The sequence below is a fragment of the Suncus etruscus genome, chromosome 11 (genome assembly GCF_024139225.1).
Source record: "Suncus etruscus isolate mSunEtr1 chromosome 11, mSunEtr1.pri.cur, whole genome shotgun sequence".
NCBI lineage: Eukaryota > Metazoa > Chordata > Mammalia > Eulipotyphla > Soricidae > Suncus > Suncus etruscus.
The window spans coordinates 20,579,231-20,686,333 of record NC_064858.1 but is presented as its reverse complement, the minus strand read 5'-3'; the positions used below and the strand labels follow the sequence as shown (position 1 = coordinate 20,686,333).

The window sequence follows — 107,103 nt, the reverse complement described above, 5'->3', positions numbered from 1 at the left end:
AAACGGGCGCATATTTGGTGTTCAGAGCAGTATTAAGAATGTCTCAGGGGAGTTTGGTTCCTGGAGTTGTTGTGGAGAACTTTGTAGGTTCTATATCTAATATCTAGGGTTCGAGTTGGATGGTCACTGTCTAATCCCATGGAGTCTAAGTTGGGACCACATGATATATGTTCAAGATAGAAGGTGACCCTGTATTGCAAAAAAATATGAGGTCTTATCCCTAGTAGATAAGAGCTTGTTTTTATATGTAAAATTTCCCATTTTTTTAGTATGCTTTTGCAAAAAGAAAAGGTGCTATCTTATATAGCTGGTGCATTTGGGGGTGAGAGTGTCGGGCTTCATCTCTGTGCCCTGGTTTTAACCTACGCCAGGGGTGTCAAACAAGCGGCTCATGGCCAAAATGAATGTGGTTCTTTGCCTCTTATCATTCTTTTCGTATACTGTGGCTCTTTGCCAAGTTTAGATTTTGTTCTGCTGCTTCTGAGGAGGGACCCTCTGAGGAGAGATCTCCGAGGGCATAGTCCCGCCCCCCAGGCTGCGTCATCCCGTAGTCTCCCAGCCCTCGGAAACAACTGCAAGGGCCAGCGAGTGGGGGGAGCCATGGGTCACATGTTGTGTCACATCTTGCCGTTAGTTCTTAGTGTGGAGGTTGCAGCACACCCTCATCATCACTGCAGAATTTTTACCCTCACTCAAAATGGCAAAATGCAATATGTGTTTAATATATTTTTGTTAAAATGATATGCTTTTGTGTGAGTGTTTGTCTGCTTTGGCAGGTCACTGCATGGTGTGGCTCTCTGACTCTCACAGTTTAAAATTTTGGCTCTTTATGTCGAACTTGTTTGCCACCCCTGACCTAAGCTTTAATCCCAGGCAAGATTTTTTTTTTGTAGGTTTTTGTACCCAGCAGAACCAAAACCCCAAAACAGGTGAAGTTAAGGAAGTGAAGAAAGCAAAAACAGGACCAAATACAAACACACACACCACACACTTACATATAGATATAAAGGAAAAATAATAAAAATGAGTTTAAAGAAGTAATTAAGGGAACTAAGTGTTGGAAAAGACTCCCTTGGATTTGAAGATAAACAGGTTAAGAGGTAGTATTATATAGGTCTTAAATTTATAAAGGAAATATAGGCGTCCCCATTGTCTTTTGGGATATTCTTGTGGGGGTAGAATCCAGGGCATATTTCATAACACTCCCTTGTCCTGTTGAGTTTGGGGAGTGATTTGCAGCTGAAAGGGCTTGGGTACAGTTCTGCATTGGAGATCCTTCTGGAGCTGGTTCCAGTATCAAGTAACAGTCCACCATTGGGGGGGTAAGAGGGAGGGCCACAGAGCATGAGTCAGCAGGACGGTTGGTTGTAGTTTCTTGCTGGGGGGTGAGATGTGGGGCTGAGTGGGTGACCCTCCACTTGGGAGCTGAGTGGTGGCTTGTTGGGGCAGGAGGTCAGTCTTGATACCTAATGGCTTAAGAACTGAGGGTAAAGAGTGTTAATAAGGTGAGATATCAGGTTGGGACTGTGGGGTGAAGAGATAGTAGGATTTCTGAAGGGGAGAAGGAGGAATAGTACATAGGAGGGGCTTTATACACTATAGATATGTATTGTTTACAAATTGTGTTTGAGTCTCTTGAAGGAGAAGACCTAGCTCTATGTACTCCAGCCCACATATAGATATTCATTAGTATTATATTCTTAAAGTATTGTTAGAGGTCTGACCCTATTAGGATGGGTCTGAGCTTTAGGAACTGGTTGAGTTAAGATGAATAATTAGCTTAGGAAAGAGTGGAAGGGGGAGCCACAGATATGAGAGAGGAGAACAGAAAAAATGTAGTACAAATAAATTAGTCATAAATTTAATAAATCAAATAAAAGGCATTGTGTCAGTGCGTCGAAGTTGGGAGGTTTTCCTAGTGTCCAGACATTCTGTCTGTGATGAGTTTGGGCCTTGCTAAATAAAAATTTCAGGATTAGAAAATACCTGGAGCAGTATAGGATACCCATAGACTTTGCATCTTGAGTACTTTACAATGTGTTAATGATGTTAATGTTAATGTTATGTAGGTGGCTACCCAATGTAGTAGTATTCGCTGCATCTTATGTATCAAGGTTCCTTTCCTAAAGAGAAACTATCAGTGAGGGTTTTATTTGACATAGATTGCATTGATGATGAGGAAGAAGAGGAAGAAGAAAAAAGGGGTGAAGAAAGGAAGTATGGAGAAGACAGAGAGAAAGAGAGAGAAAGGAAACGTTAATTTGCCCGAACGTGTTAGATGAGTAGGTCCTGTAATATAATTCTGTGGTTAGCAATTGGGCTGTTTTAGTGGTCTGAATGGTCATATGCTTCAGGTCCTACTAGAGGACGTATACCAGAGAAAGAAGGTATATTGTCAAATTTCATTTAAAATATGAAAAATGGGGGGTCAGAATGGTAATCCAGCAGGTAGGCACCTTCCTTGCTTATAGCTGACCTAGGTTCTCCAGAATCCCCTATGGTCCCTGAGGATCTCCAGGAATGATTCCTGGAATGTAGAGCCAGGAGTAACCTCAGGTATGGCCCCCCAAACATTTAAAATATTAAAAATTTTTAAAAATATTTAAATTTAAAACATTTAAAATGGAACATTTAAATGTTCAAATTATTTTAAATTTAAAACAATTAAAATGGAAGTTCCACAGCTAATTTCCAAGAAGACATGATGCCAAATCTTCCCAGGCACAGAAGTCCACAGCTATACCTGATACTGACATACAAACAGGTTAGTAAACCTTTAATAATTTAATGATCCCTGTGGGATATATGATTTTTACAAGTTTTCTTTTACTGTTCTATAATTTCATTGGACATTTAGTTGTAATAAGCAACATAAAAGTAAATTATTTCATGCCTGCCAAGGGGGCAAACGTGGGGCTAGCTGGGAAACTGGAACAATGGTGGAGAGAATGCTACACTGGTGGTAGAACTTGTGCTGGAAAATGGAATGCTGAAAAAAAACTGTATTATGAACATTGTAAATTATGATGTTTAAGTCAAGTAACTTAAAACATAAACAAAATAGCTAGATCAAAGGAGGCCTCCTTAAATAAATTCCTTCTATAACCAGTTTTTATTGGTTTATATGTTTTATGTCAATTCCAGTGTAATTTGGTATTTAGAAAGCATGAAAACTTTGTTACAATTATTTTATAACTATGTAGATGTGTACCAAGGTTATTTTCAGAGATTTTTTTGAAAAGAAATAAACTGTTACAATCTTCATCCAAGAAATTCCAAACCACTCATTTTCTTCTCTAAAATACCTGCACTTTACCTTCCAGAGAAGAAAGACACACAGAATCAACATTCTAATACTGGGGCTGGGGCAATAGCACATGTGGTAGGTATTTGCCTTGCATGTCACCAACCTGGGGTGGACCTGGGTTCAATTCATGACAAGAACTTTTATATGAAAAGAAGAATTTGGGGATGGAGTGGTGACGTAAGTGGTAAGGCGTCTGCCTTGCCCATGCTAGCCTAGGACAGACTGCAGTTTGATCCCCTGTCGTCCCATATGGTCCCCCAGGCCAGGAGCGATTTCTGAGCGCATAGCCAGGAGTAACCCCCGAGCGTCACCAGTGCTGCCTAAAAATAAAAAAAAGAAAAGAAAAGTGGAGTTCATGGTCCAGAGTGGTTCAGGGTACAGTAGTAGGGAGCTTGCCTTGCAGACAGACAAACCCAGATTCAATACCCAGCATCCCATATGGTACTGTGCCTACCAGGAGTGACACTTGAGTGCAGAGTTGGCCAAAAAACAAAGGAAAATGAAGGAAGGAAGGAAGGAAGGAAGGAAGGAAGGAAGGAAGGAAGGAAGGAAGGAAGGGAGGGACGGAGGAAGGGAGGGAGGGAGGAAGGAAGGAAGAAGAAAAGCGATGGGAGGAGAGGAAAAAAGAGGAGAGGGGAGGAGAGGAGAACAAAGGAGAGGACAGGGGGAAAGAGAGGAGAGTAGTATCTTGAAGATGTGGTAATATACACAATGGAAGACTACATAGCAATAAGAAATGATGCAGTCATGCAATTTGCAGCAACATAGATGGAATTAGAAATATTATGTTAAATGAAGTAAGCCAGAAGAAGAAAGAAATATACAGAATTATATCACTTTTGTGTGGTATTTAAAATAACTCTATGAAGAAACACAAAGGTCTAAATGATAAATACTTCAAACTTTAAACACCATAGGTGCCAGAGCATAGCTAGGAGATGAGATCAAATCAAGAGGAAGAGGAGATGCACAAAGCCTATCTCTCTCTCTCTTTTTTTTTTTTGGTTTGTTTTTGTTTTTGTTTTGGGGTCACACCCGGCAGCACTCAGGGATTACTCCTGGCTCTACGTTCAGAAATTGCCCACCTGCAGGTTCGGGGGACCATATGGGATGCTGGGATTCGAACCAATGTCCTTCTGCATGCAAGGCAAATGAATTACCGCTGTACTATCTCTCCGCCCCCCCCATATCTTTTATACTACAAAGAAACCAGCAACAACATAAATAGCCATTTAGATTGAACAGGTGTTCAATCAACCTCTCACTATAAAGGCAATATAATAATGTTACTAATGATTCTATCCACAGAATTAGGTGCAGCATATGATTGGATGCCTGGGACTCCCACTGCAGTATATCTTAGTGCCTTAATTTTCTTATGTATAAAATAACTCTTCAACTTCTTTGTTCACAGAGGTTCTTGGAGATATAGGTTGAACACTCTAACTTTGCAATTTAGTGCTCTAACAGATTAGACTCCAAATACAGTGTTCATTATGACAATGTCTTGATAGAATACTCCAATTTTCTCATTCCCTTTTGATTATGTTTTCTACTATGACCTAGAGCTTATGACCATGAAGACCACTGAACTAGGTAACAACAAACTACACTCAAAAAGGACCTGTTACACCAGCAGTCCAGGGGGCTAACAGTGGAGGTATGGGATGCATGTTGGGAACAGTTGTGAAGGGAGGTCAACGCTGGTGGTGGAAATGGCCCTAAATAACTGTCACTATGTACCTTAAATATAACTGTAAAAGACTTGTAATTCACACTGGTCTCAATAAAAATTTATGAAAAGAAAGAAAATGAAAGAAAGAGGAAAAGTAAGAAGAAAGAGGACAAGAAAGAACAGAAGAGAGGGATAGGAAAGGAGGGGAGGGGAGGAGAGGGCTGGGGAGTGGAAGAGAGGGGAGGAGAGGAGAGAAAGAAAGAAAGAAAGAAAGAAAGAAAGAAAGAAAGAAAGAAAGAAAGAAAGAAAGAGAGAAAGAGAGAGAGAGAGAAAGAGAGAGAGAAAGAAAGAGAGAAAGAAGGAGAGAAAGAAAGAAAGAAAGAAAGAAAGAAAGAAAGAAAGAAAGAGAGAGAGAGAAAGAAAGAGAGAAAGAAGGAGAGAAAGAAGGAGAGAAAGAAAGAAAGAAAGAAAGAAAGAAAGAAAGAAAGAAAGAAAGAAAGAAAGAAAGAAAGAAAGAAAGAGAGAAAGAAGGAGAGAAAGAAGGAAAGACAGAGAGAAGGAAGGAAGGAAGGAAAGAAAGTGAAAGAAGTGACAAACATGTTTTCCCCTAAGATTGTTCCTTTTTTTCCCCCTTCACACATTCCTGATGGGAGTTGTCTATCTCTTTCTCATGCAATGCAATGTTCCCCCCTCCCCTCCCCTCAATTTATCCTAACAGACCAATGAGTTATGTTGACTACCTGCTTGTCTCTTATCTACTGAGCTACAGGTGCTGATCCATTTGCTGGCTCCCCATGGTTTTACAGACCCCACATTAATCGTCTTGAAGACATCTTGGAGACTTGAAGTCTGGGTCCCGCTCACTTGGAGACTTGAAGTCTGGGTCCCTGCTCACACCTACCCTAAAAATCTCCGATTCTCCTACATCAAAGCCCATTCCTGTTTCCGCTGTAAAAATAACACAGCCCACCTGAAAACTGTATAAAACCCCCCTGATTTCAGACCTCGGGGTTTGCAACCTCTGCTCTGCTCTGAGCACGTTTCGAACCTCTGATCGATCAGATTAAATTGGAACTTGCTTGCAATTGCTGAGCACGTGCCTTTTTCACTATTCTGCGCTGGGCAACTTGGGGGGACGGGTCACCCGAACTTTTCATTTTGGCGAGCCAGCCAGGAGGCCCTTACACACCCCGCCCAAGCCGGACGAGTGAACAACGTCTGCTTGGTAAATTCCCTGGGATCCCTTCTCCCTCCTCCTCCCCTTAGCTCACTCTCTAGCTCCCCGCGTGCTTTGCTCTGGGTTTATCTGTGGGAAGTGCCGTTTTGCATTGCTATTGTAAACAGACCTGGTAATTCGACTAGGAGGCTTAGTTGTGAAAGTGTGGCTTTGGAATCCCATCTGATGCGTATACCAGACTGAGATTCCCACTTGACGCGTATACCGAGTGGTGAAGAGGGTCGACGGACTCCAACGCAAAGTCACATCCCAGGGGGCCTAGGAGGTGATTTAAGGCAACAGGGAAGACGTTACCTGGTTGCAGGAGGAGGTCTGTCTGTGTAAGGCATGCTGCATTGTAGGTTCGCTTTCCACCGCTATTATTAGATTTGAAACTGTTTTTGGAATATTGGCTTGCAATTTGAGTTGAATATCTGGCAATTGCTGATATTGTCATTGTGTTTCTCTATTGTGAGTCCCTTGGGGGCTCGTCCATTGATTGTTACGCCGAAAAACTTTCTGTTTGAAATCTCTCTCTAACTGTATCTAAGCTAACACTACTGAGTCCGACCACAAAAGTCCCCCGGAGCGAGGTACCCCGTCTTCTCCATAAAAGATGTGGTCCGATAGATAAATCCTGGTGAAGAATAAGGAGGTCTCAGACAAATCTCTCGAGATAGATTTGTCCTCCAGCAAGATAAAACTGAGCACCGGCTAGGAACACATTGGTTTAAGCAATACACTACTCCCTCTAGTGGTCGGACATTCTTTTTCTATGTCTTCTGCGACTGTCTCTTTCTGTTCCCCTACTTGTTACTGGGCTGACCCAGCCGCGTATTCTGGCACACTCATCCCAGTGTGTTGTTTTCTCTCTACAGAACACCCTACCCTTGTTTTCGTGTTTCAAATAGGACTCTGTATTGTGTTTTTTTTTTTTTATTCCTTGTTGGTTGTTATACTGTTCGGTGTGGAAAGAGGGCTTGATACATTGCTGTTTGTACAGAGGCTGTCAAGTATTCTGTGTGAAAGAGAGGCTTGGTAACAGCTGTTTGTGCATAAGGCTGGTGAGATCAGGCAGCAATGGGACAAGTACAATCCACACCACTTACTCTTACACTAGAGCATTGGAAAGAAGTTAACAAAAGGGCAAAGAAACAGTCTTGGGTTATAAAGAAGAGAAAATGGCAGGCATTTTGCTCTTCCGAATGGTCCTCCTTTGATGTAGGGTGGCCTCAGGGAGGCTCTTTTCATTTGCCATCGGTAAGGAAAGTAAAAAGTGTTATCTACCATGCCAAACCCGAGGGACGCCCAGAACAGAAGCTCTATATTCTTGTTTGGGAAGATTTGTGTGAAAACCCCCTGGAATGGATGTGCCCCTTTCTGTTTCCAACAGCTCCCGACAGCCTGGTCACCTTGCTGCCTGACCCTGAGCGCTCTTCCTTACCCCCTCCTATAAACCATAGCATTCTTCCTGTAAGAACCCAAGAAGGAGGCGTCCTGGAGGAGATAAAGAAGCCAGCCCCTCCCGGCTCACCTCTATGCCCACCACAGTTCCCCCAACATTTATCCAGATACTACTGATCTTCTTCTTTTCGAGTCCCCTCCCTACAGACCCACAGAACGGAGATCTGTTCCACCAATGCCTGCCCTGACAGCATCTGCAAAACGGGAGACACCTGTCCCCCTTGCGCCTTCCTGTGAGGGCGTGGAGAAGCAGGGAGCAGGCCAGGGGGTGTGGCTGCTTGCCACGTCTGCAGAGCAAGAAGCGTCTGCCCTCCCCCCCCCCCGCCGCGTCTTCCTCAACTTGTGAGAGTTCAGAGAAGGGAAGTGCAGACCAGGGGGCCTGGAGGCTCACCCCAGCTCCTGCCCTGATCTGCAGGAATGCGGGAAGTGCAGACCAGGGGGCGTGGTGGCTCACCCCAGCACCTGCACTGGGGAGAGGGGAACCGTCCACACTGTCAGCTCCCACTGCCCCTCCCCAGCCACCACCACCACTATTAATCAAGGGTCATGACCAGGCCCCTTGCCTACCTTCTGTTTTAACAACAGACGGACAGGAATCATACTATCCACCCTCCCCCCCCCCCCGACTGAGAGGGAAGGGATGGACGCACAGGACCAGCTGCAGGGACCCGGAGCCAGCTAAGAGGACAAAGCTCTGCCCCTCATGCAGCATCTATCATGCCACTAAGACCAGTGGTCCCCAATGTTCCTTTGCCTGATGGGCATGGCGGAAATATGCCTAACTTACAGTACTGGCCTTTTCCCTCCTCTGATCTGTACAATTGGAAGCTAAATCATCCTTCTTTTTCAGAGGACCCTACTAAGTTAATTAACCTTTTTGACTCCCTAATGAATACTCATCAACCAACCTGGGATGATTGTCAACAGCTGATAAAGACCCTTTTTACTACTGAGGAACAAAACAGAATCCTGGCCGCAGCACGGAAAAATGTGATTGGGAATGGTGGTGTAATCACCGACAGGCCTGATGAAATAGATGACATCTTTCCTTTGTGCAGATCCAACTGGGACCCCAACGCTCCTGGAGGTAGGGAACATCTGTCCACTTATCGCCAGACACTCATGAGAGGTCTCCGGGAAGCAGCTAGAAAGCCCACAAATTTGGCTAAGGTGAAAGAAATAATACAAGGGCCAGAGGAGCCACCAGCTGTCTTCCTAGAAAGACTAATGGAGGCTTATAGGCGATATACCCCATTTGACCCTGCTTCTGAGGTCCATCAGGCATCAGTAATCATGGCTTTTGTAGGACAGTCAGCAACAGATATTAGAAGGAAGTTACAGCGGCTAGAAAACATACAAGGCATAAATTTGCAGGATGTGTTAAAAGAGGCAGAGAAGATATATGAGAAAAGAGAAACAAAAGAAGAGAGAGAAGAAAGGTTAGAAAAGGAACGTAGAGAGTGGGAAGAAGAGAGAGAAAAGCGTAAAAAGGAAGAGGAAGAGAAAGAAAGATTAGAGAGAGAGCAAAAGGAAGATCGGAGAGATTACAGGAGAACTAAGGAAATAGCACGAGCCCTGGCCGTAGCAGTCAGTGCAGAAAGGGCAGATAGGGAGGGACCTGGGCCCACGTAAGAACCCGGGATGGAGCTCAGGCCTGCGTCGCAATTTTAGGACCACGACGAAAGCCACGCAAGCTCGAGTAGGACCAGTGTGTTCGATGTGGACAGATAGGGCACTGGGCACGGGAGTGCTCCCAATCCCCAAAACCTCGCCCAACAAAGACCCTAGCAATAGACTCCGAATGAAGGGGTCGGGGCTCCAATCCCCTCCCGGAGCTCAGGGCTAAGTTTAAAGTGGAGGGGACTCCCGTGGATTTTGAGTTAGATTCAGGAGCAGTATACTCAGTCCTGAAGAAACCACTAGGGCCATTGGCAAACAAACTAACTTTAGTACAGGGAGCAAATGGAAGCAAGTACAGACCCTGGACCACTAGCCGTACAATGGATCTGGGGAGAGGAGAAATAAAGCACTCCTTCCTGGTCATTCCAGATTGTCCTTCACCTTTAATGGGTCGAGACCTGTTAACTAAATTAAGGGCACAAATTACTTTTGAGGAAATAGGCCCTGAGGTAATTTTTAGGAATCCAAAAGTCCAACCTATTGGAACATCCATTTTAACAATGAGAGCTGAGGACGAGTATAGAATATTTGAGGAAGAAATCCATACCTCCAAAACAGAACTGGACTGGTAGTTAGAAATAGCACCAGCAGCATGGGCCGAGACTGCTGGACTAGGGCTGGCAAAACTACAGGCACCAGTAGTGGTGGAATTAAAGGCAACCGCAATCCCTGTAAGAATCAGGCAATACCCCATGAGTCAAGAAGCAAAGCAGGGAATAACTCCCCACATCAGGAAGCTCTTTAAGCAAGGAATTCTGGTAAAATGCCAGTCCCAATGGAATACTCCACTCCTCCCCATCAAGAAACCTAGCTCTGGGGACTATAGACCAGTACAGGACTTGAGGGCAGTTAATGCCCGAGTGGAAGACATTCACCCTATGGTGCCCAACCCCTACAATCTCCTTAGTACCCTCAGTCCAGACAGAATTTGGTACACTGTGTTGGATTTGAAAGGTGCCTTCTTCTGCTTACCCTTGCACCCAGCTAGCCAGCCATTGTTTGCTTTCGAGTGGACAGACACGGAGGCCGGCATCTCAGGCCAGCTGACATGGATGCGACTCCCACAAGGATTTAAAAACTCCCCCACCATTTTTGATGAAGCTTTGCATCAGGACCTAAGTGCTTTTCGCGAACAACACCCACAGGTAACTCTGTTACAGTATGTCGATGATTTGTTGATTGCTGCCGAAACCGAGGGCAGTTGCAAGCAAGCCACTCTAGATTTGCTACAAGAGCTAGCCCAGCTGGGATACCGGGCCTCTGCCAAGAAGGCCCAATTATGCAGACAGGAGGTAACGTTCCTAGGATATACCCTACGTGATGGCAAACGATGGCTGACGGAGGCTCGAAAAAAAGTAGTTGCCCAAATCCCGCCACCAACAACACGGCGCCAGATGCGTGAGTTCCTGGGAACAGCAGGGTTTTGCCGTTTGTGGATTCCGGGTTTCGCCAACCTGGCAGCACCTCTATACCATCTCACAAAGGGAGATGCAGCATTTGAATGGACTCCTGATTGCCAACAAGCCTTCGATGCAATCAAGACGGCCCTGCTGTCTGCCCCAGCGCTGGCTCTACCTGATGTGAGTAAGCCATTCACTTTATTTCTGGAAGAAAGAGGCGGGGTGGCCAGAGGCGTCTTAACCCAAACACTCGGGCCGTGGAACAGACCAGTTGCCTACTTATCAAAGAAATTGGACACAGTAGCCAGTGGCTGGCCCAAGTGCCTTAGGGCAATTGCAGCCATGGCCCTTTTAGTAAAAAATGCTGACAAGATCTCCCTTGGGCAAAAGTTAACTATCGTAGCCCCACATGCACTGGAAAGCATCATCTGCCAGCCTCTGGACCAGTGGCTCTCAAACACTCGAATTACACACTATCAAAATATTCTGCTAGACAAAGACAGAATTCATATCGGAGTACCCGCCACCTTAAACCCGGCCACTCTTCTGCCTGAAGAAGAAGCAGAGCTGATACTGCACAAATGCCAAGACATACTGGCTGAGGAAAGCAGTACCAGAAAAGACCTCCAGGACCAGCCGTTAAAGCAGTCAGATGTGATATGGTTTACAGATGGCAGCAGTTTTGTAAAAGGAGGAGAAAGAAGAGCCGGAGCAGCAGTAGTAAGCAATCATAAAGTGGTTTGGGCCCAATGGCTGTCAGATGGAACTTCTGCTCAGCGGGCAGAACTAATTGCATTAACAAAAGCTTTAAAATTAGCAAAGGGGAAGAAAGCCACCATCTACACAGATAGTCGGTATGCTTTTAGAACTGCCCACCTCCATGGCATAATTTATCAAAGACGAGGGCTGCTGACTTCAGCGGGAAAAGACATTAAAAATAAAAAGGAAATACTGGAATTATTATCTGCCCTTCAACTCCCCAAAGAACTGGCCATCATTCACTGCCCCGGGCATCAAAAAGGAAATGGAGCAGTAGCAGCAGGGAACTGAAAAGCAGATGCAGAGGCAAAGGCTGCAGCCGAGGGACTACTGCCCTGCCCCGTCGCAGGACCAAGGCCACTTCAGGAGGAGGCGTTAGTATGGGTCAAAGAAGACATCCCTATACCTCCACTCAAACCAGAGTGGAAAACTACAAAAATTGCTGAACTAGATCCAGAAGAAATAGAAGAGCCTGACCCAGAGGCAAGAAGGTTGTTGCCACTCAAGGAAGTACCTAGACAAGAGAAAACTTCAAGAATTCAAGAGTACCTAAAAACACTCCATCGCCTCACCCACCTAAGGCCCAGGAAAATGTTAGAAATTGCAAGAGACTGGCTGGGGGGCACGCGCCCCGAGGAAATAAAAAGACTTGCAGAACAAATTGTTAAGTCGTGCTAGCTGGTAAATGCCTACCCTGGAAGAATCGAAATGGGAAAACGATTAAGAGGAACACGACCTGGACAACACTGGGAGATTGACTTCACAGAGATCAAGCCCACCAAATATGGACTGAAATACCTATTAGTTTTTGTGGACACTTTTTCCGGCTGGGTAGAAGCCTACCCCTGTAAAAATGAAACTGCACAAATGGTATCCAAGAAAATTCTGGATGATATTTTCCCCAGGTTCGGACTTCCCCAGGTAATCGGGTCCGATAACGGACCTGCTTTCGTGGCCCAGGTAAGTCAGGGATTGGCCAGGGCTCTGGGAATCAATTGGAAGCTACATTGTGCCTATCATCCCCACAGCTCAGGTTAGGTAGAGTGTATGAATAGAACTATTAAGGAGACTTTGACTAAATTATCTCTCGAGACTGGCGTAAGTGACTGGATTTCCCTCCTCCCTTCAGCCCTTTTCCGGGCTTGAAAGACCCCTCTCCCCTCCCAGCGTAGTTTAACCCCTCTTGAAATCCTATATGGGGCTCCTCCCCCAGTAAAAGTTATAACTGATACTTATGAACCTTCTCTTGCTTCCTCTTCCCCCTTGGCTGCCCGACTGGCTGCTGTCACCACGCTGCAAAAGAGCATCTGGAAAATTCTTCAGCAAGCATACGAGCCCGGGGACCTGACAGTACCACACAACTACAAGCCAGGAGACTCAGTCCTCGTGCGGCGACATCGTGCTCTAACATTAGAACCCAGGTGGAAGGGACCTTATGTTGTCCTCCTCATGACCCCTACTGCAGTTAAGGTAGACGGTATTGTGGCGTGGATACATGCCTCACATTTAAAGCCTGCACCAATAGAATTTAATCAGAATGAGTGGGCAGTGGAGCAAGCAGAAAACCCGCTCAAAATTTGGCTTAAACACCAGCAAACTGCTCCTCCTACCTCAACTCCTATGGTTACTTCTAATGCCCCCAGTCTTAGGGGGGTTTGATCGGCCAGTGGATCACCAAAAACTGTTAAGGACTCTCTACGGTAACCCCTGCGACTGCCCCGGAGGTCATCAGTTCAAACCTGAGTACCGAGCTACACAGGCAGTCGACTGTGGCACTAAAACGGCCTATCTCCAGCTCAAGCCATAAGCTTCCACAGGTAAAATCAAGGCTCAGTGGGTATGTAAGCAAAAACCCCAACCCCTTCCCCCGGACACGAAAGGAACCTGCCCCCCAGGATGTGTAGAGCTAACTCAGGTACACTCACGGTGCTATAAAACCTATCAGCAGTGCGTTACAAATGGCCAACTCCACCTGGTGGCGAAACTAACCGATACCTACAAGGGAAGCACGGGAGATGAGTGGGGTTCTGAAACTTTTAAAACTCCATACGGGGCAGCACATTGTCTAGCAAATATTGGAGATGTGGTCTGCTGGCCTCTAAAAGCCCCTTTACATATATCAGATGGGGGAGGGCCCACAGATCAAGAAAAAGAAAAGGAAGCCATAAAATGGGCCGAAAAGGAAGTTTATAACCTAATGCCAAACTGGCCCAAGCACCCCTCCCTTCAACCTAGGGTGCTAAATGAGGATCTAGATTCAAATATACACGACATTCTAAAGTACACTCACAAGCTCTTAAATCAAACCAACCCAAGCTTAGCAGCTGACTGCTGGCTCTGCATGAAAATGAGTAATGATTGGCCATTAGCAATACCTGTGCCTAAACCAAATATAAGTAGCTTTTCAAACTGCACCTATACCAAGCCCTTTAAAGTAATCCCTCAGGGATTTGACTCCTCCACTTGCTATGTTAGAAATTACTCACTAACCATAGATTTAGGGCAAGTACCAACAACAAGGTGCTCTAACATCTCCGAAGTCTCGTCGGACTTGGGATGCCTCCCCCCAGGACAGGTCTGGGTCTGTGGAGGAAATTTGGCTTATCCAGTGTTACCCAGAAATAGCACGGGCATTTGTGCACCTGCCTTCCTGCTACCCAACATTGATGTTCTCCCAGGAACTGAACCAGTCCCTCTTCCCAGCATAGACCTCCTGGGAGGACACCGAACTCGTAGGGCTGTGGTATTACTACCCCTGCTGGCTGCGTTAGGGGTGGTTGGAGGATTAGGAATGGGAGCTGCAGGGTTAGGAATTTTATTGGACCGGTATAATAAATTATCTGATCAACTGGCCCCAGACATCCAGCAGGTTTACAAGTCTATCCAGGACCTACAAGACCAACATGACTCACTAGCCCGGGTGGTCCTGCAAAACCGGAGGGGAATAGACTTAATCCTAGCCGAGAGAGGAGGATTGTGTGTAGCTTTACAAGAAGAAAAGCTTTTATGTTAATAAATCCGGAATATGTTGCTTTTATGTTAATAAATCCGGAATAGTACGAGACAGAATAAAGAAACACCAAGAAGAATTAGCAAAGCGACAGGAGGAACTTTATGATCAACTGTTATGGTCTCTGTGGGGAGGAATCCTCCCCTACCTCCTGCCTCTACTTGGTCCACTGCTAAGTGTACTCTTAATAGTTGCAGTAGGACCCTGTATTGCAAACAGAGTTGCAACTTTTATCCGCACTCAAGTGGGGGAAGTTAAGCTAATGGTGCTAAGACAGCAATATCAGGAAGTACCCACAAAACTCTGAGTAACCACTTGCTGCTCCTTGAACTTAACCCCTGAAACTCCGCCCCACCTCAGCAGGAAGTAGTTACAGAAGAGAAACCGTCTGCCCAAAATCCCTTCAATGTTCTTGGCTAGCAGTGGTTACTTCTGTGTTAATTCTAAGATTAGAATTATTAACAAGAAGGAGTGGGAAATGAAAGAAGTGAAAAACATGTTTTCCCCTAAGATTGTTCCTTTTTTCCCCCTTTACACATTCCTGATGGGAGTTGTCTGTCTCTTTCTCATGCAATGCAATGTTCCCCCCTCACCCTCCCCTCAATTTATCCTAACAGACCAATGAGTTATGTTAACTACCTGCTTGTTTCTTATCTACTGAGCTACAGGTGCTGATCCATTTGCTGGCTCCCCATGGTTTTACAGACCCCGCATTAATCGTCTTGAAGACATCTTGGAGACTTGAAGTCTGGGTCCCACTCACTTGGAGACTTGAAGTCTGGGTCCCTGCTCACACCTACCCTAAAAATCTCCGATTCTCCTACATCAAAGCCCATTCCTGTTTCCGCTGTAAAAATAACACAGCCCACCTGAAAACTGTATAAAACCCCCCTGATTTCAGACCTCGGGGTTCGCAACCTCTGCTCTGCTCTGAGCACGTTTCGACCTCTGATCGATCAGATTAAATTGGAACTTGCTTGCAATTGCTGAGCACGTGCCTTTTTCACTATTCTGCGCTGGGCAACTGGGGGTTCAGGTCGCCCAAACTTTTCGAAAGAAAGAAAGAAAGAAAGAAAGAAAGAAAGAAAGAAAGAAAGAAAGAAAGAAAGAAAGAAAGAAAGAAAGGAAGGGAAGGGAAGGGAAATGGAAGGGAAGGGAAGGGAAGGGAAGGGAAGAAAGAAAGAAAGAAAGAAAGAAAGAAAGAAAGAAAGAAAGAAAGAAAGAAAGAAAGAAAGAAAGAAAGAAAGAAAGAAAGAGAAGGAAGGAAAGAAAGAAAGAAAGAAAGGAAGGAAGGAAGGAAGGAAGGAAGGAAGGAAGAAAGAAAGAGAGAGAAAGAAAGAAAAAAGGAAGGAAGGAAAGAAAGGAACAAAAAAGAAAGAAAGAAGAGAGGAAGGAAGAAAAAAGAAAGAAGAGAGGAGAAAGAAAGGAAAAAGACAGAAAAGAAAGAAAAGAAGGGAGAGAGGAAAGAAAGAAAAAGAAAGAACAAAAGAAAGAAAAAGAAAGGAAGAAAGAAAGAAAGAAAAGAAAGAAAGGAGTAATTTAGAATATACAGACTCAGATCAGATCAGTAAGATAGCAGGGAGGGCATTTGACTTGCGCATGGTTAACCTGGTTTTTATCTCCAATATGCAATAGGATCTCTTGAGCCAGAAAACAGAGTTAAATGTGTCCCTCCCTCCAAAAGAGCAAGACTCTAAAAATTCCAAGCTGTCCTTACTGAGAGGGAAGGAAAGATCTGATCCTTTATTTCCCTTGCTTCATCTACTCTCAAACATGCATAATTACTATATTATAAATTGTCATTGTGAGAAAATTCTGTATTCTTAGGTCTAAAAAGGTGAACATTTATAAAATAAGACATTTAGACTGAAAATTGTGCTCACAGACTATATTATAATAATTCAAAGTCTAAGATAAAGGAATAGGAAAGTATATAAGCTGCTATTTTACCAATCACACAATTAAAATGTAGTTACTCTTGCCACAAGATGAGCCTGGTCTTTTCCTGTGACATTTTACAAAAATGTATAAAGAAGTTGCATAATTTTTACAGGCCTATTAGCTCAATAGGAAATGAAAAGCGTTCCCTAAAAGTCCACCTCTAGCTGCTTCACAAAATAGCCTAGTAATAAAAAGCAGTTTTTCTGTGGAAAGAGAGTAAAGCAGGACACTTTGTTGTCTTGTGCTGACATGCTCCCTCTGCTGTTCCTGAAAGCAAATGGCCTGATAAGATTCTAAACTGTGCCAGCACCTCGCTCTCCTCTAAAGGCCTGTCACCTGTCACCTGCAGAGGGGTGCTACAGTGACTCTGGTGGGCTTACCCACAGTTTTGTCTAGGGGTAAAAGCAAAGGCCCAAAATGTGCTGATTTTATGTGAATCAAAAGGGAGGTTCCCCAAGCTACAGCCTTAAACTGGATCAGAGTTGGAAAGTGTTTGGGGGATGGAGTTTCCTGCTCACTTTGGTTTTTTTTCTTGTTTGTTTGTTTTTGGGTCACACCCGGCAGTGGTCAGGGGTTACCCCTGGCTGAATACTCAGAAATCACTCCTGACAGGCTTGGCGGACCATATGGGATGCCGAGATTCAAACCACCGTCCTTCTGCATGCAAGGCAAATGCCTTACCTCCATGCTATCTCTCCAGCCCTTCCTGCTCACTTTGAAGAAGGAAAATAACTGCCTGGGGAGCCGGAGGTTAACTGAGGAGGATGATCTTCAGAGTTTCAAGGCTATGCCAGATCACAAGCAGTGGAACAAAATCCCCAGTGCCCACCAAGAAGCAACATCGATCATCAGTCCTAGAAGCCTGCATGGTATCTGCCAGGCCCTGTCTTGGATTCCATCCTTCTGCAAGTTTGTATGTAGTCACTCAGTGGGCATCATCTAAAAACCCCACATTCTATTGACTATTCATAATGATGTGAAATCTGTTGCATTTATTCCAAATATATTATCCTAAAACAATGTAACCGTCTTTGTATTCACTGGGAAAAATAGAACAAAATATGTAGAGAAATGAAGAGAATATGGAGACCAACAGGTTGGTTTTGGGGGTCACACTCAGCGGTGCTCAGGGGTTACTCTTGGTTCTGTACTCAGAAATATCTCCTGGTAGGCACGAGGAACCATATGGGATGCTGGGATTCGAACCACCCACCATCAGTTCTGGGTTGCCTGAGTGCAAGGCAAATGCCCTACCTCTATGCTATCTCTCCAGCCCAGAACACTGTATTTTTATGACTTGACTGCAACTCAACATCCAACTTCTTTCCCATTAAATGACAAATGGTAGTGGGGGTAGGGCTCCCAAGGGGGTGCTCAGAGTGCTCATGGGCCACTCCTGGCAGCATTTGGCATTACAATATAGTTCAGTACTAGGATTGAAGACACAGTGTTATTCAGACTACCAGGGCATCCCCAACTGTATTCAGGGCAAGTGTCTCTGGTTACATCCTCATGGTGCTTGAGAAAGACTCTAAGCTATTATTGGGGAGGGGGAATATGGTGTAAGAAGCAAATTAAGCTCTGGAGCAGGCATGTTCTCATCCCTGTACTCTGTCTCCAGCTCTCAGAAATGACATTTAGATGGCATTGGAGCCTGCTAAGAGAGTAGTAGGGTTTCTTTAGGATCTCCTGGAGTTTCCCACTGTTATCTAAAGAGTCTGATGTTCTTTTAGATATGGCCCAACTTTAAAGCATTTTTTATATAAGACATCCCAAAGGCTGGAGACATTGGTTTCATGGGTTGGATACTATGGTAAATTAATGTGATGCTGAGAGAGAGATAACTTTTGAGAGCAAAGCAGAGCTGGTCAAATAATCTCATGCTCAATAGTGACCCTGAGAAGAGAAATCCCGAAAGCCATTCCTTCCTCCTAGGAAGTGGAGCTGACTTCCTAGGTGGAAGTTGCAAGCACTCTTCCTCAGGGATTCCAGTACAGCAGCACCCCTCTGACCTCTCTCCCCCATAAAAATATCTGTACCTGTAACTGCATTGGGTCCTTTGGGAGGTCCATTTCTCTTCAAGTTGATGAAATCCTTAGCATGTTCTCTGTGTATTTCTTAAAAGAGATGCTCTCCAAGGCCTTAGCTAGAGTACAGCAGGTAGGGCCTTGGTCCAGCATGCTGTCAACCCAACCTGGTTTAGCCCCAGGCTTCCCATAAGGTCCCCTGAGCCTGCCAGGAGTGATTTTAAGAGCCAGGAGTAATACAGAGTGTTGCCAGGTGTGGCCCAAACAGCTCTCTCCACCAAGATGGTGTATATTCTGTGCCATAGAGTTTACAGCATTTGTCTTGCACAAGAGCTAAAGAATTCAACCCGTAGCATCATATATGGTCCCCTGAGTTCCTCCAAGGAGGAGTTCCTGAGCACAAAGCCAGAACTAAGCTCTGAGTCCTGCGGGTATCTCCTCCCATACCTGGACTCCTTCTGCCTTACTACTGTGCCCATCTAACTGCCATCTGACCTCATGCCTGGAGGGTTTTGTGAGATCAAAGGCAGGAGTGATGGTGAAGGCGTCATTTTTTTTGACTGAGAAGGGTCGCAGACCACCATCATTGGCACACCACAGAGAGACTGCATCCTGGAAAGGCCTTTTCCTCTGTCTCCCAGAAGACCTTCCTGGCCCCCAACCAGCCCTGGCTGCAAGCACAGAATGCCCCAGCAGCCGGTTTCCCAACCCTGCTGGCATTGTGCAGCCACTCTGAACCCTGCAGGCCCAGAAGCCAGTCCAGGTCCTGCCTTGCACATGCCTGGCTAGCACCCCAGAAATATGACCTCGCCAAGTCAACCCATTTCAGGGGCGCTGGGGCACCGGTGAGGAATCTGGGAACACCTGCGCTTCTTACAGAAGTATTGTTTGGAGCCACCCCTTGAGCAATACCTAGCAGGGATGCCTAGAACAAAAATGGGGGTTTGGCCATCACTTTCCTTCCCATCGGCCTGCCTGCAGGGACATTGCTCCCTCCCTTGAGTCTCCTGGGACTCTCCGACTTCCCCCTTCCTCCCCTACCCTCCTCACCGCTCCCATCTCTACCCTTTTAGCCCCTCACCCTTCTCCCCCCAGGGCTCTCTCCACCTCTCCCCTCCAACCCTTCCCGGCCCTGCCCTGCCCCGCCCCATAGGCCCTGCAGGTATTGCCCGCCTCAGCAAGCCTGGTGGGTGCTGTGAGTGTGGAAGTGGGGCATGGTGGCTGGTATTTAGGAGAGCTCCGAGCCACCGCAGCTGCCTGCGCCAAGACCTTCATACTACCAGTTGCGCCATCCAGGAGCAGGTAGGGGGAGCAGGCGCTGGGCGAGGTCGGAAAGGAGGTTCATGGGGGACCCTCAAAACCCAAGTCTCCTCCGGATTTGGTGGCAGGAAGGTTCCAGGAGGGAGGGGGGAAGAGAGAACCCTCGGGGGCCATTTCAGAGGCTCTCACATGCTTTGTGGGGACTCCTGGATCCCTCAGGGGGAGTGGATCTTTGCTAGCACTGATGCTGTGGCTTTGGGCATCATGAATGGCCCCGAAAGAGCCTCTTTGCTGCAGGCTGGTGGAAAGCCCCCCAACTGTGCAGGACTGCTGTGGAGGTTCGTGCCCCCAGCAACGCACCATGCCCACCTAGGGCTCTGAGACCCAATAATCTGGGAGGGATGTGTTAGCAGTGACAGGGCCAGTCCCGTGAGTGACAGCTTCCTGCTCCAGATACTCTGGGAAGCTGCAGAGGAAACCCCAGGAGTTGCCCTGGGTCTCCTGACACACCCCCCACACACACACATCCCCTGCTCTGTGATGTTAAGGGGTCCAGGCTGGGAATGGGTCTGGAAAGGTGGCTTGCTCAGACAGGTCCTGAGCAGAACAGGGTCAACCACTTCTGGAAATATTGGAGTAGTGCCAGAGGCTGAGCTTCATGAGTTTCATGCATTTTCAAGCTCAACTGTGCACATCCACTATTACACATTTTAAATAAGCTCTAGATTTTCATTTTGCTTTGGACCCTACCAGTTCTTCTGCCAGTCCTGATGCTGCTTTAGCAATCTGATTCTAGAGCTAGTCACCCTATTACTATTACTACCCTATTACTAAATGAGTAACCTTGTATCTCAGAAGACACTGAACACTGACCTAAAAGTTCTTTGATGTATACTAGAACCACTAAGTCCATCTGCCCAGTTCTGATGGTCTGACTAAAGACAACAGAACTCATCTTTGCTCTTTTAATCTTGTAAGGTTGTGAGATGGGCCCTGTGATATATCTGAAACAGCAGTACTGTCATATATTTTTTTATTCCTCAAGAAGCCATTTGAGGAAATTTGTTAAGTACCTTCAAAAGTTTGCATAACCCTGAATTTGTGGTGGAGAAACCTCCCTGAATGTGTCAGTATTTTAAGTATTCCTTCAAAATCACTATTTGGGCATGAGTTGGAGATGGCAAGGAAAAGTGCAAAATGTCTTGTTGGTTTCCAAAGTTCTTGAATTAGATGGAGTCAATGGACTAATTCATGCCAGACTGAAAACCTGGACAGGTAATGGAAAACATTTGAGAACCTCTTTGTGTTAGTTTTTAAAAATCATATTTTCAAACTCTTACATCATCATTAATACTAGTTGTTTAATCGAATGACGCCACCTGATTCTGGTAACTGGAGGTAGGTGGGGGAACAAAGGGCAGGGCTGGGACATTATGGTCGCTGAACTCTCACACAGAGTTCTGCTCTCTGGCCTCAAAACCTGTACCCAGCATATTAGGAAGCCGCTCAGCAGAGTGATAAAATAAAAAATGGAACAGAACCTTCTGACTCCCACATGGGATCCTTGAGTGGGGAATTTATGGGGTGGAAACCCTGCTCCTAGGTTTAGAACAGGCTGTGCTACCAGAGGTTGAACAGCAGACTTGCTATGTGCACTTAGGGAGTAAGGGGAGCTTTTGGACCCAGATTAGGTGGGAAAGGAATGGCTACTCTTCCCATATTCCCCATCCTACTTCTTCCCCTCCTGCCCCTTCCCATCCCTTTCCACTCCATCTTCCTCCACCCCTTTCTGCTCTTCCCCATCCATCTAATCTTCCCATTCCTTCTCCTCCCATACCACTCTACCCCATTCTGCTTCTCCCTATCCCTGCTCCTCCTATATTTTTCCTTTCCAGAGGCTAAAAATAAACAGTTCAGGGAGATAGGGGATGTGGAGTTTTGATCTAACCTAATAAACTGCTTTGAAGGTGAACTCCTTGAAAGCTCCTCTAAAGAGTGAAGGAATGTCAGGAAGGGCTATGCTGGCTGCAGTTCCTCTGCCCACTTCGCCTTGAGGGTGTGGCACTGGCTGGGGCCACTGCTACTCTACATTCAGCTCATCTTGCCAAGTTCTGGGGGAGGCTCTGCAGAGAGGATGGGAGTCTTTCCCTTCTGAATTTGGGGAGAGTTACAGCAGGAACAGAGTCGCCTATTAAAACCTTTTGCACTCCTAAAACTTATGATCTGGCAGGGCAAGGCCAGACAGAGTTCCAGAAGACTCTGTAATCTAAAAACAGGTGCTGGAAGTGGGCATTCATATAATTCAAGAACTTTGAATTCAGATGGACATTTATCTGACTCCAGAACTTTGAAAAAAGTCATTTTGCACTTTTTCTTGAACTGGGGTGAAACAGTGAACTGGGCACATCATGAAGACATAGAGATTGCAGAATTGTCTATTGGGACAGAGGCACTGTGGCTTCATATCCTACGTCTTTCCTGCTCAGTATTCTTGGGTCAGATAGTGCAGTGCCCAGGGGAATTGAAGAAACAGATTACTATGTTTTTGTCCTTTTTGGAAATGTCCACTCTGTTCCAACCCTGGCATAGTATACTAGGCCATCAGGTTACATCTTGCTCTACCTGTTTTTGCAAACTCCTGCTCTAAGGTAGGTTGGGTGACAAATGAATGGTGTTCTATGGTAGAGAAGTAAACAAAACCCAGATTGGGTGCCAGTGAGGTGGTCCTGGGGCTCAGTGAATGTCAGGCTTTCCTGTTGTTCATTGCACCTATGCTTATTTTTGATAAGTAGCTGACTCTGACCCACAGACATTCATACGCTGTCTCCTCGGCTGCTCTCTGAACTTGAGATTCACCCATGTGATGCCATGAAGTTCCTAGGCAAGGCTATGCATTGATTAGTTCCTTGGGTTTGGAGTGCCACTGAGGGACTGTCTGGGCTCCAGCGATATTGCAGTGTTACATGGGCAGGCTGTTTAGATTTAGCAGAAACTCACTGCACAGGGTTCAGAGAATGGAAAGGGAAAAACTAAGAGGCATCTGACTGAGGATTTGGGATTCCCTTCTGAAACTTGTTCACCTGTTTCGTGTTTACTGCTACCTTCAATGAGGGAAGGCCCCATCTGAGGTTTGGTTACAAGGGCACTAATCTTTGACAGTAGGGCTCCATCCTTAGTCTTTCTCTTCTGAGTTTGTTTAGCTGCCACCCTGGGAACTGGCTGTCTGTTAGAAATTTTATGGGGACTATAGAGTGCACTCCATGTTCAGACAGGTTAAGTGACCCCTCAATTGTCTCTGCTATCATTCTTGCTCCCATTACTTGCTGAGTCCTCCATGTGGAGAGAATCCAAATATCTGGACCTTAGAGGGGTACCTACAGACATAAAGAGAGATCCAGGAGGGACAGGGAATTCACCCCAGTATCTCAGAGCACTTGGGCCAAGAACTCCTGAGAATACCCTTCTGGTTTTCATTTTATTAATGAGGCAGATGATGAAGAATCTAGTTTTAAAGGTGGATGTCTTAATTGGGCATGGAAGAACGTATTCCAGTGTTCCCATTCCACATGTGCTGAAATGTTGGGCCTCCAGACTTGCTGTTGTGTCCACAGGGAACTCTCACTGGGTTCCCTCGTTCTTTATGTGAAGATGGGCACAGGTTGAACACACTCCTGGTGCATGTTTGGATCATTTTCATAGAGGGGAGGTACCCCCTCAGTGACTCCCCTTATCGTCCTAGGGTAGGACTTTATCAGATGAATATTGGGGAAACCCAAAATTCAACCCACAGTAGCAGGTGGCCTCATTTTCATCTTAAAGACAGGGCATCTGGGGATCATTTCTGAAGGTTATGCATTATGAGGATTCAGGAATCAGATCAAGAGAACCCTGGATCTGCACTTTCATCAGCCTCTGGTATGAAAGCTCACTTAGCACTACCACAGCTTGAGAATATAGCCTTGATGACAAAAGCTGTTTATGTTGTGGTATTTGCTGCTTGGGGAGCACATTTCATGATGCAAACAGCCTGGGTGTTGGCACAGTTGGTCTTGGAACTTGGAATAGTGGCTGGACCCTTACACCTGGTCCTTGGGCATATTATTGCTCAAATGAACTTTTTTCAGTACAGAAGGTTCTGTGGGGATCCAACAGTGTGAAATAGGGGGACCTATCTGTGTCAGCTACATTGATTAGGTTTTTCAGAACTGACTCAGAAACCACTTTAAGATGAAAATAGAATTGGGCTGGGAGGAGCTCCTGAGGCTAGAGGAGGTGATGAGCATACAGGATACCCAGGTTTGACCCCTGCAGTGAATTGGGCTGGGAGGAGCTCCTGAGGCTAGAGGAGGTGATGAGCATACAGGATGCCCAGGTTTGACCCCTGCAGTGTGGAGCTCAACCCTAGTCATCCAATCAAGCAAGCCCAAGCACAGAGCCAGGTAGAGCCTCCAAGCACCACTGGATTTGGCCCAGAAACCAAAGGAACAAACACAAGAATTGGTTTCAAGTGAAATCTTTGTTTTTATTTTGTTATTCTCCTCTTTTAAAGCCAAATGTGTCAAACATGAGAGGCCAAGAATGAACTCAAACAATGAAAGGTTATTAAGAATAGCAACACACTTTGGTTTGGATCCTTTAGGTAACTTTACTGTGTAGTTGCACAAAAGCATGCCAAGATGCATTGGGTAGTGTCTACCCCCTCTAGGTCTGGAGTAGCTTCCTTTATTTGCAGGCACCCAATCTCTCCCCTTTCCCAGTTGAGGGAAGCCTGGACTCTCACTTATGAATCTGCAGAGAAAGCAGAGCCAGACCTACCTCCACTCCTACCCCACAACAGAGCTTCACCTCTTCAGCAAAGTGGACCTGCTGGGCCACAACTTTTGACTGGAGAGTAACAGGATGGTCACAGGGGGCAAGAATAGTTTTGCTGAGCCAAGAAAGTGAAAAAAGTCATTGTATAAACACTTCCTATTAGGGATCATTTTAGAATCATAGAGCTTTATTCAGTGCATTCAGTGAGAAGATTATTGCCAAAGAAGTCAGCAGAAACCAGGGCATTCTGAGGGCAGGTAGGGAGATTCAGAGCACATGTCTGTTCATGGCATGACAAAAGTGAGCTCATCTTGTGGCTGAGCAGCATTGTCAGGAAACCAAAGGTTCTGTTCTGAGAACTTGTTAAACCAATATTCGTGTATCCATCAGACATCTTGTAGGAGCTGGCCATTGGTGGCACAACCAGGCATGTGTCTAACAAATATGTTGTTCATATGTAATAATTACATTTGTGTGACAGGTAGGTAGGTGTACACACCATCAGAGGTGTGTAACAGATTGCATATGACCATCTGGTATTTGTAATAACCAGACTGAGTGACAATAAAGTGTGTATGTGACGGCCATTCATGGTGTATAACACCTGGACTCTATCTGTAACAATTGGGGGGGTGCCACATCTGATACGAATGATAAACACATGTAGTTGCCAGTCTTATTTGCAGTAAGGAGCACTGAATGCTGAATGGTGTGTGGCTATTCGCAGCACAGTTTTATTGTGTAATAAAAATATCTAAAAAGTGTAGTAAAATATCTAAATAATAATTGTGGCATGAAACAGAAATAAGGAAATAAATGAGGAAGAAACTCAGGTCTCTTGTTCTAACATGCATTAGAACAAGAGACCTGAGTTTCTTTCTTTTACATGGAAGGTATGGGAAGATGGATTAAAGATAGCCCCAAGTTTAATCTCAGTGATTTATAGTTTCCTGGTACTCTTGGGCCTGATCATGGAACTGTCTAAAGCAGGAGCAAGAAGTGTTAGGGAAGGCATCTTCCTCTTTGTGTATTATCTTCCTGCCTCTCTGTCTAATACTTCTTGTCATTGTATCTGTGATTTCTGTCTGTGATTCTGAGCTTCCTGTCTGTTTATCTTATCTTCCTATCTGTAAGTCTGCATTTCCTGTCTGTGTGTCTGTGCTTCTGGTCAAAATCTGTGCTTGTTACCCTATCACAGAAGTAAAGGAGTTGTCCAGAAAGCCATCATCGAATTTTTTTTTGTATTCACTGGGTTCCTGAGCATGCCTACCACCCTGAGTGCTGTCTCCACTGCACTGGACTATTCTCATATCGATACCCCAAAGCCTTCATGCTCTGGAGTCCGCCATTCCCCACAGAGATTTAGGAGTTGGAATGGGAGTTGATATATGTGTAACTTCTTTCTGCCATATACAGCATTCTTCTGTCTCAGGTTCTTGTAAAAACCCCAGGCCCAGGAGTATGGTGACCTTTTTTTCTGCTTTCTGTCTCCTTGTTCCTGAAGCCACTAAAAGGGCCACTGGCGTCTTATTTACCCCAGGATCACACTTTGGGACACACGAGGCTCTGTGCTTTCCCCCCAGGTAACACTTCCCATAGGCTTTCCCTAGGATTTTACTCACATTTTCGTGGGGCTCATCTCCCACACACCAGCTGTGGGGAAATCCCCACCCTTAGAATGTCCCTTACTGCTAGTGGACGGAATAGGGCAAGAGTTAGCAGAAGGCCATGTATTTGCCATAGCCTCCCCTGAGGTGACAAGGCTAGGCCCCCCCCCGTTTTTTTTTTTTGCCATCAAGCCATCTTTTTTCTCAGGAGCAAGTATTGAAGATCAGGACAGCATTGGGCCTTAAAGCCCTTCCCAGCATGCCTTGACTGGGCTGAATTTGGCCTTGTCTTCAGGGACCTCCAGAGCAAGGCCACAGTGGTAGATGTCACCAGTGGTAGATGTCACCAGTGTGGGCCCAGAATCTTCTGGCTCTTAGAGCCCTGGGTGTGCATGCTGATTGGAACTGAGCTCTTCCAGAAGGCTCCTTGCAGCATGGGCCAGCAAGTTCTCAAGACTAGCTGTTGGCACACAGGGGAACCGGTGGGAACATCTCTGGCCAAGGTCTCCTGGTGCCCATGTGTTTGTCTTGCATTCTCCCAGCAGAGGACACACTTTTTTATTCCTTGTCCTGTTCACTCTTCTGATGTAGAACAGCTGTGGTTATTCTGGTGTTATTTGCATTTCTGTTCATAAAGAGACCGAGCCTCTTTTTCTTTTTTTTTTTGGATGGGGGGGTCACACCTGGCAGTACTTAGGAGTTACTCCTGGCTCTATGCTCAGAAATCGCCCCTGGCAGGCACAGGGGACCATATGGGAAGGTGATATTCGAACCACCGTCCTTCTGCATGAAAGGCAAACGCCTTACCTCCATACTATCTCTCCGGCCCCGCAAGCCTCTTTTTCAAACCTTTCTCTTGAGAAGTTTCCTGGTATTTGGTTTTCCTGTCCTCTGCTGTGATTTGTGGTGGGATTTCCTGTGCTCTGGTGCTCTGTGTCTTAGGGGCTAGATGGGTGGTGAAAGCCATCCCAATCTGGCATGTCTTATTCCAAATAGAATATAGATCTTTGGTGGAGAAATGCTCGTAGGACTTAGCAAGGAGGAGCCCTGGGTTCTACACAGTCATACTGGGAATAGCTTCTGAGCAGCACTGAATGTGATCAGCCCACACTGAGAGAAGCATAGCTACTTCTTTTCAAACTCTGTTTGTCCTGCCCACCAAGAGCATCCTCTGTGTGCTTGTGACCTGTGCGTGAAGAAATTGCTCAAGAGACAGATGCTCTTTTCTGTAGACTTATATGTCTGCAATGTACTGACTGTACTAGCCTGCTGCTAGCTCCAAAACACACCTAGAGGCAGCCAGCCAGCTCTGGCAAAAGACCCCCAACACCTTGCTCCAAAACTATTTATTTGGCTCTCAACAGCGCCCCCACCTGGAAGGTCAAGGTGGGACAAAAGGCAAAGAATATTCTTATGGAAATATTTTCATATACAACACTGACCCACTGAGAGTCTGATAGTTTCCCCAAATCACTTCAACTTGCAAGGTTGAATTAGAAGAATAGGGAGAAGTTAAAGATAGCAGTGATCACTTGAGAAGTCTTTCATACTTTCCTGTGTTATTCAGAAAATACTTATTGAACTAGAGAAATAGTACAGTGGGGAGGGTGCTTACCTTGCATGAATCCAACCCTGAGCATAACAGTAGTGATCCTTGAGTGCAGAGCCAGGAGTAATAAAAGTGTATCATCACTAGGTATGACTTAAAAAAGTAACTTAAAATGATACAGTGGGACTTAACAATATCTCAGTAAGGAGAGCTTTTGCCTTACATGCACCTGGTCCAGGTTTGATGCCTAGCATTTCATATGATTCCTAAGTCTGCCAGATGTATTTCTGCCTGCCAGAGGCACCTGAACACTGCCAGATGTGGCACCCCCCAAACAAAACAAAACAAAACAAAAAAGTAGCAAGGGCTTATTTCACGCTTACCGTCTAAGCATGTCAGATCTGTGAATGTTTGTGTTATGATGTGATTGACCTTTGTTTGAGGTGTGGGACATGGCTTGATGTCATGATATATTGTGAAAATAAGTCTTGCAGTCTTTCTCTAGCAAACAGCAGAACAAAGTGTGTTTCTTATGATGGGATCTCATGAGAAATGTTCTCTTTGTCTCCTGTGGATAAACAGCCGTGTTTTAGCCACTGTTTGCCTGGCTACACAACATCGCTCTGTCTCTTTGCCTCATGTGGGAAGTTCATACCTTTATACACTGAGTTCCCCGTTTCCCACCACCTGCCTCTGGCCACTCCCAATACATTTTTTCTTTTATTATTTAAGTTTTCTTCTTTTTATGTAAACACAAATTTGTTCATGATTGAGTTTCAGTCTTACAAAGTACCCTACCGTTCACCGTGAACATTTCTACTAATGACCCAGTTTTCATCCCACCCTCCTACCTATCTGCCTCTGGCCAGACATTTTACTTCTCTCTTGCTCTTTTAGATACCATAGTTGGCACTATTGTTAGTGAATTGCTACTGAGCCTAATACTTAATCTCCATTCGATACCCAATTATTGTTCAGAGTGATCAGTTCCAATTATCATTGTCATAAATACCAGTGCATTCTAACATCACTGAGTTTATCATATCTTTCATCAAGTAGGAAATAGATGGGACATACATGGAATGTATCTGTGTCTGGTTCAATTCCTTTCAGAGAGTGTCCTGAGGATAACCCTCATATTAGTATACCATTGGATTTGACAGCCAACTCTGTGCTACAGGAGAGATGGTCTGAGTTTCACCTAGCCATGGGTGAACTCAAATTGTTTCTGTATCTGCAGTTGTAAGTTCTGTTACACTAACACATTTTGCAGAATTAACACTTTTACTTCTTTCTATCAAAGCCCAGAAGCAGGATGGCTGTATTCTGTGGTTGTTCAGCTCTGAATTCTGCAGAGGAGATGACTCATTCTTTTTCTTGTCTTTCTTATAAAGACAAGAGTGAGCAGGGTTTACTACTGACTCTGTACTTAGGGGTTTTTCCTGGGAGGAGGGAGTGTGCCAGGGATTGATCCTGGGTCAGCCAGTGCAAGACAATTACCAACTTCTGCGACCTACTTTCCTGTCAGTGTGCCCAGGGCCTCATTCTCAAATCAACTTTTGCCCAGCCTAGCTCATGTTGGCTTCAGGTGAGTCTCCTTGTGGTTTGGTTGGCTTTTGCCCATGAGGAATGCCGAGAACCTTTATCTTCCTGTGGCCACTCCCATTTCTAAATTTTCTTTGGAAATTTATCTCTTCATCTCCTTTGTACATTTTTAATCTTATTTTTTTCCTGTTGAGTCTGAGTTCCTTGACACACTATTAAATCTATGATTTGCAAACATTTCTCCCTTCTAGCAATTTATCTCATTTTGTGTATGGGAAAGCTGTGAGCTTAAAAAGTAGTAAGCCCTGGGACTGTTCTTCAGGGCTTTGGAGAACACAAGAAAAGAAGCCTCAGTTTTCAGCTGTGCTGTCTTTTCTGACAAGCTGACAGTTGAACTTTTCCTGCATGTGTGAGTCTGGGTTTCTGTGCCTGACACCACAGAACATTGAGAAAATCAATAATTCAAGATATAGGTATGTGGAAATGATGATTGATCCTGTTTGGTTCAGGGTAGAGTTGTGAGGCTGAATGAAACTTGGTTTTTCTTGCAAGTTCAATTTCTTTTTTTCTGATTGTGTGTCCTTTGCCAGATGGTGGTAATGAAGCCTGTTCTGACTCTTCAAAAAAGGAGCAGGTTCTAGGCAGCTGTCTCAGAAAGTGATGTGGATTTTCAGCTCCCAGCTTCAATCCCCAGGCTCAGCTCTGTCCTTCCTCACATTGTGTGACTAGCAGGCAATCTGGACTAGGCCTGCCCTAAGTGAGAAGCAGAATGCCCATTGAGTTTGCAATGAGAAAGGCATGTGTAAGCACCCATAGGTGCTATGAGACTGATCCCAGCTCACTGCTCAGGGGATGAAATTCAAGCTCCTGCATGAAAACACTGCAGTCAGCCTACTGAGCTCTATATTGATTAAATATCTGAGCTCCAGTATTGACTGGTGTTCTGCATTGTTCTTTTTTTAGGCTTCATTTTTTTTGCTTAAAGAAAGACTTATTTCAGGAAAAAATATAATTAACCTTATTATTTAAAGAAAATGAAGTTCAGGCCACATTTGAAAGTCATCAAAGGAGGAAATTAAGTAAGCACTGTGGCAAAAATGCCATCTGTACATTAATAGTGTTGTAACATTCAAGCAGAGACTTAGACCTGCCACTTGCTTATTGAGGAAGTATTGGTGTGATAAATTACCAGACCATACAAGTCTCTGTTCTCAGTGTTAAAATACTGAAAATCCTGACCTGTAGTTGGCCTCTCCTAACAAAAGTAAGACTTTGATCTGCTACCAAAGTAGCTAGCAGTGGGGTCATTGCCCCACTGGAGAAATCCAAGGCTAGCATATAATGTGAAGCAGGACCAGGCTGTAGAAAGGCTGCAGTGACATTCCTGGGTCCCAAAACTGATCTAGAATCATATCTTGAATTCAGTCCTTGAATTTAGCTCATGGGGAGCCTTGGCAGGGGGTGGTGAGGGTGGTTGTGAGGCATTTAAAGTTCTAGATAGAAGGTCTAATTTTCCTCAGTTTAGATCTGACCTGAGACCTCACCAGGATTATTTGTCATAGTGTAATGGAACTTTGGTTATTGTAACATAAGCCTAATGAATGTTGAAACCATGTGTCTTTACAAAAGACAAATTGCCTTTATAAATAAGAGCCATGGAAATGATATAGGAGAAAATATGTGCTTGTAATAAGAGAGGCATGAGACCTCAATGCTCATAAGACCTCTTTGCCCCTGGTACCCTCCACTTTTTCCCCCTCGCTCAATTTGTAGGAAGACATAGAAATATGAGGCAGAACAAGATGATTCATGTTCTATGGTTCCATTAAAAAAATGAAAGCCCCTGTCTAGAAGCTATAAATACAAATTTAATAAAAGCAAAAAAGACAAAGAAAGAAAAGATAAAAAAAAAAGCTGGAGAGTGTATGTGGCAAGTTAGGGTTTGTTTGTTTTTTTTGCATAGGCACAGTAAGTATTGGGGAAATAAGAAAGGAACTTTCATTGGCCTAAGAGATACAGGGTGTCCTCAGCCTTGAAGCATACTGTCATGAGACCAAATACAGACTCTGGACATGTTCATTGTCAAACCCAAGGTCTCTCTTTATGGTGCCAGGAAACATTCTGCTCAGTCATGGTTGTCAAAGTCAGTCCACTGTAATTAGAGATCTTGGTTTTTGCACAGATCCTAGGACAAAATCTAGGATAGAGTCTTTCTTTATGGTCCCAGGAGAAGTTCTGCTCAGTGGTGGTGGTTGTAGTCAGTCTTCTGTAATTAGTAATCTTGGTTTTTGTATGGATCCTAGGACAAATTGTCTTCTGATTTCATCTCACCATTAGGTGATGATGAGGTAGGACAATCTTCCCTTAGATCAAGTTGTTGCTGCTTCCTCATCATCAGGTTGCCATATGAAACTCTCCTGCAAGTTGGTGTGAGAGCAGTATTAGGGACTCCCCTGGGGTGAATTTGATTGGTGCTACAGGGAGCTGTGCCAGTTCTAAGGTTGGGATCTGGGATTCAGGACTTGACTGTCAATGTCCAATCACATGAGGTATAGTCCCCATGACAAATGTTCAGAGTGGAAAGGACCCCTGCATTATAAAATTTATAGGTTCTTAACCCTAGTAGATTAGAACTTGTTCCTATAGATGAGATTTCGCATTTTAGTATGCCTATAAAAAAGGAATGATATCCGGGGTCTGAATGATAGCATAGTGGTACAGCATTTGCCTTGCATGCAGCTGATCTAAAACGGACATTGGTTGGATCCCTGGCATCCCATATGTAGGGTTCTGGCACCCGGTCCCTGGATGAGGCCAATGCAAGGGTAGGTAATGGTGTCTTCCAGCCTGTGGCCTTCAGGAAAAAGAGGAAGACTGTGAGCCACAGACCACTCACAGGGAAGCATTGTCTGAGCAATGGACTTCGTTTATTGAAGGTAGGAACAAGGCTTTTAAGGGTAAATTTTGGGGGGAAACAGAATGTGGGTAATACAATTTAGACATTACACCTATAAGATGGTATGCAGAGACAACAGTCACAAGGTATATGGCATCATTAATTTGGATGGTATGCAAAGATAGCAGTTACAATGCCTATGATACCAGTAAATTAGGAAGCATGTAAAGATAGCATAGCATTGCCCATGGCATCATTAAATCAGGAAGCAAGTAAAGATAGAGGTTGCAATGCTTGTGGCACTATCAGCCTAGACAGGTTATTTGACCTGGAGACTTGCTGCTGCACTCAAAACAGCAGGGACAAAAGTCTAAACAGAGACTTTTTTATATTCAAGGCCAGCTTGCAGAAATATCCTTATTTTCCAGCCTCTTTCCCCACACCATATGGTCTCCCAAGCCAGGAGAGATTCCTGAGTACATAGCTAGGAGTAACCCCTGAGCATCACTGGGTCTGGCCCACAAACCAAAATAAATAAACAAATGAAAGGAATGATACTATATTATATTGTTGGTGCTTAGGAGTTACTCCTTGCTCTGTGCTCAGAAATTGCTCCTGGCAGGCATGGGAAACCACATGGGATACTGGGATTTGAACCACCATCAGTCCTGCATGCAAACACACCAGTAAACACATTCTAGTGGCCTAGACAGTTCCTGTAGGGGGTTGGGGGCTTTGAAAATATTAAAAGATACACCTTATCTTCAGGTCTGAACCTTGAAAGATATGACTTTTGGAGCAATGCCATAAAAAACTCTAATTCCTGCTGGGACATTTGTGTAAAACACCTGTGCTACTTATATTCAGTGTTCTAAAGTACTTACTAAATTTGTGAGCTCTCTGTTTGGAATCTCAAGGGAAGGAGGGATCTAATTTATATCACTTAGAATTTTAAAAGTCATTAAAAGTCCTTATATTTTTCTGCTAAATAGAAATATTTTTGGGACACACTGAATAAGCTCCAATACAAAGCTCAAATATAGAAATGAAGGTAAAGTCTAGATTTTTTTCCTTTGGCTCTTGTTAAATTAGCCTTCTGCAAGCAGCTGATGACAAATTCATATAAACATGGCAATTCCTTGTGTGTCTGAGCTGACAGTAAGATGTCATCTATGTAATGCACCAAATATACCTGGGGAAACTTTTTAGGAACTGAATGTAAAACTGTATCCACAAAATATTGACACCTGGTGGATGAATTTGCCATGCCCTGAGGCGAAACTGTCCATTAAAATAGCTGTATAGAATCCTACAATTAATAGAAGGAACTTTTGGATGTGTAGAAATATTATAAAAAGAGTTTTTAAGTCAATTACTATCAAAGGGCAATCTCTTCAAATGGCTACTGGTGTAGGTAAGCTATGCTGCATCTTATCCATCAATACCATCTGAGAATTTACAGACCTTAAATCAGTTAAAAGTATTTGGCTACCTGATGGTTTCTTAATAATAAATACTGGAGAAATCCACTTAGAATAAGAGGTTTCAATGTGTCCCAGCCTCAGCTGTTCATCTAGTAAGCTCTTAAGTGCTTCTAATTTTGTGCTCTGTATGGGCCACTGAGGAATCTTGATTGGATCATTGGATTTCCATTCAGTGGGAATGGGTTCTAGGTGCTTTTATACAGTGGCCCCAATTATAAGGCGAAACCTCTGAATTAACATACTGGGAGGTGTTTTGGTGAGGGCTATAATAATCTGCTCCCCATTGCTTAAGCAAACCCATAGTTTCAAAGAAACCAGAGCTACATAAGGGATGAATATCAACTGTTGCTTTTTTCTAGCATTCTGAGGAACAGAATTTGGAAGTATGAAACCTCCTATCCCTTCCAAACTGTTTTAAACTTCTTGTAAGGCCCAGTTTTGGGGTCAATCTCCTAAAAACCTACAGACACTTCTGCCCCTGTATAAAACAAACCTTCAAATTTTCTGCCTCCAATTTCAAGATTTAATATTGAATTTTTCTCTTTAATTGTAACATTGAAGCTATAAAAGCAGATGCCTCAGGTTTAGTTCTTCTGAAACCTTCCTTCCCTCATGCGTTCTGATATTTTAGGCATAACATAAAATTTGACCTATATTTTTTACCTTTCTTTAAGGTAAAAACTACTAACTATGGTTAGTGAAACAAGAACCATTATTTCTCCTACGTGGTCAGATCTATAATCACCAGGTGAATTGCTTTTCTTTGAGCTTTAAACTGCTTCTTCCTAAAATCATTCCCGAAGTCACTTGAGGGAGTGACCCTGTTATGCCAGACCTAACATAATAAGGGCATTAATTGGAAATAGGATCAAGTCCTCTGGGCAGAAAATATCTAAACCAGAGATTCCTGAACTTGCAGGCTTTGATGAGCTTAAACTGCCGAGTTCTCTTGGTCTGGGCTGGAACCTAAACTATTGATGAAAAGGTTCCCTTATTTTGATGGGCCAGAGATTGACCCTAATTTAATATCCCAAGACAAGTTTATTAGGTCTTGTTCCCAAGTGGGCGAGTCCTTGAGTGGTTATAAACGAGGTTGTGACCTGCATTGCTTACGTAAATGTCTCATATTGCTACACTTAAATCATATTACCTTACCTAACCTCGTGATATACACTTTGTTCCCCTTCCCCAGTTTCTGAGAAGACCATTAGATACTGAATGACAATCACTTGCCCACTGAAATCCCTTGCCACACATCTGGCAAGGACCAGAAGGTTTCTTTAGGCAAAAGCCATTGATCCAATTTCCTGAAGATTGCCTCTGAACAGCATATGTTGTTAGAATACAGCAGTAAGTGGCAGAGGAGGATAATTGTAAGTCCCAGCATTTCTATTTGGGGGGGAGGCACACCCTGAAATGCTCCGGGGTTACTCCTGGCTATGTGCTGAGAAATCGCTCCTGGCTTGAGGGACCATATGGGATGCTGGAGGATCGGACTGCGGCCTGCCCTATGTTAGCGAGTACAAGGCAGATGCCCTACTGCTTGGGCCATTGCTCTGGCCCTTCAACATTTCTAAAAGAAAGTAGAAATTCCATGATATCTTTCTCCCTAATTGGGCATAATATAGCCTGACAGTATTCATTGGCATTGTCAAAGACTAAAGTGAATTTCTGTATTTCTAAACTGCCTTTTAGTTGCCTCTGTCAATTTCCCCCCAAAATCTGCATATGGATCATTACTCCCTGTATAGTCTTTGTATAGCTACCCTTGAACTCAGTATTTGAGTCAATCTTTGCCCAAGCCATCAAGGCAAGTTCCCTGCCAAGTTTTAATACAGCATGGGTAGTCTTGTCTGCCTATTTCCTTATGTGCACTCACATTCCCCTATCAGCATTTCGTAAGATAATATGACTCCTGAAGACCTCCTTCCAGAGATATCTAGATTATTAATTTTACTCTTAGAATTCTTAGAATTAATTTCACTCTTAGAATTTCCATTGTAAATATTGAGAAGCACTCAAACAGGTCATTGTGACAGTATTAAATTTCTGTTTGGTCCAACACCCAACATCACTCCAGGTACAAAGGTGTTCAATACAAAACGGAAAATAGGACCATATTCCGAGTACACTTTCTTAAAGCTACTGAGATAATTCACATACAAACCGTCATAGTTTGAAATTTGATTATTTTCCTGATGGAGAGAATTTGTTTCTGATACAAAGTCATTACTAATTTATCTAAGAACTATCCCTTCTGGGGAAGGTGAATTAGTTTCACTCTCTAAAAAGCTAAGTGATGAACGAGAATCCTACAGATCTGCCTTCTGATTTGGCCATTTCAATATTATTAGATTTGCTTTATAAGCCAATATCCCCAAGCGAACCTGCAAGATGCCTGGACCAGTAGGTGGCGGCAGAATACTAACCTCAGAATTTCTCACTTGCTTCTGTTTCACACCAGGTAATCCTTTCCTAATATTTGTGTTCACTGGCCTTTTAGAATTACAGTATTGGAAAGTGTTTCAGAAATCTTCAAAGCAAGGCTAGAAAAATCAATACTTGCCTCGGCAAATTTTAATGCGAGTCTATAGAATTCAGCCGAATCGTTTTTTCTCACAATACATACAAAATGAAAACAAACAAACAAACAAACAAACAAGAAATACTATTACTAATGCAATTAGTATGAAGAAAAGCAATGTTTCTTCAACAAAATCCAAGCAAATAATATCTCATTGAACCAGACTTGTAAGCTTAGAAAGCCAGAACTTATTTGAGGATTAAGTGAACTGTTGTTGCTGGTTTTTATGATATCTAAGCTGATTGCCATAGTTGTAATATTTAATATACATTTAATTTTATATATAAGATGCAGTTTAATATTTTCAATTTAGTAATTAATTATATATGAAAATTTAGACTGTAGTTAATGAATAAACGAACTTTATCCTTATTCCCAAAGTTGAATGTATGTTGTTGTGGATATGCGTAGAAATTTAGGATTCCAAAGAATAAGTTTTGGCAATGCTGTAATAACTAATATTTTAGTAAACACTAATTTTAGTTATAAATTAATATTACATACTGGAATTATTCTAAATATTGTCTATGCATTTATTATTTATTATCTAATGGAGTGAGCACTGTTATTTTCTGTGTTTTTTCAGGTGAAAAAACATTATGTACAATTTACCATGAACATAGACTGTCTTAGACAGAATTTAAATGTGACTCTACACAGTTTGCTTCTGGAGTATGATCTTGTCTACTAGCAAACAGCCTAAACTCATTACAGTTTTCCTTTGATGTAAAATAAATGAACTATTGTTTAAAAAAAAAAAGAAAAGAAAAAAAAAGAAAGCCAGAATTGTGAAATCCACCTGACAAGAAATGAAAAATACATCTCACCAGTTGGGGGCAGAATTCCTGTTAGAGTTTCAGGTCTGGGTCTTGGCGCCATCTGCTAGTGGTGCTTGGGGCTCTAAAATGAGGATCTAGTGAGATGCAGGTCTGGAACTAAATGTTGCAGAATATAATTCACACAGTGAAAAGGTACAAGAATGGGTTCAGGAAATCCAGCACTCAAGAAAGGAATTCAACCTCCCACGCTTTCTGCTCCTAAGAAGGAATGCATTCCTCATACCCCTGCTTTCATTGACAAGAAACAGGCCACACCCTAGGGTGGGAAAGGAATACCAAGTAGGGAATAACCCAATATGCCATCACCAGATCACATCCTAGGGTGGAGTACAAGTATTGATTATAGTAGAACCAGTAAACCACAGGAGTCTTTATCCTTTCAGCGGTGCTCAGACTTTTTAAACAGAGGGCCAGTTCACTGCCCTTCAGAACGTTGGAGGGCCAGACTATATAAAAACAAAAACTAGGAACAAATTCCTATGCACACTGCATATATCTTATTTTGAAGTGAAGAAACAAAATGGGAACAAATACAATATGTGGTCTATGGGCTATAGTTTGCGGACCACTGTGCCAGCTGGTGGTCCTTATTCCTAGATCTGCTCTGGAATCATTTCTGGTCAGGCTTGAGGGTCCATAATAGGGTCAAGGGTATCAAAGCTTGTTTGGTTCCATGCAAGGCAAGTGACCTGCCCACTATACAATGGTTCTGTACTGAACTTAGATTCTCTTTCTTCCTACTTAGATCTGCTTGACTCTAAGTTGGCTTTATACAATGCTTATATTGTTCTGACAGCTTCAGAAACCTTAGGTCTTCATTTTCTCATCTCTAGGTATTTGATTCTTATCTTTAAGTTTCAGTTTGACCCTTGACTTGTTTAGTGTTTTTCTTTACATATTTGTTTTCCTTTTCTTCTTTTGCTTGATTTCACATGTCCTATTATTGAGATTTGCAAAGAAGTGTGGTAAGATTTTGTCTCTATCAATTTCTCAAGGATTCTTTTGTATCTCAGTATATGGTTTGTTCAGAAACTTGCTTCTTTCATGTGGCATGCTCCATAGTTGTCTAATAACTGCAACTCACCTAATTTGCCATCCAATGTACTCATCTTATTTGTTTTTGTTTTTGTTTTTTTGGATTGTTTGTGTACTATACTCAGCAGTATTCAGGACTTATTCTTGGCTTTGTGCTTACAGATCACTCCTGGAAACTTCAGACAACCATCTGGGGTGCCATGGGTCTAACCCAGGTCAGATGTGTGTAAGGCAAGCAGCCTACCTTCTGTACTATCGCTCTGGCCTTTTTTGTGGTTTTCCTCTCTAGATGATCTTTTTGCTAGGGGAAAAGATTGAAGAACATACACGGGACATCTCCTGATTCTGGAGCTGCATGGGAATGATACAGGAGTTGGCTATATTCAGTTTGGTTCCTTCTGGAGTCTGTCAGGCATAAGGCAATTCTAGGTCCTTCTCCTTGACTTGCTGAATATCTTTACTTTCTTTTAGTATCCTGAGAACTGTTTGAAGAGGCTGGATGCCACTCCTGGCAATAATCAGCCCATTGGGCCAAAAAGTTCAGTATTTCAGCACAGGATGTTATTCTGCTCAGATCCTTAGAAGCCAGGGACCACCAGGAAGGACAGGTAGTGGAGGACATTGGACTATGGTCCTTCACTGTGCTCGTAAGTGTTACACATTAAAATTTTATATGTTGTATTAACAAAAATAACTCTTAGATCAGTACAATATATAAATTTCCTTAAAAAGACTCAAGATTTTACTCCAGAGGAATCACAATTTTATATAACCTTATCACACATATTATTAGTTACTCAGCTCCCTACTCAATAATTTGGCACATTCTCGAAAATACTTTTCTTTCTCTGACCTTATTTTGCAATTTTTAAATATATATATACATACTTAATATATTTTACACACATGCCTTATAATTTCTTGCTCTTCAGTGTTTTAGTTTATAAAATTACTAAATTTAGTTCATGCATATAGTTGAAGATGTCATACCAATGTGAAGCAAGGAGGTTGCTTCTTGCCTTGACAATACAAATAAATCTATAAAAACTTCTAAACAGGTAATAATACAATTATACAATTAAAATCAACATGTTTGCTAACAATAGATCTAAAAAATAGTTTACTAAAAACAACTCTGTAGACTTCTTCAAAGCAATTAAAATCAAATGTTTGCTAACAATAGATCTAAAAAATAGTTCACTAAAAACAACTCTGTAGACTTCTTTAAATTTAAACATTACAGAAACTTAAATTGTAAAGTCACAGAAAGATAGAATAAGATTAATTGTACTCTAGTTTTGAAGAGTCTAGGGGCCAGAGAGATAGCATGGAGATAAGGCATTTGCCTTGCGTGCAGAAGGTCGGTGGTTCGAATCCCAGCATCCCATATGATACCCCAAGCCTGCCAGGAACGATTTCTGAGTGTGGATCCAGGAGTGACCCCTGAGCGCTGCCAGGTGTGACCCCCCCATAAAAATAAATAAATACTCATAATTTATATCCCTACTTCCAATTTTAAAAACCAATTGCTTACATTAGACTGAGTCAAATTGTCCTTGATTATATCTTTTAAAAAATGTAAAGCGTTTTCACATTTAGATCTTTTTTGTTTGTTTGTTTTTTGTTTTTTGTTTTTGGGTCACACCCAGCAGTGTTCAGAGGTTACCTCTGGCTCTACAATCAGAAATTGCTCCTGGCAGGTTTGGGGACCATATTGGATGCCAGGACTCGAACCACTGTCCTTCTGCATGCAAGGCAAACATCCTACTTCCATGCTATCTCTCAGGCCCCCACAGTTAGATCTTAAGATTAATATTAATTTTATGAAATTTAGTTATGTTAATAATATTAAGTGCTCACAAAATTAACAATATTATTTATAAAGGCTAACCACAACATTTTCCACACAATTTTCTATTTGTAGATACCTTTAAAACCAGAAATTTTCATCAGTAAAAATATCAAAGAACCAATTTTTAATACTTTTGTAGAATTAAAATGGAATTAAAATGGCCAAAGTTTTTATTTGACTGATAGTCTTTTATAACAGATGGCGTTCAACAAGGTTATGACTTTGCTCAGAAATTTCTGAGAGGCAGTGGTTCAAAGGGAGTTCAGTGTTCTTATCTCTTTTAGTTAAATGGTTAAAATCTCCGGAGATTTTAACCATTACAAAGCTGAACTTAGAAAGTTCCTCTTTTCCCAGAGTATACTACTCAAGGCACCAGCTTTTCTGTGAAAAAACATTCCATCATAAAAACCGGCTATCCTTTGCAAAAGCTGGCTCCCTGTGTGTGACACCAGGCGGGGAAAATCCGCGAAAGTACACCGGCCCAGTGGGGCTCAGCTGTGAAAGACTGTGAGTGTGACCTGTCTATGTCTGTCTACTGTCCTCTTGCGTGAAACTCTTGCGAGTGGGGCAAAAAGAGCCTCCAGAAACCTCGCTTGCCCAGACGCCATTTTCAGGGAGGGACTTCAGAGCATAAAAGCCGGCTATCCTTTGCAAAAGCTGGCTCCCTGTGTGTGACACCAGGCGGGGAAAATCCGCGAAAGTACACCGGCCCAGTGGGGCTCAGCTGTGAAAGACTGTGAGTGTGACCTGTCTATGTCTGTCTACTGTCCTCTTGCGTGAAACTCTTGCGAGTGGGGCAAAAAGAGCCTCCAGAAACCTCGCTCGCCCAGACGCCATTTTCAGGGAGGGACTTCAGAGCATAAAAACCGGCTATCCTTTGCAAAAGCTGGCTCCCTGTGTGTGACACCAGGCGGGGAAAATCCGCGAAAGTACACCGGCCCAGTGGGGCTCAGCTGTGAAAGACTGTGAGTGTGACCTGTCTATGTCTGTCTACTGTCCTCTTGCGTGAAACTCTTGCGAGTGGGGCAAAAAGAGGCTCAGAGGAGCACGGCCGCTCTGCTTCGCTACGCGGCCGTGCACTCTTTCTAAGGAAAGAACTCCATTGCAACAAGAAGGAAAAATCACACTAAGAACGGCGCTATATCACAGAAGCAAACATTTCTCTCTGGACTGTCTTCTCTGTTACATGCTCGGGCCTAAGATTTGACCCAGTGTGAGGCTTCATCCACGGAGGACTCCCCTCCCTTAGAGGCAAGTCAGCCCATCCAGAAAGGGAGGAGCCAGAGGAGTGTGCTGCCTACACCATATAGACAATGAATACCACTACAACACGTAGAAAAACCCACAATACAAATGTGACAATGGGGAAACAGCGCAGGCCAGCATCAGACATAGAGAATGAAGATGACAATTCTGAGGACCAGATAATGACTGAACAACTAATCAACCTCTCAGATAAGGACTTTAGACTAGCAATATGGAAGGTGCTCAACAGACTCCAAGAAACCATGGATCGAGTTGAACAGAACACTAATAAGAACCAAGAAAATATGAAGGCAGAAATGACAAAACTCCAAACTGAAATAACATGTCAACTAACAGGCCTGAAAAACTCAGTAAACGAAGTGAATGACAAAATGGATAAGCTCTGGGACAGGGTATCAGAAGCTGAGAATAGACTTGGTGCTGTGGAAGATGAGATACATAACAATTCCATACAGCAGGAGAGATTGGACAAAAAACTTAAAGCAAATGAGCAGACAATGGAAAAATTAGTCAAAGAATGGGAACAGACGAAAATAGAAGTCTATGATAAGATCAACAGAAACAACTTAAGAATCATTGGAGTCCCAGAGACCCAGGAAGAAAATTTCCAGGAAGAATCAATGGTCAAGAACATCATTAAAGAGAAACTCCCAGAGCTAAAGAATATATGTGATCAAATCCTGCATGCCCGAAGAGTACCAACCAAAAGAGACCCCAGAAAAACCACCCCAAGACACATCCTAGTCACAATGACAAATCCCACAGATAGAGACAGAATTCTGAAAACAGCAAGATCAAAAGGGGAAATCATGTTCAAGCAAGCTTCCCTGAGATTTACAGCAGACCTGTCACCAGAAACGCTCAATGCCAGAAAGCAGTGGTGGGATATTGTGACAAGACTGAATGAAATGAATGCTTCACCCAGAATACTATACCCAGCAAAACTCACTTTCCGGTTTGATGGAAGAATACATGGTTTCACAGACAAAAAACAGCTCAGAAACTTCACAGACACAAAACCAGTCTTAAGAGAAAAACTGAAAGACCTAATCTAAGACAAGACTACCCAAAAGACACACCAAGTTTTGAAATAAAGATGGCGTTACATCCCAGGACAATTCTTTCTCTCAACGTCAATGGACTAAATGCACCAGTTAAGAGACACAGAGTGGCTAAATGGATCAAAAAACTCAATCCAACCTTCTGCTGCCTACAAGAAACGCACCTGAATAGTCAGAACAAACATAGACTCAAAATAAAAGGCTGGAGAAAAGTTATCCAAGCAAACAACACCCATAAAAAAGCTGGAGTGGCCATACTAATATCAGATAATGCAAACTTTATACTCAGGAAGGTTGTAAGGGACAAAGACGGACATTTTATATTAATCAAGGGGTACGTAGAGCAGGAAGAATTCACTCTCCTAAACATATATGCACCGAATGAGGGGCCAGCAAAATATTTAATACAACTCCTGACAAATCTGAAAAATAATATCAACAACAACACAATAATTGTGGGGGACCTAAACACGGCTTTGTCAACACTGGACAGGTCAACCAGACTGAAACCCAACAAGAATATACTAGACCTGAGGAGAGAAATGGAAGAAAGAGGCCTAGTGGATATATATAGGACACTCCATCCCCAGAAACCTGGATACACATTCTTCTCCAATGTACATGGGACATTCTCCAGGATAGACTACATGCTGGCACATAAAACATACCTCCATAAGATCAAGAGGATAGAAATTTTGCAGACTACCTTCGCTGACCACAAGGCTCTGAAATTATTTGTGAACTCCAAAGGGACTCAGAAGAAACACTTTAACACCTGGAAGTTAAACAGCCTCATGCTCAATAACCAGTGGGTCCGAGATGAAATCAAGGAGGAAATCAAAAGGTTCCTGGAAACAAATGACAATAAAGACACAAACTCTCAGAACTTATGGGACACAGCAAAAGCAGTACTGAGAGGAAAATTTATAGCTTTGCAAGCACACATCAGGAAGGAAGAAGGAGCTTACCTGAGTAGCTTAATGACACAGCTAATAGAACTAGAAAATGCTCAACAAAAGGACCCAAGAACAGGAAGACAGAAGGAAATAACAAAGCTGAGAGCAGAAATCAACGAAGTGGAAACTCAAAAAACAATCCGAAAGATCAACGAAAGCAGAAGTTGGTTCTTTGAAAAAATAAACAAGATTGATAGACCACTGGCAAACCTAACAAAGAAAGAGAGAGAGAGAAACTTGATAACTCGTATCAGGAATGAAAAAGGAGAGATCACTACTGATATGACAGAGATTCAAAGGGTAATCAGAAACTACTTTGAAAAACTCTACGCCACTAAAAATGAGAACCTGGAAGAAATGGATAAATTCTTGGACTCTTATAATCTTCCACGGTTGAAGGAAGAGGATGTAGCATATCTAAACACCCCCATCACCATTGATGAAATTAAAACAGTAATCAAATGTCTGCCGAAAAACAAAAGCCCAGGTCCAGATGGATTCACTAATGAATTCTACCAAACTTTCCAAGAGGAACTACTGCCAATCTTGGCAAGACTCTTTCATGAAATTGAACAAACAGAAACACTTCCAAATAGCTTTTATGAAGCCAACATCACCTTGATACCTAAACCAGACAGAGACGCTACCAAAAAAGAAAATTACAGACCAATATCACTGATGAATGCAGATGCAAAGATCCTCAACAAAATCCTGGCAAATAGGATTCAATGCCTCATTAAGAAGATCATCCACTACGATCAAGTAGGTTTCATCCCAGGAATGCAAGGCTGGTTTAACATCCGTAAATCTATCAACATAATACACAACATCAATAACAAGAAAAATAAAAACCACATGATCATATCAATAGATGCAGAGAAAGCATTTGATAAGGTCCAACACCCATTCTTGATCAAAACTCTCAGCAAGATGGGAATGGAGGGAACCTTTCTCAATATAGTGAAGGCCATCTACCACAAGCCAGTGGCAAATATTATCCTCAATGGAGAAAAACTGAAAGCCTTCCCTCTAAATTCTGGCACAAGACAAGGCTGTCCTCTCTCACCACTCCTATTCAACATAGCACTGGAAGTACTTGCTATAGCGATTAGGCAAGAAAAGGATATCAAGGGAATCCAGATAGGAAAGGAAGAAGTCAAGCTCTCACTGTTTGCAGATGACATGATACTCTACTTAGAAAACCCTAAAGACTCTATCAAAAAGCTTCTAGAAACAATAGACTCATATAGCAAGGTGGCAGGCTACAAAATTAACACACAAAAATCAATGGCCTTTCTATACACCAACAGTAATAAAGAAGAAATGGACATTAAGAAAACAACCCCATTCACAATAGTACCACACAAACTCAAATATCTTGGAATCAACTTGACTAAATATGTGAAGGACCTATACAAAGAAAACTATAAAACTCTGCTCCAAGAAATAAGAGAGGACACACGGAAATGGAAACACATACCCTGCTCATGGATTGGCAGGATTAACATCATCAAAATGTCAATACTCCCCAAGGCATTATACAGATTTAATGCCATCCCTCTAAAGATACCCATGACATTCTTCAAAGAAGTGGATCAGACACTTTTGAAATTCATTTGGAACAATAAACACCCTCGAATAGCTAAAGCAATCATTGGGAAAAAGAATATGGGAGGAATTACTTTTCCCAACTTTAAACTGTACTACAAAGCAACAGTTATCAAAACAGCATGGTATTGGAATAAGGATAGGTCCTCAGATCAGTGGAATAGGCTTGAATACTCAGAAAATGTTCCCCAGAGATACAACCATCTAATTTTTGATAAAGGAGCAGGAAATCCTAAATGGAGCAGGGAAAGCCTCTTCAACAAGTGGTGTTGGCACAATTGGATAGCCACTTGCAAAAAATTAAACTTAGACCCCCAGCTAACATCATGTACAAAGGTAAAATCCAAATGGATTAAAGACCTCGATATCAGCCCCAAAACCATAAGATATATAGAACAGCACATAGGCAAAACACTACAGGACATTACAGGCATCTTCAAGGAGGAAACTGCACTCTCCAAGCAAGTGAAAGCAGAGATTAACAGATGGGAATATATTAAGCTGAGAAGCTTCTGCACCTCAAAGGAAATAGTGCCCAGGATACAAGAGCCACCCACTGAGTGGGAGAAACTATTCACCCAATACCCATCAGATAAGGGGCTAATCTCCAAAATATACAAGGCACTGACAGAACTTTACAAGAAAAAAACATCTAACCCCATCAAAAAATGGGGAGAAGAAATGAACAGACACTTTGACAAAGAAGAAATACGCATGGCCAAAAGACACATGAAAAAATGTTCCACATCACTAATCATCAGGGAGATGCAAATCAAAACAACGATGAGATACCACCTCACACCCCAGAGAATGGCACACATCACAAAGAATGAGAATAAACAGTGTTGGCGGGGATGTGGAGAGAAAGGAACTCTTATCCACTGCTGGTGGGAATGCTGTCTAGTTCAACCTTTATGGAAAGCGATATGGAGATTCCTCCAAAAACTGGAAATCGAGCTCCCATACGATCCAGCTATACCACTCCTAGGAATATACCCTAGGAACACAAAAATACAATACAAAAACCCCTTCCTTACACCTATATTCATTGCAGCTCTATTTACCATAGCAAGACTCTGGAAACAACCAAGATGCCCTTCAACAGATGAATGGCTAAAGAAACTGTGGTACATATACACAATGGAATATTATGCAGCTGTCAGGAGAGATGAAGTCATGAAATTTTCCTATACATGGATGTACATGGAATCTATTATGCTGAGTGAAATAAGTCAGAGAGAGAGAGAAAAACGCAGAATGGTCTCACTCATCTATGGGTTTTAAGAAAAATGAAAGACACCCTTGTAATAATAATTTTCAGACACAAAAGAGAAAAGAGCTGGAAGTTCCAGCTCACCTCAGGAAGCTCACCACAAAGAGTGATGAGTTTAGTTAGAGAAATAACTACATTTTGAACTGTCCTAATATTGAGAATGTATGAGGGAAATGTAGAGCCTGTTTAGGGTACAGGCGGGGGTTGGGTGGGGAGGAGGGTGATTTGGGACTTGGGTGATGGGAATGTTGCACTGGTGATGGGTGGTGTTCCTTTTATGACTGAAACCCAAACACAATCATGTATGTAATCAAGGTGTTTAAATAAAAAAAAAATTAAAAAAAAAAAAAAAAAACAAACAAAAAAAAAAAAAAAAAAAAAAAAAAAAAAAAAAAAGAAAAAACATTCCATCATGTTGCCTCCTGCAATAATTGCTTTCATTATATTTACTATTCACGAACACCAGTGTGCAGCCTTTCTTGTCAAAATCTTCCAAAGCTTTGCTCAATGACTTTACTTATATACTAGTTTACCTTATGATTTGCTTGTGGGAATTTCCAGAATTAGTTCTGTATTTCTTCAGTTGATTAAAATGACTTCTTAATCATTTATTCTTATCAAGCAATTTTGCCATGGATGTGAGGACAATCTGGCTGCGACATCTGTCACCCCATTGATCGCCAGAGTTGAGTCAGCTGATCTAGCTGACTAGGCCGTGTCCCCTTCCTCTCTCACTGCTCCATGTGTGTTCCTCCAGAAGCTGCGTGCTCAGTTGAAGAGGACGGCCTTCCCTGAATAGAGACTGTTCTTCGGCCGAGGTTATATAAGTAGCTACACTTCCTTGCTAAGAACCTCCAAAACACAAGATCAATCAATCTTGCCACTTACTAAGTTCCTCGTAGGCTTCTTGTGTTGTATTAAACAGAATCATCTTGTCTGTATTTGGTTTCTCCTCATTTCTCTAGAGAGTCATTATTTAATGATAACCATTTCATTTAGAAATATCGTATAATTATTTACCATTCACATTTTATCTTGATTTTCTTTTTAGTAAAAATATTCATATAGTCTAGAAACACACCATAGATGTACAATGTACATTTTAATTAAAAGCACATGACATTTGATTTTTAAATGTGAACTTGAAGCCAGAACAATAGTATATTGGGAGGGTGCTTTCATTGCACACTACCAACCCTTGGTTGATCCCCAGCATCCCATTTGATCCCCTGAACCAACCAACTGTGAATTCTGAATGCAGAATCAGGAGTAAGCCCAGAGCACCTCTGAGTGTAGATAAACACACCATAGTAGTCGTAGTAGTAGTAGTAGTAGTAGTAGTAGTAGTAGTAGTAGTAGTAGTAGTAGTAATATGTAGATTTAAAATACATTGCACTGGGCATGACTGGCTTCAAGTGAGAGAAAGGTGATCCTGCAAGGAGCTAATTTAGCTGCATTTGAGCTGCAATTAGATACTCTGAATGAAGCAAAATAAAATCAAAGGCTAATTCTTGACTATGTATTTTGTTAGTTTTTGTTTCAACCCAAATTGAGTTTATGTTCAGAGTTGTCACTTCTTGTATCTGCATTTTTTTGTTTTCTTGGGGGCATACAAAGCAATGCTATTTTCCTATATATATATATATATATATATATATATATATATATATATATATATAACTATAATTATAACTGATTTGTACCTCTCCTTATTTTTCTTTTTTATCTGGGGCAGCTTTCACATAATGCCTAGGGGACTAGGGACATGCCTGGTCATTGTCAGTCAGCCAGCCATATGGCCCAATGCTAGGGTCCAAGAATCTGCTATTGCTTAGGCCCAGAGATGTTGAGCATGATTAGAACTACACTTGGCCATGTTAAGTGGTCTCCAGAATAACTTAGTAACAGGGATTGAACCATGGACCTATACATACACAGTATCTCTTTTCAACATATACTATCCTCCCTGCAAACCCAAGTATATCTCAGGTCTATTTTAGTCTCCATAAAGTCTCAATCACCCCCAAAGTCTGGGGTCAGCACTTCCTGCCTCCAGCCTTAATATAGTTCACTTTGGGCTTATTTCCTGAGTGGGAAATATGCCATTTTCTGACTTACTAAAAGGGTCTAAACAGCACAATCTGGCCCCTCTGAACTAGGAAGATTGGCCACAAAAGTGCTATGTCTCTGAGAAGATGCATGTAAGATGCCCTGGGCTCACGGGTGCAGAGGAACCAGCTTTCAATGCACCAGTTTGAAGCACTGTGTTTGGTAGAAGGGAAGTGTGAAGCTTTAGAAATGTTAAGTCAACATATCTAAATAGGCCACACTCTGGTCCCATGTCCCTTCGCTTCTGCCACGTGGCTGTCCTAGAAAGTAGAGTGGCCATGCAAGCCACAAGAATCTTACTCTGTTGTAGCTTTTATTTGCTCATTATCTACTTTGTGTCGGCTCTCAAGAAGACTAAAGATAGTGTGGGATGGAGAAGGCAGGAGCTGCATCTGTTAACCACCCTTCTTGGCATACCTGTAAGGTAATCAGTGGATGCTCCCTTATCAGAGGTTTTTGAGGCTGTTTGGCTTTATTAGTCCTGTGTCTTGTCAGGAGATATAGGCTTTATGTTCCCTCCTCTCATCAAGACCTGGGCATCCACCATCATATTTTTGTTTCTGTACCCTACAAGTGGAGACAGCATCCTTACAGAGACATGGAGCATAGAGTTCCAAGTGAAGAGCAAAGAGTGACCCCAAAGGCCTTGCTAAATTTCTAAGTCTTCAGATGCCCGGGCCTGGGAAAGGCATTTTGGGGGTTGGGAGTACCTTTAATAACTGCCACCATGTCACAGGCCTAGAGCCAGCCTTCAGGGCAGAGAAAGAATACATGTAATATGTGAATGAACATATTCTACAGTGTATTTAACAGCTGAACCGAAGGTGAAGTCATGCAACTGACTGAGTGGTTCTGGGAAAAAAAAATCACGGCCAGCTTCCAGGTCAATCCATTGTGTGAGGAGATGGGGTTGCTGGCAAGTCTACACTGTGTGAGAGAATGGGGTGCAGGCTTTTGAGCTGGCCAGAATCCAGGAGTGAATCCACTAAGTCCACATCATAGGACTCTGCACTGTTAACTGCACCCAAGGACTGTGTGGCTTTCCTGAGGCAACACCAAACGTCTTACGGGAAAGGATGAGATCAAGTGGCTGAAGCCAAGAGCAGAGGAAAAAGTTGTTAGTCTGGGAGAGTAGCTGTGAGACTCGAAGTGTCCAGAGCATGGTGATCCCTGAACTTTCACTTTCTCATAAGCCAGTGGTTGGCAACCTTTCTTTTCAACTGAGCCAAATCTTGCCAAAACCACGATTGAAATTTATTTTGAGAGCCACACAGGGCGCGTACTGACAGAGGCTAGGAGCAGAGTTCTGACTCCTGGAGCAGCTGCCTGGCACACAGAAGAGCCAAATGAAAAGTGGAAAGAGCCACATGTGGCTGGCAAGCCGCAGGTTGCCAACCACTGTTAAGCAAAGAACCCCATGGAGAGCTCATGAAATAGTTTCCAAATAGGACATCTGTACATAGGAAACCCATAGGGCAGGGAAACCTGGGACAGGTCTAGGATGCTGTCTAGAGTGTGTTGTGCTTCTCTCCAGTCACTTGCTGGCCTGGGATCCCTTCATGCCTTTGGGCCTTTCTGTCCACCTCACTCTGTTGCTAGATCTTTAAGGACTTACCAGGTGCCTCGGTCTTCTGCCAGCCAGAGCTGTAGGGCAGTTTGTGCCTCTGATGGGATGTTAGAACTCGCTGTATTTAGTTCACTCATTGATGGTATTTTTTATTTTTGGGGTGGGGTGGGGACAATATCCAGTCATTGGAACTCAGAAACTACTCCTGGTGGGTGTAGGGAACTAGATGAGATGCTGAGAAGTGAGTCTGTGTTGGCTGCTTGCAAACCATCGTACTAAATGCACTATTCTTCCAGCTCTGATTTACCCTATTTGAAGCCTTCCAGTACCCTGTCTTTTTCTAAGCATGTGTGGGGCGGGCACACATACATGTGTGTGCACATATTCACATGTATGCATATGCAAGCACTTGCATATTTAGAGCTGCTTGACTCTCGGCTCCATCTGACTAGGAAGGAGGGCCATTAATGGGTATCCATGCAGTGCACATTATGTACATCTCTCAGGCTAGCATGAAACTGAGCCCCAAATATCCCCCATTTTACTACCTGGTTTCTGTGACCCACCCCCGACAAACCATAAGGGTGAGTAAGATCTTAAATATGCCCCTGTCTTTGCTTCATTCTTTCCTGGCCACCAATGAAACAGCTGCAAAGTCACCCAACAGAATCTGGTTTCCTTGCCTCATCCATGAAGCCCTTCACTCCATCCATTTACCAGCCACAAATCGACAAAGTATGCCCATTGTTCAGAATTAAGTTCCAGTGCCAGAGACTTGGCATTAGTTCCTTTTCAAGTTCTGGGGCAAGCAGAGACCCTCACCTAGCCTAGACTGCAGACAAAGCCATGGAAATGGGCTCCAGTGAGTTCTGATGTTCTTCAGATAGCCCCCTGCCCCCAGGACCCCTTTCATCAGCAGCATACACGAGACTGTATGCACACAGTGTACCCAGTAATTGTATGCATGAGCAATACTGAGTGTACCACTGGGTATGGCCCAACCCCACCCTCCAAAATGAAAATGAAAAGAAGTCATTTAGGTTGGACTTTTGAGCTAATTTTCATTCATGTTGGGGCCAAATTGTGAGTTTTCTTCTGTTTGAATAAAAAAAGAACTTTGTTTGGAAGTTTCTATTTATGTCTGTCCTTGCTGCCCATGGTGCTACATTTTGGCCTTGGGTTGCTATCACTAGTACAAACCAGGGTATGAAATCCTGGATGCTGTCTATACACCAGTCATTGGAGATATCTGGAAGGTTTCCTCGAACTACAGTTGTGTATGTGTGTTTGTTTGTTTGTGTGTGTGTGTGCACACATATATGTGTCTATGTCCCAATTGCCCCTTCCAATAATTCATACTTCTGCCTGGATTTGGATACATGGTGCATCTATTTGACTTCCTCTCAGTTATTTACCTTTCAGTGAAAACATTTTGATGCACAATCAAATTGAGGATGGTGACATGAAGGTTTTGCCTCATCTGGCCACCTTATCCATCCTTCTTCTTCCTTCCTTTCATCCTGATGAAACACACTTCCTCTCATCCTGATAAAAACCTCTGAGAGGCTCTCTCCTCACCCCTGAAACTCCTGCTGGCACACCTGCTGGGATCTCTCACCACCTATATGAAAAATTGCCAGATGATTGCCAGCTCTGGAGCACTTCTGTAGGCTACACTTGAGAGCTTTTTCCCTCCACCCACCAGGATCTTCCCAGGTCTCTGTAGGCCCAGTTTCAGCACTCTGGGCTATGCTCCCTTATTGGTGAGCCCCTTCATGTGGCCAAGTGCTGTGGCCTCACTTACTGAGGAAGAGCTGATTCCTACAAGTCTTTCTTCCAGTCAGGACAACTCAAAGTTTGGGATGTCCCAAAGGTATTGACCAGGTAGAACCATCCTATGCCCAGTGTGGGCTTGTGGGGGAACCCACAGCTAATGTTGAAGAAAAACATTTCTCAACACATCTCTGGAGATATAAGAATCTAATCCAATCTCTGGGGAGATAAGAATCTGTGTCAGGTAAATGGAATGGCCTCTATATCAGATTTCTGTTAAGCCTGATTTAATAACTCTAATTATGAAATCTGCCTGGAGCAGCATTTAAAGATCAGTGGGTTTTTATCTTCTCAGTTCTTGGAAAACAGTCTGGGCAAGGAGGGGAAACAGGATCATCCTAGGAGGAGGGCAGGTCTTCAGGGACTATGGTCTCCAAGATTAGAGGGTTAAAGAACATCTGAGGAGAGCTCCTTTCTTGCATGACACAGTCTATTTATTTGTTCTAAAATGGGGGTGAAAGGCCCACCTTGAATCATGACCTATACAATACATATATGTGCTTTGTGCTTGTGTATGCATACATGTGTATGTGTATGTGTGCTTCTGAACAGAAGTGCAGGTGCAGTTAGAGTGTAGATCAGTTTAAAATTTTAACTAATGGAATCAGAGGGACCAGAGTGATAGCACAGTGGCTGACCTTGGTTTGATCCCCAGATTCCATATAATTCCCCAAGTACCACTGAGTGCACAGCCAGGAATAACCTCTGAGCATTGCTGGGTGTGGCCCCCAAAAAGAACTGGGGTTTTCAGAGATAGTTGAAGCAGCAGAGGGTGAGAAAATAAAACCTGTGTTGGATCCTCACTACTGCATAACCCCTAACAGTGCAGGTCAGCCCCCATGCAGGAGATTGCTGGATTATTGGCAAGAGTATACACTTGATGGCATATTCCTGCTTCAGGACCTTTAGTACTAAGCACCAGAGCAGGTGCAGGGTTGGGAAGCAAGGATGGTTTATGCAGGATCCTCTCAGGAGTGGAAGCATCAGGAGTTCCTGGGCAACTCTGAGCATAAAGGGAAGATGTTGAGCTTATAGATATATTTGTGTCTCCCTTGGAGCTGTAGTGAGCTGCTATTAATTTTGCTGTGTCCCATCTAACTGAATCAGGACTGAGCCTTCTCACTTGTTGCACTGATTCCCCCAAAGCTTCCAAGTACCTATTTCTTCATAGATTAGATAAGAACTATGAGGGCTGAGCAAACAGTGTCTCCACTTTCCACCTCTGTCCCCATCTCCCCATAAAGCATTCTGGAGTCTGGCTGATAGAGTTTGCAAATGGTTTTTAATTCAAGAAAAACAAGTCTCATAACAGCTCCTTCCTTCTTGATTGAAAATTTGTTGAAGTTGAGCTGAGTGGATTCACTTTTGTTTCTGGCAGGGACCAGCTCTAGAAATGATGAAGAGCAGGAAAATACATGGTGCTAGGAATGATCCCATTGCAAAATAAAATTCCAAAGTTTGTGAGACTGACCCAGGTATTTCTAACCCCTTAGGTCTGATGGGTCTGATGAAGCAGGGTATCAGTGAAGAAATAATACACCAAACAGTTAGGATCAGAGTCAGTCTGCTTTCTGCCTCATGGCCTTTCTGCCATGTGCTCTCTCTGCGCCCTCCAAAAACCAGAACTGCTTTATTTTTATTTAATTTAATGTAATTTATTTATTTATTTATTTTGGTTTTGGATCATACCCGGCAGCTCTCAGGGGCTATTCCTGGCTCTATGTTCAGAAATTGCTCCTGGTAGGCTCAGGGAACCATATGGAATGCTGGGATTCAAACCATTATTCTTCTGCATGCAAGGCAAACCACTACCTCCATTCTATCTCTCTGGCCCCAAGAACAGCTTTCTTTATTCAAACCAACTCCAAATACCAGGAGGGAGAAGGTCAAGCAAGATGCAAAAGTAACTACCCAGTAGGCTTTTACATATCAAAGGATGAGGTTACCAGGAAGCAGAAGTTGGGAGGACAGCTTTGTTTGGGGTGATAGCTGGGTATTAACTCATACCCAGGACATGTTAGGCATGTGCCTTACCACTTGACACTCAGTACCCCACCCCACAACAGTCCCTTGGGTTTTATGTGGTTTGTAGGAATATGACCTTTGGTTTCCTGTCCTGGTGGAATTCAAGCTAGGTGCCCATGTGGGAATGTGATTTTGGAACAGTGCGAAAAAGGTTTTCCTTAAGTTGATAGGGGTCTCCACTTTTTTTTTCAGTTTTTTTAATAATATTTTTTATTTAAACAACTTGGTTACAAACACGATTGAGATTGTGTTTCGGGTCTTCACTTTCTTTTTTTTTAATATAATTTTTATTTTGATCATTGGGTACAACAATTTCAATAATCACACCCAAACAGAGAAATCGACCAAAATAGATAGGTAAATAAAAATAATAATAACAATAATAAATGAAGGTAATATATATAATATATATATAGATATAGAATAACCAAGGTTTTGTGCTTTTGGTATTTTTGTTTTTTCCCTCCTGCCCTGGCACAGTAAATATTGGGGTCATTCGAAAAGGAATTCACTTGGCCTAAGAAATATGGGGTTTCTCCATCCTTGGAGTATACTGTCATGGGATCAACTCTAGACTTTGCTCAGGATCATTTACTCTCCGGGTGGTGTTTTTGTGGTGTGTGGAAGACTTCTGCTCTGTCCAGGGTGATACAATCAGAGCTCTGTGTTTAGAGGTCTCAGTATCTGCACAGATCCTGAGGTGGGACTTATGATGAAGTCAGTCTTTGTGGTTCTAGAGGTTCTGTTACCTCAGTGTCATTTTAATCCATCTTCTGTGGTTGGTGATCTTGGTCTTTGCACTAAACCTAGGATAGCACCTAGGATAGCGTCTTTCTTTGTGCTTCCAGAAGCCCCATTCCGTTACAATTGTCTCTGCCGGACCTTTGGGACTGGGGATCATGATTATTGTGCAGGTCATAGTTCAAACCCTAAACTAGGGCTTTTTTATTGGTCCCAAGATGTATACAGTCTGGTCGTGGTTCTAGCAGCCAGTCATCTGTAAATCTCGATCTTGGCTTTTGAACCTACCAAAGGGTGCCAAGTCTTCTGGTTTTGTCTTGTCGTTAGCTGGTAAGGTAGGCTAATCTGCTCTAAGGTCAAGTTGTTCACATTTTCCTCGTTGTCAGGACATCATGTTAGAGCTGGCCCTTGTTGTTGACCCTGCAGTATTAAGGCTGTCCTGGATGGAATTTGTTTCCTGCAGCTGTTGTGAAGAGCTGTGCCGTTTCTATGTCTGGGATCCAAGGTTCAAGGATGGATGAATGGTATCTAATCACCTGAGGTCTAAGTTGATTCCACATGACATATTTTCAAGGTAGGAGATATCCCTGTATTGTAAACAACTATGAGTTCCTATCTCTAGTAGATAAGAGCTCTTTTTTTTAATATGTAAGATTTCCCCTTTATTTAGTGTGCCTTTGCAGGGGGAAATGGTGCTACATTATATTGTCAGTGTATTTGGGGGTGGACAGAGGGAATAACAGAAACAGGTCACATACCCAAAAACGATTAAAAAAAAGGAAATAAAAATGTATGTGCTCACAAATGTATATGTAGGACAGACATTTAAAAAAATTAATTTAAAAAAATAAAAGAAATAAAATGAGTTAGCGAAGTTTTTAAAGGACCAAAGTGGTGCAAAAGACTACCTTACATTTGGGGGAGAGCAGGTAAAGAGGTGGTGTATTACAGGTCTTATGCCTATGTTGGAAGTACAGTTTTTCCCATTGTCTTTTCGGTTTTTCTTGTGGTGTGTGGTTTCCCAGGCATCTTCCTATCACACCCCCTGACCTTCTTCAGATTGGTAAAAATTTGCAGCAGGGAGGTCTTGGAAGAGTTCTTGCATTGGGGATACTTTTGGACCTAGGTCCGGTTTCAAGAAACAGTTCACGTTAGGGGGAGTTGGTAGGGAGGGCCTCGCAGCATGAGTCCACAGGGGAGTTGGTTGTCTTTTCTTGCAGGAGACGAGGTGTGGGTTTGATTGGGTGTCCCCTTGCCTGGGTGCTGGGTACTGGTTCGTTGGGTAGGAGGTCGATCTTGATGCCTAATAGATTAAGGACTGAGGGTGAAGAGTTTTAATATGGTGGGAGATCTGGATGTGATTGAGGGGTGAAGGGATAGTTGGATTTCCGGAGGGGAAAAAGGGGAAGGTATATGGGAGGGGTATGAAGGGAGAGAAAAGAGAAAATACCTTAGAAAGAAAGGGAGAAGAGAAAGGGAAAAAAGTAAAGAGAAGAATAGAAAAGAGAAAAATGAAAAAAAAAGTAGTGAGAAGAGAGGAGAGAATAGCAAGGGAATGCTGGTTTGGTTGAATGTGTTCGATGAATAGAGCCTGTACATCGCAGGTAACGGGTCTTCACTTTCTAACTTACTTGTATAATCTTGTGGAAACCTCTTTCAGTTCTTTTGACCTCCTTCTACTGCCCTATGGACACAGCTGTATTTTAATCATATTGTTTATTGATTTTACAGTTAGGCAGAAACTGTACTTAATTGCACTTACTCAAGAACACAAAGATAGTGATTACTCCAGCCTGTTGTAAGAAAAAAGAACCATTGGTAGAAGGAAACAAGTTGACTTCAGCTCTCCAAAACAAAATGGGCAGGAGAGGTGAGGAATTTTGAACCATGTTAGAAGAGAGGGACGTTGAGTAGAAGGAAACTGTAGTAATCTATCTGGGGAAAGGGCTTTCTTGGCAATGGAAGATGTGGGCAGGTAGAGGCAGATCAGGATGTAGGTGTGTGAGGCCTTCTAGCAAAGGAATGGGGGAGATGAGAAGGACAGGTTATACTGGGAAGGGTGTAACATTGGAATAGTACATGGGGATAGATAGGTGACATTTTTTAAATAATTTTTATTTTGACCAAAGTGAATTAAAAATCTTTCACAGTAATATTTTAGGTACATAGAGACATTAAATTAGAGGCATTCACACCACCAATGTTGTCCTCCCTACATCCCTGGTCCCAGCATGCATCCCATATCCCCCTCCGTTGTCCCCCCCACAGCTGCTTGTATTAGTGGTCCCCTCTGTGTCCAGCTTGTTGTAGATTGGGTATCAATTCTGTTGTTGTTGGCTTTGGATTTGGTGTTTCAGTCTGATCATTTTTTATTTCTACTTAATGTTCATATGACTGTTTGGTCTTGGTACCCTCCATTATTTCCCAATTCATTATTTCTTAATTTATGAGACAGAACAAGATGGTTCAAGTTATGTGGTTCTATTTGAAGGGGAATAAAGGGCAAAAATCAAACAAGCGGACCCAGAGAGATAGCACAGCGGCGTTTGCCTTGCAAGCAGCCGATCCAGGACCTAAGGTGGTTGGTTCGAATCCTGGTGTCCCATATGGTCTCCTGTGCCTGCCAGGAGCTATTTCTGAGCAGACAGCCAGGAGTAACCCCTGAGCACTGCAGGGTGTGGCCCAAAAACCAAAAAAAAAAAAAAATCAAACAAGCAAAAAATTGGAGGGGTTCGTGTAGAACAGTGGTCTCAAACTCGCGACCCACAGGCCGCAAACAGCCCTCCATACAACATTTTGTGGCCCTGCCCTAGAGGAATCTTTTTCTTTTGTTTTGTTTTGTTTTAGTTGTTTGGATCACACCCCCAATGTTCAAGGCTTATTACTGACTTTGCACTCAAGGATCACCCCGACTTTGCCTCCTGCAGCCCGCATATAACTTGAGTTTGAGACCCCTGTAATCTAGAGGCTATAAATATCAATTTATAGAAGGGAAAAAGGAGGAAAAACATAACAACAATATAAAAAAATAAAAAAACCAAAAACCAAAAAACCCGTAAAGCACCACATCAATAAAGACAACAACCAAATAACCATGGTCCAGAAATGAAAACAAAACAAAGCAAAAACAAAAAGAAAACAATAACAAAAATTAATTTTTGCTTCTCTCTTTTTTTGCATAGCCAAAGTAAATATTGGGGAGATTAGAAAGGAAATTCCTTTAGCCTAAGAGATACAGGGTTTCTCCGCCCTTGAAGTATACTATCATGGGAATAATTCCAGGCTCCAAACATGCTCTTTTTCTCTCCCCTAAGTCCTTTTGTTGTGTCTGGAAACTTTCCGATTAGTAGTGGATGATAAAACCAGGCCTCTATAACTAGTAATCTTGGTATTTGCACAGGTGATAGGATAGAGTCTAGAGTGGAGTCTTTCTTTATGGTTCTAAATGTTCTTTTCCATCACTGTTATTTTAATCAGTCTTCTGTAGTTGGTAGTCTTGGTTTATGCACTAACACTAAGATGAAGCCTAGAATAGTCTTTGATTATGTTTTCAGAAGTTCTGTTCAGTTGCAGTTGTCTCAGTCAGACCACTAGAATTAGAGATCTTGATTGTTGTACAGATTGTATGCCAAAAAACTAACTAGGGTCTTTTTTTTATTGGTCCTAGCATAAGTTCTGCCCATTCATGGTTGTCACAGTCAGTCTTCTGTAGTTAGCAATCTTGGCTTTTGCACAGATCAAAGGATGATGTATATTCTGATTTCATCTTATTGTTAGGAGGTGAGATATGACAACCTGCTCTTAGATCAAATTGTTGCCATTTCCTCCTTGTCAGGATATCATATCCAAACTACTGCTTGTTGGTGTTGGTGTCAGAGCAATATTAAGAATGTCCCAGAGGGAGTTTGATTCCTGGAGCTGTTGCAGAGAACTGTGTTGGTTCTATGTCTGAGATCTAGGGTTCAGGGTTGGACAATCACTGTCTAATCACATGGAGTCTAAGTTGGGGCCACATGACATATGTTAAAGATGGGAGGCGCCCTTGTATTGTAAAATGTATGAGTTCTTATCCCTAGTAGATAAAAGTTTGTTCCTATATGTAAAATTTCCCCTTTTTCAGTATGCCTTTGCTGGTTTATTTGGGAGTGAAAGTGTCAGGCTCCATCATCTATGTGCACTTGTTCTGTCCTGAGCTTTTATCCCAGGCAAAACATTTTCTTGTAGGTTTTTGTGCCAAGCAGTACTAAAACAGGTGAAGTTAAGGAAGAGAGGAAAACAAAAACAAGACAAAATACACACACACACACACACACACACACACACACACACACACACACACACATATATATATATATATATATATATAAAGGAAAATAAATAAAAATGAGTTTAAAAAGTAATTAAGGGATCAAAGAGATGCAGGAGACTACTTTACATTTGGAGATAAAAAGGTTAAGAGGTAGTATTATAGAAGAGGTCTCAAACTTATAATGGAAATATAGGCTTCCACATTGTCTTTTGAGATATTCTTGTGGGGGTGGAATCCAGGGCACATTTTCATCACACACCCTGGTCTTATTGAGTTTGAAATGTGATTTGCAGCAGAAAGGGCTCGAGTAGTGTTCTTGCACTGGACGTTCTTCTGAAACTGAATCTAGTATCAAGCCACAGTTCACATTTTGGGGGATAAGAAGGAGGGCCACAGAGCATGAGTCAGCAGGAGTGTTGGTTGTAGTTTATTGCCAGAGGATGAGATGTGGGCCTGAATGGGTGTCCTTTCGCTTGGAAGCTGGGTTATGGCTTATTGGGGCAGATCTTGATACCTAATGGGTTAAGGCCTGAGGGTAAAGATTATTACTAAAGCAGGATATCAGATTGGGATTGGGGGGTGAATGGATAGTAGGATTTCTTAAGGGGGGATAAGGAGGGATAGTATATAGGAAGGGCTATATACACTATAGGCATGAATTGTTTACAATTTAGGTTTGGCTCTCATAGAGGACCCCTCTCTATGTACTTATGCCCACATAAAGACATACATTAGTGTTCTATTCTTAAAGTGTTAGAGGTCTGACCCTAATAGGATGGATCTGAGCTCTTAAGGACTAGTTGAATTAAGATAAATCATTAGCTTAGGTATAGCTTAAAAAAGAGAGGAAGGGAGAGCAAAAGATAAGAGAGAGGAGAAAAGAAAAAGATAAATATAGTAAAAATAAATTAAAAATAAATAAATCAAATAAAAAAGTTTGGGTATGTGCGTTGGGAGGTTTTCCACTTTCTAGGCATTTCATCAGTGATGGGGTTGGGCCTTGCTAAATGAAGGTTTCAGAGTTAGATAATGGCTGGCTAGATAGGTGACTTTTGTTACAAGGAAGTTGAGCAGAACCATATCAGAGGTAAGAGGGTTGGGAGTCAGCCCCACTGAGAACAGCTCATATGACTGTGTAGAGTGTGACAGCACTGGGGAGCACTGTGGCACATTCCAGAAGGCAGATCCCTCATTCTTCCTCATGCTGAGGGGGCAGCCTGGTACCTGCGGAACTCAGATGGCTGATGGTCTAGTCCCACTGTGCGTTGTGGGAGTGTAATTGAATATTTGTTATATAAACAGCTTCCTGGTTCATGTTTTGTAATTCACTCCACCTGTTTTCTCTGAGTCCTACCCCAACCCATCCCAAAGGTGTTTTGTTGCACTAACTCTTTTATTTAAATTCTCGAGTATGCAGCAACAAGTGTCAGCAAGGCAGGGAAGGTACAGAGTATAAACTGGTTAGCTGGGGCTCCCTGTGCCAAGTTTGACTAAAAAGAAATCACCTGCATCCTAAGAAAGTGGGACATAAAGGGCAGGCAGAGGGTGTTTAGGAGGATGAGGAGGCAGATGGTAGGAAGACTTTTTGGAGGATGACAGTATGGATGGTGATGGTAAGATCTCTGGGATATTTGGGGGCTGGGTGGACGGGACTCTGAGAGGATCAAGGGTAGGTATCAAGGGCACAGCCAAGCCTTTTTCATGCCAACTGCTCCCCCAATGACAATTCTATCTCTGCTCCTTGCAGGGGTTTGTCACATTCCTGCTGGATTGTAGACTCCTGGGTTTTGGGGTGGGTGCTGTTCTCTAATATCTTCAGAGGAAGCAGAGAAAAAAACAACTTGAAGCAGGATCCTCAAAGGGCTGTGACATATTTGACCATTCTCAGGCTAAACACATGGCAATGAACTGATGGGTATGGGGCGCTGTCTTTCCAAAGAACTGCATTCCACCTGTGTGTGGACTTTGGCTTGAGAAATTATGCGTTTAGCTTCAGTTCTGAGAGAAATTGCCAAACTCAAGAATGGGTTTCAGTGGGACATCTGCACTCCATCTTGGAACTTTCCCAGACATCAGTGCCCCATGCTCATCAAAGGGAGACAGAATTCTTGTCTGTGGTTCTGCTTCTTATGTTGGACAACTCAAGACTTTTTTGCCTTGAGTTGAAAGTACTCTGCTTCCTCCTCATGGTGTTCTCTTGGATGGGCTGCAGGAGAAAAAAAATTCATCGTCTAGAGGGGCCAGAGAGATAGTGCAGTGATTAGTACATGTGCACAACTTTGGTTCCATCCCTGTCACTACATGGTCCTCAGCAACACTGAGTGTGTCCTGCATGTCCCAGGGCAGCCTAAATCCCACCAGCCCAATATAGCAGAACGAGAATGTGGTCAGGGCTGCTCTGCACAAGGTCCAAGATCATTGGCAGAGAATTTCTTACACTCAATGTTTCTCAGACACAGTGACATACTCTCAGTAATTCTCACAAAGATTTTCACATTCAGTGATTCGTGCTGTTAGCTCTGAATTTGAGATTTGACCCCCCAAAGTTGGAGGGAGACAAGTCAGTAATGCAAATGCAGGGGAGCTTATTTGGTTACTAACACCTCTCCCAGGTGGTAGCTACCCAGATGAGACTTGCAATCCCTTTTGACTCCTGGGGTGCCAGCAGAAAGACAAAACTATAGGTTCTTAGTAAATGTTGCACCAGCCAGGTTTAAAATGGTTAACTAACGTAGCAGAGGAAGGACTTGGAAACCCATTGAGAGCTTTCAACCTTGATGTGCAGTTATATAAGGTCTATTACCTGTAGGTCCCCGGGTGTTGCTAGTTTATCTAAATGTCCTGGTATTAGTCCTTGAAGTTCCTGGAACTTGCTGTTCTGGGCTAGAACCTTCTGCCACATATGTCACTGTCATGGCAATTCTTATGTCTAAAGTTAGAGAAGCAAATCAGCAGCAGTTAATTCTAAATTTATATTTCTTTCTAACATAATCACATTCAATGTTTCTCTCAGTGATTCTCACATTTGGTGTTTCTCACATTCAGTGTTTCTCTCAGTGATTCTTGCATCCAGTAATTCCCACAATCAGTTTTTCATACTCTCAGTGGTTTTCATATTCAGTGATTCTCACACTCAGTGATTCCCATACTAAGTGTTTTACACACTCAGTGACTTTCACACTCAGTAATTCTTCAATTTGGTGAGCTCACTGTTGTGACTTGAACCCTCTTTGGTTTTGGGTTCTTGTGTTACCTAACCTTGGCTGAATGCATTAATATGCCAGTGTCTCTGAGGCCTGAGATAGACCTTCATGGCATTTATCCTTGCATTTCTGGCCATCACTGACTTGCTTTAGTCATCTATAAATGTAGATTCACAGGCTAGTGCCAACATGATTATCTGAGCACATTTGTGAATAAACAAATTTCCAAGGGCCAAACAATCTGGTCCAAACATGGCTTGCTAGAAGTCACACTCTGAGAGGACCATTAGGCAAATGATAAGAACCACTGGGAAAGGCCCTAAACCACATGCAGCAGATTGGGCTGGCTCCCATAGAATGGCACACACTAGATAAGCTCTCTTATGACCTGTTGTGGACAGCAGCTGAGTTTGAAGAGATGCTGTACCTAAATCATATGTATGTACCCATAGCTAACTCCAAACACATAGGAAACCAGGCAGGTGCACTACTTGGGCATAAGACTGACCTCCCCAAGCACATTTTCTTGTCCTCTGGTCTCTCTCTCCTGGAAGCAGATCTTAGTATCCATCTGTTTCTCCTGACTTCTTAAGGATAACCCCCCCCCCCCAACCCTGGGCAGGGACTCACCTGGAGGATTTCACCTCCTCCTCCCTCATCTTCCTTGGACCCAGCCCTACACATGCAACTCAAGGTTTAGAAAACCCATTCCAAGTACAGCTGGAGGAAGACACAATTTAAAGGGGGCACAGCTGAGAGAAGGCCACTACTGGGAGGAGGACAGTGATGGGAATACAACTCATGCTGGATCAGGGAAGCCAAATTCTGGAGATTCATTATTTTCCCTGCAACTGAGCCACTGCCTGACACTCACGTATGTTGCCCTTTCACCTGATCAGTGATGGCGGTGTCTGTGATGGGGTTCCATAATAAGGGTGCCTGTGACAGGGATGTCCATGATGGGGACACCCATGAAGGGGTTTTGTGGTGGGTTGGTCATCCTTCTAACTGCTCTACCCTGAAGGATTTTCCTTTCAGAGCTCTGAGACCTGTGTGCAGTCATGTCAATTATCGCAACCTTCTACGAGGGCAAGTCCATCCTCATCACTGGGGCCACCGGCTTCCTGGGAAAGGTGCTTCTGGAAAAGCTTCTGCGCACAAGCCCCGACTTTAGGGTCATCTACATCCTGGTGAGGCCCAAGGCTGGGCAGACACCACAGCAGAGGGTGGACCAAATGCTCAGCTGCAAGGTGGGTGTGTGGCCAGACAAGGCTGGAGATGCTCTCTTGCTTTTCCCAATATCCCTGAATGCAAGTGTGCATAACTGCAGGCTGGATGGAGTAGCTCTGTGGACCTGTTATTTCAATGTCAAGGACACACTCTCTTGACATCCCAGTGATGTGCTTTCAGGGAATTCTCCAGACTTTGACCCGAACCGATCCAAACAGCTTAGAAGGAAAATAGGATAAATACTCTGTTTAAGGGGGAAAAGATGAGTTCTCTTTCAAAGTGAAAACAGGATATTGTTTCTGTCTAGGGAGGAAAAAGGATGTTTTCTCTGTCTAGGGAGAAAAACAAGATATTTGCTTTATCTAGGGAGAAAAACAAGGGATTTACTCTGTTAGGCTCTCCCCGTTTTCTGCTTCCTAAATACAAACATTTGAAATGGGTTAGATATGCCATGCTCTCTGTATATACTACTGTTCTCCATAAGAGGCAGGATCCCAGAAACAGTAGTACCAGAGTTGCCAACAGCATGGGTGAGCAGAGCCATTATACTCAGATCAGAGCTATTTGCAAAGTGATAAAATTGGCTGTTATTTTGCATAGGTGCAGAAAAATTGGGGTAAAAACTCAATTTAAATTTAGATTAGAGCACAGTCGGTTTTGCCAGCATTTGGTCATATCTTTCAGCTGCAGATTTCACACTAGCCTTTAGTTTACCTAATCCCTGAGGGTTCTTCTTCTTAGTCTTAGGGAAAATAAAGGCTCCATTTCCCTCATCATCTTCTCATTAGTGGTTGTCATTGTAAGACGTCACTCACTCTCTCTCTCCATCCCTCACTCCAGTATTTCTGGATTCCAATGCAGGTCTGACATCCAAAGATTCAGCTTTACCCAATGTCCATGACAGGCCCATGACTTTGTTCTGTAATAAACTACATTAATTATGGGTCATGGTATAGGTATTGCTCCCTCCTTTCTTTTCATAATAAGAGTCATGAAGAATAATAATCGGCCTTTGCATGCTGCAGCTGGAGCCACTGGTTGCTGCAGCCATTTGCAATGTGTAGACCAAGTGCACCTTTATATCCAGTGCCTTCACCTCTCATGGCCAGCTGTTGCCCCTGCCCTGACACCACACACACAGGCAAAGTCATTTGGTGAGGTTACACACGCAGCCTTATTGAGTCTGTGGTGCATCTGGTCCTCTGTCTACTTCACTGATGGTGGCAAGAGGCTGTTATTTCCATTCTGAGATGATTTACCTCCTTGGTGGCAGAGAACATCAGAAATAGATCACTGCAATTCCAAACCTATGTGTACTTAGAAGAACATGGTTTGAATTCCCTCTGCCAGTATGTCATTCTGTTGTGATTTTCAAAGAAATACTGAGAGCAGAGTCTGAGAGCAGAGCTGGAAAAAGAGAGAAAGTACAATAGGTAGGGTGCTGGCCTTAGGTGTGACTGACCCCACTTTAATCCCCATCACCTCATATGGTTCCCTGAATGTCCCATGAGTTATCCCTTAACACATAGTCAGGAGTCAGCTGTGAGCACTGCTAAATAAGACCCCAAAACTTTAAATAAAAATAATTTTTAAGAGTACATTTGAAAATGTTTATTTATTGATATTGTTATATAAAAATACAGAATGTGCTATGCTCAGAAATGCTTATGCTGGAAGTTTATCATGATGGTCGTTCTTAGTAAAACCTTCCTTGGTCTTCTCTTGAAATCAGATCATGAAGAGTCTTGCCAGGATTACTTGGTTTCTTGTTTAGCAGAATCAGCCAGGAACTGCTGCTGGTATTTGACTGTAACTTCCTCAGACTGGGAAGCCTGCTTGGGGCCTCTGTCCCTCAGGCCATTTCCTTTCAGAACTGAGTGTTAGGATAGCAGTGTTTACTCACTGCCTCCCTTCACAGCTCCATCCAGCAGGTCCTGAAGGACAGTTCCTCATGAAACATGTGTTCTCAGAGAGCCCAAAAGGGGAATGTGGAGAGTTGGGGCTGCCACAGAATCTGCCAGGAGAGCTGGTGGAAGTGGTCCCCATAAGCTGCCATCTTGTCTGTTCTAGCTGTTTGATAAAGTCAGAGAAGCATGTCCAAATGTGTGTGAGAAGATTCGAGCCATCTATGCTGATCTCAACCATCAAGACCTGGACATTAGCAAGGAGGACATGCAGGAACTGCTGGAGAGCACCAACATCGTCTTCCACTGTGCTGCCACTGTACAATTCAATGAGTCCCTGAGGTAGCTGTGTCTAGGTGTATGTGTTACTTGGAACATATGGAGAAGGGAGGAGGACTCTGGGACCACCTTGAGCGTGTGAGCTAGAGGTCCAGCACTCAGATCTCTGCATGTTGCTGTGAGCTCTAGTCTTTTTGAGCATTACACCACCCTCTTTCCTCTCTGTCTTTATAGTTTGTTTTTAAAGATATTCTCAGTGAAAATAAACATTCCCAAATACTGAAAATTCTCAATCACCTAGAAAGTCTTTATAGAAATGACCATTTTAATATTAGGAAGATAATGATTCCAACCTTACTCAGTTGATCAGAAAGAGATTTTGTGTTTAATGTATACAAGTGCACGTGCATGCGTGCATACACACACATACACACAGTGAATTCACCTCATTGGAAATAGCTGTGGTCTACCAGATTTTGTTGCATATCAGCCCTTGGATGGGTTGGATGGTGATGCAATAGAAAGGCCTTTTTCCTCCATCCCAGGCCAGGCATCTGCAAGCCCCTCCAGCCAGTAGGTCTGAGGGTTCAGGGAGGCAGCGAGGAAGACTCATAGGCAGTCAGGCTTCAGGACATATCAGCTTTATTCAGTGGACAAGGCTGAAGAATTCGTCCCAGAATGACCCCCCCCCACCTTTCTCAGACCCTTGCTTTTATACACAAGAACCAGGTACCACCCTAGGGTGGGAGCCAAATATCAAGTAAGGAATAATCCAATATACTATCACCAGGTCACACTCTAGGGTGGAGCACAATTATTGATTAGGATGGGATCAGTAACCCAACATCTCCCCCCTCCCTGAATATAAATAAAGGGTAGTAAGCTTTTGTATTCCTGACTTCGGCTTTAGCCAAAGCAAAAACCTTAATATAAAAACCCATAGCAACAAAGTTTAAAGTGTAAAATTAACATATCAACCCTTTCCATAAACATAACTTTTCTGCAAAATATACCTGTAACTTTAAATTTTCTTAATGCTTATTTAACCAAGCACTATCCTGGAACTTCCTTGTTCCTATTCTTTTTAATGCTATTTAACCAAGCATTTTTTTCTGGAACTTTTTTGTTCCTATATTTCTTTTTTTTTTTTTTTTTTTTTTTGGTTTTTGGGCCACACCCGGTGACGCTCAGGGGTTACTCCTGGCTATGCGCTCAGAAGTCGCTCCTGGCTTGGGGGACCATATGGGACGCCGGGGGATCGAACCGCGGTCCGTCCTAGGCTAGCACAGGTAAGGCAGGCACCTTACCTTTAGCGCCACCGCCCAGCCCGTTCCTATATTTCTTAATGCTATGTAACCAAGCATTTTTTCCTGGAACTTTGTTCCTATTAACCTTTCCCTAAACACAAGTACAAGAACATTTATACAGAACATACATTTTGATAACAGGCTACTACATCAAATACACAGTAAAACACTATGAAATTGGGAACATTAATTATGGAAAACTATAATGCATCTTTAAATCAACAAGAAAATGATTTAGATCAAGAGATATGCCTGAAACAAGTTAGATGCAGGAGGTTTAAAATCAGATCTTTTAGTTGGGCTTCACTGTTTTCTCCATTATTTTTAAATTTTTATACCACCACCAAATTTTACAAACATGAATATGCTGTGGACTCCCCCCTTCTTCTTTTTTTTTATTTTTGGGTCACATCCGGCAGCTCTCAGGGGTTATTCCTGGCTCTGAGCTCAGAAATCACTCCTGGCAGGCTCGAGGGACCTTATGGGATGCCTATATATCAGCCCTTGGATGGGGCTGGATGGTGATGGGATGGAGAGGCTTTGCTTCTCCAGCAAATATATATATAATTTTATTCAATACCAGGTCACTTATGTACTGGGGGAGTTTCCAGATTGTCACTGTCCACCACTGTGTTGACTGTGCCCAACTCACATATCAATGCACTTGTGCATTCTGGATCTGATGACTTTTGCTGTAAAAAGCTCCAAAAAGGCAGCTAATAGGAGCCAGTCCAGGACACAGAGCTTTTGTTTGACCTGTAATGCTTAATTGCCATCCAGGCACACAGCATCAGCTAATCCTACCTTTACCCATGGATCTCAGTTCTAACACCTACAACTACACTATCTTACTTGACTTTCATTCAAAGTTTAAGACTAATGCAAAGCTACATACATAAAATTTAACAGAGCCAATGTTAACTAAGCCAGTATATACAAGTCGTCATGTCAATTTTAATTGAATTTTACTGGCTTTTCTGACCTGCCTATGCATCTTGGTCAGACTTAGAATAATTTCACCAAGTTTTTAAAAAGATTGAGAGCTTGAGGCTAGAGTGAAAGTACAGCATACAGGGTACTTCTTAACTTGCATGCAACTTGCATTAGTTTTGTTCTGGTACTATATATACTCCCCTCATGCCTTGCCAGCAGTGACTCATGAGCTCAGATTCAGGAGTAAGTCCTGAGTACTGCTAGGTTTAGCTCAAAACCTCAAACATTCTTTTAATATTTTTAACTTCAAACATTTTTAGTTAAAAATTTACAAGTCTGGTTGGTATTACCGTAAGCATGTAGGTGTCCACTTCAGTTAATATAGAATTAATGAGTTATCAAAACTATAGCTTTTTCCTCTGAGATGGTCAGGATCTCAGTGAGCTGCAAGCAATCAGCTCAAGCCTGATGCATGAATTCCTGTGCCAAATAAGTGCTTCCTAGATCTCTGCAGCCAGGTGTAGCCAGGCCCCAAAGCAGAGTCTGGTGCTGTGGAACAGAATTGGTGGTCTGAGCAGCCCCTGCTTTCTCTCTTTTGCAGAAAAGCTGTGCAGCTTAACGTCATAGCTACACAGAAGCTCCTGCACATGGCCAACCAGATGCCCAGTTTGGAAGCCTTTGTCCACATCTCCACAGCCTATTCCAACTGCAACCTCAAGTTCATCGATGAAGTGGTGTACCCATGTCCTGTGGAGCCCAGGCAAATTATCACCTCTCTGGAGTAAGTAAGGTTGGGGGACAGGCCGGCCTTGTGGAGTAAGGTCTCAAGCCCTGGGAACAAGGCACAAAAAGGAGGTTCACAAAATCTCTTTCCCTTTCATCCCCACATTTTGCTGTGTGTAGTGGAAAAGGGAGATGAGGGTTGTCTGTCTTTCAGACATGTAGACGTATAAAAATGACACATAGAGTTATTTGTTTGGACTGCAGGAATGCTCACAGGCATGTTTCTTAAATTTCAGAAGCTCAACACTGCCTGGCTCAGTTTCCATTGTTATGTGACCTTGGAGTCCCCTCCCTTGTGATATAAGATAGATAACAGTTCCCAGTTTTTAGCTGGGACAGTCCATGTAGTTATCCACAAGATCACTGGGGTGACAGATGGTTGAAGGGGTTAGTAATGAGAACAGGAGGAACTTTTTGTTAGGGCAGACAAAGGAATGGACAGGTGATGGTGGCATTTGTCTCAACTACCGTCACTTTCCTGCTGTCCTTGTGTCTCTGTTCATAGTGTCCCACCTCTACCCCTTCTCCTGAGGTGTGCCCTTTGTCTGCTTTGTTGGTTCATCTATTCAACACCATATTATTTTGTTGTTTTGGGGGGGTTTGTTTGTTTATTTGGGGTCAAATGCGTGGTGATGTTCAGTGCTTACTTCTGCTCTACATGCTGGAATCATTCTAATCAGTGCTTTGTAGACAATATAGGATGCTGGTAACTATACCTGTGTGGGCGGTCCCTTCTTGTTGTTCGTTTTTTTCTTTTTTTTAATACTTTTTTTTAATTATGAGAACAATGATGCAAAGAGGAAAAGGTAAAGTTACAGTGAAAGAACAATCTCCCATAAACAGAGTTCTCAGAAGAAATCCTCTTGCTGACGCCTAAATATTGAACTTACAGTCAAAAAAAAAAACATTAAGAAAAATAAGGCAGAACCCATGTACAATTACTTTGTCCACAAGTCCCCAGATTGTAGTACATTATAACATTTCTTAGCAGTACACAAAGCAACCTAAAGCCATGAGTTTTATGTGACTCTTTAACTTTGAAGGCATAGTATTTTTATATATTCATGCACATATTAGTTTAAGTTAAAATCAAAAGTTTAAGAGTTTTTTTAAGGGTTAGTCAAAAGAGCACAGTAAAAATGGTGTTAAAGTGGCAAATATAGTTTGCACAGGCCCACCAAAATATGGGGGTCAAAGAAAGGAATAGCATAGGTCTAAATACAAGGAGACCACTACCCCTGAAGTTTCCTGGCATAAGACCAACTCTAGGCTCCAGGCAAACTAGTTTATTCAATCCAAGTCATTGTAGTGCCAATGAAGTTTTATTTTTCACGCAGTCCTATTGTTGGCATCAGGTTTCTGTATTAAAGATCCTGGAATCTGCACATCCTACAGTAAAGTCAGGCTGGTGTGGAGTATCCTCTAGTTTCACCTCACAATTAAGGGGCAATAGAGCAAACCCTGTCCAGTAAGCAGGTCATTGTTCTTATTAAGTCTTCTCAGTGTTAAGGGAAGTCTCTTTTGAGAAGATCGATGTCAGAGCAGCTGTAGGGTCTTCCCTGGTAGAGGATTGCCTCTAGGTGATATTATAGACAACCTTGGATGTTTTGTAAATGTCTTCTCTAGAGCAGGGGTGAATGGAGAATGCCCATTCTTCTGAGGCCTGTGCCAGGTCTTTATGTCAATGTTCAGGGTGTAAGGTCCTATTGCACTACAAGATTTGTGTGTTCCCATCTCTATTAGATAAGAACTTATTGGTATGTATAGTATTTTCCCGTTTTAGTGTGCCTAAGCAAACAAGAAATAAAGCCATGTGATGTTATCTGAGTATATGGGGGCGTAAGAACACGTCTAACAATACCCATGACTAGGTTCAAACATAAGCATTAAACTGAGGGATTCTTTCACACCAAATTCCATATTGAGCAGTTCACAAAGAATTACAGTTCACTGTATAACAAAATATTCAGCAAAAGTTATAGCCGCCAAAGAAAACACCCATAAAATGTTGAAAAGACATACGTGTCCTTTTTATGCCTTTTGGAATGTTGGGTGGGTGTTAACTCCGGGGCACCACTTTGGCCTGTGACTTAGGACTCTACAGTACTTAAGTTAGAAAGGGTAAATTAGGAGTAATGATGATAGGAGTTAAGGAAGTTAAAGAGAAAAATGATCTTTTGTAGGGGTGTGCAAAAGGGCAGAGTACAAAATGGATATTCTGCATACATAAAAACATAATTCAATGATAGTGAGTACTATTAATGACTGCGTCAAGAAGCTGGGAGGCCAGAAGTTCAGAGCCCCACCCAGACCCTCCCTAAGGAGCTGAATGGATAATGGGGGAAAGCCTAGGGTACCTTCACACTCCGCCAAGGGGCCCAACTCACCAGCTTGCCCAGGCATGTGGCCCGGGGAAGCCCTGGAGATCTGGAGCAAAGCGGTAGAGGGGTGCTGGGGTTACCCAAGTCCCGCACCCCCCCAGGCCTGGTTAAGAAGGCCTCCAGCATGGCGGAAGCCTGCCGAACCCCTTACTGCTAGACTCCTGGCTCCCAGGAAAGAGAGAAATCCTTCAAGAATCTGGGAACCAGAAGTGTTAGTTTTTTTAAACTGTGTTTTAAAGAAGGATGCAGTGAACATGAGCAGTCCTGGGCACTACTGCCTAGTGCTTTGCTTCTACATGCTCATCCTGTAAGCTGAGGACTCACTTTACAGCCAGCCTCCTGTTAGAAAATGCTCTAATATCTCTGTCACCTGTTATCAAAGTTCCAAGACAGAGAATGATCAGGTTGCAGTTGCTGGTGTTAAGCTGTCTCTGATACCTGAGGGTTTGCATCATGGATAAGAGAACTTTCTAGAGTCCAGAGGTTGTCTCTGAGCTAGAGAAAGGAAGTCTAATGTCACTGCAGAGGCATACATGATGCATGTGTGAGCCAGTGTTTCCTGAAAAAATGTGACTTCTTCTGTAGCTCTTCTCAGAAAAGGCTTTGGGTGTGGGCACAGCACAGAGATGGGACCACTCATCATTGCTGTGGTCCCCAATGCTCCCTTTTTTTTTGTTTTTAGGCCAAACACTGGCAACATTAAAGGGTTACTTCTAATTCTGAGCTCAGCAATCACTCCTGGCAGTCTAGGAAGATCATAAGGGATGCCGGGATCGAACCCAGGTCCATCCTGTATCAGTATCATGCAAGGCAAACTTCCTACTGCTGTGCTATTGCTCAGCCCCCCATCCAATACTCTTTAGACCTGGATGATATGAGGCTGAGGTGTCTCAGAGCTCAGCATAGGGTCTGAGACTCAGCACACTACCAGAGACCAGGAGATTAACATAGAATCTCAAAGGGGTTTAGCATAGGACCGGAGAGAGATTCAGAGTGTACTAGGCTTTGCATAGGGGAGGAATGGTTTCCATCCCCATCACTTGCCCCTGAGCATAGAACCAAGCCCCCAATCAGGGCTCCCACACTATCTTGCCTTCTCTTCCTTAATCTGAAGATCTGGGATTAGAGGATTTTCTATTCTTCCTGGCTTATAGGCCTGTATTCTGTTCCAATTGAAAATCACAGGTGGATATGAATGCCAGGGAAATCCCAAATGTTCTGGACCACACTCAGGTTCTGCTCTGCATAACAGGGAGATTCCCTGTAACAGATAGGAACTGTTTTCCTGTGAGAAACTCAGCTTGGATGCTCAACTGTGTCCTGGCAGACATTTTTAGTGTCTGTAAGAGTTAGTAAAGCTCTGTGTTGCATACAAGGATTGAGTGCATAGCTCATAATAAAAACACGTCAATATCTTCCTGTATCTGGCAATGCACCAAATATACCTGCTGGATAAGATACATTAGCTGTGATGGACAGAATTGTTGTTAGTTTCTTACCAAAGTTGGGCATTATCAGCATAGGTCTCACACATTTCTGAAGAGATGGGTTTGATGTCACAACCCTGCATCACTCACATGTCGTTTTGGGAGCAGAATTGCTGGACAATTGCACTGGTCAATCCCTCTATTAGTGCAGTGGTAGATCTGCTTTCTTGGTCACTATTTTTATCACTTTGCTAGATTCCTGGTAAATTTCTTCTCTGTTAAATCACTTTGAAATCCCTCTGGTAGACCCCTCTTTAGACACAGTTTTAGATCCCTCTAATAGATCATGAATTCAAGCTACCTCAGGACCATCATCACTAAACTTGCCAGACTGCTTATTGTATCCCACACTTCCTGGGGAATCCTGAAAAATTATTACCAATTTGTATAGCCATTAAGTAAATCTTCTAGATATGTGTGAGGGGTTGATTGGAATAGCTCCATATCTATAAATGTCATTTGTGTGTGTTGAGGCACCAAATGGAATTTTAGGAATTTAAAAGTAAATGTTCAAAGAGGATTTCCAGCTGGGCATGGAACCGCTGTGTTGTCCCTTCTATTCTACTCACATCCCATTGCCTGTGATCAGAATGTGCTTTGGGATCCTGGAAACCTCGGGAGAGGGAGGAATCATTTGTAGCTGCCGTGTGCTTCTGCGCCTGTTGGCGTGGACTAAGTGGAATTTTCTGGGAAATAAGGTTAGGGGAATTTTGGGAGGCAGCCTTCTGTCTACACAGTCATATGTTCCACCATGGGCACCTGAATCCTAAATCCCAGATCAGCATGTGACAGGTCAACGTGTCTATCTGTTGTCTGGTACACTACAGTTCTCTTACATGCCTGCAGGTGGTTAGATGATGCCATTATTGATGAAATCACCCCCAAGCTGCTTGGGGACCGGCCCAACACCTACACCTATACCAAGGCTCTAGCAGAGATGCTGGTGCAGACAGAGGGTCGGAACCTCAACATGGCCATTGTCAGGCCCTCCATCGTGGGCGCCACTTGGCAAGAACCTTTCCCAGTAAGTGTGCCCACGGCATTATGCAATCTTCACCCCATTGCCAACACCCATATTGCCTCGGATTTTGCCCAGAGCTGACCATTAGCCCTAATTGTTAATGGACATGGGAGGCATTTCTTTGGGAGGACAGCACTTTCCTTCTAGCCAGAATGAACAAGAATCACAAAACTCATTAAAGCCCTTACTTTATGAATAATGGTAATTTTTATATCGTTTTGTTTATGTTTGGGGGTAACGCTTGGCAGTGCTCAGGGTTTATTTCTGACTCTGTACTTAAGATCACTTTTGGCAACACTTGAGAAACCAAATGGGATGCCGGGATCAAATCCTGATTAGCCACATGCAAGGCAAGCACCTTGCCCCCAATTATAGTTGTTCCAAATTCTGTTTACCTCCATTCCTTTTTTGTAGCATTATGGGGCAGGAAGGTGCCAGAGATAAAACCCGGGTGTGTCGTCTATGTTCTCCCTGCCCCAGCTCTCTGTCTTTTCAAAGAAGTGTGTTGAGTGCAATACAATTACCATGAAAGCTGTCTGTGAAATCTGGGGTCAGGAAAAATTAGTACCAGCAGTCCTGATGGCTGGCCCAAGCTCAATGAAAGATGCCCTGTCCAGAGTGACCACAAGCACCCCACTGCACTCATTTCCCTGGCTGCACAACTGGGCTCCTGCCAATAAACCCATGTTTCACTCAATGGATATATTTAGGAGATGATACTCTCTGTTGTGTCCCCACCATCTTCCCTCTGACATGCCAATATGGCTCTGTACTGTATGTAATCACCATGGGGTACAGCATAGAGGGTACATGTTCCCAGGACTGTTCATACTCACCACATCACTGCTTCAACATGGCAGGAAATGTGTCATTTGTGCCCGTCATCTGAGGTATTCACCATGGGACCTATGTTAGCTGTTGTTAGCTATGTTAGCTGCAGGCAGTAAGAAACAATGGGTGATCAAAAAACATTGGTGGGTCACAAAACCCGGACATTTTTGCATTTTGACTTATGGCCCTTCTAGGGTGCAAGGATGAACAGTTTCATCCCACACAGGTGCAAGTGGCACCTGGCATCTTGGGGTTCTGATAATCTAATTATTGTTGTTGGGGTGGGGAAGACTGGACTGTGCTGTTATAGATGCCACTAGATAATTGATGCCTTCTTTTTGCAGGGTTGGGTGGATAACATGAATGGACCCAATGGACTCATTGTTACGGTAGGTATGCGTGGGGCATGAGGCCAGGTCCAGCCTGCATGAAAGTTATCGGCCATGTAAACACTGTGGCTCATCCACTCCTATGAATGTGCCTGCCTTAGGGCAGCGACATCAGTCACAGCAGCTGCCCTGGTGGATCATAGGCCTGAAGCAGGCCCTTTTGTTGGGGGTAGGGTTTACTGCCAGTAAGACAGGTCATGACTCAATTCCTGATTTGGAGATTTGCAATTGGGAATGTGAGTCCTGTGCTCTCCAAAACTCTGCCCATATGCTACTCTGCAAAATTACTCACAAGTGAAACCATATGGGTCTGAGCTTTTGATCGTGAAAAATTTTGACTGTCATTTCAATTTCCTTGATAGTGATATTTCTGTCACGTATTTCAAATCATCTTGATTCAGCCCTGGAAGATGATAGGAGTCCAATAATTTATCGCTTTATTCTAGGTTCTCTCATTTCCTGGCATAGAGGTTCTCAAAGTAATATCTGATGATCTTTTGGATTTCTGTAGTGTCTATTGTGATACACTCTTTGTTTCTTGTATGGTTTATTCGTGTTCTTTATGAGTCTTGCTTATGGTTTATTGATCTTATTTATATTTTCAAAAAACCAACTCTTGTTTTCATTGATCTTTTAGATTATTTTCTGGATTTCCAGTTTGTTCATTTCTGCTTTAAGTTTTATAAATTATTTCCTCATCCCTTCTTATATATTACTTTACTTGTCATTTTCGAATTTTTTTCAGCTGTTCTGTCAATTTATTTATATGGGCTCTTTTCTCCTTCCTGATGAATGCTTGCAAAGGTATAGACTTTTCTCTTACCTTTGGTTTTTCTGTGTCCCAGAAGTTCTGGACACTTCTGTCCTCATTCTTGTTTGTTTCCAGGAAATTTTTAATGTCAATTCTGACCTACAGTTTAATTTCTAAGTGTTATTATTATCTCTCCATTTCTACTTTCAGTGTATCATGTTCTGAAAAGACAATTGATACAATTTCTATGCTCATGATTTTATGGAAGTATGTTTTGTGTCCCAAAATGTGAAGTATCTTGGAGAATGTTTTATCTGCATTGGAGAATAATATGTATTTGTCCTTTGGAGAATGAATATATATATATGCGTGTATATATATAAATATATACATAGATATATATTAGAGGTCCTCTATTAAATTTCTTCTTCCAAAGTCAGTAAGAACATACTTATTGAGTATTAGCCTGGTTGATCTACCAGGATATGCTAGAGCAATGTTAAATTCTCAAACTGCCATTGTTGACTCTTATTAGATGCACATGTTTATAAATATGATTTCTTCCTTATGTACATATCCCTTCATTATTAAGAAATGACCCTCTCTGTCTCTTTTTTGAACCTGGTCTACATTGTCTGATATTAGTATGGTCGCCCCTTCCATTTTGAAGGAGTTGTCTGTTTGAAGGATTTTCTTCCATCCTTTGACTTTAAATCTGTGATTCAATTGAGTAAATGTGTTTCTTGCAAGCAGCAAAACGTAAGATTCCATTACTTAATTGACATTGCTATTGTCAAGGAATTTGTGGCATCTTTTTTTTAGAAGCTTGGCTATTCTGTGGAATTCATTTTATCTTACAGTAGCCCCTTCAGTTCTTCTTTTAAAGTTGGTTTTGAGTCTATGAATTTCCTGATCTGTTCTTTATCTGTAAAGTTCTGTATTTCTCCTTCAGATTGCAATGAGAATCTAGCTGGATGAAATATATTCTTGGTGAAGCCTTCATTTCAATTTTTCACTATAAGCCACCATTACATTTGGGCCTGGAGTGTTTCCTTTGGTAAATCTGCTGTAAATCTGAAGGATGCTCCTTTGCTTGTGATTTTCTTATTTATTTTGCTACTCTCAAATTTCTGTATCTATCTATAGTTTTTATCATTCTGATGTTATGGAGTATTTTTATTTGTATCTCTTTTATTTCTTTTATATGGAACATTTTACACCTCCAGGAAACATACTCATATATATATATATATATATATATGGAGCATATATGCTCTCCATGGGGACTTCTCAACAACAATGACTGTTGCTTCTTTATAGTGATTGTCTTCCTGGTCCTCTGCCATGCCTCTGATTCTTATGCTTTTCCTCTTGAATTTGCCTCAAATTCTCATGTCAGTCATTTATTTATTTTTTGACTCTTTTTCATCTACTGCTGTTGTCTGTAGGTGTTATGTAGCTCATATTTGAGCTACCTGATTATATCCACTGCAATTGCTTCTCTGTATTTAAGGCCTTCCAGTGAGGTTTTTATTTTTCATAAGAAGTTTTTTTTTAGTTATTTCATCTCTGTCTGAAGTTTTTTTATTTCTACTTTCATATCCTCTTCAGTATTATTAGATGTTTGTTTTATGGTTTCTTTGAGTTCCTTGATTATCCTCAACATTTCCTCTATCTAAAGGCCTTATGAGAGATTATATAGCTGGCTGATATTGGTTGGGTCTTTTGAACTATCATCTTTGCTCACTAGGCATGGTGGGGTTCTACATTGCTTTCCTATTCTAATCTTAACAGTCTATAGGTGTTTAGTGAGTTGTGGTGTGACTTAGTGACTGGAAGAAATGTGAAGTTATGGAGTGAAACAGAGCGGCTGTGCTCTTATCTGGGTGCTTACCCGGGTGTAGAAATTGCACTTCTGAATGACAGAGGACCTTGCTGCCTCTCTGTCTTAGTTTCATGGTACTATGCTCAGAGTGCATCTTAGTACATAGTTTATAAAACTGCATCCTGTTTTATAAGACTTCCCAAATATATATCCTGAGTCTGGGGAAAGATCCAGGATCTGTTTTCCTGGAATTGTGGCCCAAGGCATGGCACTGTGGGGTTAAGGGACAGAGATCTTAGTTGGGCCATGATTGTTCCATACACACAAGGGTCATAGCTCATGGTACCTAGAAGTTGTCCTATTATCTCTCCTCTACAGATTGGGAAAGGGCTGGTCCGCTCCATGAACCTTTCTCCAAGGGCTGTGGCAGATATAATCCCAGTGGACATCGTGGCCAACCTCATTTTGTCTGTTGGCTGGTACACAGCAGTGCATAGGTATGACATGGGTGTTCAGAGAGTACAGGACCCTATTCCTGGCACCTCTCAGCAAGTGAAGCTGGAGCAGGGTCTTTTGTAGATAAGTCATCCCAGTCAATGCCCTGACCCTGAGCTATACAGGATAAAGCTTATCAGCATGGAACTTTCCAGGGCAGAGATAGGCAAAGTGTCCTCATAGCCTCTGTTAGTAATGCTGGATAGTGAGTTTTCTAGAATATTAAATTCATTAGCATCAGGCTGGGTGTGGTCAGGACTAGTAAAACCATAGAGGAAGTACTGGGAGCTTATTCTCACCACCCAGCACTGCCATATGCCCCCATTCACAGTACAGTTTCCAGGTGCCCGTGTGCCAAAAGGCCCTGCTTCTGGGCACTATGAACCATTTCTGTTGCATTTTGCCTAGTCTTCCCCTTTGCCTCACATGAATTTTTTGGATTTTCCAGACCAAAATCAACAAGAATCTACCATTGTACTTCAGGTACCATCAACCCCTGTAAATGGGGCGAACTGGGTAAGTGTGTACAAACAGCAGTGCTCCACGGGAACTGAATGCTCAAGGCAGTGTGACTGAGGTTGTGTGATGCACTATCTGTAATGGCCAATCTAAATGACCCCTCTAATCCATGTCCCTATATGACATTGTCACTCTCATATGTAACAGTGCCTATGACCCATGTCTTTCTATGACCATATCTGTTATCAAGTGTCATAATTAAGAGTGCTTCCCCTTTATATATATAAGATAGTGCCTATAACTGAGTGTCATACATGAATGAGTGCATGTGAATGGTGTCTGGCTGACCTTGTCAACAACTGCAGTGTCCTTTATTTATACTTAAATAAAATATTCTGCCCCCAGGCAATAATAAGCTTGCTACCTCTTTTTTCATTTAGAAACTGATTTTTAATAATATTAAAAAAATTAAGTTACTGAGCTCTTGTTTAGGTAACTATGCATTTAAAAAAGTTCTAATTTTCTAGAATCTGTCTCTCAGTCCTGCTATTGTTTTTCCACTGCACTAATTTAAAAATGAAATTATAGGGGCCAGAGCAATACCATAGGAGATTTACCTTGCACACAGACAATGCAAGTTCTATTCCCAGCATCCTATATGTTCCTCTGAGCCTGCCAGGAGTAACTTCTGAGCACAGAGCCAGAAATAACGTCTGAGCACTGCCAGGTATGACCCAGAAAAAATTAAAATAAAATAATGAAATTATAGGCTAGAATGATTATACACTTAACTTTGCATGCGCTGACACAAGAGCTATCCCCGCCACCACTTATGGTATTGTTTCCACTGCCAGGATTGTGTCCTTAGCATAAAGCTAGAACTAATCCTTCAGCATTGCTGTGTGAGATCCTAAAACAAAATAAATTAAGAGTAAAATTATAAAGCTACAGAGGTAGTACAGTGGCTATTGCACTTGCCTTGTATTTGGCATAACTAGGTGGAAGGAAGGTGAAATTTTCAGCATCCATGCTCTTTAGATCATCAGACGGCTATTGAATCAGTTTTCACTTGACTCTGAAAACAAAAGGACATAAAATAACATCTCCTTCATGTTAATAACAGAATTAAAATATCATTTATGAAAGAGGCCTTTATAGATACACATAATGTATAAGCTCCCAAAATATGTAAGCTGATCCAGGGCACTTGGTTTTCTGGAATATTCTAGAATAGCTGGTCAGGCTAGAAGTTCTTGCTGTCTGTGCTTGCAGAGGGTTACATGGGGGATGCTGTGGATATATGGTCAAGAGACGCCAGGCAGGAAAAGAGTCACTGCACCTAACATAAGATTAGGTCAGTAAGAGAGAGAGGCGAGAGGAAAGAAAGAGACAAAGAGAGGAGAATCATGGGGATTAGAAAAAGGAAGAGGGGGCCGAGCAGTGGTACTAGAGGTAAGGTGCCTGCCTTGCCTGCGCTAGCCTTGGACAGACCACGGTTCAATCCTCTGGCATCCCATAAGGTCCCCCAAGCCAGGAGCAACTTCTGAGTGCATAGCCAGGAGTAACCCCTGAGCATTACCGGGTGTGGCTCAAAAACAAAAAAAAGAAAAAAAAAGAAAAGAATAAGGAAGAGAGAGACAGACAGAAGGCAGAGATAGAGTCTGACTTCTATTTTGGCAGTGCTAGATTCTCCTCATCTGAAGGAGAAAGGGATTCTGTTGGAGGGCAGTGGAGCTGGTGTTGCTGCTCAGGAGTACTTTGTTATCTATGGTAGCAGACACTGCTCTATATAGGGGCCCATGTTCTGATACTTCCTGTGATGACTAAACCATTCCCCTATGTTGCTGCTCAGAATCAAGCTTTCAGGTTCTAGGAATTCTACTTTAATAGGAGCCCAGACTCACAAAAAGACCTCAGGCTATTGGTACTGGAGGAAGGGTGCATGGTTTGGATCCAGGGCCTCAAACAGGCCAGACTGTACCACTTGCATTGTTGTCTTGCTTACAAGGACACCATTCTTAATATACACATGGATTTTGCCTGCTCAGTCATCTGACACAACCATTTTAACATTGTTTTAGGGGACCAAATTGCTATAAAAAGCCAGGGCTCCAAACCTAGGATCAGATGAGATGCAGGTCTGGAAGCAAACATTGAAACAGGAAATAATCCACACAGTTAGAAGAAACAAGGGCAGGTTTAGGAAATCCAGCACTTAAGCGAGAAATTCAACCACCTAAGCTTTCTGCTCCTAAGAAGGAATGCAGCTTAGTGGAAGACTGAAGAATGAGTCTCTACCTTCCTTATAACCCTGCTTTTATTTACAAGAACCAGACAATACCCTATGATGGTAGAGGAATGTCAAGTAGGAAATAATCCAGTATACTATCACCAGATCACACCCTAGAGCAGGGGTCTCAAACTCAATTTACCTGGGGGCTGCAGGAGGCATGTCTGGGTGAAGCAGGGCCGCATAAGGGATTTCACAAAAAAAAGTCCTCAAACATCATTATTAACAGTTTTAATTATTTCTTCTGAACATGAATAGAACATTGAGTGAAGATCATGAACAGTTCTTCTGAACATGGCATCTTTTGCCTCTTCCTTGCTGCCAGAGACTTGACAGCACTTCTCACAAATCTGAACCACATTTGGCTTTAGAGAGGAAGCAGTTGAGACACTCAGTATGGCTTGAAGATGATCATCATTAAGACTAGACCTGTACTTTGACTTATTGAAGTTCAATGTGGAGAATAACTTTTCACACAAATATGTGCTCCCAAAAAGGCACATGGTGCACTTGAACATTCGGGAAAGCTCAGGGAAGCTGGAGTAGGGGCAATTTTCTCAAAAATTGCCCATGCATGTCTGCTTTTCCACTAATCTTCCTGAACTTTGCTTTGAGATCAGAGTTGCATTTCAGGTCAATGAACTCCATTTGAAGCACAGGAGGGGCATCTTGCACATCAAAGGAAAAGGGGTCCACAAAAATTTGGAAAGTGGCTCTGTGCTTTTTGAAGTCTGCAAATCTGTGATCAGATTCCTTCTCTAGCTTAAAAATAGCATCAACATATTTCTCACCACTGAATGGTATGCCTGCATCCACAAGTTCCTTGCATGCTGGGAAATGGCAAAGGTTTGTCTGAGAGAGCTGGGATTTCCATAACACAAGTTTTGTGGAGAATGCTCTCACATTGTCATAGGCAGCACTGATAAGCTGCCCCGGGTCTTGTAACATCTTGTTTAGTACATTCAGCTTATGTGTGATGTCAACAAGAAAAGCTAAGTCCATGAGCCATTTGTGATCACTCAACTTAGAAACAGCATTCCCATCCTCATGAAGACTTTCACTTCTTCTCTCAACTGAAAAAAATCTTTTCAGGACATTTCCCCCGCTGAGCCAACATATCTTGGTGAAATAGAGCACATCTCCATATTCTGACTCCATTTCCTCTAAAAAAGCATGGAACCTCCTGTGCTTTAAGCCCCTGGATCTGATTTGGTTGATGCATTTCACAACAACAGACATCACATTGTCACATGGCAGGCATTTACTGCAAAGGGCCTGCTGATGGATAATGCAGTGAAGAGCAATGGCCTTCTCTACACCCTCCTCTTCAAGTTTTTTTTGAACAAGTGCCACCAGTTCCTTTTTCCTCCCTGTCATCGATGGCACTCCATCGGTTATTATTCCAACAAACCTCTTCCATGGCAAACCTGCATTCTCAATGGCATCACACAGATGCCAAAATATCTCATTAGCGGTGGTCTGGCCATGCATTGGAATTATTGTGAGCAGCTCCTCTGTCAATTCAAAATTGCAATCAACACCACGGACATCAATTGTGAGCTTCACAGTGTGTGTTGTATCTGTGCCCTCATCAAGAGCAACTGAGTATGCATCAAAACATTTGGCTTTCTCACACAGTTGATGATAAATGTCACTTGACATGTCAGAAATGTGCTCTGTCACAGTGTTGACAAAAACCTGATTTTGCTAAACTGACTTTCCTTTTCCAGACAGATAATACCTGCAGCTTGTAACATGCATTTTTTTAAACAAACTCTCCTTCTGTGAATGGTTTCCCTGCCTTAGCAATCATCTCACTAACCATGTAACTAGCTTCGACAAATGCAACATTCTCTTTGGTTGCTTTCTTGAAGAAATCTTGTTGCCTCATTAGACATGCTTTATGACTGGCAACCTGCTTGGCTCTCTCATTTCCTTGATATATTGCACATTCCTCAGCCTGTTTAGTTGAATAATGGTGTTTCAAGTTGTATTCCTTGTGCACTGCAACTTTCTCTGAGCAAATAAGACATGTGGGGATGCCCCTGTGCTCAACAAAGAAATACTGCATCTCCCACTTTTCCTAAAATTGTCTGTGCTCGTCATCAATCTTTACTGCAGGCTTTGATGAAGTCATGATGAAGGTATGACAAAATCTAATTCTGTAATAAACTTCTCTCCCTTCTCTCCCGTAGGTCTCTGATAATGCAAGGGACAGTGGGCAGGAGCAGTGGAAATGATGTCTGTGTTAGTTGCAAAGTATTCGCGATTATTCACTTACCAAATATTTGCAATAAAAAATCACATTAGTAAGAAAAAAAATCACAAAAAATTGCATTAAACATTTGCATACCCCAAACAGAATTGCTCGGGGTATGAGAATGTTTAATGTGATTTTTTCTTACTAATGCGATTTTTATTGTGATTATTCGGTAAGCGAATAATTGCAAATACTGCGATATTTGAAGGCCAGCCGTGGGTCACAAAATCTTTTATGGAGGGCTGCAAATGGCCCACAGGCCACGAGTTTGAGACCCCTGTCCTAGAGTATAGTAAAAATATTAATTAGGATAGGACCAGTAAACCAAGATCTACCCCTAATTGACTTTATAAAAAACAAAATAGTTCATATCCCATGATTCTAAGGTTATGGCATATGCCTCTCAAGGTTGGCAATATTTTATGTAGACACAGAAAAAATTGTAAAAACATAAAGAAAACTTATGGCTTAAAAACAATGTATCCCTACCCATGAAGCATCCTGCCTTAGGAACATCTACAGGATCCAAATACACTAATTTGTCTAACCTCATAGTCTTTCTTCAAGTTCCCAGGAATGGTTCTCCTCAAATACAGTTTTTACTGTAGGTTAGTGGGTTAGCCTATCCTGGGAAAAGTAAGTGCCAACAAGATAGTTCTATTCATTCCTAGATAATCTTTAATTTTTCTAAACCAACCTGCCTTTTTGGTCTCCCTGTAAAATTAGGGTTATTTTGCTTGTCCAATGTAAAGATGTGGAGGTCAATACAAAGTGATGAGCAGGAAGGTTGCCTTGGGACTCTCATCTTATATAGGCATGTCCTGCTAGAAGAGCATCTAAACCATCCCTCTTTGGGGTAGGAAGAGACCTTGATTTTCATAACTTTTCTAGATACTGAGAGAAGAGACCAGATTGTGACCAGTTGGTGCAGATCTGGAGTTTGTACTGGTAGATGGTCAATACCTGGTATAGGTGCAGAGAACCGTGCTGGACTCAGGGTTAAAAGGCTGATGTCCAAGTCAAGTCATCAAGGCAAATGTTTAGATTGGAAGGCCCTGTTTAGCAAGAAATGATTAAGTCCTCATCCTTAACAGATAACATCTCCTCTTAGCTTCTAATTATTTTTTATTTTAATAAACCTATGCAAAAGAAATGGTGCCAAAGGATATTATTGTGACCTACAGGAAAGATAATAAACCAACTATTATTATTCTGGTTTTATCAAAAGCAGAAATATTTTATGGATACTAAGAATTTTTGCTTGCAAATATAAATAAAAGGGGAAAAGTATAATACAACATAGAGCATATACATGATAAAGGGATACATTTAAGAAGTTTACAAAGAGGTAATACATATCCCACAAGTCTTCTGAAATAGTATGAGGAGAGTAGATAAATTCTGGATCCCAACTGCAGTTTACACATTGACTTAAATATTTGCATGGCCAAATAATTAGCAGTTTCATTTCCTAACATTGGCCCTGGGAGGCCAAAGTGGGCTCTTATTTGAGTGATAAATATTGGCTCAGAAATTTTTGGAAAAGTGCTTGTAAGTGGTGTAGCAAATCTTGAACAACTTTTTATAAGCATTTAAAGAGGCAGTTATGCATGAGAACAATCCTACTATATAAACTGAATCACTTACTACTTTGCATGGCTCTGAAACATGTGATAATAAATAAATTAAAGTAGCAAATTCAACTTGTTGAGCAGACTTGTAATTAGTATGCACTGTTGTGGTGAGAGAAGGGCCAGTACTACTGCCTTTTCTGATGATGGCCCATCAATATAAAACATGGGAGCATCATTTCTAAGAAAGGAGTAGATAATAGGTGAGATCACAAAATGTGTCCTCTGAAAGAAATCCCACACTTTTCGGGAAGGATAATGGGAGGAAACTTCTGATATATCAGATAGTCCTAGTTGAATTGGTGCATTGAGAAGTAATACACATTCTATTTCGTGTTTTGAAATTGGCAGGTCTGTTTTAGGATCAAAACCTAACAAGGAAATCATTCTGAGCCTTGCCTTGATGATAAGTGCAGAGACCAATTCAAAATAGGGTACAAACTTGCAAGGTTGCTTGCCTTGTAATTAAATGCATTCTAGAGGCCCAGAGAGCTACACAACAGCAGGGGAATAAGGGGTTGCAAAAATTAAAAGATACACTTCTCCAGGTATGAACCTGAAAAGATGTGACTTTTGGAGCCAGGCTATGAAAAAAAAATCTATTTCTGGGGATGCAGAAATAGCATGGAGGTAGGGCATTTGCCTTGCATGCAGAAGGATGGTGGTTTGAATCCCGGCATCACATATGGTCCCCCTGAGCCTGTTAGTGATTTCTGAGCACAGAGCCAGGAGTAATCTCTGAGTGCTTCTGGATGTGACCCTACCCAAAAAAAGAAAAGGAAAAATCTAATTCCTGTTGGGACTTTTATGTAAAACACCTGATGTATTTAAATTCGGATTTCCTTCTTAAGTACTAAATAAATTGGTTATTTCTCTGTTTGGAATCCCTAGGGAAGGAAGGATCCAACTTACATCACCTAATAATTTTTGAAAGTCATTAAGATAGATTTTTCTGATAAATAAAAATCCTTTGGGGATGCACTAAATTATGCTTCAATACAAGCCCAAGTATTTAGGTAAAGCCTAGATTTTTTCTGTGGCTATTGTTAAACCAACACTCTATAAGCAGCTGATGAGAAACCCATAAACACATTGCAATTTTTTGTGTGTTTGAGCTGACAGTGAGATGTCATACACCAAATATACCTGAGGAAACTTTACGAGCTGGACATAAAATCACAAAATCAAACCATAAAACCATAAAATCAATAAAATATTGATACATGGTTGGTGAATTTGCCATTTTCTGAGGCAAAATTGTCCATTAAATTTCCTGTATAGGGTCCCTGTTATTAAGAGAAAATATACAAAGGCAAGTCTATTTCTATTTTTTGAATGTATAGAAATATAAAAACAGTCCTTTAAGTCAATTACTATTATAGACCAGTCTCTTCTAATGGTGACTGGTGAACGTAAACCATTCTACATAGCCCCATCAACAGCATCTGAGAAGTTACAGAACTTAAATCAGTTAAAAGTCTCCAACTACCGTATAATTTTTAATAATAAATATTGGAGCATTTTTTTTATAATATATATAATTTTTATTTTGATCATAGTGTCTTACATATTGTTGACAATAACATTTTAGGTACATATTTACATAAAATCAGGGGGGATTCCCATCACCAATTTGTCCTCCCTACACCTCCGTTTTTGTTCTACCTCCCATTTCCTCTTCCCTCACCCCCAGGGAGGCTAGAATATGTGGTCCCCTCTGTATCCAACCCACTACTTAGTAGTCTTGCCCCTGTTTGGTCTTAATGCCTCCCTTATCTCCCCCTCTAACTGTAGGCAGGACTAGCTAATTCAAGTTGCATAATTTTGCCTGAAAAAGAGAAGATAAATAAACTGGGGTAAGAGTCTAATACTCCAAAAATGGATGGAATCCTTCTAGAGGCTCTCATCATCGATTTGGGAGATGAAGGAGAAAAAGAAGTTGAAACACTCCACCAGTACCAAAAAAAGAGTCAATTATCCAGTGGGGACTCCATCTATATCGATAAGCACCTCAAAAAAAAAAAAACAGATGAAAAACAAAGCAAAACAAAACACAACAAACAACCAAAAACCAAACAAACAAACCAAAAACACGCATGGTCTTGAAATAAGAAACATGGCATAGCACATAACGAAAGAAGAGAAAAGAAGAGAAAAAAAAAATAAGTATAATTGGGGACCACGATTTCAGTAGTCACACCCAAACAGAGAAATCGACCAAAATAGATAGGTATATAAAAATAATAGTAACAATAATAAATGAAGGGAAAAATATATGTATATATGAAATAACCAAGGTTTTGTGGTTTTTGTATTTTTGTTTTTTCCCCTCCTGCCCTGGCACAGTAAATATTGGGGTCATTCGGAAAGGAATTCACTTGGCCTAAGAAATATGGGGTTTCTCCGTCCTTGGAGTATACTGTCATGGGATCAGCTCTAGACTTTGCTCAGGATCATTTATTCTCCCGGTGGTGTTTTTTTTTTGTGTGTGTGGAAGACTTCTGCTCTGTCCAGGGTGATACAATCAGAGCTCTGTGTGTAGAGGTCTCCGTATCTGCACAGTCCTGAGGTGGGACTTATGATGAAGTCAGTCTTTGTGGTTCTAGAGGTTCTGTTGCCTCAGTGTCGTTTTAATCCATCTTCTGTGGTTGGTGATCTTGGTCTTTGCACTGAACCTAGGATGGCACCTAGGATAGCATCTTTCTTTGTGCTTCCAGAAGCCCCATTCAGTTGCAGTTGTCTCTGTCAGACCTTTGGGACTAGGGATCATGATTATTGTGCAAGTCATAGTGCAAACCCTGAACTAGGGCTTTTATATTGGGCCCAAGGTGTATACTGTCTGGTCGTGGTTCTAGTAGCCAGTCATCTGTAAGTCATGATCTTGGCTTTTGGACCTACCAAATGGTGCCGCGTCTTCTGGTTTTGTCTTGTCGTTAGCTGGTAAGGTATGCTAATCTGCTCTCAGGACAAGTTGTTCGCATTTTCCTCATTGTCAGGATATCATGTTAGAGCTGGCCCTTGTTGTTGACCCCGCAGTATTAAGGCTGGCTCAGATGGAGTTTGTTTCCTGTAGCTGTTGTGAAGAGCTGTGCCGATTCTATGTCTGGGATCCAGATTTCAAGGCTGGATGAATGGTATCTAATCACCTGAGGTCTAAGCTGATTCCACATGACATATTTTCAAGGTAGGAGATATCCCTGTATTGTAAACAACTATGAGTTCCTATCTCTAGTAGATAAGAGCTCTTTTTGTTTTATATATATATATATATATATATATATATATATATATATATATATATATGTATATATATATATATATACATATATATATATATATATATACATATATATATATATATATATATATATGTAAGATTTCCCCTTTATTTAGTGTGTCTTTGCAGGGGGAAATGGTGCTACATTATATTGTCGGTGTAGCTGGGGGTGGACAGAGGGTATAACAGACACAGGTCACATACCCAAAAATGATAAAAATAAAAATAAAAATTAAAAAAAAAAGAAAGAAGAAATAAATAAAAATGTATGTGCTCGCAAATGTATATGTAGGACCAACATTTAAAAAAAATAAATAAATTTAAGAAAAGAAGAAAAATGAATTCGCGAAGGTTTTAAAGGGCCAAAGTGGTGCAAAAGACTACCTTACATTTGGGGGAGAGCAGGTAACGAGGTGGTGTATTACAGGTCCTATGCCTATGTTGGAAGTACAGTTTTTCCCATTGTCTTTTGGGTTTTTGTTGTAATGTGTGGGTTCTCAGGCATCTTCCTATCCCACCCCCTGACCTTCTTCAGGTTGGTAAAAATTTGCGGCAGGGAGGTCTTGGAAGAGTTCTTGCATTGGGGATACTTTTGGACCTAGGTCCGGTTTCAAGTAACAGTCCACATTAGGGGGAGTTGGTAGGGAGGGCCTCGCAGCATGAGTCCGCAGGGGAGTTGGCTGTCTTTTCTTGTCCGGGACGAGGTGTGGGTTTGACTGGGTGTCCCTTCTCTTGGGTGCTGGGTACTGGTTCGTTGGGGTAGGAGGTCGATCTTGTTGCCTAATAGATTAAGGACTGAGGGTGAAGTGTTTTAATATAGAGGGAGGTCTGGATGGGATTGAGGGGTGGAGGGATAGTTGGGTTTCCAGAGTGGGGAAAGGGTAAGGTGAATGGAAGGGGTAGGGAGGGAGAAAAGAGAAAAATACATTAGAAAGAAAGGGAGAAAAGAAAAGATAGAAAGTAAAGAAAAGAATAAAAGAGAAAAAATCAAAAAGCAAGTGGTGAGAAGAGAGGAGAGAATAACAAGGGAATGCTAGTTTGCTTGAATGTGTTCAGTGAATAGAGCATGTAGTTTGAGTCTGTTCGTCGCTGTTACTGCTTCGGTGGTTTGACTGGTCACGTGCTTGAAACCCTAAAAGAAGGTAAACCTAGAGATAAAGTGTATGTTAAAGAGATTTCTCAAAAAAAAAAAAAAAAAGAGTTTTCTCGGGGTCATCTCGTAGTGCAAACTAGGTATGGTATCTCGTGTGGTATCCCGAGCTGCCATCTTAGCTTGTCCGCCCTTTGTATCCAAGAACGCCTGTGGACAGAGAAGCTGAGAGGTTATTTTACATATAGTAAGATAGAGGCATTAATACGTAGTGTTATGGGATGTTTCCATTGGAGTCAGTGGTTTGCCTTGGTATTCTTTACCTGTGTTCCTGTATACGATCTCTACAGGACTATTATGAGCCCTTGTTGTAGAAGGTTGATTACGTAGCTGTTCTCTCTATGCTGCTGTTCTGGTGTTGCTGTTTTCTTCGTGGTATAATGTGTAGTCGAAAGTTTGTGTTGTTAGTTTTTCATGTGTTTTGGGCACTGAGGTTTCAATGTGTCCCAAACTCTACTGTTCATAGACTAATTTTCTAAGCGCCTCTAATTTTGTCCTGTGGATGGGTCACTGCAGATTTCAGATTGGAATATTGGATATCCACTCAATGTGAATGGATTCCGGGCATTTTAACACAGTGACCCCAATTATAAGGCAAAACCTCTGCATTAACAAACTGGGAGGTGTTCTGAAGAGGGATGTGATATTATTCTTCCCATTTCTTATGCAAATCATGTCCCTCTAGTTTCAAAGAAACTTTAGTTACAAAGGCATGAATATTGCCTATTAATTTATTGGCTCTATGAACTTCAAATATCTAGCACTCTGGCAAACAGAATTTTGATGCAAGACCCCCCTATTGCTTCCAAATTGTTTTAAATTTCTTGTAGGGCTCAATTTAGGGGCCAATCTCTTAAAGAAACCACAGACACTTAGGCCATTGAATCAAACATACCTTTAATTTTTCTGGCCTGAATATGCACTTCAAATATCTAGCACTCTGGCAAACAAAATTTAGAAACAAGGCCCCCCTATTGCTTCCAAACTGTTTTGAAATTCTTGTAGGGCTCAATTTTGGGGCCAATCTCTTAAAGAAACCACAGACACTTAGGCCCTTGAATCAAACATACCTTCAATTTCTCTGGCCTGAATTTGAAGAGTTAACATTGGAATTTCCTCCTTAAGTTTAGCAGTGAAAGCTATATATGCAGAAGTAATAGGGTTAGTACTTTCAAAGTTTTCTTCCTGGATGAGTTCTTATTTTACAGGCATAATATAGGGAAGTAATAAAATTTGAGCTACATTTTAACTTTTTTTTTAAGTTCCAGAATGTGGGTACTTGACAACTATTATTTCCTCTACATGATCATAATCTATAATCCCCAGTTAAATTACTATCCCTTTTTTATAAATAATCTCTTTATTTAAACACCATGATAACAAACAAGATTTTAGTTGGGTTTGAGTCAAAATAAGAACACACCCCTTCAGCACTGCAACATTCCCACCACCAATGTTCTCCATTGCCCTACTCTCTCATCCCCTGCCTGTATTCGAGACAGGCATTTTACTTATCTTACTCATGAACATTATCATGGTAGTTGTTAGTGTAGTTATTTCTCTAACTGCACTCACCACTCTTTGTGGTGAGCTTTATATCATGAGCCAATATTTCAGGCCCTCTTCTCTGGGTATTATTAAAATAATGTCTTCTATTTTTCTTAAAACCCACAGATAAGTGAAACTATTCTGTGTCTCTCTCTGACTTATTTCACTCAACATAATAGTTTCCATATCCATCCATGTATAGAAAAATTTTATGACTTCATCTCTCTTCATGGTTGCATAATATTTTATTGTGTATATGTACCACAATTTCTTTAGCCATTCATCTTCCAAAGAGCATCTTGAGTTTTTGTTTGTTTGTCTGTTTGTTTTTTTAAAGACTCTGGCTATTTTAAATAGCACTGCTATGAATATAGGTGTGAGGAAGGGATTTTTGTATTGCATTTTTGTGTCCCTAGGGTATATACCTAGGAATGGTATAGCTGGATCATATGGAAGCTCAATTTCCAGTAGATGGCCTTGAATATATTGAGAAAATTCTCTTCCATTTCCATCTTGATGAGTTTTTCTTTTACCAAGAATGTGTGTTAGAACTTAATGAATGCTTTCTCTGCATCTATTGATGAGATAAGTTGCTCCTTATTTTTCTTTATGTTGATATGGTATATTATGCTGTATAATGAATTTGCGTATATTAAACCATCCTTGCATTCCTGGAATGAAACCTGCTGTGTTGTGGTGTATGACCTTGATGAGGCTCTGGATCCTATTTGCCCAAACTTTGTTGAGGATCTTTGCGTCTGTGTTAATCAGGGATATTGGTCTGTAGTTCTCTTTTCTTGCAACATCTCTGTCTGGTTTGGTATCAGGGTGATGATGTTAGCTTCATAAAAACTATTTGGTTGTCTTTCTGATTCTTCAGTTTCATGAAAAAGAGTATTTCTCTAGAAAGGTTTGAAAGAATTAACTAGTGAATCCATATGGGCCTGGGTTTTTGTTTGGGGGAAGACTTTTGATTAGTAATCTTTTAGTTTCCTCAGTAGTGAAGGGTATGTTTAGATATGCTATACCAACTTGGTTTAACTGTGGAAGATTATGAGTTCAAGAATTTATTCATTTCTTCCAGGGTGTCATGTTTTGTGGCATAGAGTATCTTAAAGTAGTCTCTGATTACCTTTTGAATCATGCATCTGCCATGATCTCACCTTTTTTCTTTTTCTTTTTTTCTTAGAAGTTATTTTCTTATTTTAGGTTTCATTTATATCGATGTTATGTCTCCTATTAGTTTAAAATAATAATTTCAACATGCTTATTAAGTTCAAGATCTCACCTTTTTTCATTTCAAATATGGCTTATTAAGTTTCTCTCTTTCTGTTTCTTTGTGAGTTTTGCTAGTGATTTATCAATTTTGTATATTTTTTTCAAAGAACCAACTTTTGCTTTTGTTGATCTTTCAAATTGTTCTTTTTTTATTTCCACTTCATTGATTTCTGCTCTAAGTTTGGGATTTCCTTCTGCCTACCTATTTCTGGTTCCTTTTGTTGATCATTTTCTAATTTTAAAAGCTGTGGCACTAAGCTATTATTTATGCCCCTTCATCTTTTTTGATGTGTTCTTGCAAAGCTATAAATTCATCTCTAGTACTGCTTAGTCTATGTCCCATAAAATCTGATAGTTTGTGTCTTCATTGTAATTTTTTTCCAGGAATGTTTTGATTTCCTCTTAGATTTCATCTCTGACCCACTGGTTGTTCAGCAGAGTGCTGTTTAATTCCCAAATGTTTAAGTTTTTCTTATGTGACCCTTTGTAGTTCACTACTAATTTCAGTTACCTATGATCTGAGAAGGTAGTCTGTTCAATTTATATCCTAGCTTTATGGAGTTATGATTTATGGGGCAGCATGTGGTCTGTCCTGGAGAATGACCCAGGTACATTGGAGAAGAATGTGTATTCAGTTTTCTGTGATGGAGTTCCCTACTCTACTAGTCCACTTTCTTCCATTTCTCTTTTCAGAGCTAGTATATTCTTCTTGGCTTTCAGGCTGGTTGACCTACCAAGGGGTGACAGGCCTGAATTAATATTCCTTTGAATATTAAACTGTTTCTTCCTAAAATCATCCCCAAAGTTTCTTGAAGGAGTGCCCCTGTTATGTCAGACCTAAGCTTATAAGGGCATTGAGCAGGAAGGAGGGTCAAGTCCTCCAGACAGGGAATATCATATCTAAAATGCAATTTCTCAAAGTTGCAGGGTTTAATAAGCTTTAACTGCTGAGTTTCTTGGTTTGGGCTGGGAAGGTAAACTACCAATGAAAAGGTTTTATGATTTTGAGGGGCAGGGACTGGACCCTGACCCAGTTTCCTAGGACAGGTTGACTAAGACTTGTTCCTGAGTGTGCGGGTCTTTGAGTGGATAGAAAAAGACCACGTGACCTGTAGTTTTTCTTAAATGCCCCATATAGCTACATTTAAAGCATATGACCTGACTGCAAAATAGGCATTGGACTTCTTCCCCAGTTTCTACTGGCTCCCCAGTGACTGTTAGATATTGAATGACAGTCACTTGCCTAATGAAATTCCATGCCACACCTCAGACAGGAATCAGGTTGTTTCTTTGAGCAAATGCCATTAATCTGATTTCCTTAAGATCGCCACTGAACAGCATATGTTGTTAGAGTGCAGCAGTGAGGTGCAGATTAGGGTAATTTTAAGTCCCAGAATTTCTAAATGCAAGTAGAAATTCCATGACATCTTTCTCCATAATTGGGAATAAGATAGCCTGACAATAATAATTGGTATGGTCAAAGCCTATGGTTTGTCAAAAGATTTCAGTTTTTCATATTTCTAACCTGTCTTTTTATTGCTTCTGTCAATTTCCACACAAATTTTTTATATATCATCATAGCTCACAGAATGATCTCTGTATATCTACCCTTGAACTCAGTATCTGAGTCAATCTTTTCCCAAGACATTGAGGCAAGTTCTCTGCAAGCTTTAAAACAGTATAAGGTAGTCTGTCTGCCTATTTACTTCTGTGTACTGTCCTTCCTTTATCAGCGTTTCATAAGATTATGTGACACTTGCAACCCTCTTTTCAGAGTGATTATTAAATAGACTATTAATAGACTATTAATTCTACTCTTAGAATTCTCATCAAACTACATCTTCCATTGTAAATATTGAAAAGCATTCAAACAGGTCTTTACTACAATGTTAAAGTCCTGTTGGGTCCAACACCCACCATCACTCCAGGTACCAGGGTATTCAGTACAAAATAGAGAAAGAGGATCATACTCCAAGCAAGATTTCTTAAAATTACAGACGTAATTTATATTTAAAACTTCATATTTTAAAATTTAATTATTTTTTGATGGGAAGAATTTGTTTCTGATACTGAGTTATTACTAATTTCCCTTATGTGGAAGGCAAGTTTGTTTCACTCTCTCTAAAAGGCTAATTGAAGGGTGAGTGAGTGAGAATACTATAGATCTGCCTTCTGATTTGGCCATTTCAATATCTTTAGAATTGTTTTATAAGGGGGCCGGCAAGGTGATGCTAGATGTAAGGTGTCTGCCTTACAAGTGCTAGCCAAGGAAGGACCGCGGTTCGATCCCCTGGCGTCCCATATGGTCCCCCCAAACCAGGGGCAATTTCTGAGTGCTTAGCCAGGAGTAACCCCTGAGCATCAAAACCAAAAAAAAAGAATTGTTTTATAAGTCAATATCCCCAAGAGAAATTGGAAGAGGCTCTACTGGCCTAGAGCCAGTAGGGGGCAGTCGAACACCAACCTCAGAATTTCTCACCTCTATTTCACAGCAGGAAATGCTTTCCTAATATTTGAATTCACTGGACTTTCAGAATGATTAAAAAGTGTTTCAGAAACCTTCAAAGCAAGGCTAGAATAATCAGCCCATTTCTCAACAAATGTTAATGCTAAGCTAGAGAATTCAGCCCAAATCTTTTGATTCTCACAATACATCAAAAAAAAAAAAAAAAAAAAAAAAAGAATGGAAGGAAGGAAGGAAGGAAGAAAAGAAAAGAAAAGAAAAGAAAAGAAAAGAAAAGAAAAGAAAAGTTATCACTAATGCAATTTGCATGAAAAGTGCCATGGACCTTCAACCAACGCTCAAGCAAATGACATCAAGTTGAATCAAAGACTTTCAAGCTTAAAAAGCCCAAATGGTAAATTTTCCTGAGAAGAAATGAAAAATACATCTCACCAGTCAGTGACATAGTCCCTATTTGATTCCATTTTACAGTTTCGGGTCCAAGTTTGGACGCCATCTGCTAGTAGAACCCAGGGCTTCAAAAGAAGAATCTGGTGAGATGCAGGTCTGGAAATAAACCTTGATGCAAGTAATTCATGCAGTGAAAAGGCACAAGAATGGATTCAGAAAATCCAGCACTCAAACAGAGAATTCAACCACCCAAGATTTCTGCTCATAAGAAGGAATATAGCTTAGTGGAAGAAGACCAAAAAATGAGTTTTTGCTTTCCTTATACCCCTGCTTTTATTGACAAGAACCAAACCACACCCTAGGGAATAATCCGGTATTCCTTCATTATATTACACCTAGGTGGAGTACAAATATTAATTAGGGTAGGACCAGTACTAGTAAATCAGCACAAATAGTTAAGGCTGCAGTTCCATAATCATCACAGAATATGGTTCCTCATCACTACAAGAAGTGACCCTTTATCCCATTGGGTGAGTCCCAACACTTCTCTCAAGATAAAACATTGAGACAGGTCATATGAGGTACGTTTGGGCATTCTGCCATTCTTGGGGACCAAGCAATACTATTGCTCTAAGGTAGGGTTCTCCTTATAAGCTCCATTCTTGACTGCACTCAGTTGGCCCTTTGTAGATTGTCTCTATTCTATTCCCAGTTAAGAATTTCATGGTCACCTTAGAGAAAATCCCTCTGGAGCGACCTTTAAGGATACCCAAAACCATCTTTGCCATCAGAAATTTGTTCGAGGAGTGCTGGGATGCTATTAACCACTTCGGCCCAGCAATCATTTTTGATCTGTTTCGTCGGCTCACAGGCAGGAAGCCAAGGTAAGTGGCCACCATTCTGCCTGAGCACACTGGCCAATGGCAGAGAAATTTGGGGATAACCTGGTCAGAGCAGTGCAGTCTCAAAGGACTCCACCTCAAGCCTGCTGTCAGGCAGAGGCCTAATGCATAGGGCCACCTGGGGCCTGTGGTCTCTGAGGAGCAGTAATGGCCAGTATCTGAGTCTCACTGGCTCCTGTTGAACCTGGGTCCCTGTGATCTTAGTTTACAAAAGAGGAAATGGGGCTAAGGGACAGAGTAGATGCCTGAGCTTGCTGAACTAGAACCTGGGCCCTGTCTGTTCATGTTTAGCTATGGGACATTCGTGATTCTTTGTCCCCTCTGGAGCATGATCTAGAAATGTTAAGTATCGTGACCCAGGGTCAAACATGGCACTGTATGTGTTACATACTTGATGATAGACATAGTGTGCATCTCAGGGGCCATCAGTTGGACCTCAGTGTCTTTGTTCCCAATATTGGAAGGCATGACACCAGCTTTCACAGGACCAGTGGGCAACAACTACATGTGGGGAAGATGGTTCCTGTGCTGGGACCAGTGTTAGAGGCTCAGTGGTGAATCTATGGAAAGGGAAGTTTGGGTCTGAGTCCTCAGCAATGACTGATTCAAAGACAGTGTCTAGTGATAATTCATTAATTGCACTACAGTGTGAATAGTGCCAGCACCCTTGGACTGCATACTTTGTATTTGGTTCTGTGGCCATATCTAGGCCCAATTTGGTACTAAATTAGCTCCCATTGCTGCTTCACAGATTTCTGAATCTCATGAACCGCATTCTGAAAGCAAATGCCATGCTGGAGTACTTTACAGCTCAAAGCTGGGAGTGGAGCATGAACAACACGGAGATGCTCATGGCAGAGCTGGGACCCAAGGACCAACAAGTAAATACAGACTATGTGTGGGATACTCAAGGAGATGCTGAGTCTTTACACTCTGTCATGGAAATAGCCTGGCTATGGGAAGGGGCTACTCTTCAATGCTTAGCTGCAGACCGAGGGTCTGGCCTGTCCTTCTCCATAGCACCTATCAGGCATCATATTGAGTGTTGGTACCCCCCTCCTGGCATCACTGACAGTGTTTTTATAGCTCATAACACCTTGCCCCGTACTCTATGGTCAAGAGAAAAATGAATGCAGCCTGAAAGGTAACCAGGCACTCTCTGCCTTCTCAGAGATTTCACTGTATAGTTTAAACTATTGTCACTTCACTTTTGTTACTCTTTACATCAACCTTAGTTTTTCCTTCTGTTGAAGTGACACTGGCTTATTGCCAATGTAAGACCCAACATTTTAGGTGCATGTGTGTCATCTGAGATTTGGTATCCCTGATTAACTTACTGCTGAACTCTTTGGCTGGTGAATTGGAGTTTAGTTTCCATGGCACCAGACATCAGTAACTATGATCCCCTATAGTGACATCCCTCAAATCCATTTAGGACAGTCCCCTCCAGTCACCTGAGCTCCTTCCTCTGTCAGATGCTGGCCTTGGTCTTCCATAATGGCTAGTGTATTCTTCACCAGGGACAGGTGATCTATTCTCTCACTGCTGTTGCTCCTGCTGCAATGAGCACAGGTCCAAGTTATAAATTCCAATGTGATTTCCTGCTCTTAAGTAAATGGCCAGAATTCTTGAACCTTATGGTATTTCTACTTTTGAGTGAAGGATACAGGGGACAATCCTTGAGACGTTTTCAAGACAGTTGCACCAGTTTACATTCTCACTAATATCAGTGTCCTCACACTGATATTGTACATGGGTGAAACAATACATTATCTGTTTGTTATCCAAGTATTGTCCCATTACTTTAAAACTTTTTAATTGTAGGGTTGGAAGATGGTTTTTACAACCAACATTGCTCCAGGAAACATTTGAAGTTCAGTCATGAAATTAAACTTTGTTGTCTGCAAGACAAACACTTTATCTACCTGTCCCTACCAAAAAATATTCCATTGCCTAATCCTGATTCCATTCATTTTCTCATGACTTCCTAACGTGAAATGTTTGCCTGATTTAATTTTAAGTGGCATTAACTAAAATAACCACTCAGGCATACTTTGCAGGGGATCAGCCTGTATTATACATGGATTGTCCCTCATGTGGGTAAATGCTGCCCAAATGGATGAGCTGTCCATCCATGAATGCCTACTGGACACACTCATTCTAGTCTTGCCTTTCAGATGTTTAATTTTGATGTGCAACATCTTAACTGGAAGGAATATGTTGAAAACTACGTTCTTGGAGTGAAGAAATACTTACTGAAAGAGGATATATCTGAAATCCCCAAAGTCAAGAAACACTTGAAAAAGTAAGTACTATCAGCAAATGTTTGTAGAGAATTTAATCTGTGGCTGGTTTTATACACAACAGGAATTAGGGAGAGGTATTTTATGGGCTCCTGTTAGCACTGTCCATATGACATGCTGTCACGGACACCTCACCTAGGAAGCAGGCATTTATTTTATCAAAACAGCTACTGAAGCTCAAAGAAGGCACAGATAGGACTCAAATATGAATAAAGTTGTTTCTCATAATAGGTACATGATAGCAAATTGCAAATAATAGTAGAGTTCAACTGTATATGGTCATGTGGGCACAGCTTTTTTTTCACTCTTCCAGCCATCCAACTGCATGAACTCCCTTTCCCCCATAATTATTTCAGATGGAACAAAATGATACAGGTTGTATGCTGGGAGGTAGGAAAATTAGAGAGCTTTTATTTGGTTTTGGAACTGAGAGTCTTCACATAAAAGTCTTGTCCCCATTACATGTAGTATGGAAGTAATCTGCATGTAATAGATATTAGAGGAACTCTGTGTAGCAAGCCAAGATCTTTACCAATCTTAAGGTTTTAGTAGAGATAAGTCAAGGAAGGGATTTTTTGGAAGTGATGTAGAAATTTGGTTATTCAGCAGTAATTATGTGGTAGTAGAATTTGGAAAATTAATACGTGAGTAGGCACTGCCTGCTTGTTACAGCAAGGGAAAGACTCCTATTCTGATGTTAACCATGTCTTCTCCTAGACTCCGGAACATAGAGTACCTCTTCAACACCGTCCTCATCCTCCTGATCTCATACCTTCTTATCACACGCTCCCAGGTAGCACAAAATACCTGTTTCTTCCTTGTGAACTTTGGCTACAAGCTCCTCACCTACTTACGGGAATATTCTTCACTCAAGTTCTAAGTGGCTCTGACAGTGTCTCCTGCTAATCTGCCACTCTGTTACCTCTCCAGCAGCAAACCAAACTATGGCTGTGCTCAAAGTCATTAAGTAGCACACACACATGAGTTTACCTGGCCCCAAACAAAGTCACATTCACATCTAATTCTTCCCTCTCTTCATATCTTGCCCCTAAGGAAGATGCAGTCTAGGAAATGCCAGTAAAATTCAGACAGACCTATAGCAGAGGGCCCCATTCAAGGCACACAAAGAAATGCCTAGACTTCCTCAGAAGCTCTAAGGAGGGAGATAGGGAAGTGGGTTCACTGAATAGACCCCACATTGTTTTTCATTCCAATTTGCCTCCCCATCAGATGGAAACAATGTCTTTAGTCACATTTTTTTCAATCATCTTTGCTTAACTTCAGAATCCTTTGCATCCCCAAATTCCTTGCAAACCTCATGGGTTTCTTTTCTATTCATGAAGTCATTGGCCTTTCATCCTTTGCTCTTCCAAGGAGATACCTGCACCTTAGTTAGAAGTACAAACTTCACCAAAGAAAGCAAAAAAAAAAATCGCTTATTTTAATCTTTTTTAAATGGGGGAGGGATCCTCTTAGGTGATCATTGTATTTGCCAACACTCATTATTCCAGCCACATGGTTTAAGATCAGAGAGAACAGGCATAGGAAGCAAGTCTTAGGGAATGTTGCTATGTCTAAAATACTTGACAGTAATGCAAAGCAAGTGGTAGGAACCATAACTGTTACCCAACTTTCCCCTATTTGAGAGATCAATGCATCATGTATAACTTTTGATGTTAAAACAAGATATTCAAACTTAACATCTGGACTATCAACTAAAAAGGATCTAACACAAATATTAGAAAGTGGGATATGAATTGAGTTTCTCTTCATGCTTTTTCTATAATCAATACTGCTACTCAGAAAGCTCATTCACATGTGAGGGCTGCAGGCTTTTGTAAGAATTCCTTCCCAAAATGTCTTTAGATAGATTTGCACTCCTGTGACCACTTTAGGGGATCTGTACATTGGGAATAACTTTCTGGACCAATATTTCTTGAGTTATGCTGATGGTGAAAAGAAGAAATCAAAGTCTGTATGTATGTCTATGAAACTGTATAAAAACATTCCAAGAATTTACAGTCTAAGGTCAATAAATTCAGTGGGGAGCTGATTTTAAATGCAAATGTGTATTGTTTACTGTATCAATGTGGTGCTTGTATCTGAGGAAGACTCCTTCCTCTGCCGAAAAGAAAGAACCTACCTTTTTCAGCAAACCTAGATGTAAAATTTGGCTAAGGCATACAGACTCACAGACCTCTCCTCTTGCTGTTATAATGACATTACATGCTCTGGCGATTATAGAATGTCACTGAGTTCTCTTGGGGTGGTCACACATAAATCAGTGCTTGCAATAAAGGAATCCCATATTTTTTTCAGCTAGAGCTCAGTTCTTGATGCCTATAAGTCCTGCTTGGAGAATGCCTCTTTGGGGGAGGGCAAACGAAAAAGAACACGTAAAAGTGCTTCTGGAAAGCCTCATTTTGTACATTAGTGGAACTGGGGCCCATTGGGTTAGTGGCAGAATGTGGTGCCATGGAGGATGGGAGGAGTAGACTGTTTGCTCATTTTAGTGGAGAAGGAGTAGGGCCATACGCAGCAGAGCTCTAGTTACTCCTGACTCTCAAAAATTACTCCTGGCAAATTTGGGGACTGTGTAAAATGCCAAGGATCAAACACCATGTGCAGAAAAATGCTGTCTCTAGTGTACAATACACTACAAGTGTGGCAATGGGGAAACAACGCAGGACAACAGCATGTATAGAGAATGAAGATGGCAACTCTGATGACCCAAAATATGCCAAACACCTAATAGCCTCTCAGATAAGGAGTTTAGAATAAAAGTATGGAGGATGTTCGTAGAACTCAAAGAAAGCATATTGAACTGAACAGACCACAGATATAGAAATCAAAAAATTCCAAACAGAAATAATGGGACTGAAAAGTGCAGTAGAAGAAATGAAAATCTCTATGGAAAGCCTCTCCAATAGAGTAATAGCAGCTGATGATAGAATTAGTGAGATGGAATATGGGATGCATAATAACTCCACACAGCAAAAATCATTAGAATAAAACATCAAAGCAAATTATCAGACAATGGAAAAGTACTCAAAGATTTTGAACAGATGAAAATAGAAATGTTTGATAAATTCAACAGAAACAACATAAGAATCATTGGAGTCCCAGAAATCCAGGAAGAAAATATGCAGGAAGTATCAATAATCAAGAACATCATTACAGAGAAACTCCCAGAGATTAAGACTGCATGCAACCAAATCCTACATGCCCGAAGAATAACAGCTAAAAGAGACCTAAAGATAAGCACCCCAACACACATCCTAATCACAATGACAAATCCCACAGATAGGGATAGAATACTGAAAGCAGCAATACCAAAAACGGAAGTTACATTCTAAGGAGCATCCTTAAGATTTACAGCAGAAATGTCACAAGAAACTCTCAAGGCCAGGAGACAGTGGTCGGATATTGTGACAAGACTGAATGAAATGGATGTGTCACCTAGAATACTGCACCCAGCCAGACTCATATTCAGTTTTCAAGGAAGGAAACATAGCTTCACAGATAAGCAACAGCTCACAAACTTTACAGATATAAAACCAGCCTTAAAGGAGAAACTGAAAGGACTACTTTAAGACAAAACAGACCAACAGACACAATCAAACATATGCACAAAGATGACATTAAATCCCATTACAATCATCTTATTCAATAACAATGGATTAAATACACCAACTAAGAGACACAGAGTGGCTAAATTGATCAAAAAGATGAATCCAACCATCTGCTGCCTACAAGAAACACACCTAAATAGTCAGAACAAACATAGACTAAAAACAAAGGCTGGAAGAAAATCATCCAAGCAAACAACACCATTAATAAATCTGGGGTGGCCATATTAATATCAGACAACAAAAACTTTAGACTCAGAAAAGTTGTAAGGGACAAAGAAGGACACCTTGTACTAATCAGGGGATATATGCAACAGGAAGAAATCACACTACTAAACATATATGCACTAAATCAGAGACCAGAAAGATATCTAATATAATTACTGACAGATTTTAAAGAGGACATCAATAATAACACAATAATTGTGGGAGACCTAAGCACGGCCCTGTCAACACTTGTTAGGTCAACCAGATGGAAAACCACCAAAAATATACTATACCTAAAAAGAGAAATGGAAGAAAGAGGCCTAGTAGATATGTATAGGAAACTCCATCCCCCAAAACCTGGATACACATTCTTCTCCAGTGTGCATGTACAGTGTACATCTCCAGGATAGACCACATGCTGTCACATAAAACATACCTTCATAAAATCAAGAGGATAGAAATTTTGCAGTCTGCCTTTATTGACCACAAGGCTCTGAAATTAGAAAAAAAAAAGAGACACAGAAGAAAAACTTTAACAACTGGAAATAAACAACCTACTACAGAACAGCCAGTGGGTCTGAGATGAAATCAAAGAGGAAATCAAAACTTTCCTGGAAACATGACAATAAAGACAAAAACTATCAGAATCTATGGAACACAGAAAAAGCCGTACTGAGATGAAAATTTATAGCTTTGCAAGCACACATGAGGAAAGAAGAAGGGGTATACCTGAATAGCTTAATGACACAGCTTATAAAATTATAAAATTATTAACAAAGGGAATCAAAAATTGGGAGACAGAAGGAAATAACAAAGCTCAGAACAGAAATCAATGAAGTGGAAACCCAAAATATAATCCGAAAGATCAAAGAAATCAGACGTTGGTTCTTTAAAAAAATAAACAAGATTGATAGATCATTGGCAAAACTCACAAAGAGAGAAAGAAACATAATAACTCATATTAGAAATGAAAAGGGGGAGATCACTACAGATATTGCAGAGATTCGAAGTGTAATCAGAGACTACTTTGAGAAACTCAATGCCACTAAACAGGAGAACCTGGAAGAAATGGATAAATTCTTGAACTCTTATAAGCTTCCACAGTTCAAAAAGGAGGATGTAGCATATCTAAGCACCTCATCACTATTGAGGAAATTAAAACCATAATCAAATGTCTCCCCAAAACAAAGGCCCAGGCCCAGATGGATTCACTAATGAATTCATTCAAACCTTTCAAGAGGAACTACTACCAATCCTGGCCAGGCTCTTTTTTGTAATTGAAAAAACGGGAACACTTCCAAATAGCTTTTATGAAGCCCACCCACATCACCTTGATACCAAAACCAGACAGAAATGCTGCTAAATTTATAGACCAATATCCCTGATAAACACAGATGCAAAGATCCTTAATAAAATCCTGGTAAATAGGATTCAATGACTCACCAAGAAAATCATTCACTACTATCCAATAGGATTCATCCTACAAATGCAAGGATGATTTAACATTTATAAATCTATCAACATAATACACATCAACAACAAGGAAAATTGATGTTATCAATAGATGCAGAGAAAGCATTTGATAAGGTCCAGCCCCCATTCTTGATAAAAAAAAACTCTCAGCAAAATGGGACTGAAAGGAAACTTTCTCAAAATAATTAAGGCCATCTACCACAAATCAATGGCAAATATCCTCAATAAATAATGAAGACAAACTAAAAAGCTTTTCCTCTAAATTCTGGTACAGGACTGTCCTCTCTCACCATTCCTATTCAACGTAGTACTGAAGTACTTGCTATAGAGATTAGGCAAGAAAATGATTTCAAGAGCATCCAGATAGGAAAGGAAGAAGTCAAGCTTGCACTCTTTGCAGATTACATGATACTATACTTAGAAAACCCTACCAAAAAGCTTCTAGAAACAATAGATTCATATAGCAATATGGCAGGCTACAAAAATTAACACAGAGAAACCAATAGCCTTTTTTATACACCAATAATATAGGGAAGAAATGGACACACAGAAAACACTGTTATTCACATTTGTGTCACACAAACTCAAGTATTTTGGAGTCAACTTGACTAAAGCCATGAAGGACCTTAAAAGAAAACTATAAACTATGCTTCAAGAAATAAGAGAGGACAAGCAGAAATAGAAACACATACTCTGCTCATGAATTAGCAGGATCAAAATAATTAAAATGGCAGCATTCTTTAAAGCATTGTACAGATTTAACACGATCCCTCTAAAGATATCCCTGACATTCTTCAAAGAAGTGGATCAAACACTTTCAAAATTCATTTGAAACAATAAACACCCTCGAATAAATAAAGTAATCGTTGGGGAAAGGAATATGGTAGGCATTACTTTACCCAACTTTGAACAGTATTAAAAAGAAGGAATTTATCAAAAAAGCATGATATTGGAATAAAGACAGACCCTCAGATCATTGGAATAGGTTTGAATACGCTTAGTATGTTCCCCCAGACATACAGTCACCTAATTTTTGATAAAGGAGCAAGAAATCCTAAATGGAGCAAGGAAAGTCACTTCATCAAGTGGTGTTGGCACAACTGGTTAGCCACTTGCAAAACAGCGAACTCAGACCCCCAAATAAAATCATGTTGAAGGTAATATCCAAGTGGATTGAAGACCTTGATATTAGACCTGAAAACTTAAGATATACAGAACAACACATAGGTATAACACTCCATGATATTGAGACTAAAGGCATCTTTAAGGAGGAAACAGCACTCTCCAAACAAGTGGAAGTAGATAAACAGATGTGACTAAATTAAGCTGAGAAGCTTCTATACTTCAAAGCAAATAGTGCCCAGGATACAAGAACCACCCACTAAGTGGGAGAAACTATTCACCCAAAACCTATCAGATAAGGTGCTAATATCCAAAATATACAAGGCACTTACAGAACTTTATAAGAAAAAGACAGCTTACCCCATCAAAAACTGGGGAGAAGAAATGAATAGACACACTAATGGCCGAAAGGCACGTGAAAAAATGCTCCACATCACTAATCATCAGGGATATGCCAATCAAAACAACTATAAGGTACCATCTCATATCACAGAGGTTGGCACACATCACAAAGAATGAGAACATGTAGTGCTGGTGGGGATGTGGATAGAAGGAAACTCTTATTCACTGCTGGTGGGAATGCTGTCTAGTCCAATCTTTATGGAAAGCAATATGGAGATTCCTCCAAAAACTGGAAATTGAGCTCTCATATGATCCAGCTACACCACTTTTAGGGATAAAACCTAGGAACACAAAAATACAATACAAAAATCCCTTTCTTACACCTATATTCATTGCAGCACTATTTACAATAGCCAGACTCTGGAAATACCAAGAAACCCTTCAACAGATGAATGGCTAAAGAATCTGTGGTACATAATCACAATGGAATATGATGTAGCCGGCATGAGAGATGAAGTCATGAAATTTTTCTATACGTGGATGTACATGGAATCTATTATACTGAGTGAAATAAGACAGAGGGAAATAGATATAGTATAGCCTCACTTATCTATGCGCCTTAAGAAAAATAAAGACATTTTTGAAATAATTCTCAGAGACAAAAGAGAGGGCTAGAAGGTCCAGCTCAGAACATGAATCTCACCACTAAGATTGATGAGTACAGTTAGAGAAATAACTACATTGAGAACTATCATAACCATGTGAATGAATGAGGGAAGTAAGAAGCCTGTCTAGAGTACAGGTGGGGATGAGGTGGGGAGGAGGGAGATTTGGGATATTGGTGATGGGAATGTTGCACTGGTGAAGGGGAGATGTTCTTTCCATGACCAAAACCCAACTACAATCATATTTATAATCAAGTGTTTAAAGATATTAAAAATAAAAATATATAAATATCTCTAAGTTTGAATTAAAATTAGATTGCTTTGGAAGTGGGGAGGGTGCACAGGTACTCTGAAGCAGTGTGCAAATGCCTGGGTCCACCATGCAGAATGATACTTAGCCACTGTGCAAGCCAGATAGCTGAATATTCACTCCAGTGTTGCTAAATCCCCCATGCCCAGAGGTGCCGGCATTCAGAATCAATGTCTAGTGCATGTCAGACATGCATTCCACACAATTGAACTACCTCCAGTCATTAAGAGAATAAATTTTAACTGTTCCTTTGATTTCTTTATAAAAATAAAACTGAGCTAATTTCAGTGGAGCAGTCTAAGGAGGGAAAAAGTAATTTTCATATTTATTTCTATGAGTAAAATTTTTAAAAAACGCTAGAAATAGAGCTCAAATAATAGGGCAAATGCACAGCCAATGTAACGCCATGTTCTATCCCTGGTGCTACCACAGCATGGAAATGAACTTTGCAATCTTGGCTTAAAAACACTGGGAATGACCTAGGCTCCCAGTCCCAAGAACTGCTTTATGGTAGCTGCATAAAGTAGTAGTAAGACTGAAATATCACAACCAATGAAATCCTTTTTTGTGTGATGCTAAACATATAAACAAAAGGAAAGTGAAGAGAGAAGAGGAGAGGAAAAGAGAGGAGAGTAGTTGTCAAGACAAGACAAGACAAGAGAAGGGAACACAAGGGAAGAGAAGACAAAAAAAGAAGAGGAATTTAGAGTATACTGTCTCAGCGCAGAGCAGTATGGCATCAGAGAGTGTATTTGATTTGCAAGTGACCAACCTGGGTTTGATCCCCAACATGCAAAAGAATCTCTTGAGATCCATAAAATTAGAAAATGACCAACAAAAGGAACCAAAAATAGGGAGACAGAAGAAAATAACAAAGCTGAAAGCAGAAATCAATGAAATGAAAACCAAAAAAACAATCCAAAAGATCAACGAAAGCAGAAGTTGGTTATTTGGAAAAAATAAACAAGATTGATAGACCATTGGAAAAAGTCACAATGAAAGAGAGAGAGAGAGAGAAATCTGATAACCCATATTAGAAATGAAAAGGGGAGATCACGACAGATATTGCAGAGATCCAAAGGGTAATCAGAGACTACTTTGAGAAACTTTATGCTACTACACATGAGAACCTAGAAGAAATGGAAAAATTCTTGGACAATTATAACCTTCCATATTTAAGTAAGGACGATGTAGCATATCTAAACACCCCCATAACTACTGAGGAAATTGAAACTGTAATCAAACATCTGCCCAAAAAGAAAACCCCAGGCCCAGATGGATTTCCTAATGAATTTTTTCAAATATTTCAAGAGGAGCTACAACCAATCCTACCCAGGCTCTTCCATGAAATTGAAAAGAACAGGAACACTCCCAAACAGCTTTTATGAAGCCAATATCACCTTGACACCAAAACCAGACAGAGATGCTGCCAAAAAAGAAAATTACAGACCAATAATTCTGATGTATGCTGATACAAAGATGTTCAACAAAATCCTGGCAAATAGGATCCAATGCATCATCAAGAAGATCATACACTACGATCAAGTAGGCTTCATCCCAGGAATGCAAGGATGGCTTAACATCCATAAATCTATCAACATCATACACAACATCAATAAGAAGAAAAATAAAAATCACATGATCATATCAATAGATGCAGAGAAAGCATTTGATAAGGTCCAATACCCATTCTTGATCAAAACTCTCAGCAACATGGGAATGGAAGGAACCTTTTTCAATCTAGTTAAAGCCATCTATCACAAGCCACTGGCAAATATAATCCTCAATGGAGAAAAACTAAAAGCATTCCCTCTAAATTCTGTTACAATACAAGGCTGTCCACTTTCACCACTCCTCTTCAACATAGTACTGGAAGTTCTTACTATAACAATCA

The 107,103-nt window shown here is 41.6% G+C and overlaps 1 protein-coding gene across 1 annotated transcript; it reads left to right on the top strand.

Annotated features, from left to right (window-relative positions):
- The first annotated feature begins 19,748 nt into the window (after positions 1 to 19,748).
- LOC126022011 (fatty acyl-CoA reductase 2-like) lies at positions 19,749 to 98,341 on the top strand. The gene is made up of 12 exons (XM_049782887.1): positions 19,749 to 19,781; positions 62,932 to 63,143; positions 65,194 to 65,369; positions 68,148 to 68,327; positions 73,044 to 73,221; positions 74,394 to 74,438; positions 77,393 to 77,511; positions 77,958 to 78,025; positions 94,969 to 95,140; positions 95,910 to 96,039; positions 97,336 to 97,463; positions 98,179 to 98,341. The coding sequence occupies exons 2-12, from the start codon at positions 62,955 to 62,957 to the stop codon at positions 98,339 to 98,341; spliced, it is 1,548 nt and encodes a 515-aa protein (XP_049638844.1). The 5' UTR covers positions 19,749 to 19,781; positions 62,932 to 62,954.
- The last annotated feature ends 8,762 nt before the right edge of the window (positions 98,342 to 107,103 follow it).

Coding starts and splice junctions, on each gene's coding strand:
- LOC126022011 (XM_049782887.1), top strand. CDS start 62,955: ATGTCAATTATCGCAACCTTCTACGAGGGCAAGTCCATCCTCATCACT. Junction 68,328..73,043: donor CAAATTATCACCTCTCTGGA/GTAAGTAAGGTT, acceptor ACATGCCTGCAG/GTGGTTAGATGATGCCATTA. Junction 95,141..95,909: donor CTCACAGGCAGGAAGCCAAG/GTAAGTGGCCAC, acceptor GCTGCTTCACAG/ATTTCTGAATCTCATGAACC.